Source organism: Sorex fumeus, unplaced genomic scaffold, assembly GCF_029834395.1.
Source record: "Sorex fumeus unplaced genomic scaffold, SorFum_2.1 ptg000061l, whole genome shotgun sequence".
Classification (NCBI taxonomy): domain Eukaryota; kingdom Metazoa; phylum Chordata; class Mammalia; order Eulipotyphla; family Soricidae; genus Sorex; species Sorex fumeus.
Window position 1 is genome coordinate 34,178,138 of NW_026606118.1, and position 144,179 is coordinate 34,322,316.

Below are 144,179 nucleotides of genomic sequence, written 5' to 3' on the forward strand. Positions count from 1 at the left end.
CATTCCCTTTTGTTCTCTCTCTCCTATTGGGTGTTGTGTTTTGTATAAAAGTTAAGCCTGATTTTCAGGGAGAAACGTTGGATAATTTATTTCCCATTGATCACTTTGTATATACAGAGATGTCACGCGGAAGCGGCTGTGCAGTTTGGAGGAAAAGTCCTAGTTCCCGCATACTGGAGCTATGCTTGTAGAGGCTTCTGGTCACCGGGGTTCCATCTGGAGGAGGCAGGATGCGGCACCTACCCCATCTGGGACTTCCCGGTGATCTCGGCTCTTTTTGGAACCTGGTGTCTTCTCCGGGGGTGGAGCCAGCCCCCCACGTGGCCTTTCTCTGTGGCTGTGTGCTGTGAAGATAGCGCTGGGGGGCTGGTTGTGGGCATGACTTCCGGAATCAGAGGTTACCTGGGAGCCGGGGAGCGGGAATGTTATGTTTTAAAGGGAGTGTACCAGATCAACTTTGACCCCAGAGTAGAGGGAGAGGAAGAAAGAAAGAGTGGAGTGAGGGTAGGGGAAGAGACAGAAGAAAAGCAACAGGGACCAGGTTAGAGAATTATGGTACAAAGGTGCTGTTAAAGAATAATAGAGCCAAATATCCAAGTCACAAAGTCAACAACATTGAAATTAAGACACTCAAACTTTAATAACAGAACTCAGAAATGTGTATATCTGAAGGCAGGCTGAGGGGAGAAGAGGGATGGGGAGGACCTGGGTGGGGGGGATCTGGGGACATTGGTGGACAGAGGCTGACACTGGGTGGGATTGGTGCTGCAATATTGTATGTCTAAAACTCAACTATGAATAACTTTTTAAATCACAGTGCATCAGTAACATTTTTTAAGAAGTAAATCAGGTGCAATTCCAAAACAGTGAGCATTAGGTCTCAGCATGGGGTTTCAAATATTCAATAAACCAGTTGTAAATAGATATTCTGTCACCCAATTTTGGTGTTTTGTTTTTCCAATTGCAGGGCAGTTAGCATAATTCTTAAAAATTTCAGGAGTTTGGACACTGATGTCAACCTTAAGTCACCAGTTGCTACAGCCTTAAGAAGAGAGTGAATCTGTCTTTGAAAGTTGAAAAACTAGTCATTCACTTATTTATAGCTATGAAAACCCTTGAGGGCATTCTCTTCCAATATAAAGCTATTCCATCTTCATTGAAAATCTTTTGTTTAGGGCCAAAGGAATTTCTTAATTAAACAGAGTATAAACTTTGCATGTAAGAGGTCTGGACTCAATCCTTGGCACCACATGTTCCCTTAAGCACTTTTGGGAGTGACCCAAGAACTGAGATGAGAATAAGCCCTAGCACTGTTATGTGTGTCTTTGCCCCCTACCAACCACCAAAAAAAAGAAAAGAGAGAAAAATCTATTATTTAGTTAAAATCATCAATGATTTTAACTAAATTTTCCAGGTAATTTTCTATATCTTCTACATCCTTACAAAAATACTTTCTTTTCTGACACTAGTGCTGGCTATAGTTGTGCAACACTTTATGCCTGAAACTTTATTCACAGCATTACAATTCATATTCCTAAATTAAAACAAGAAAATTTTTCTTGATTTTCATAACTTGAAATGTATCTCATTACATTATTATTATTGTCATCACTGTAATATCACTGCAGGCGCTCTTTCATTTTGATTTTGGGCTTCAGGCCACACCCAATGGTGCTCAGAACTTATTCCTGGCTCTACACTCAGGAATTATTTCTGGTGGGTCTCAGGTGATCCTGTGGGTTAGTGGAGATTGAAACAAAATAAATCATGTGCAAGGCAAGTGCTCTCCCTGCTGTACTATTATTCTGGCCTTACACCCACTTTTTAAAGTAATACCAGAACTTAAAGAACAAACAAAAACTTCAAGATAATAGAAAGTTAATACAGGGTTAATGCACTTCTCTTCCACGTAGCAGATCATACTTTGATCCAAAGCAGGCATCATATTGTGGTCCCCCAACCTTGAGCAGTTGGGTGTGGCCCACTCCCAATAAATAAGTGATAGCAATAATAAATTTTCATACAATGGGCACATTCCACTCTTCACAAAAAAAAATCACATGAAACTTGCAATGATAGTGCAGTAAAATACAGTAACTGGTGTGTGAGTCTTAGCATTAGTCTTTCTCAAGATGTTTTCCTTACAAAGTTTAGGCATATCAAGCTTTTGATTTAAGTGTGAATTGTGTAACATTTCCGTTTAATTAATCAATTAGAATAATCACATGGTTATTAATTGCCTAATTTTGACACTGTTTTGTCCCAGAAAATAGTCCCAAAGACAATGAGAGAAATGGGAGGTTGAGTGGGAGAGGGCAGTCCTCTGTGGTCCACACAGCCTTCAGACACATATTTATTCAATAAGATTTTCACTTTCTCCTATAGGAAAGGTTCACAAAACCTCCAGTAATCACAGTTATAACATCAAGAATTACAGGTCCCAAATCATCATAACAGATATACTAATACAAAAAAAAATGAAGTACTATGAGAATTAACAGAATGTTGTATAGAAATATGAAATGAGTATATGCTGCTAACAAAATATACTCGATGCAAGGTGCAACAAAAGTCAAATTGCTAAAAATAAAATATTTCTGTGAAAACAATTAAAGCACAATGTGCCCCTGTGAAAACAAGTTAGTGGACTTGAGAGAAACACAGAATCAATGAAGACATACATTATATGTGCAGATTTTGATTGTAACCATCGTCCATTGTCTCCCGTAAAGGGGTCTAAGTTCCAAGTGAGTAATAGTGGACCAAGGGAATATTGGAAAAGTGGTTTCTATATACAAGCTATTAAGAGCCTTCTTGTACATCTAGACATGATTATTTATATGTATGTTGTTTTCCGGTCTTTCTGCGCTGCATAAATTTTAAAACTAAATCCTGCAAGCAGAGAAGTGTGTAAGATATAATACTAGAGGTATCAAGGTAATATTTTAATTGCTCATAATTAGCTAGATGATTTCATTGAAACCCTATTAGGAAAGGAACAAAAAAGGAAGCTTCTGTTGCAAGATTTTTCACCACCAGCAAACTTCTTTCTCTGGCTGAATTTATCTTAATCTCAGAGACTAATCAGAAGTATAGGTAGTCTGCTCATGCATATATATGTACTTACATATACACACACACACATAAACACAGAGGTATTTTCACTTTCTTTTTTGGCAGTAAAAAATCAACATTTTATCTTCCTCTTTATTATTAATTCATTTCTGCTTCTCTGCACCCAGCTTATTAAACTAGTACTAATAGTTTGGCCTTTGGGCCCAATCCAGCTCTTATCTCATTTTATAAATAAAATTTTATTGGAACACAGTAATTCAATTTCTTTTTACTTATTGTCTTGATCACTTCTTGATGTGGGTAGAGTCAAGCAGTTGCAACTGAAACTATATATGGCCTGAAAAATTTTGTCTAATTCTTTTGGAGCAGTGGGAGCTTAGTACTGTCTGATCTACAATAGAAAAAGTTTGCTGATCCCTAAATTTGATATCATACTATCTATGCTATTCTGCTATTTGATCTTCATTTAATAATACCTATACATTAAATATATAGTGAGGATTCTTTATTGGAATATTTCATAGTTTAAAAAATTCATAAATTATTCAATCAGACTTTCATGTTGCTTCTCATATATTCAGGTCTTTGTAAAGAGTGACATGTTCATGCATTTATGAAAGAATATTGATTATTACAGCTTTATAAGTGAAATTACTGAAAAAAGTTAATGAGCATATGAATAAAACTTTCCTATTTGTCAAATGTAAAATTCCCCCCCATAAAATTTGTGTAACTTATTCCTCCTTGTTTTTCCTTCTGTTTAGTTAATGTGAGGCAGAAAATATAGTCAAAAAACTAACTTTAAAAGATTTATGCTTATAGAAACTAAAAAGAGAATAATGAATATTAGGCAACACAACTTTTAGAGGAATTAAGGAAAAAACAGAAAACTTCATTTTATGATTTTCCAACAATTATTTTAATATTTTTCCAAAATTGTTTTCTATATAAAGTTAAAAAACAGTTTCAAATACGGGTAAATATGTCTTTAGTTGCAAAATTTCAGAGACAGGCTGTTTTTTATCCTGATAAAAGTTAAGTCCAGTAAGAAGTTCCACATCACGAACCCTGGTAACATGAGTTTTCAATCTTTCCTCAATCCAAACATCTCCTGAGCTAAATTCCTGTAGAAAAGAAAACAGTGTTGTCTACAGGGTATACTTTTTCATGAACAGAAAGATCTTTCATTATTTAGAAGTTGTCTTTTTCTTTATTATTTTTATTGCCTTAAATATTAATTTTGTAGATACATTTTGTGCTTATTAAAGTAAAAAGAAATTCTGTAAGTGCTATAGCAAACACAGTTTCTTTCTTCACTGAAAATAATGATTACAGAAGTGTGAATAAGTCAGTATTTTAAGAGCGATAGCACAGCGGGTAGGATGTTTGCCTTACATGCTGCCGACTGGGCCGACCCAGGTTTGATTCCTCTGCCCCTCTTGGAGAACCCGGCAAGTTACAGAGGATATCTCTCCCACATGGCAAAGCCTGGCAACCTCCCCATGATGTATCCAATATGCCAAACACAGTAACAACAAGTCTCACAATGGAGATGTTACTGGGCCCACTTGAGCAAATCAATGAACAACTGGTGGACAGTGCTACAGTGCTACTGAAAGCTTTATAATATATAGCATTTGTAATTTACAAATTATAAAAATCATCTTATACATGATACTATATAATTATATTTATTCAGTACTATAATGTATCTATATTATGAGTATTATACTTTAATAATATTTTGTTTGGTACTATAGTTGATCTATAATCTATAATTTAGTTTATAATTCATATATAGTAATACATCTATATTTAACTCATTTTCTTATAGCTGTGCTTTGTTATGTTTTTCTAAGTATAGCACCATATTTTTATCATCTCTATAGTGATTGGATGTTTTACATTTAACTGACATACATTTACTGGGAAAAAGAAATCTCTACAGAAGCAAGAAGATCAATGCTCTAAGTAAATCCTTGCATACCACTGAGAAATGCCTTTGATTTATACAGATAGGTTTTTCATATGTATAAATACAAAGACACAGAATACATGTATAAGTAGCTGGACTATTTAAAACATTATCACATACATTGAAATACAACTCAGCTTTTTGAAGCTACAGAGTTTATTTCTCTTCCTTAATCACTTCCTTAACAATTGCAATCTGGCTATACTAATGAAACAGCTTCGTTCAAAGATGACTTAATTGAATACATTTTTTTAAAACTCCTGTGTTCTTCTGAAAGTTCCTCCTTTTGCTTTCCATTGTGCTAATTGTTTACTTGCTTCACTATACCTCTTTCTTGCATCTCAACTGACTAATTTTTCTTCATCCAACAATGATTGATATTTTCCCATTTGACCTCTGGATCTTTTCTTTCCACTTTATTTCCGTTTGTTATTTTTATTTCACCCCTTGATTTCATTCCAAATCTGTATCTATCAATCTAATTTCTTCCCATTCCAAACCCTCTTTTCCAGGATCTAAAGAGACGTTCACAATGAGAATACTCCATTGGAGTTGTGGAAATATTCTCATTAATCTCATTGTTATTTAATTAATCAAAGATGAGGGAACAAAGAAAGAGGGCGAAGTGGGGGGAAAATGGAAAGAAGAAGGAAATGCAGAAAATAAGTATGAATCTAGTTCACAGGATCAAGTGTGAATTGGAATTGTGAATCTAATATTTCTACAACTGATGCCAGTTACCTCAAACCTGTAATTGTGAATGCAACTACCCACCCTTAGTAATTAAATATTTTAATGTCTTTCATACAACATCAGTTATTAAAACAAGTCAATTATTTAATTAGATACTAATGGCACATTTCCTACTCTGCTGCTGGTGGAAAAGGAAATGTTGGCTAATTTGGGTTGAGAAGTAGCTTGCAAATATTCTGTACTCTTTTAATGACTTTATTATGGAGAATTTTAACTGCATGCAATCTTACTTTGTAGTGACTTTATAATGAAATTCTGTCATAAGTTGTGGCTGTGACAATTTTGTTGGTTTCCTTTTGTGCCACATGTGGTGATGCTCAGAGGTTACTGCAAGCTCTGTACTCAGAAATCACTCCTGGTAGTGCTGGAGGCGGGGAGGAGCATCTGGGGTGCCAGGGATGTAAGCTGGGTCAGCCTATGCAAGGCACATGTCCTCTCAAGTGTACTATCTCTCCAGCCCCAACTGTGATTCTTTATTTAATGATTATATGCTTACTATTTAGTGAAAATTCTTACAATTCTTCAATACAAAATATTTCATTTAATGCTCACAACTGTGTTAGAAGAGGTTATTTTTCAGACAGCTGATGAAAGTGACATTAAGTCATTATAACCTTAAGAAGCCAAGCCAATAACTGAACCAACTGCTTAACTCTGGAACCCGGGTGTTTAAACACTGTTCTTTATTGCTTCTCATATATTCGTTAATTTCAAATCTTTAAATTCAATCATTAGCTCAACGGGCTGAACACCTTCTCTGTGTATAGAAGGTACAGGTTTGATCCCCAGTATCACATGGTGCCCTGACACCACTGAGGGGTAACCCTAGACACAAAGCCAGAGCAGTCCCCCACACCATTGAATATAGCCCATCCTATATCATAATATATAATAAAATTAATACTTCTATAATTGACTTAGACATAATGTGTCTAGATTCTATTTCTATTTTAATGAACATATAAAAAGTTGTATATAAACTCTTTGGGGCAGAGTATAGCACTGTAGCACTGTCCTCCCATTGTTCATCTTTTTGCTTGACCGAGCACCAGTAACATCTTACTGCAAATTGTGAGACTTGTTACTGTTTTTGGCATATTGAATATGTCACGAGGAGCTTGCTAGGCTTTGCCGTGAAGGCGAGATACTCTTGGTAGCTTGCTGGGTTCTCAGAGAGGGGCAGGGGAATCAAACCAGGGTCGGTCACATCAGCTGCATGCAAGGCAAACACCTTTCCCGCTGTGCTTTATTGCATATAATTTTTTATCACAATACTGAGTACTTAATAGATGCTCTATAAATTTGCTGAATGATCAGTGAAGCTCAATGATTTATTTACAAAAATAAGAAAAAATATTTTCCTTTAAAGAATTCCTATATGAATTGAAGTAACTGTTTACATATAGCTTGCCTTGATCCAAAAGGATTGTAAGATGATTTAATACATGATATTAAACGATTGGGATTTTCACTAACTAATTTCAAGTTGATGGAATTCTTTATTCATATATACATTTCAGTACTGGCTTTGTAATAGAACCTAAAACTATGTACAGAATAACAAGATTAATAAAAATTTTTTCTTCATTAGTCAATGTAAATAAAATGAATATAAGTAATTTATACATAAGATGTGCATTTATAAGCATATTTTCATATAGGTATGTGTGTTTAAATTGATCATAATTATATAGAGGTCAATAGAGTAGGTAGAATTTTAAAATAAAATCAGTTTTTAATGCAACTAGACCCTAAAAATATGTAATAAAATATGCGGTAGTTAAAGTCATTTCCATTAAAGCCCAGATGAGCTATGACTGATGATTCTCTCACTCCTAGGGACACCAAGGCATACTCACAGGACAGCTTTCTACGTTGGTGGGCTCGTGAGGAATGACATAGGAGACAACATCCAAATTCCCAGGGCAGGCATCAGGGGTATGGCTTGCATTTTTACAGCTTGTCAGCACAATAAAGTAATGTGTTGGGATAGGAACATCAGTGTCAGGAACATGTCTAATAATATAATGTAAAGGAACTGATATTATTATACATTTTTAAAAATTATGAGTACATTTAAGTATTTTAAAGAAGTACCAAGGTAAACAAATGTCAATAGAAAAGCAAAACATTTCATGTAGATATTTCTAGAAAATCTATTGTCATCATTTCAGTATCATGTGAAGATACCAATAAAATATAAGGAAAATCAGAGCATAATATTTTATCCCCTGTAAATATTAGTTTGACTAAATTTTTTAAAAAGTTTTATTTTATTTTTATAAAGCTGTTCACAATAATTCATTACATTTTATGTTCAAACACCAATCCTACCACCAGTGCACCTTCCCACCACTGTAAGAGGAAAGTGTGTGAATATTGTTGTATTTCATTCTGGAGCCATTAAGCCCTTGTATAAGAGATTACAAACATGCACATTAAACCATATGTGTTACACTTGATACATCAGTGGGGTAGAGTATGAGAGGTCGCTCCAGGGATTCTAAAATTTAGAATATGATTATAGAGCAGATTAACTCATGAATAAAGCCGATATTTATAGCTCTCTTCCAGGAGCTTTATTTGAGTCTCTGGATCTTGGCCATTGATGAGATTATATGGCTCCAGGGGCAGTTTGTCGGTGTGACTGCCAAGCTACTGGTAAATTAGGGAGCTGGGGGGAGAATTCCCAGTCCAGCTCTGAGCGAGCTTGGAGATTTCAGTCATGGGTCCTGCATACCTGGGCTTTTCTTCAGGTTCCCTCTTGGGTGAGGCTCATCCAAGCCTGTGAAGAGTGTCCATGAGCATGGCAGTGGTTGGGTTCTGGTGGATTTCCCAACTTAATTTTTTATGGGGGTAGGGTTCCACAGATTGAACCCAGAGTTTTGTACAAATAAGGCATTTGCTCTTATCACAGAAATATTTTACAGGCTCTTTGTTTTGTTGATTTTATACTTTAGAGCAACATTTTGCTAATAGAGGAGAAAATGGAGTTATACCTCTATTTGTGCACTTTCACTGGATCTATTTTAATCCTCTATTATTGTGAGTTACTAAGTTTCTTCAGCCTTTACATGGTTATGATTCTGGGCTAGCAAATACTTAATGTAGCCTTGGAGGTTAACTCACACAGCTGATATCACTGTTCTTTAGTTTTAGGTAAGAAACATGAAACTAAAATGAGTTTAGCTCAATATTAAGATAAGTTACTATTATGAGCCTGCTAAAAGAATTATCATCTGGTATAGTGGTAAAGCATTAGCATGATTTAGAATTTCTATATGAAGATTTGGGATGTGGTTCAGTGGAATAATATATACTTTCTATGTTTATGAGGCTTGGGGTTTGATCAAAGGCACTGCGGGGGACACCATGAATTATTATATGAGTCTGGAGAGCCAAAATAGATTTTTATTCTGGCTTTCCCACCCATTAGCTGTGAAATAGGATAAGTTATTTATTATCTCTGGGCCTGGGTTTCACTTCTTAATGGAGACTTATGGCATCTAATACAGGGATTTTTTTAAATTAAATAAACTAGAAGTAAGTACAAAACTGTATGTGGCATGTAGAAAAGTGTTATGATGGTGTTTATTAGAACTATTAAAAAGTGAAAGACAAACACAATAAACACTAAAAGTCAATACAATGGAAAGACCACATGCTTAATAGCCATACCAGAAGGTGCCTGTAAAAAGTATTGCCTGATATATTCACACAGTTTGGAATGGGTGACCTCCCCCCATCTCCCGTGCTTCCAGTAGCCTGGCAGTTATGCCCAGGAACTGCCTCTAGCACCATATTAGCTCATCAACAGCCATGATCCAGAGACTCACAAATAAATCTCTCAGAAGAGAACAACACAGAGCAACAGGGTGCAGACATGCTTCCGGAACCCAAAGTCACCATCCAGTTAAAAAAAACATTAATTCAATTAACCTCAGCTGTATAACTGTATTTAAAACCTTAGAATTCCTGGAGCAACATCTAATACTCTACACCACTGATGTATCGAGAGTAGCACACCACACTTGATGGGATTTAAAGCAGAAGGCAATCAATCTCGGGGGAAAAAATTATATATATATATATATATATATATATATATATATATATATCACTGTCCTTCCACTATTAATTGATTTGCCTCAGCAGGCACCAGTAACATCTCACAACAAATTGTGAGACTTTTTGTTACCAGTTTTGGCATATCAAATACATCACAGGTAGCTTGCCAGGCTTTGCCATGTGGGCAAGATATTCTACATAGCTTTCAGGGCTCTCAGATAGGGGCAGAGGAATAAAGATTGTTGTATTTCACCCTGGAGCCATTAAGCCCTTGTAGAAGAGATTACATTCTTTCCTCTAAGGAAGATTTTTTTGATTAATTTTAGCGGATTATTCATAACAAGCAATAAAAAATGAATTATTTGGGTCCTGCTTTGAGGAAAGGGCTTGGGGGTTAGGGTGGACACGTTTGAAATACGGTGGTGGGATTGGTGTAATATTAAATGTAATAAGTTATTGTGAACAACTTTATAAAAATTAAATTAAAAAAGAAAATATTGCCTGATATAAACCTGGCTTACACGGTATAATTCATTAATTTGGTACTTTGTGAGTTTTAATAAAAAAAAGTTACATCTTTCTCTAAAATGCTCTTAACTACAAACTGGAGGAAGGAGATTATTACAAGAAACATTTTTACTGTTTTGTTCTTAATAAAAAGAATAATTTGTATTTAAATGTTTATTTATTTAGGTTTGGTGAGGGATACACCTGGTGTTGCTCAGGGCTTACTCCTGGCTCTGTGCTCAGGTACCACTCCTGTTGGAATAATGGGTACCATATGTGGTAACAGAGATTGAACTGACCATTGGCTGAATACAAGGCAAGTGCCTTAACCTCTGTACTATCTCTTGCCCCTTACAGGTTATTCTTAGAAGCTGGGGAGATAGTACAGCAGGTAGGATACTTGCCATGCATGCAGTCAACCTTAGTTTGATCCCCAGTAACACATATGATCCCCTGAGCCTCACCAGGAGTAATCCCTGAATTCAGAGCTAGGAGTAAACACTGAGTACCCCTGGGTGTGGACAAGAATTAAATAAATAAATAGGAAAATAAATAGTTATTCTTAGCCACCTGTTATGACTAAATTTAGTACAATATGTACAGTTTAGTAGAACTAGTTACCTGCATGAACCCTATACACCTTCCTGGGAAAGAATTATATAAATCATTCACTGCTTAACAATATTATGAATTGTCACCACTTGATTTTTTTGTTTGTTTTGGGGCCATACCCAACTGTGCTCAGGGCTTACCTCTGACTGTGCTCAGAGATCATTCCTGGTGGGACTCTGAGAACCACATGTGGTACTAGGGATTGAACCTGAGGGTGGCCAAGTGTAAGGCAAGTGCCATATACCCCTGTACTATTTCTCTGGTCCTGCTTTTTAAAAAAATTTATCTTGGAATTCTTTATTTATTGACAGTACAAAGTTCTCTTGTATCACTACCCTTTACAAAATTATTCGTTTCCTTTGTATATTAGTTTAGAATTTTTCAAATAAAATTTTTGCTCAACTTTTCTAGGATACATTCTCTTTGTCAATTACTTAAAATGTTTTCCATATGCATCTCTATTTACTTACTAAGAAAACCTATTTGAAAATTACTGACCGTATCTTGTTATAAGAATGCTATGCAAAATTTATAAAACTTAGCTTTTAGGGGATCAGAGTGATAGTACCGTGAATAGGGTGTTTGCCTTGCATGCTGTCCACGTGCGTTCAATCCCCCACACCACATATGGTCCTCCAAGCCCTCCAGGAATAATCTTTGAGCTCAGAGCCATGAATAAACCTTGAGCACCACCAGATTTGGTGAACCTCCAGAAAAATAACCTATAGATTTTCTTTAAAACATTGAGGTTTACACTTCAAATACCCTATTATTAAATCAAACTATCCATTTGGTTACAAATTACTTACTCTTTAATTTGATCTGGAGCATCAAAAAGACCATCATAATTATAATCAAACACTGGTCCACTAACCACATTAACTCCATTTCTTTCCATCGCATGTCTTACAAGTAGAACACTGTGGAAGTAATCCCATATTTCTGAAAATAAAAGAACAAAGTGTTAAATATATTTACCTTTATTAAATATAGAAATATTGTCTATCATATACAGGAACATTTAAATCACTTTAAATTCAGCTTCAATAATTTCAGGTGATAACTGGAAAATTCTACAAAGGAGTTCATACACATAAAATAAATTAATTAAATAAGGGCTAAATTCTTGGGCTCCTGATCAAGCTGCGTAATTGCCATAATCCCAAAGACTCAGAAATAAATATCAAAACCCAGCAGCTTTTGGCAGAAATGTGTCCAGACACCACAGTAGATTACTGTCACTGGGCCACCCCAGGGGGGAAAGGGTGCTATCCCTCCGCCTGCTCCCCTTAGGCGGCTCGGTAGCCACCATCCTCCAGAGGCCATTGGGCAGTCAGGTTTGGGCCCTCAGTGATGAGACACATGGGCCTCACGGGATGGGGGTGGATCCAGTCCTTTCCTCCCTGCCCTAACAAGACCCTGAGTCGCCACCCATGAACAGCCTCTCTGGCTCCTGATAAAGCTGCTTAATGGCTATGATCCCAGAGACTCAGAAACAAATCTCGGAACCCAGCAGCTTTTGGCAGAAATGCTTCCAGTCCCCGCAGTAGGTTACCGGCACCGGGCCACCCCAGGTGATAATAGATTTCATGCCTCGGCCTGTTCCCCTGGTGACTCAGTGGCCGCCATCCTCCAGAGGCCATTGGACAGTCAGGTTTGGGCCCACAGGGACGAAACATGTGGGGCCTCATGAGATGGGAGTGGAGCTGGCCCTTTCCTCTCTGCCCCAACGAGACCCCCAAGTCGCTGCCCACAGAGGGCCTCTCTGGCTCCTGATCAAGCTGCTTAATGGCCATGATCCCAGAGACTCCGGAACAAATCTGAAAACCCACAGCAGGTTTCAGCAGAAATCCCTCCAGATTTAATTGTTAAAATTTCAGAATTTCAAAATCATGCGGACACTAGTGTGACCTCACAACATCATATGTTATTCATAACCAGCAATAGAAAACAAATTGTCTACTGTTGCCTTTTCGGCAGATGTGAGTGTTGGGGTAAAATCCCAAATAATTATGGTGGGTCTGGTGTCAACATATTGAAGGTAATCAAAAATAGAGAGAGAGTAATGTGAAAATCATCTGCCCAACAGGTTGGGAGAGGATATGGGATAGGGATATACTGGGGTTTTTGGTGGTGGAAAATGGGCACTGGTGAAGGGACGAGTGTTTCATTGTATGACTGAGACTTAAAACCCGAAAGGTTAGTAACTGCTCTCATAGTGATTTAATAAATATAATTTTTAAAAAGGGGGGGACAAAAATGACTAAATTTGTAACAGTTTTTTTGTTGTTGATATAGTGGAAATCCTGAAATTAGTTTTATTTGTAGCTTTTTACAGTTAAATCCTCCACACCACATATGGTCCCCCTAGCCCTCCAGGAATGACCTGGGCTTAGGGTTAAAAATAAATTAGCAAATTTCCAGTAAATAAGACATTTGAAGTAAAAAATAAAAACAGTATTAGAGTTTCTTACTGTACTTGTATATAAAATATTAGAAGAAAATAACTCTTAGAACAAAATCTAAATGCAACAAGATGTGATTAATCTGTACATTCAGAAAATCTCATAGATATTCTTAAATAGTATAAGTATATACTTACTTTTGAATTCCCCATACATAGGGACAAAGTTACTTGTAATTAAGCCATCATATTGACTTTCATTAGTTCTATTGTTTCCTGTAAAACAAATTCATTTTATTAAATCTCACTATGAGAGAAAATGTGACAAAATTGTGACATACCATGTAGTAGATTTATAACTATTAATTAATAATATAAATTTATTAAATATCAAGCAGTTGGCTGAACAATAGCGAGAAAAGCTGAGATCTTGCTTTCCCAGCTATGGGTTACCCTGGGTTCTGTCCCCAGCACTATATGTTCTCCCAACACCACTAGGAGCAATACCTGAGCCTAGAGCTTGATGTAACATGTGTTTGACAATGAGTGGCTCCCAAACTAACTACAACAGAGTCAAATTGTTGGGCTGGAATGACATTATAGCATGTAGGATTCTTGTCTTGCATGCAGTCAGTCCAGGTCTTATCCACAGGTCCAATATGGTCCTTCTGAGCCAGGAGTGATCTCTGAGCAGAGCCAAGAATAAGTCCTTAGCACTTGCAGTGTGCCTCCCCCTGCCTTTTCCCCACTCCACCTCCAGAAGAAAAACCCAAAATGTTAGTGCACTTGCTTTGCATGCAAAAGGCCAGTTTGAGTTCTAGGAATATATTATTAATTGAATACCTCCTGAATAATCCCCCAAGTACTGAACCAGGAGTAAACTCTCTGCAATACTGGGTATAGCCAAAACAAACAAACAATATAGAAAAGAGGAACATGGTCCTCCTTTATTCAATATATTCCTATATTCAATATAGAAAGAAGTAACATAATATATTCCTATATTCAATATTCAACAATATATTCTTATATTCAATATGGAAAGGAGAAACATAAAGTGATTGCAGACTCCAGACTCCAGAACTATGAGAAAATACATTTCTGTTTTTTTTTAAGATATCAAATATATGGTCGTTGTTATAGAAGCATAGGAATCAAATATAATACAGACACAAATGCATTGCAATTGAATGTGAAAATAATAATAATGCTATTAAAAATAATTTTCAGGGGATGATGGTTAGTACAGTGGTCAGAGCACTTGTCTTCTATGCACCCAACCTGGGTTAGATCCCCAGTACCACAAGTAGTCCCCCAAGCCCTGTTAGAAGTAATCCCTGAACACAGATCCAGAAGTAAACCCTGGACAGCACTGGGTGTGATCCCCCACAGATAAATAACTTGCAGAATAAATTAATACAATAACTCTCAAAATAAAATTTTTCCTAAGATAGTAGGTTTTAATTTCATGAAGACTACTGGCAACACAAATGATCAATTCTGAAGGCTTGGGGATGTCTGGAAGAGTGACTGCAAGGAGTGTGAGCTGTGGAACCAGACTACGAATAAGTAACTTCAGCCCAATTTTTCACCAGCTGGACCTCAGACAAAGTGGACAAAGTGTTACATCTCCCTTTGTTTCATTTGTTTCATATCAGTTCTTTCAGGGCAATATTATAGGGATTATAAAAACTATAAACCAGCATTATTTATAATAGCCCAGGATCAAAAGCAAACTAAAGTAATAAAATGAGAGTATAAACTAATGGAATATGAATCAATCATGAAAAAGATAAAGGCCTGAAATTTGCAACAACATAAATGACAGAGTGTTTTATGTTTAGGGAAAGAATGCAAATGAAGTTATATATACACTTTATAATTTTACATACCACAAAGTTGTAGTATGTAAAAGAACAACAAAAATGAGTAAACTAAATAGACTAAGCAAATGTTTAGATTCCAAAACCAATTTAGTTGTTACCAAAAGGGAAAGGGAAGTAACTGGGTCAATTGGGTAAAATTTATCAAAGTTCTGGTATGGTCAAGGACTGAATGAACTTTTGGTGGTACTTGATGTAGCTATGATAGATCCTACATACTATTGCACATCTGAAACTAGTTATAATGCAATGCTACTTGAAAATTTTTATTCAAATATTATTTCTAATAAAGCAATATCGTAGAAAATTGCATGTATGTGTTTATTATACTACTTTTTCTATTAAACTACACTTAAGTGAAAGACCAATCGGGTGGACACCAAAAGGCAAAGGAAGCCATTTGCTATTGGTTTAAGGCAAGAAAAATATTACTTCCCTTAAGAAAGAATTCAATTTATGATGGAGATTATAATCCATACAATTTAATTTTCTTTTTGGAGGGGTGAGGGGTTATACCATTAGATGTAGAAATTGCTCATGGCAGGCTTGGGGGCCATATGGGATTCAGAAGATCAAACCTGAATGAACTCAAGTTGCATGCTAGGCAAACATGCTACCCTCTGTATTATCTCTCCTGTCCAATAAACTACACAATTTATGGTGCAGTGTTAATATGGAATTTCATTTTATCTCTAACATCTTAAGACAAAATAGTTACTTCATTCCTTTGTTGATGCAAACATTTATATAACAATCAATAAGGCAAAGGTAAAGGCCCTCCCGTTGTTCATCGATTTGCTCGAGCGGGCCCAGTAACATCTCCATTGGAGATTTTGTTGTTACTGTGTTTGGCATACCGAATACATCACGGGTGGCTTGCCAGGCTCTGCCGTGTGGGCGAGATACTCTCGATAGCTTGAGGGGCGGAGGAATCGAACTCGGGTCGGCCATGTTGCCTGTGTGCAAGGCAAACGCCCTACCGCTGTGCTATCGCTCTAGATAACAATCAATATGATAATTTATATGACAATTAATATTAAAAAGTACAATCTTATAAGCCAATAAAAAAATAAAACAGTATAGCTATTTGGAATTTATCCTAAAGTTTACAAAATAGTATAATAAAATATTTTCATAATATAGTATAATTATTTAAAGTTTATCTTAAAATTTACACAAATTTGATAGTCCTATTAAGATGTAAGTTCATTCATTCTTACTTAGTTGGGAATTTTAAATTGAGGCATCACTCTAACTCGGTAAGTCCTTTCCTCCACTATAACTCAGAATCTTTAACTACAAATGTCCAAACTGACCTCTTCTGTCATGGTTTCCAGAAAGACAAAAACCAAATATCAGGAATCAACTCCTTCCCAGAAGTTAAAATTATCGAAAATCTCATGGGGGAGATAATGAAATGACATTTCCTGGTACACAGGAAGGAGATGTGAGTTTGAGAAAAATCACAGTCACTTTTACATCTCCCAAGAGAGGAGCTTTCTAAAATCAAAACCAAAAAATGTAAAGCCTATGTAGTTTCCTAATCCACAATTTTAAAATACAAGACAAAAGGCCCAAGTTGAGGGGCAGAAATTGCAGCCAGATTTCTTGTCACAAGGTCAGTTTCATCCCTCATTTCTTCATGCAGGCTTTAGTTTGGGCTACAGCCTTAAAAAATAAATATTTATATATATATTATGAAATATACAGAAACATATGGGTTTTTTCAGCTACTTGTGACCTTCCTGAAGGAATCTTTTAAAATTAAACTTAAACCTGCTGAACTCTCTAAACATCTGGGACAGATTAGAGTTGATGTGTCGTTCCCATTGGAAAATTTATTAGTGTCTATCACAGCGTTTGCACTGCATCTGGTCAGTTTATAACCACTGGGCGCCTCTTGGACAACTAGCTCAGTTCTGCAGGCAGGTTCAGCTGAGAATATATGTCTAAGACACATGCCCATATGCAGCTGATGAGGGCTTTCCAAGACACTGCTCTAAAAAAGAGTTATACTCACCAGGAGGATAGAGGAAGCCGTGGGTGATATTCTTGTTTAAATAGAAGGAACATTTTTGGCTCTCAGAAGGAGCAACCCTGACATCAGCCCGCAGACAGTCTAGGACAGTGGGAGGAAGAGGCGATGTGTCTCCCTGTAGAAAGAGAAAAAAAGAGAAAAAATTACGCCCACAGTTGTGGCTTACCCATGACCTTATATGGCTGGTAACTTCCCTACACTGTTTTTCATTTAACCTTTTCCTATTTTCTTAGTGAATCAGGGCTACGCAAGCAGTGGAAGTGGATGTCTTCGGTGATGTTTTCTTCTGCAGTTCCTTTCTGGTGAGGGACACCAAGAGGGCAAATCAAATACACCTTGGCAACGAATATTTGCAGAACCTAAACTTGAAGTCAGAGCAGAGGAATAATGGGAGCTATCATAAAAAACCAACATTCTCTCCAGAAGCTCAGCTTTTAAAGAGTGATAGAAATTATAATTGGAAAAAATATATAATTATTTCTGAAATATAATCTAAAGATAGTATTCAGTTGGGCAAGAACTTCTAGTCAACCTAATTCAAAGCAGTTACAGCTCTCTGGTTTATTTAGGGATTTAGACAATGTTGAGCTATGCTATATATATATATCATGAAATATAGAAGAGAATTTTTATGAATTTTTGACAAATATTTAGACAATACAATAACTTGGGGCTGGAGCGATAGCACAGTGGGTAGGGCATTTGCCTTGCACACAGCAGATCCGGGTTCGATCCCTCCGCCCCTCTCGGAGAACCCAACAAGCTACCAAGAGTATCTCGCCTGCACGGCAAAGTCTAGCAAGCTCCCCGTGACGTATTCGATATGCCAAACACAGTAACAACAAGTCTCACAATGGAGAGGTTACTGGTGCTCGCTCGAGCAAATCGATTAAAAACGAGAGGGCAATGCTACAGTGCTACAATAACTTGGGGTTGAAAGCAGGAGTTTTGGGCTGTACATGGCTGTGCTCGGGACTTACTCCTTACTCTGTGCTCAGAGGTCACACCTGGGGTGCTCAGGGGAATATATATAGAGCTGGGGATGTAACCAGGGCCAGTCAAATGCAAAGCAAACACCATGTCCACTGTTCTAACTCTCGGAGCTCCCAAATACAATAATCTATTCATTTTATCCTATATGTGTGATGTCAAATTTAATTTAAGATAATATCATTTTTATTAGCACATAATCTTGAGCTAGAAAATATGTTTTCTTTATAAAGAAGAAAAGTTTATTAGAATGTAGAAGAGAAAAGAAAAGGAACTCCCCGCGAGAGAAGGAACTTAGTACAGGACTATTTCATGACTTAGCAAATATTTAGCTAGTCATTTCATTTTTTAAATTTTTATTCATCTCCATTCTACTTCCTATAAGTTAAATGTGCCTTACAGTTTTATTCATTAAATATGCAATATTAGGATGACTTTCCTATTGAAAGCAAATATCAGTTTTTTAACACTGTCCTCCCGTTGTTCATTGGTTTGCTCGAGCGGGCCCAGTAATGTCTCTATTGTGAGACTTGTGGTTACTGTGTTTGGCATATCGAATATGTCATGGGTAGCTTGCCAGGCTTTGCCGTGCAGGTGAGATACTCTCGGTAGCTTGCTGGGCTCTCCGAGAGGGGCAGAGTAGTCGAACCTGGCTTGGCCAGGTCGAGCCGTGCACAAGGCAAACGCCCTACCACTGTGCTATTGCTCCAGTTATAGGATTTAAAATGTATGTATTAAGGGGCTGGAATTATAGCACAGTGTCACTACTTGATTTTTTGTTTGTTTTTGGTGAGTTATAAGATAGGTAGGAGATTAAGATAAAAGAATTTGGGGGAAATGAATTGGGGGAATTTAGAAGATCTTAATTCTCTAGTTGGAAAGCATTATACAAAAATTAAAGGGACTTCACAACCTGATTGAACATTTCTCTCTACTCCCTTCTAAAATCTCATTTAAAGATACTAATAAGTAGGTGGAGGGCTGGAGCGATAGCACAGCGGTAGGGCGTTCGCCTTACAAGCGGCCAATGTGGCCGACCCGAGTTCGATTCCTCTGCCCCTCTCGGAGAGCCCAGCAAGCTACCGAGAGTATTCGATATGCCAAACACAGTAACAACAAAGTCTCCAATGGAGACGTTACTGGGCCCGCTCGAGCAAACCGACGATCAACGGGAGGGCCTTTACCTTTTACCTTTACTAATAAGTAGGTGGAGAGATAGTACTAGAATAAACTTTCACCTTGTTGCAATGGCCAAGACCTTTATCTGAGTTCCTAGCACCACATGCTCCCTGAACACTGCTGAGCACAGTAAAGAATAGATCCTGACAACTACAGGTATGGTCCAACCCTACCCCAAAATAAATTAAAATATTTAAAAATACAATAATGATGCACTGTCCACTGTCCTCCCGTTGTTTATCAATTTGCTCGAGCAGACACTAGTAACGTCTCCATTGTGAGACTTATTGTTACTGTTTTTGGCATATTGGATACACCATGGGGAGCTTCCCAGGCTCTGCCATGTGGGCGGGATACTGTAGGTAGCTTGCCAGGCTCTCTGGAGGAATCAAACCTGGGTCAGCCACATGCAAGGCAAACGCCCTATCCATTGTGCTATCAATCCAAATGATAACTTTTTTTCAGAAGCTGGAAAGCAAAAAGATTGACAGATTGGTGTACTAAAGTAATCTGTTAATTGACAAGAAAACACTAGTTTGTGGTTGGGGAAAGCAAACTAAAGCTGATTCCTAATGTAGAGCCCCCAAAAGAAGCATTTGAATAATCCTAAATACAAGGAATGTGTGTAGAATTTTAAAAAATAATAACTTTTACTCCCCAAAGAGGCCAACCAAAGGGAAGATAAGACTAAAGACTGGAAGTGTGTTGGGAGTAGATTCTTTGATCACATTGTCTTCCAGACTAAAGATAAGGCATCAAAGAAAGTCTGTAGTCTAATTGTGGGGATTCCCTTAAGTATCATGTATATTATCTCAGGTACCCTGCTACTGTCTTTACTTTGGGAAAAAAGTAACCTGAAAGGGAAACCAGATATTTTCAACTGGGAGCCCCCAATATTACTGGTTGGTTTTTTATTCTAATTAACTTACAGTGAAGTCTTTAAGCTGGCAGCCCCATAATGAGGCTTAGTGTCTTGCCTAAATATATGAGCTTACAGAAGGACACCAGGTAACTGATGGGAGACAGGAGAGGAATTAAGAAAAACAAAAAGATACTATGTTGGGGACGGGCCTATGCACCCCCTGCCTCAGTCCCTGTAAACAGGGAGGGGTGTGGAGAAACTTGGTGTGAGGGCGAGCTGTCTCCTGACAGCAGACCTTGACAGGCGGCCGAAGGCTCACCATGCTCTGGCGGCCAGCCTGGAAAGGGGGTCGAAGGGCCACCATACTCTGGCAGCCTGCCTCAGGAGAAAAGCCGAAGGGCCAGCATGCTCTGGCAGCTGGATTTGAGAGGAGGTTGAAGGGGGGATTGGCTCATATCCGCCTTGGCCAGACCCAAGGCCACATCTCCATTCCTTGTTTCTCAGGGCTGAGATAAGGAACCGAAAAACAAAGAAGGAACCAAAAAACAAGTAATATTGGTAAAAATAAAGTTGCTTGCTCAGCATGGGTAATATTGTTAATGAAGCTTATGTAACCTGTTGGTCATTGCTAAAATAAGACTATATAAACTTGCTGTATGCCGCATATTGGATGCAGTCGTCCCTAGCCCTGGTTAGCTCTCATTTCCTTACTCCGGCCAAGGCTCAAGTTGGCCGCATGGGACGCGACAATACTAGACAAAAAGATCAAGAAACCTTACTTCTTAGAGTGATGCAGTTATATGAGACAAACATAAGAAAGGGTAGAAAGTGCTAAAAAGAGGAAAAGGTATTACAAAGACCTCTTGAACTTTAAATAAATGAGCAGATATAGAATCTCTGAGAAGGCATAGAAAATGACATTTCAGATAGTTCCAAAAAAAAAAGGTGGAGTTAAAGAAAATAGATGGAAAATAGGGAACATTTAAGAGCATTAGAGGCCCAGTCCAGGAAATCTAATGTTATATTGTATTGAAGAAAAACTATAAGTAAAATTGTAAAGTAGAATCATCAAAATTCTAAAATTCAATAGTTAATCCCACAGATACAAAAATATTTTAAATATACAAGGTCTCAAAGATTTATCTTCCTTTCTTTCAGGGAAATTTACTAGTGCTATTGTCCATGAAAATAAAGAAATAAACCAAGAAATATGAAGATATTTGTGTTAAATTTGGTAGAGTATTCCCCACTATTTATTTCACTCTTCTGGAAAGGGATACTGGGAAGCTAAAAGCATGTCTTATGTCATATTAAAAAATATAGCATAGCAAACAAATCTGAGTAACCAGGATTTTTCATTTGGCATAAAGTGACATATATAGATGCCATGACATGGGGGAGACAAGAATATTCTTGATAAACAACCCTATAGACATCCAAGATGCTGTGACTTGATTTCTACCGCATATTTTTTACCTTCTATTATAAAACTTCACATCTAGTACATTGCACTTGAACACATACACAATTCATATAGGCAGCCATAGATGCTGATTCCATAATGTGAGGAAAAAGAAAACACATTTCAACCTAAAATCATCAAGACTAGGAAACACAGCAGGAAGTTTCCACTATAAAAGTTAGATGTTATCCAATAGGCAGTCTTCTACAGAGATGGAAGGAACGCAAGTCACAACATTTCTGAGTCCTGAGCTCTTAAGAGAAAACAGAGTGAACCACTGTTGCAATACACACACACACACACACACACACACACACACACACACACACACGTTATGTCAATCCTGCCATTTTTTTTGGTCTTTTTTTTCCCCCCGAGACTTCCTTCAAGGATTTTTAAGCCAAGGGATAAAAGTTAAGGAAAACAATAAGCAGAATGACAGTGAGATAAATTCTGATCTCCCTAGCCCTCAAAATTCTTCAAGAAAAAGGTGATGAACACAGATAGAAAAGTATGATTCTTTTTTATTTCTTGCCTGATATGGAAACCAAACAGAATTGAATGCACAGTAAAATTATTTTGGGGAAATAATGCACACTGCTTAACTAAAGATTGGATATAAAACACAAAGTATATTTAAATATTGGATGATTATCTTTTGGTGAATACACATTTATAATTTGTTATTTCCTTAGTTGTGATATTATTTCCTACAGGGAAAAGTTATTTTTAATAGAATATCTTTCAGTGCCATAGGGCAAACCAAGGGTCTCAAGTGTGTGAGGTAAGAAAACACTATACCTGCTGGGTGCATTAAAAGAAAAAGTATTTCTTGCATTTTTCTGGGGGATATAAAGTAACAAAATAGGAGATTAATGCCCAAGAACAGCCGAGATCAGTACCAAGAGGATTGATTACTCCATGGCTTAGAGGCCAGCCGGGCATTCTAGGGGAAAGGGCAGCTCAGATAGAGAAGGGAGCACCAAATAAAGGGTGTTTGGAGGATCCTCTCAGGAGGGGAGGTGCATGTTGAAAGTAGATTATGGACTGAACACGATTGCCACTCAATGCCTCTTTTGCAGACCACAACACCCAAAAGGAGAGAGAGAACAAAAGGGAATGCCCTGCCACTGAGGCAGGGTGGGATGGTGGGATGGGTGTGGGAGGGATACTGGGATCCATGGTGGTGGAAAATGGGCACTGGTGGAGGGATGGGTATTTGATCATTGTATAATTGAAACCCAAGCGCAAAAATTTGTAAGTCTACAACTGTAAAAAAAAATGTATTTCTTCTTCTTTCGTTTATTTATTTATTTTTGTGGGGACCACCAATAGCACAGCGGTAGTGCATTTGCCTTGCGCGCAGACGGCCTGGCCGAGCCGGGTTCGATTCCTCCGTCCCTCTCGGAGAGCCCGCAAGCTACTGAGAGTAGCTCACCCGCACAGCAAAGCCTGGCAAGCTCCCCATGACGTATTCAATATGCCAAACACAGTAACAACAAGTCTCATGATGGAGACTTTACTGGGCCCACTCAAGCAAATAGATGAACAACGGGAGGACCATGACCGTGACCGTGGGGATCATGCCCGATGTTGCTCCTGGGTTATTCCTGTCTCTGCAATCAGGAATCACTCATGGCAGTGTTTGGGGGACCATATGGGATGCCGGGGGGCTGAACCCGCATGGACCGCATGCAAGGCAAGTATTATCTGTACCGCTGTACTAAATATTCAGCCTCTAAGTATATCTCTCAGGTCTCCTAAAAAAGTATTCCTTTTTTTTTTTAACTGCTTTTTGGGTCACACCCAGCGATGCTCAGGGATTGCTCCTGGCTCTGCACACAGGAATTAAGGAATTAATCCTGGCCATGTTTGAGGGACCATACAGGATGCCAGGGATTGAACCCAGGTTAGCCACATGCAAGGCAAACGCCCTACCCGCTGTACTATCGATTCAGCCCCTGAAAAGATATTTATTACATTTACAACAATGCCTGCAATACACAAACTTTGTGCGTCTAGTTTTTAGAAGCTCACAATACATAGTTGGGTCAAAATTTATAATATCAAATAATGTTTAGGAGAAAAAAAGAGTTGTTTCAAAATTCAATGACATACGATATATACGTTGAAAGCTAAAGAGACAAAAAATAATACCCAAAGTACATTCTAGTTTTTTTTCTAAAAAACTTTATTTCATTATTAACCTTCTAAGATATAGGCTAAATTATTTCCATAAATCTCATTTTCGTTTTTTCAACCTAGAAACTGAAAGAAAAGTTACCATCTTTTTGCTAAGCAAGCCCAGAAGCAAAAGCCAAAAGGAGTCCGATCAAATTTAATGGTTTTGAAAAGCTGTTATAGGACATTTAAAATCACTACTACTTCCCTAGAACTGTTCTGAGATAATAACAACAACAATTAGAAAACCCACCAAAACCACAGCAAAACAAAAGTTGCACCAAACTTAAAGGCACAGGCCAATTAAGTCCATGCTCTAAACTGTGCTTATTTACAGTCTGATTTTTCAAACACAGGGCTGATTTACAATATTTTTATGCGAATCTCAAAACATCCTTGTATGTAATTTTCCTGAACCACAACACACTAACAAGAGTAATTTCTGAATTAGAAAGCAGAAAATTGCTAGAATTCCATCCTGTCACATGGAGGGAGAAATACACAAAGTAGTTCTGTGGGATCACAAAGAAGCAGAACTTTGGTAACAAAGAAGCTAGTTTTGAAACAATAACAACAAAGAATTGTACTAAGCTAGCCTGCAAGCACTTAAAAATTACTCTGCTTTTTTGGTTTCCTCTGAAGCTCACGTAAATTCAAGAATATGAGACAGCAGGAGAAAGTATCAAAAATATAAATTTTCCCCCTAACTACACACAAATTTCTAGCAGTACCTGGACTCCATGATACAAAAAATTGGCCTTGTATAGACTATCCTGCTCAGAAACAAAAACAAAACAGAAGTTATTTTGTGGATTAAATAACTTCATATTGAAATGTCATAGAATATTAGAAAAATCATAAATAACAACATTATTCATTTTAAGAAAGGAATACGCAACGTGCTACACATATAAACTAAGGTCGTTGTTGGTGAAATATCTGCCCACACTGGGAAGCAACATTAGAGTTCTCCTACTACTAGCCACAATTAAACCATTGTCAGGAGCTGAGTTGGGTTTTTTGAACACAAAAAGCTTTGATTAGTACTGGGGAAAATGTACTTATTTTTCTCTACAAGTTTTCATTTAGAATCAAAAGAGAAAATAATCCAGATACAACCAGTCAGTTCCAATAAAGAAAGAAAAGTTGGCATATCTGTACTCTTAGCAAGAATAATTAATAGAAGCCTGTCATCACAGACTTTAGATATAAATTACTAAGATTTTCTCAGCAAGAAAGCTTCCTGATTACGTATTTATCCCTTTAGTCCAAAGTGCTTCTTTGTCTTTAAATCCATAGAATAATTGTTGGGATTAATTCATTTTGTGTACGTATTTAATAACATTTTCTGGCAGCTTTATTGTTCTAGGGATACACTAAATAAAAACATCCTTGTCTCAGGGAATGTTCAGACTGATTTGGGGCTGACTTTGATTTTTACACTACTTTAAATTTCTCTGGTTGCTAATAAGATTTCATTGCTTGACTCATAATATTCGTCCATTTATTAACCAAGAAGCTTGTAATTCCCTTGTTTAGTGGTACTGTTTTATTAGCTATACTGGATCATAATTTCGATTCTGGAGACTCATTGCTTCTTTCTTACATGCAATGTAAATATATTGTCCCTCCCATAACTTTGTCTTTTTGTCACACATTAAAGTTAATGTAACGAATGAATCAATTTTTCTGTAGTTTTGTTGTCATGGCCTCAGAAATCCTTCTCTAAGGTCATAAAATTAAGCAAAAGGGAAAATAGAAACTTTCTGTTCAACTTTAGGTATAAATTCATCAGTAATTTTGTTTTGTAGATAGAAAAAAGTGGAATCTAATATTTTCTTTCCTGTGGGAGCCATTTATTAAAAAGGTAGTCTGCCAGATAGCGAAGAGGGGAGATTTAAAACTTAAATTCTTAGGCTGGAAAGTTTAGAATAATTGTTGGGATTAATTTATCTTAATAATTAATAAACATGGACAGTAGGTGCTTGCCTTGCATGTGAACAACTAGGTTTGATCCCTGGTACCATCGATTCCTCCAAGCACCACAAGGAGTAACTTCTGAATACAGACCAGGAATGGCCCTGGAGTCACACTGGGTTTGGTCCACCACTACCACCACCACCACACACACACACACACACACACACACACACACACACACACACAAACTTCCCCCCAAACCTTGGATTTTTATCTTCAGGCTAGAGAGACCTTTGACAATTCACACCTGTACTTTGCAGGTCTGATCTGAGCTTTTGATTCTTCTGGAAAGGATTACTATAACAACAGAAGTGAAGAAGGGGGTGTGTGGCGTGCAGGGGGTGGGGGCTGTATATATATACACACACATACATCACTGTATCACTGTATCACTGTATCACTGTCATCCCATTGTTCATCCGTTTTCTCGAGCAGGCACCAGTAACTTCTCCATTCGTCCTAGCCCTGAGATTATAGCTAGTGCCACATTGGAGGCTCTTTCAGGGTCAGGGAAATGAGACCCATCATTTTTGCTGGGTTTTGGCATATAGAATACACCCCGGGGAACTTGCCAGACTCTGCCATGTAGACAGGATACTCACCGTAGCCTGCCAGGTTCTCCAAGAGTGAGAACTAGACAATAAGAGGTTGTCTTATTGATGGGATTACACTGCGACAGGGGCAGTTGGTGGGTACAACGCCTAGCTACTGGAAGGTGGGGGATCTGGGTGGAGGAAGCCCAGTCCCGATCCCAGCAGGCGTGGAGATATCAGCCCCGAGTCTTGCACACTTGGGTTGCTCTGCCAGTTCCTTCATGCATGAGGCTCGTCAGAGTATGTGGAGAGTGGTCTTAAGCATGGTTGTGGCTGGTGCCGGAGGTGGCTCTGCTTGGGGCAGGGTGGGAAGCTCAACCTGCCCCCCTCCAAGGGGCCCAGGTGAGGACAGCCAGGCACGGGAAGCAGGAGACTGTGTTGTTCTCTTCCTGGAGCTCAGTTTTATATGCATATATATGTATATAGCATCTGGGTGAGCTGAATGGTCTTTATCTTGCTAATCTGACTGTTTTTGTTTAACAACTCAGACTAATTAGTGCTACACTCTTGTATAAAATATCAGGCATGATCAATCAGACACAGGAGCAGGGATAGTAAAGTATAGTAGCACAGGTCCTGGAAGAGCAAGAAATCTACTGGAGAAGCAGCTGCAGGAAAGAAGCTTGACTAGACAGTTGTCTGCAGGAATTTGTGGGAACAGCTTTACTGAAAAAGAGCTGTGGGCATCCCGGTCCTAAAAAGGGGTTGCTGCTGACCTCTTGTGAGCTTCAAGAACTGTAGTAGTGAAGACAGCTGGTGGCTGGTGCGCTGTTCTTACTTGCCATCTCTCAAGCACTGGAAGCCCCTTGGTTAGCCATTTGCTCTATAACATCACCTTATTCATACGGTGCCTATCCTAATACATTGCAGGAGGCAAATTATTTGATAAATAATTTAAAAAATGTGACACCCTTCTAGCTGCTATGCCAGATTCTTCATAAGTAGTTAAGAATGCCTCCAGACTTCTCTTTGAATCTTTTTTGAAATCTTCTTTTCTACCAGTCATATTTGTTGAATAACTGACCTGTAAATACTTCCTAATTTCTCAGAGAAAAGAACAGTTTTCCTCTTTTATGCTCACAGAACACCTATAAATCTCTTTAAGGAATGTCTGGAACATTGACTTACAAGCCTAAGGTCAGTAATTTTCCTTTGAGTTCTCTACTGATAATTAAAATTCAAATTTTAGAATATTAAAGAACTACAGATTTTTTTTTCCACCAACCTATGTAGATCAAAAACACAGAGACTTACGGGTTTGGGAACTGTATATGAGGTCCACATGGGCATCTTAAAAGCTTTTCCATAACCATTGATATATTCCCTGTGATAAAGAAGACAGTGTTCCTTGTTTTTCTGCATAACTCTGGGCCTTCCAAATGGCAAATTTAGTTTCTCTGTGGCTGTTACTAAAATAAAAATGACATAAAACAAAATTAAAATGTTGGTGAAATTAGCAAATGTTTCTATGCACGGTAACTACCAGTCTGTGAGAGTTGTTCATTTGCCAGGTACTCTAGTAAATATTTTATATATTTAACATCTCTTGACTCTTTCAATGGCCTGAGGTTGAAAGCTATGATTACAAATCACAAAACCTAAAGGCTGGGGAGGTAATAGACTGGCAGGGTGCTTGTATTGCACCTGATCAACCTACATTTGATCCTTGGCACCCCATATGGTGGTACTCTGAGCTCCCCAGGAGTGATACCTGAGAGCAGAGTCAGTAAGCCCTGATCACTGCCAAGTGTATCCCCAAACCAAAATCAAAACAATCAAAACACAGGTTACAAATCCAAGGCTTAGATAAATTTAGTCAAGCAATTAAAAATTCACATAACACCATGAGCGGCTCTCTGGCACGGCCACAGCCCCAGAAGCACAAGGACTTAATACAGAAATCCAGCAGCTTGGAGCAGAAAAGCGAATAGACTATGCATTAATCCGCGCCATCTTGCCTGCCCGGAGGGGAAAGGGTGTTGCTCCCTTCTGCCTTCTCCTCTCTGGAAAGAAAGATGGCGGCCGCATGGGAGCCTGTTGGAGAGCAGGTCTGAGCCGGGGGTGGGGCGCGATGGGTACCTCATGGGAGGGGGGGCGCGCGATGGGTACCTCATGGGAGGGGGGGCACTCCGGCCCATCCTTCACGCCCGACCGAGGTCACCAGTTGCCCCACACGATCGGCTCTCCGACACGGCCTTGGCCCAGAAGCACAGAGACCAATCTCTTAATTATCTGACTCTCAGTAGAAATACTTGCAGGGTTAATAAATAAAATAGCAGAAATCCAAAACCGCGCGGCCGCGATAGTGGCCATGCAACATCATTTAATTCTTGAACCCAGCTGTAGAAAGCAGATCATTCCACAATGCTTTTTCAGCATGGCTGAGTTTGGGGGCGGGGGGGGGGGGTAAAGTCTAAATAATAATGGTGCAACTTTTATCAAAACAATGAAGCTAGTCAAAGTAGACAGAGTGCTAACTAGAATTCATCTACCCCACAGACATTGGGGGGGTTGGGGGATAGGGGTTTATTGGGGTTCTTCGTGGTGAAAAATAAGTTCTGGTAAAGGGAATTGTGATTGATATTTGCATGACTGAGACCTAAACTTGAAAGCTTTGTAATTTTTCCCACAGCGATTCAATAAATAAATAAATAAAAAATATTCACATAACAAGTGAAGATAAAAAGAGCTCAAATGCAAAAGTATACACATTGTAACAAAGAACTACTTTAGAAAAGATATCAGAAACTATGCCAAAATTAGTCAAATTTTCAATTGTCTGCAGTTGTAAGACTACTTGTGAATGGTTTAAAAGATTATAAAACTTTTATGCCACAGAATAACATTCAGCAAATTATTGCAGTACTAAAACAACCAATCTGCAGTTACTGAACTCTCACTATATTCCAGGTTCTATTCTCAGAGCACACATATGTCAACTCATTTAATAACTAAAAAGTAGACATCTCCATTTGATAAATGATGAAATAGGTGTAGCGAGCTTAACACAAGAACACTTAAAATATAATAAGCAATAATAATATTGGTGCATTTTCAAGGCCAGAATTGTCCCAAATTCTTTCTGTGGTTTAATTGAAGCTTAACTACAAGAGGTGAATAACATTGCTCTAATAAAGATGAGACACCAAGAAGGTAAATAATTTGACCCAGATTACAATCATGAAATGCTACCTTTGTATGTTTCTTCATGCATGTTAGCAATAACATTTTTACACTCCAAAGTGCCTTTCAGTTTAATTTGGATACTTCTCAAAGGCAATATTGTTTTGTTATGCCCAAATATCCAAAGACTTAACATGTTTTCTATTAACTTACTTTCATTTTGGGTGAGATTTAGCATTTTATTCACATGCTCTATGGCAGCATCCTGCAAGACAATGTGGGACAGAGGCAAAATTTAGCCAAATTATAATGCATATTTTTAAAGGCAGACAAGCTCATTTTTGCAATCTTTGCTGAATAAATGACTTCTCCCTGTAATTTTTTTTTTGGTGTGGAAGTTTGCAAAGATATCACTGATATTGGAGCAGAGCGTTTTGATCACAGCTGAAAATAGCTATTATATTGGGATGACATCCCAGTGCTTCTCAGGACGAAACAGCATACGACTCTGTTGAAGTTTTGTGAAAAAGCAGATTCTGCGTCTGTAAGCTTGAGTTCAGGGGACCTTGTCTTTCTGGAGCTTTTATCAGCTCACAGGAAATGCAGAAGCTGATGGACACACTTTTGATTTTGTTTATGAGCCACACCCAGCAGTAAACCAGTAACCAGGCTACTCCTGGTTCTGCACTCAAGAGATCACTTCTGGGGCTGGGTATTGCATCATAACCAGGTCCTGGGAATTGAACCCATGTGGGCCACGATCAAGGCTGTACAATCTCTCCTGCCCTGCAAGAACCTTTTTGTTTTTTTAACAGAGTTGACCTTGGGGGTTATTGTCAGACAGATAAATCCTCTGTGACCCTGAACAATTTCTGAGCTTCTTTATCTCTGAAATGAGAGATAAAACACCTACTTGACAATAATTAGTATATCATTGTAAAGGGGCGTGTTTATTGACATTATCTTCAGCTGTAGATAAGAAGTTCATATCCTTATGTGGATTTGATTTTGACTGGATTTTTGTCCTTTCAAGCCTCTTCTGGTGAGTTATTTATGTGGCACAAAATTCTAAAGATTGGAGAATATAAAATTCTCCCTTGACTCTGAGATAAATTTTACCTGAGGAAGCTGATGTTTGTTTAACTCTAAATAAATAAATATAAACAAAACTTGCATCCCTGGAATCAGCATGACATGCAAGTTTTCCTTTTAGCTTAAAAGAATTTCAGATAATTGGACTCAGAAAATCCAGTTGAAAGCCAACCCCCACCCACTCACATGCTTTCATTTTCATAGAGGGGCTGGTCCTTAAATTTTAGTCTCAGGTTCTAACTCCTTGACCATTGGAGGACCTTCCTAGCACTAGAATCTCATGCTGGATGTCTCCTAGGACCTGAATTCCAGCTAAGAAACTCAACCTTGACCCTGATCCACAAAATAAGATCTTTTGTGTGTTGCCTGACTGTTGTCTGACTGCAAGCAGGTCACACAAATGAACACCTCCCACTTGAGGGCTGAGTAGCTTTCACAGAACCTACCACACTGTGTGTATTTACTCGATCGCAGAAGCGTACCTTTCCAATTCTTTCTGCTCTAAATAACCAAGTCCATTCACCTAATTAATTTTGATAGGAAATCAGAGAAAGCTCCACAATTTGATTGGTTCTCAGTGGTGAGTATCACTTAGGTTGCAAAAGAATAAATTTCTGAATTTCTGTAAAGGACATTCCAATTTTCAAAACATATGTTTAGTATTATTCTTCTCATTTCCAGAAAGGGCTCAGCAGATCACATACATTTTCTGGACAAATATTAAAGCTGGAATACAGCTACCTTGGTTGCATACTAACCAGGTTACAAACTAGCTTGCTTTTTTATAGGATTCTGGATGATTTATTACTTACATTTGGTAATTTAGGGCATGAACATCCTAGATCATCTGTAGGCTTCAAAGAATCAAATTTACAGTCAGAAGGACTTGACATTTCCTGTTCATGGCTTGGATTATAAAAAGGCACCTTCAAAAGATGGTTGAGACTACCGTGGCTACCATTGTTGGGTGCTGGGTGAATATGTAGAAGATCTGTTTTGAAACAAGAAGTTTAAAGTAGTTTTAAATTGGAAGACAACAGTTAAGAAGGAGATGTGAGCAAATGAATAGCTACTGTTTACTCCCTTTGGTAAATTCTGCGGTAATGCAGTCATGGGTAACCACTCAGTTTAGGAATATTTCCCCCAGAGTCACCATCACTAGCATGTCTGGAGAATTGAATAGTGTCTGTGAATGTGCTATGGGAAGTCCCATAACTCGTTCTATTCTTCCAAGAGAAAACCATTATTGTTTAAGTGATCCCATTTCCCTTAAGCATCTGATGGTTTTCTTGCATGAAGAGGTTCCATTCAGTAAAAACAAGCTTAACAAAGTTAAATTATTAACAATATTAACTGTCCTATATTTATTTAATTATATGACATTTCTCTAAGGACAGATATTTTAAAAATAAGCTAGTAGATTTTACTTCATAGGGAGATCATTTTTCTGATTTTTTTCTATAAAAATAAAACACAAGTGTTTTATAAGAATAACTTTTTCAGAGCCTCTTGCTGAGTACCATAAAATGTATTTCTCCTGGAATTCTAATCTTATCGGGATCTTTCTAAGCCTCTTCCAAGGGTCCAGCAGTCCAGACCACAAATTCAGTCTTGAAAACAAGAATTTCATTTAATAATGGTACAGCACATTCTTTAATTACATTTTGTCCTTCTCATCCTCTTTGTTGAACACTTTAGCTGTGTTTTTCACACAGACAAGTATGTTTCTCCTGCTTTTTAATGTTAGACATGTAATCTTATTTACTCAAGTTTTACTTAGTAAATTAGATAACCAAACAGGAATCAAGTTGGTCTACTGAGATCTTACGTTTTCAGCACTAGAAAAAGTAAAAGTTTTTCATTGTAGAATAGTTTCCACTTATAAAACTTCTCCCTTGGGGCTGAGAGATGGCTCATGAAAGGCCCTGAGTTTATTCCCTACACCATTAGACACCCCAAACACCATTTTGTGTATCCTCTAGCCCCTAAGCACTCAGGCCCTGCTGTCCACACACTGGACTGTGTCTGCATCTCCAGAAGTGACTCTAGGCTCCTAGCAACACTGGGTGCAATCCATAGCATAAAAATCTCATATTTTTATTTCCTCTCCTCTGAATGGAGAACATTTATCTGAGATTCAGTTTATCAACAATTTCACAATCAGTACTTTTTGAAATAGAAGCCACATTTTGCAGTTGAATTTAAATATACTTTACCACATATTAGATTATAGACTTCAATGTTCTCAAATGGTTCAACTTCAGTCTTCTCTTTAAAACTGGGTCCATGCGCCAAAAAGAGAGCCTACGTGGTAAGAATCAAACCATTACTGGATGCCACCTACATTCAAACCCAAGTTGGAAGAGACATGACTTTCCTTCTCTTAAAAACTCAAGTTGTGTTCCAGTCCTTTCCAAGTATTTCTGTTTGACTTTGAAACTGAGCTTTAAATTGTTTTCACCTACGATACTGTGTCAATTCAAAACAAATATGATTCCAACTATCTTTATTTGTCTATCCACATGTTTTCATGTACCTCCAATCCATGGGCTCAAAGAGTAACGAACACAAATGGTCAATGAGTGCTATCATAATCTTACAATATCTAGACATATAAATTAGAAATGCATCATATTTAGTCACATATTCTTTTCATTTTCCTTTCATATCATTGCTTAAATATATTAATACACGACAAAAATGATGGCTCTTTGCATTAAATTTTTGCTTTGTATATACTAACCCACTATCTTCTCAAATAAATCTCTTTTCTACTTATAGGATGTAAAGATTGATGTACGTTTACTTGTATTTAATTAAAACTAATTAATTGTTATATAATCTATAGAATTATTTTAGATTAAAATAAGTAGTGGTATCAAGCATTGATAATCAATGATTTTTCTGGTAATATGCATTATTTTCATATGTTATACTTTTCCCCAAGAATATCAGCAAGAATTAGAGACAAATGTTTTTCTTCCAACAATTAAATCAATTATCAGATAGTCCCCAAATTAATGGAAAAGTTCTCTGACTTCAGGAAATTTTCAAATAATTACAAAAAAAATAATTTATCATAATAGTGTTAGGAAACAGCATATTTACAAAGAGCTTAAAATCATGTTTTTTTCACTATTAAGAAGGCATTGTTGTGTGTGTGTCTGTGTGTCTGTGTGTGTTGTGTTTCTATGTCTGTGTCTGTGAATGTGTGTGTCTGTGTATGTCTGTGTGTCTAGTCAAATGAGACTCAAAAACTAGACAAGTTAATGACAATTAGGTTGCATATTTCACAAAACTTACCTATTGACGGTTATTATTTATATTTTATTCATGAAATGCTCTGAATAATTTGTCACTTTGACTTCCAGTACACTCCAAAACACCAGGAAGGGAGGAAACCAGTCCCTTCTAATTTCGTTCCTTCCTGACTGGTACTACTTTTAATTTCCTTTTGCTAGTAACTCCTTTTCTATCAATTTCTTTAAGTAGAAGTACTTAGAGCTCAGTACTTGGGTTTAATTTTTTTTGCACTCAACCACTATGAATTTTGCTCTCCTCATCTCACTTAAAGTTTCACACTACCTCCAATGGAACTGTGAGCACCCCTGTTTCCAACAACTCTGAATTACTTTTCTTTATTTCCTACAGTGCTGACCCTCTGGCTATTAAATAATGTACTCTTTAATACGCCAATGTTCTAATTCCCCTCTTAAAATGAGGTCAGGGAGCTTCATTTTATTTATGGATTTATTCAGCACTTTGAACATTACTTATCAGAAAGCGAATACCCAAACATTTATCACAAAGCAAATAATCAACAAATACTTGTTTGATAAAAGAAAAGACAGTAAATTACCTCCATGCTCTTAAACTCATTGTCATAACCATGATTGCCTCCTCCGCAGAATCTGTAATTTTTATTCCTATGAAGAAATAATAACACTGTGATCAATATAGCTCTATGCTAAACCCTATATTGAACTGGGCTTTAATGACTTTTTTAATGTAGCTCCTGTCATTATCTCATTGTTTACTGAGCATAAATATGCTCGTGCTTAAATTCACACCAGAGAGGAAATATGAAGGAGAGAAGGAAAGGAAAATTCACGAGTCTATAAATGGAAATTGCATATCTTTGACTTGAGGTGGAATAGCAGAGAATAGAGTGGGTCTGGGGGGATATATCCTGCATGCACAAAAACCCCTGAGTTCTCCTCTGAGTTTTTATCTTCATCCTCTTCACCATCCACATGGATGGCCCCTCCCTCTATCCCAGTGATCCCTGAGCATGGCTAGACCCACTGTTTGAGAGGATCTCAATAGATAGATAGATAGATAGATAGATAGATAGATAGATAGATAGATTTTTTTCTTAATCTGACTCAGACAACATAATAATGAATATGCAAAATTTACAGGTGGGGACCCACATCTAGCAGTGCAGGATTCCATCCCCTGCACCGCGCACTTCCTAGACAGTACTCAGTGCAGCCTTGAAGAAGTAGCTCAGGTATTTTTCTGTACTACAGGTCAAAGGCAGCATCACATCCTCCAATCCTCACACTGAACTTCAGAACTGGTTGGCAAAGTAAGACAGGGAATACCCTGAGCCCTCTTAGCACGGATCAGGAACTCTGCTTCACCCACACCCACCATGCTAGCAAATATTTCTCTCACTTTCTTTTCAATTCCCTGTTTCTCAGGGTGTGCACACACGCACGTGCGCACGCGTGCACACACAAAAACACACACAAATTTTCTTTGGTTTTAGGTTTACTGAAGAAAGAATTTTAGTATTTTAAAATGTGACTAAAAAGTTTATAACTTACTCTTGTTCAGCTTAAATAAAAATAAGTCACAAAGCAGAAAAATTAATTTTATTGACAAAGACAATGAACCAAAAACAAACAAATGAGATTACATCAAATGGAAAAGATGTAATGTAAAAGATATTTCTTTTCCTGCATGTAAAAGAAACACTGGCTTAAACTAAAAGACACATAACTGACTGGGTGAAAATGTTCACACTCAGATAAAGGATTAATATCCAAGATATGTAAAGTACTCAAAAGGATCAAACAGAAAGTCAATAACCTTATTCAAAAATGGGGAGTGGACATAAGCAAACACTTCTCTGAAGAACACAGGCAGATGGCTAATAGGCACATGAAAAAATGCTTCTTATCACTTGTCATTATGGATATCTAAATCAAGATGACAATGAGATGTCATCGCACACCAGTGAGAATGTCACATATGAAAAAAAATGGGAATAATCTGTGTTGGTGGACATGTGGAAATAAAGAAAATTGTCATCCACTGCTGGTAGGAATGCTATCTGGGTCAGCCTCTATGGAAATATTCATGGAAATTTCTCAGAAAAGTAAAAATAGAGCTGCCATACAACCTAGTAATTCCACTTTGGGGTATCTATCCCCTAGTTACAAAAACATTCATTCAAAAGAATACATACAGAGTCCACCTGAGTCGCCGCCCACGAACGGCCTCTCTGGCTCCTGATCAAGCTGTTTAATGGCCATGATCCCAGAGACTCAGGAACAAATCTCAGAACCCAGCAGGTCTGGGCAGAAATCCCTCCAGATTTAATTGCTAAAATTTTGTAATTTCAAAATCGTGCGGCCACTACTGCAGCTGTGAGATATCATATGTTATTCATAACCAGCAATAGAAAACAAATTGTCTACTGTTGCCTATTAGGCAGATCTGAGTGTTGGGGGAAAATCTCAAATAATAATGGTGGGTCTGGTGTCAAAATATTGAATGTAATCAAAGTAGAGAGAGAGTAATGTGGAAATCATCTGCCCCACAGGTAGGGGGAGGGTGTGGGATGGGGGTATAATGGGGTTTTTGGGGGTGGAGAATGGGCACTGGTGAAGGTACGGGTGTTTCATTGTATGACCAAGACTTAAACCCAAAAGCTTTGTAACTACTCTCACGGTGATTTAATAAATAAAATTATTGTAGCACTGTAGCACTGTCCTTCCATATTCATTGATTTGCTCGAGCGGGCCCCGTAATGTCTACATTGTGAGACTCTGTTGTTACTGTGTTTGGCATATCAAATACCAAAATGAAAAAAAAATAAGGTGGAGTTCATGCCCAATTAAATCAGCCTAATCAGTGGCTGAATAAATAGCAGTACTCCTACACTAAAAAAAAAAAAGAAGAAGAAGAATACATACAGGGTCTGTAAAGATAGTACAGCAGGCAGGATACTTGCCTTGCATGTGTGGCTGAGACCCAGATTTAATCCCTGGAACCCCATATGGCACCTGTGCTCCTCCAGGAGTGACCCCTGAGTAACCCCAGGTGTTCCCCATCTCCCACCCTGACAAAGAATATGTAAACACCACTATTTATTGCAACACTTAGTACAATAGATAGGATATGGAATCAAGCCACGTATCCAACAATAGATGAGTGGATAATGAAGGTTTGGAATATATACATAATGAAATACTAAGCAACTGCAAGGAATGATGAAATCATGCCATTTGCTGCAACTTGGATGAAACTGGAGGACATCATGTTAAGTGAAGTAATACAGAAGAAGGACAAATATTGGGTGATCTCGCTTATCTTTGGTATATATAGGACAAAGTAATGCAAGATATCAAATCTAGGAATACTTAGATTACCCTGGATCCTAGATTATAGAAATGAGGACAGAGAAGAAAATCAATCAAAGAAGTGAGAGGCAGATGGGAGGAAACAGAAACAGGGGCAGGATGTTCAGACTCATTGGTTGCTTATATATTTATAAACAACACTATAAGTATGAAACCCAAACTACAGTAACCAAACTTTAAAATCTGCCTATTGAGAAGGCAGATTGGGGATAGGAGAGTACCTCAGGACTGGTGAAGGGAAGTTGACACTGGTAGTATAAAAAATTGATGTTGGAACATTTTAGGTCTGAGTTCTCATTATGAACAATTTTGTAAGTCTTAGTTAAAAAATTAAAATAAAATGAATTTCAACACTGAGATGACTACACTCAACTACCCAATAGAGGGAAGAAAGAAAAGATTTACTAATTGTAACAAAAGAAGTTGTGACAAGGAGTTTAAATTTGATTATCCCAAGGTGTCAGTTCATGTCTTTATCTGACTTGCAATAAAGCTGTCAAACCTTTTCTGTTTTTGTTTTTGGTCCAGGTCTATCAATGCTCAGAGTTTATTGCTCGCTCTGCACTCAGGACTTACTCCTGGGCGCTCAGGGTACATATAGGGGTGCCAAGGATTGCACCTAGATTACCGTTGTACAAAGCAAGAGTCCTACCCTTTGTACTATCTCTAGCTCCATAAGTCAAACTTATTTTTAAATATTTTTATCTTTGTATAGATATATAGTAGGTATACGAACACTTGAATCATTAGGGATATGTTTTAATTTTATATTATTTGTGAGAGATTAGAATATATACTAACAAAAAAAGAAAAAAATTCTTTTAAGTCAAATCACTGGTAAATTTCCTAAACTTGATCCTTTATCTATCCAGAAAAACATAGTTTTAAAAATATTTTCAACTCCTGGGCCAACTTAATTAAGAAAACCTTTCTAAATATCAGTTTTACTTGAAAGCAATAAAAAAAAAGTTTGAAAAGCTCTATGTTTTCTTGATTTCCCAGTGAAAACCTTAGAAATATGCTCTTTCTAATTGCTTATATTCATGCTTTCCACCCAATTTGTTTGGTTCTGGGAATTACATATGGGAAAATGAAAGCTTAAATTTGGAAAAGATGGGCTGATTTTATCTGTAATATTTTTGCTCGATTCCCAAGTACTATGTGAACTCCTTTGGAAGAAATTCCATGGATAAATGGTTTTTATCCATGTCTAATTAGTAAAGGCAAAACCAAGATCGGGTTACTTTGTTGCTCGGGGTCATGATATATATTAGAGATAAACAAGATTTCCTTCCCAATTCCCAGTTACCACGTCCTTCCTGTGCTCTGTAGCACTTTTACCATTCCCTTCTTTCCTCTTCCATGCCTAATCACTCTAACCTCAACAAACTTCCTCGTTGGTTATTCTTATTCTAAACTTCCAACCCTTCCCACCTAACACACACACACACACACACACACACACACACACACACGCACACACACCCCTAATCATATTTAACACTATCACTTCTGCAAATGAAGACACAAGTTTTAATGAATACAAATATGAGATCATGTGAAAAATTATCCTAGAAATAGAACATAGAAAAATTTCTTTTATCCTCAAAAATCCAAGTCATAGGTTCACCATACAGACATTCCTGATAACATTGCTACCTAAATACTGTCAGCATTCCCCTCCCCAGCCACCACCACCACCTATACAACCTGGATTGGGACTATCAGTCATGAAGAACAGCTCATGACATTCATCTAATGGGTTTCCCTTCACTCTTTTGGCAACAGCACTAAGTTATCTGAAAAGCAAATGCCACTACGTTTACTCCCAGACACTGACTACAAGGCCTCCTGCTTTCTTGACAGTTTAAATTTCATGCCTAAAAAAATGAAAAAATAAATAAAAATAAAATTCATGCCTAATTCACTAAGATAATATCCCTCATGCAGAAGGCAGCTTCATGCACTCTATAGCCCCAAATAGAAAATCTTTTGCAATTGATGAAGTCTAGTTCTTCTCCCTAGAAACCAGAATCTTTCTGTTTCCTTGTCCCTGAGCTGTTACAGACTTTTAAAAGTGTCCCAATTTCTCTGGGCCAAATGTTTCCAGAAAAAAAGCGGACACAGGCTTCCTTGGCAGACTCCGTCCCCTAGGACTTAGTGAACTGGACAAGGGTTGCATTTCCGTTCTTATTTTCTTAGTTGAGTGCCTGAGGGCCTCTGTAGAATATGTAGAATACAAAACTTCACAGGTGAGCCTGCTGTATGTGTCTCACTTAACATAACCTGGTCTGAGTTTCAAAATCTAGCCAGAGTACCCAGGACATACTACAGCAGGCAAGCCACTTTCTTTGCATGCAGTTGACCTGGGTTTGATCCCTGACAACACATATGATCACATGAACCATGTCAGGAGTGATCCAAGAACACAAACCAGGAGTAAGCCCTTAGCATTGTGAGGTGTGGCCCCAAAACAAAAACCACTGTCACTGTCCTCCCGTTGTTCATCGATTTGCTTGAGTGGGTCCAGTAACATTGTGAGACTTGTTACTGTGTTTGGCCTATGGAATACGTCATGGGTAGCTTGCCAGGCTTTGCCGTGTGGGCGTGATACTCTCAGTAGCTTGCCTGGCTTCCTGAGAGGGGCGGAGGAATCAAACTCAGGTTGCCCTTGCAAGGCAAATGCCATACCCGCTGTGCTATTGTTCCAGCCCAACAAAAACCAAGAAAACAAAAATGTAACCAGAGTATGAATTTGGAAGCATTATCTGACATCAGCGCCTGAGCTGTGTAATGACATCTTTCTTGACTCTAGTATAACATTTGTCGTACATAATTATAATTGTTGTAGTCCTTATTGAAATACACATTCTTATGATGAAAATCGTGTCTGTTATCTTTATTCTGAATCACGATCCTCCCATTTGCTCAAGCGGGCCCAGTAACGTCTTCATTTTGAGACTTCTTGTTACTGTGTTTGGCATATTGAATAAGTCACAGGCAGCTTGTCCGGCTTTGTCATGTGGGCGAGATACTCTTGGTAGCTTGCCGGGCTCCCAAGAGGTGCGGAAGAATTAAATCCGGCTCGGCCGGGTGGGCTGTGTGCAAGGCAAATGGTATCTGGAATATATGTCAGTTTCTGCTCATAACATGAAAATTTTTATTATATTCTCTGAAAGTGTAATTTAACTATACTTCAACTACAGCTTGAAACAATTCTTAAATTAGAAATATATAACATTGTTTAGGACTGGCCCGCCCGCTCCTCTCTGGAAAGAAAGATGGCGGCCGCACGGGAGCCTTGTGGACAGCCGGTTTGAGCCGGGGTGGGCGGGAGCGGCGGGGACCTCATGGGAAGGGGGGCTTTGTGGGCCGTCCCCCACGCCCCACCGAGGTCGCCAGCTGCCCCCCACGAGCGGCTCTCTGGCACGGCCACGGCCCCGGAGGCACAAGGACTTAGCACAGAGAACCAGCCGCTTGGAGCAGAAAAGCAAATGGACTATGTGTTAAACCGCGCCACCAAGCCTGCCCGGAGGGGAAAGGGTGTTGACCGGCCCGCCCGCTCCTCTCTGGAAAGAAAGATGGCGGCCACACGGGAGCCTTGTGGACAGCAGGTCTGAGCCGGGGGCGGGGGGCAGCGGGGGCCTCATGGGAAGGGGGGCGTTCTGGGCCGTCCTTCACGCCCGACCGAGGTCACTGGCTGCCCCCCATGAGCGGCTCTCCGGCACGGCCACAACTCCAGGGCACAGAAACCAATCTCTTAACTAGCTAACTTTTAATAGAAATTCTTCCAGGGTCAATAAGTAAAATAGCAGAAATTCAAAACCGCGCGGCCAAGTTGTAGAAAGCAAATCATTTCACAACGCTGTTTTGGCATATCTGATTGTGGGGGGTGGGTCGTAAACTCTAAACAATAATTGTGCATCTTCTATCGAAACAATCTATCTAGTCAAAGTAGATAGAGTATTAACTAGAACTCATCTGCCTCACAAGAATTGGGAGGGGTGGGAGGTGGGGGTCTATTGGGGTTTGGGGTTAAAAATAAGTATTGGTAAAGGGAAATGTGTTTGATATTTACATGACTGAGACCTAAACCCGAAAGCTCTGTAACTTTTCCCACAGTGATTCAATAAATAAATAAATTATAAAAAAAAAGAAATATATAACATTGTTTATGGAAAAAAGGAAGAGTAAAAAGAAGGAGGGAGGAGGGGGAGGAAGAAAATTACATTAAAGAATGAAGTGTTGTATAGTTTTGGAAAGGGAATCTAATATAGATATTGATAGATATTAAATGCTATTACTAAAACAGCATTCTTGAACTAAGAAAATAAGTATCCTTAACTTGTGGGTTAAAAACTGGTGATGATAGAATGAATCCAGGATTTAATCAGATTAAAAGTTACTCTACTTAGGGCTATAGTCAACATTTCCTTTATTATAACTTAGATTGTTTTGTATATCAATTATAAGAGAAAAATAAAACCAGAGTAATCTTGTGTTACGAGATATTAAATCCAAAGATATTATTTTGTCCAGGTTCTTACAAGCTACGTGAAAGTCAAATCCTAACTCTTAGACTCTTACTAATTTACCTCAAACTAATTGCCAAATATACAAAACTCGTAGTTAGAGACAGGGTGTTAGTGTGATACCCAGGAGTATTCTGGGGAATGGAATCTCCTATAATCCCTTGTTGATATGGTCAGATAGGTGGGTACTTCCTCATTTTGTATTATCAATGACCAACTTCACTGATCTATTCATAAAATAAATATTTGTAGAACTCACCCACTTTTGTTAATGTAATTATTTGCATATCATACACATGCATTATTAATAATGTTGTACATATAATATTACCAAAATTTAATTTTGTTCATGTCATAGTACACATAACACCCTGAGCCTAACTAGTCTCAAGAAGATAGGCCAGTGCCATCTAGTGTTCATATGTGAAACTGTATACTTTGTCCTAGGAGAGTACAGTTAGGATTCCAGTAATTTTTTGTTTGCTTGCTTGGTTTTGGGGGGATTTCCAGTAATTTTTTTTTCTTGGTTAGTTTTGGGGCCACACCCGGAGGTTGTCAGAGGTTATTCCTGCTTCTGCTCTCAGGAATCACTACTGAAGGGCTCAGGGAACCTTATGGGACACTGATGATCGAATTCAGGTTAGCTGCGTAAATTTTTTTTTCTTTTAGAAAGTGAAAATTTTTTTATTATAGTTTAGGTAATATGGTCACCTAGAGTGAAAGTTTATAATATTAATGTGCAAATTTGCTGCATACCACCACCGACCACCAAAGTGCCCATGACCCTCCACTACTGTCCTTATGTCATCTTGAGTTTGAGAAAGTGTCTAAGCCACTTTAGTGATTTCTAAACCACTGCAGGAAACCCTTCATTGATGTTGACACTAAGAGCATTGTAAGGTAGAAACTGTGTTTGTCTTAACAGTGCAGAACCCTTTAGGTATTCTTAGAGTGATAGAAACGAGACAAACTATGAGCTGTAATCAGCCTTAAGCCAAGAACATTCGTACCAGCTGGAGGAATAGGGCACACATTGAAGCTGCAGAAATGACTACCTCTATCTTCATCCATATACATTAGTGAATATGAGGAGACCACGAAATGCTATGTGCTAGAAGCATTTTTTTTTTCAGTGCCTTGAACAAAAAAGTTATCTGTAAGACTGCCAAGAGCAGGATTAAGAGCCAGAACAGGTGGTCATGTGAGCCAAATTCCCAGGAAGAGTTGCCTACTGTTTGACTTGAACTTGCCAACCCCACTTCACTGAAACTATGGTAACAATTCCTCCATAGTTCCTAAACCCACTGAACTTGGTGTGATGGGGAATCCAATAATAAATTGAAGGGATCAGCTCCAAGGTGAATTGATAGCCTGACCAAAGAAAGGCACCTTTCTTGCTCCCTTACTTGGAAATACTGACATTATGGGACACTATGGGTGATTACATATTAATGGATGTTCACTGTCTCTCCGGGTGATTCTTTCTCACTGCCCGTGTTCAGTTTTGGAACCTCTTCCCCACCCAGGGAATGGGCAGATGAATGAGAAACGAGAGAAAAGCTGGTTGGTGATCAGTTGCCATTTATTCCATCTCTTGTCTCTCCCAAACTCTCTCCACAACTCCCTCCCCCTCTGGTCAAAACTTGGTCCACAACTATCTCCAACTCCGCCCAACTATTCTCTCTCTCTACCTTCCTCTGCAGTAATCTCCACCTTTCTCTCTGCCAACACCTCTCTCTCTCTCTCTCTCTCTCTCTCTCTCTCTCTCTCTCTCTCTCTGCCATCAACTCGCCACTCTCGCTGTAGCCAGCACCTCACAACTCTCTTACTCTCTCAGCTTTCTCCAACAGTCTCTAACTCAGCACTGTGGCTGCCACCACCACCTCAACCCCCTCTTCTCTCACCAACCCTCCCCAACCAGGCCTCCCGCCTCTCCCAGGCACAATCAACATCTTTATCGAGTCTTCCTGACCACTTGAAACCCACAAGGGCAAAACAGCACTTAAGGTGTTTTCTCCTCTCCTTAGACCAGTAACTTAATTAACCTCTTAATTCTACTTCCTAATATTTGCCATTCTGTAAAGACACATTTAGGCTTGTAGAGTGATTCTACTGGGGACATTTCGCCACAGACTCAGACTACAGTGCTAAGTCTGGATTAATTAATCATTCCTAACCCTAGCAGGGTCTGAAGCTGGTTATTACTTTTTGGATCATGACAGAATGTCCATCACCATGCTCTTAACTTATAGTTAAGTATTATGGCACTTTAGCCTGACCCATTTTGATGCCAGGGTAGCTCACAGCCTGCTCTGTCTGGGTCCATCCAGTCCCTCCTCGGGACCCTGCTTTTGGGGATCTAGGAAGTAAGGGCAACTGAGGCTTAAGTTGAGAGAGTAGATGTCCAGAAGGTAATACTATCTGGAGTTAATTAACTCCCAAGTTACAAAAGCATGTTTTTTTAACTGTCTTCCTGTGTCCATACAAAAAGTAACTGCTCTGAAGTAACCAACCATGCAAAGGACACTAAATAGAAATACTGACATTACAATATTTACAAGTAAACAGAGTCTGATCAGGAGGCAAAGGTAATTGACAGGTTGGGGAAACAATCAACAAACCCAAGCTCCCTGTGGCCAGGGAGGAAGGTGAAACCAATGTTATCCTACACCAGATGGTCTACAAGCCCTACCAGAAGTAATCCCTGAGCACAGAGGCAGAAGTAAGTTTAGAGTATCGGAGGCTGGGGTGATAGTACAGCAGGTAGGGCGTTCGCCTTGCACACCGCCGACCCTGGTTCGATTCCCAGCATCCCATATGGTCCCCCAATAACCACCAGGAGTAATTCCTGAGTTCAGAGCCAGGAGTAACCCCTGAACATCACTGGGTGTGACTCGAAAAGCAAAAAAAGAAAAAATAAAGTAAAAGAAGTTTCAAGTATATCCCAGTGTGGCCCAAAATACGAGAAAAGAAACAAGAACTACATGATAAGAGACACTTACCTCACAGCCAGCCACTGTCGTTCCACCAAAAGATGAGCTTTGTCAATTCTGACATGATTAGCAAAGTGTAGTCGTTTGGGCAAATTTGGAGTCAAATAAGGTTTGAAATGCTGGTCAGGTTTTCTGCACTGAAAAAAAAAATCCAGGTAAATTATTTCTGTCCAAAAGGCAGTAAGTATTCAAGTCATTCAATAATTTTATCTTCAAAGGGAATTGATTTAGCACAACCCCACCCCTTTTATTGGTGGTGGGGTCTCACAGAGGTGCTCTGAGAACTCCTGCCCATGCTTAGACAAGTGACTGGTAGTTTTGTGCTAGGTCTGTGGCTGTGGACAATAGGAGTCACCCTAGCAGTGCCTGGGACCATCAGGGTTAGCATCCCATGATGCTTGGAGCTTTGCTATGACAGCAATGCAACAAGGTCCCAGGCATTGTATGCACTTGGATCCCTGTACTATCTCCTGGCCCTATTAAACACTTTTATAAAAGAGAATTTAGCCTTGGCTAATACAATAAGAATATTAAATCCAGCATCATCATTGCCACTTTCTTAATTACATCATTTATATTGCTGCAATGATGTTTAGGCTGCAATTGACAATATGATTAAATTAAATTACATGCATTTAAAGTTTATGTAGCACTGTCATCCCATTGTTCATCAAGTTGCTCGAGAGGGCATTGGTAATGTCTCCATTATGAGACTTGTTGTTACTGTTTTGGCATATTGAGTACGCCACAGATAACTTGCCAGGCTCTGCCATGCGGACGAGATACTCTTGGTAGCTTGCCAGGTTCTCCAAGAGGGATGGAGGAATCGAACCGGGGTTGACTGCTTGCAAGACAAACACCTTACCTGCTGTGCTATCGTATAAATATAAGCATCTTTTTGAAATGAAATAGATGTATCTAGACTAAGAATGACAAATTACAATTTTTGTTTGAAATACACATGAAAAGTTAGCAGAGGGATGGATGCTGGAACACTGATTGAAACCTAATCATAAACAGCTTTGTAAGGGTCTATCTTACAGTGACTCAATAAAAAAAATTTTTTTTAATTATTTAGCAGATATAAGTTTAAAACATGGGGGTATGGTGCCAACAGCAGATCAATCTGTGCCTGCAAGGCGAGTGCATCACAGATGATGCAGATACCCCAAAATTGCTGCTTGCCCTTTCCTCCCCACCCCAATGAGACCCCGAGTTGCCTCCCATGAACGGCCTCTCTGGCTCCTGATCAAGCTGCTTAAGAGCCATGATCCAAGAGACTCAGAGACAACTCTCGGAACCCAGTGGCTTTTGGCAGAAATGCGTCCTGACCCTCGGTAAGTTACGGTTGCCGGGCCGCTCCGGGGGGGGGGGGGGGGGGGGGGCGGGGGGGGGAAGGGTGTTGTCTCTCCGCCTGCTACCCCTAGGCAGCTCTGTGGCCACCATCCTCCAGAGGCCTTTGGGCAGTCTGGTTTGGGCCCTCAGTGACAAGACATGCGGGGCATCACGGGATGGGGGTGGAGCCGACCTTTTCCTCCCCATCCCAAGGAGACCCCGCCATGAATGGCCTTTCTGCCTCCTGATCAAGCTGCTTAACGGCCATGATCCCAGAGACTCAGGAACAAATCTTGGAACCCAGCAGGTTTTGGCAGAAATTCCTCCAGATTTAATTGTTAAAACTTCGGAATTCCAAAATATCGCGGCCATTACTGCAGCCACTTGACACCATATGTTATTCATAACCCGCAATAGAAAACAGATTGTCTAGTGTTGCCTGCTAGTGTTGCCTTTTCAGCAGATCTGAGTGTTGGGGTATAGGCCCAAATAATAATGGTGGGTCTGTCAAAATATTGAATGTAATCAAAGTAGAGAGAGAGAGAGTAATGTGGAGATCATCTGCCCCACAGGTAGGGGAAGGATGTGGGATGGGGGGTATACTGGGGTTTGGGGTGGTAGAAAATGGGCACTGATGAAGGTATGAGTGTTTCATTGTATGACTGAGACTTAAACCTGAAAGCATTGTAACTACTCTCACGGTGATTCAATAAATAAAATTATAAAAAATTTTTTTTAAAAAGTAAGGTGGAGTTCATGCCCAATTCAATCAGTTAAGCTAGTGGCTGAATAAATATCAGTACTCCTACAATAAAAAAAAAAAAACTAAAACAGCCTGGGGGCTAGAAGTCCTCCTGGAAACCTCCGCTGAGTATCTGCAGGCAGGACTCAGTAAGCAGTCTATTGGAATTCCTGGAACTTGTAGAGAAGCTCCTATCTAGGAAAAACTTGCTAAGAAGCTCCAGTTCCTACTTCCTCATTCCATTCCACCCCTTTCCCCACCGAAAACTGCCCAATAAGATGCCCAAGCAGCCTCACGGGCCTCTTTAGAGACCCCTGAAGTTACTCCAGGAGTGCCCCTAATAAGGCTACTTTGGCTTTCTTTTCCTCTCAGCTTTAGTCTCTTTACTTCTCGTGAAGAAAAGTAAATAGAAAATTTTGGAAATGGAAATGAAAAAATAGCAAATGGAAAAATTTCAATTTATATTTGAAATAAACTATATTTACTTACTCTTCAAATCAGCAGTTTTGAAAACTGGTGTTGTCTTCACATTTGTGAGCAACACATAGATTTCCACTAAATTGAAGCAATATTTTTGTTTCTTTGACACTACTGGTAAATGGCAGGTTTAAAATACAGTGAAAATGCAAACTGCATTGAAATCTATTCCCATAAAGAAAAAAGGTAATAGAATTGCAAGAGAAATGAGAATTAAAACTGATGAGGGAACTTCTTTTCTTTCAAAAGGAATTTTTTTAAGGACAAAAGATTAAAACACTAAACAGGTAAGACAATAGAGAAAGATATACTTTTGACTTCTTCATTTTCTTGTTTAATACCTTTCTAAATATTTTAAGTGTGGGTTACTTTTGCCTCATGCTCAGGCTAAATGAGGGAAATAAAAAGTTTACGTGTAAAACAAGAACCATTATGAAAGTGAACAAAAACAATTGGAGTAGGGGCGTCAGTCACATCTGGTGGTGCTCAACAGCTACTCCCTGTGATGGGACAGTGCTCCCATAGGCAAAACATGTGTTCCAGCCCTTTGACCCATCCCTGGTATCACAAAACCAAATTTTAAGTGCAAAGAAAATAGGAGAGTAGATAGAGTTAAAAAAAATGAAGGGTTGGGATGGGGGAGAAAATTATTTATTGTACATCAATTGTATCAGGTTTTTTTCCTTTCCTGGTCTCATATGCAAGTTAATTTTTCTTCTCTTTTTTTTTTTAACCTTACTTTTTTTCATTCAGTAAGCCCCAGGCAAGAACATGATAGCATCTGATAAGCTTAGAGCTTCCACAGATGCAGGGACTAGAGTATACCCTCAGGAACACAGATCATTAGGCAAATGGTCATATTTTTCTAGGCTGGCAGATTTCCAGAGCAAGTCCAAAGAAAATTAGGGGTACACTGTTAACCTGTAAAGAAGGAGGTTTTTTTTTACATTTTATAATTTGAGGTGAAGACACTAGAGTTGAAATATTGGGTCCTTTTATGTAAGAACAAAGTTGCTGCTGCTGTATGCCACACAACCAGAATACTGTGGAGGTACAGAATTTGTGCTAGTTCTGCTTATCCAATATAAACTCTATGTAGGACACAGAACATCATTACCTGCATTGTTGTTCTACTACATGAGTCAAGTAAATATTTTGGAGTTCATTCCCATGTTACATAGCATAGCATTAATTGTCTTCCTGTGTCTACACAAAATGGACATTGCCAAATAAACCAATCAAATGGTATAAAGGAAAGAGAAAAGCAACATAGGATTATTAGTTGGGCCTCAGTTGCACTGTTATAGGAGTGCTCAATAATCCCTAGCTCCCTTCAGGAGCAGCAAAAACAATCCAGTGTTATCCAACATACATGGAATATTTTCCTGCAAATTCTGAACTAGTCTGTGAAAGGGCACTGCATTTCTTGGGGACTCTAGCTCCAAGGCAGTCTGCACCTGTGATGTGGTGAAATGGATTCCCCGACCCCTTTTTCTCCTTTTCCTCTGTTGCTACTGTTGTTGTGAGGCTGGGTCACACACACTTGTGATGCTCCAAGGCAGGTCACACTCCTGACTGTAGTGCAGGAATCATCAGTCTCAGCTTGCCAGGGCTTATGCCCTTTTAGCTGTCAGTGTTTGCCTACGTGCTTACCTGTAGGCATGTTCAGCTTTGCTGCTCATGCCCACCATTATAGTGCTCACCAGGGAACCTGTGGTGCTCATGTAGACCACCCTGTGCCGCTCCTGGGAGGCTGCATGTCCTGTTATCTGTCCTCTCTCAAGCATACCTGGCTATGGCCAAAGGTCACAGATGCTTTTACAGCACTGAGGCCTCAGGCAGCATATCTGTAGGGCCTTAGTTTGATACACGTGGGTGCCACTGGGCATGGAATTCTTGGCCTCCGCTTGCTCATGTAGGTACCTTGGGTCACTGAACATCCTACGGGCTCCTGGGAGTAATGGATTTCTGAAGTCCTGTGATTTCCAGTCTTCTTGCACCACCACTGTGAGAGATTTACCGTCATAATCCCAGTGGTGATAATGATAATTACCCTTCTGACCTCACTAACAGGACTTCAGTGATATGATTCACGAAATAATGGGGGAAAGAAAGGGGGAATGAGAGGATTTAGAGATATAACCAATCAGCAGACCATGCTGCATATATACTCTTGACCAGTAGGGGGCCAGATTGTCATTACCAGGAAGGGTAACCGAAAAGGGAGCAATTGAACCTCCAAAGGATTTCTGTTCTAGGGGTCATTCTTACTTCAAAATTTATTTTTTTAATTTTAATTAAAAATTATTTTAATTTAATAAAATAATTAAAATAAATGTTAATTCAAAAAAACTTTAAAAATTATTGTAGCACTGCACTGTAGCACTGTCCTCCCATTGTTCGCCAATTTATTTGCTCGAGTAGGCACCAGTAACGTCTCCATTGTGAGACTTCTTACTGTTTTTGGCATATGGTATATATGTTTCGGGTAGTTTGCCAGGCTTTGCCGTGCAGGTGAGATACTCTCGTTAGCTTGCGGGTCTCTCCGAGAGGGGCGGAGGCATTGAACCCAGGTTAACCACGTGCAAGGCAAAAAACTATTATCTTACAAATAATAAATAATTTATTTATTATTATTTTCAGTGTGTCTCTGGTTACAGTAATCATATTTCTTCTTGCAATCATTTATATTTCATCTTAACAATTCTTAGCTTAATAGCCTCTGCTATACCTAAATTCAGCATCATTCCAAGCAATGATAAAGTCAGGTATTTGCTATCATAGATGTACATCTATATGAATATACTTTGAATATAAAACTATGAAAATTAGCACAGAATCACGTTAAAGTGTCTCCATAGCAGTGAACTCCATCATGGAAAAACAGATTGTTTTCAACTCCCTGGAGTTTGATCTGCGCTCTTTATTTATTTATTTAATTAATTAATTATTTATCTCTATTTGATTTATTTACAGCCTGGGACATGGAGGGGACCAATCAAAAGCAGTTTTAATTACACCGAGGGTAAAGAGATTAAGTCTTTTATTGTATTTCGCATTTTCTGATTCTGGCACATAAAAACTGTGAAAATGAGTATTCACAGAAGTTTACTAGCAAGTGCTCTTTGGATTTGAGTGGGTTTTTTTGTTTTTCGTTTTCAGATTTTGGCCATACCTGGTTATTTTCAGGGCTTATTCCTAGATTTCTGCTGAGGACTCACCCGATGGTGCGCAAAGGACCATGCATGGTGCTATAAATGAAACTAGGGTTGATGGTGTGAAAGAGAAGAACCTTCACCCCTGCACTATCTATCTGTGCAAGGATCCTTTGAATGTTGTATGAAAACTAGGAATCTATGCCACAATTATTCCAAACTTATTCCCTGGGCTACAGAGCTAAAAACTGAACACAAAATGAACAAAACTAAATATTCTACTAGAAATTTTCAACTAAAAATTAAAACAGCTAACAGCTAATATTCATGTAAAATGATGTTGGTAGAGGGTTAAAAAAAAGTAAATGATAAGAGAATCAAACTCCAAAATATAGAATATAAATTTCTTGAAATACAGAGTAAGGGCATTGCATTAATTCATATATATGTTTTTGGAGAGCATATACTTACACTGAGATTTTTAACAATTTCTGCAGAATTAACTGTTTGAAAAGAAAAAAATAACATTACAATTGTTACTTGACAACTGCAAAAACTTGTGAACAACTCAAACACATTTATTTATTAATGTCTATAATCTGATAAAATGAAATAAAACATTTTTAAGATATAATTATTTTATCATACTAGAATAGAATGGTATATATTTTAACAAAAAATAATATTAGATTTATCATAGACTTTACAGGTTGCTGTTTTCAAACATAGAAATTTCTCATTTGTTTCTGTGCAATCTTCACAAGAAGTCAGAAAAGGGGCCTGACAAACTTTACAAAATCAGAATCAAGAGACTTTCGTTGTTTACTTTCAGTTTTACCTTTTCCTTCCTATGGGTTTCTTCATACTTACAGGTATAAAAGTCATCAGGTACATTTCTCGACCTGATGCGAGGGGCAGGTCCTTCGTACATGTAGAAGTTTATTTGAGAAAAATAATCAGTCATGAATTCGAGTTTGTCACAATAAGTCTGCTCCATTCCTGAATTAAGAAGAAACTTACTAAATATATAGAGATTATAACATTGGTTGTCTTTTATTATATCATATGGGAGATATTCCATGTTATAGAGTTCAAATTAAGTTTTACTAAGAGCCTATACAATTTACCCTATTAATATATTCTCAAAGACAAGTTTGAAAATCCTGACAGTGAAAAATAAAGTCAAATGACCTCTCATGTTTAAAAGAAAGGTCATTTTAATAAAATTTATGGACTAGAATTATAAACAGTTCACTTGCTTAGAGAAAATGGAGTTATTTTGATAAAATGAAAATTCTCTATAAGATGGCAATTAGTCTTTTACAATAATTATTAGTGTGCTAAGCAAGATACATTTTTAAATACACAGATATATAGTTTCAAATTTTAAAAAGAAATTTTAAAAATCAAATATATTATTTAAATAAAAAATAAAGAAACTAGGAAAAATTAAGAGACTACGGGTGTCTCATAAGTATATTATTTCAATGTGTATAAGTAGGATGTGCTCAAAAAGGGGGGCTATTAAAAAAGCTAATAAATAAATCACTATGTTTATCATTGTCTTGATATTCAAAAATATAAAGAAGAGTTCTGAAGACATGGCCTTTCCTCTTCCCACCCCATACATAGTTCTTTCACAGCTACTGAAGTTTAGTTTGAGTGTTTTCTTAATTATAAAACAGTTCTAACTACCCTATTGAAAAAGAAATCATTTCTGCTTTATATACTTCTGAAAATGCAAGATCTAATAAAGTGATTGGCATTGAGTCAGCATCTAAAAGTATTTACTGGACAAAAGATTATAGCAGGGCCTCAAATAACATTGTTTTGTTCAACATTATTTCCTTGTAATGTTAATTGGAAAACAAATCCTATTATTACATTGGTAAAGGTAAAGGTAAGGGCCCTCCCGTTGTTCATCGATTTGCTCGAGCAGGCCCAGTAACGTCTCCATTGGAGACTTTGTTGTTACTGTGTCTGGAATATTGAATACATCACTGGTTGCTTGCCGGGCTCTGCCATGAGGGCGAGATACTCTCGGTAGCTTGCCGGGCTCTCTGAGAGGGGCAGAGGAATCGAACTCGGGTCGGCCATGTTGGCTGCGTGCAAGGCAAACGCCATACCGCTGTGCTGAATGAAAAGTTATACAAGGACCTGCCTTTGGACATTGGACATTGGACAGTTATACAAGGACCTGCCTTTGGAATCTTCAGAATAAGTTTGATGACATTAATCTAGAAAATATAGTTTTAGGGGTGGAGTGATAGCACAGCGGGTAGGGCATTTGCCTTGCACGCGGCTGACCTGAGTTTGATTCCCAGCATCCCATATGGTCCCCTGAGCACCGCCAGGGGTAATTCCTGAGTGCAGAGCCAGGAGTAACCCCTGTGCATTGCCGGATGTGACCCAAAAAGACAAAAAATAAAAAATATAGTTTTAGTTCTCTATTCATTACAGTCTACCACACTCTTGACTCATTTTAGCAATTTTTGGTCTAGAAAACAGATTTAAAACAAAAGGTCATTTCTGATCAGTGCTAAGGGGACTGTGTGATTCTGGGAATCAAAACCATGCCTCTTACTTATAAAGCATATGCTCCAGGCCTCTGAGCTCTCTCCCTGAATACCCAGAATAGCATCAGGTAAGTCCACCACGCAAGTTTTTCTTTACAAAGCATGCTCAAAAACTGTCAAAATTTCTTAGCAAATACTTATGCTCGGTAAACAAATTATGTACCATGATCATTCTCTACTTGAGAACCTTAGTATTTTAGTATGGTCTTTGGACTATCAAAGTATAATCAATGACAGAATGACAGGATGATTTTAAAAACATACATACCGTGGTCAGCCAAGAGAATTATATTAACACAATTGTGCAAGTTCCGCAGTTTGAGACCTTCCATCAACATTCCAAAGATCTTATCTACTGACTGTAAGGCTTGAATTACCTAAGAAGAAAAATTGAAATTGTTTGTCTTCATAAATTAAGTCTTGCTTCACCATTATTTACACTGATATTGCTGGGTTTTGAAATAGACGTGAGAGGACATCAATGCCCTTTCTATTACATTTACCAAACACTAAATATCTCAATTTTCATAAACAAAGCAGTAAATCATGTTAAAGCAAGACACGCTACCATCCAACCAAAAATCTGGGGCATATGTAGTCACAACACCTGAAACTTTTTCAGATTTTCATGTTAAAGATTACATGAAAATGTTCAACACTGGAGATCCATGGAACGGATGGATTCAGGGAGTTTGCAAGAAATACCCTGTAACATAATAATTATACCTCTGGTCATTTGTTCTGACTAAACACTTAGAGTACAAATGAAAATTTACATGCAAGGATATTCAGCCCAGTATTTATTTACAATTCAAATATATAAAAAAAATAAATCACGCCACATCCTTTAGAAAACATATTTAGTGCCAGAGTGATAGTACTCTGGGTAGGGTACTTGCCTTGCATGCAGCCAAACTGGGTTGGCACCCTGACATTCTATATAGTCTTTTGAGCACTGGCAGAAATGATCCTTGAGCACATAATCAGGAGTAAGGAGTAAGCCATGAGCACCACCAAGTGTGTCCACCTCCCAAGTTTTTCTTTAGAAAACATGCTCAATAAGTATTAAGATTTCTTAGCAAACACTTTTGCTCAGTAAACAAATTATGTACCATGAACATTCTTCTCCATTTGAGAACCTGGTGGAGGCATATTGGGGTTCATGTTTTCAAATATCTTAAGGATTTTATTGAGATCTATAAGTAGAAATTTAACTGTGACTTTTCTTTAGTTTTTTTTTTTCTCCACCTTTAGCTCTTTTCTTCCTGTCACTTCTTTGCTGGTATTCCTATTCTGGTTCCGATAATCCATCGTCGGTCTATTCATTAGAATCACCTCTAAGAGTCTCTCCACATCACCTTCAACCATACCCATACAGAAGTTGTTTGTCATTTCAACCATAATCTTAACTATTTATGAAAACTTTTTCCATGCTTGAAAACTTTCACTATCATGGATGAAATTTTTGAATGTCTTCTTCCATATTCCCTCATATAGTCCTTTGTGATATCACTCCAGACCAAACAAGATTCTTGATACCATCATCAATGTAATACTTTGAGAAATATATCATTTGCAGCAATAGTCTGTACAAAGGCCCAGGCCTTAAAATATAATGTTACCCTTGGATTCATTGATTGTATTAGATAGATGATGCATAGAGGGAGAAAAACCAGGTTGATATTTAGATAAGAATGTGATAAAAGGATGATATCCATTAGCATGATGAACAATGGAAAAATCTTGGACTGTAGGGATAATTCAGCTTGTAGCGCACTTGCCCTAAACTTGGCCAACCTGGGTTCAATCCCTGGTCCCTGAGTCCCTCCAGGAGTCTCTCCAAGCTCAAAGTCACAATATTACTGGGTGGGCCCCCAAAACAACAACAGAAGTCTTGAGAGAGGCACGCTATTATTCAAATATTTCCTCTTTTTTCATTTTTCTGACATAACATTTCAAGAGTAAGGGGAGCTGAGTCACCCAGGACTCCTTATTACACTCATAACACACACCACAGGCATTGTGTGCTTATTGATATGCTTGAAGGTCTTGAGGTTCCACTATACCAACTGACAAAAGATTTTAAATTTCAGCCTGTTCCCCCAAGCAAGATTGTTAGATTATCCTTGAAGACTTGAAATCGAGCAATGACTTGATCTTCTTATGAATGAAAGCCAGGCATCTGTTTCAAAATTATTGGGGCTTAATCCATAGTGAAGAATTGCTCTGGCAAGGAATTTTTATCCACAGTCAACCTATCTAATTTTTCCAAATCTGGGAAGGGGGCTCCTTTATACCAGCATGAGCACACTTACCACTTACTTGCATATTATGTAATGAATAATAGTTCTTGAGACATTTAAACCACCCAGAGCTAGAAGTCAATTCAATATTGTAGTCAGATCCAATCTTTTCTTTCAACATCACAAACATACATTTCATTCTGGTCTTGACTGCAATAGGTCAGAGACAGATGTCTATGTCTGATCTTCAATCGAGATCATTAAAACTTTCTTTATTTTTGATATATGACCCTTTAAAACTTTTTAAGAGGTCTAAAAGCTCTGTATTATTTATTAGTAATCAGAACATTTAATAGCTTTTATTACTTAATTCTTGTTCTTTAAGTGTCTAAGTATGGTGAAGTGGCCATATCTGACTACTGAACACATACTATCACTGATTTTCCACTCTCGTTTCCCAGTTTTCAATTTGTTTCCAATTGTTCCCTCACAGGATGTGTTATCTTAATGTTAGCAGTACCAGTGGATTTGTATGTTTAGCTACCATGATAAATAAACACCATATATTAAATCAAGCACAATGAAAAGTAACATCATCAAGAACCATCGAACAAGATGTATACGGCTGTTGGTTGCATAAAATGCAATGATATTATTGTCAACAACTCTGATTGGGTTGGTTAGGTATGGGTGATAATGGAAATTTGTCTATGGATCAGGCAGCCTGTTTCTTGATTTTTCTATATCTGAGCAACATGATGCATTGAGCTTTTCATAATACTTCAGTGAATTATTTTTAAATTATATAACTTCTTATAATTTTTAGTAAAAATGGATTGGGATAAATATTTAATCTGCTTAGTACCAATAGAACAATGATTGACTTTCTCCTTTCTTTTAAAATTACTAATTAAGTTTTACTGCATTATTTTATAAAATACTCAAAGTAGATATTTATATGTTCCAACATTTATGGAACTTCCAGTTGTAGAAACCAGAAAATTTATGGTTTAAAGAAGTTTAATAATAACAAGCTTTTTGACTCATAAAGTGAAGAAAGGCAGGCCTTGAACTCAAACTATCTCTATCTTCTTTTAGAAGTAGTAGATGGATTTATTTAGCAACTCTAAGGGATATTTATAACCTCTTTGTGTTTTGTGCTGCACCCAGTGAAGCTCAGGGGAAACTCCTGGATCTGTGCTCAGGGATAATTCCTGGCGGTGCTCGACCAACCATATGGAATGCCAGGGATTGAACCCAGATTGGCCACATGCAAGACTAGTGCCCTACCCACTGTACTATCAGTGCCCTCTGACCTTTTTTTTGCTGACCGTGCACTCTGGTTTGTCATTGAGAGTCATGCTATTGACCTATTGTCATAATTCTGTCTCCTTGCATATCCTTAACCCTCCCCTTTTGTCCTCTTAGAGAACACAGCATTCTACTACCACTGGATTGTTCACAGTTTTGTGATCATCTGTATACATGCCTACTTCCTTGGGAGAGTATGAGCTCCTGCAGAAAAGAGAACATGCAACCTAACTCATCACACACACCTTTTCACTTTCAAAAGTCATATGAACTCTGAATTAAAGTGTTTTAATCAACTGTATAAAAGGCATTAGCTATAATGAAGATATGAAGCCTTCCAGCTTCTCCATGTTTTTGCACTTTCTTAAATTGTTTGCTTGTTTATTTGGGCTGGAGCGATAGCACAGCGGTAGGGCGTTTGCCTTGCGCGCAGCTGGCCTGCCGAGCGGGGTTTGATTCCTCTGCCCCTCTTGGAAAGCCCAGCAAGCTACTGAGAGTATCTCACCCGCACGGCAAAGACTGGCAAGCTACCTGTGACACATTCAATATGCCAAACACTGTAACAAGTCTCACAATGGAGGCAATACTGGGCCTGCTCGAGCAAATTGATGAACAACGGGAAGACAATGACAGTGACAGTTTATTTGGTGGGGGTGGGGGGCGGGGCACACCTGAGATGCTCAGGGATTACACTTGGATCTTCACTCCAGAATTACTCCTGGTGAATTCAGGAGAACATCTGGGATGCTGAAGATTAAACCAGGTTTGACCTCATGCAAGGCAAATGCCCTACCTGCCATACTATTGCTCCGACCCCTGCATCCTCTTAAATGAAGTTTGATCTTATTTCTGCTTATCTTTTTCACTGTTTAGTATCTCCTTAGACATTTTCACTTCCATATACCATTTATGTGATATCTAGATGCCTAATCTTTATGCCCTTTGAGTTTTAAATCCACACAATTGTCCTCTAGACATCTTCATTTGGTTAGTATTGCTAAAAATTTCAGTCTTTCTCACTTCATTTATTTTTTTGCTTTTTGGGGGTGAGGGGGTCACACCTGGCAATGCTCAGGGCTGACTCCTGGCTCTGCAATCACGGATCACTCCTGTAGATGCTCAGAGAACCATATGGGATGCTGGGGCTCAAACTTGGGGTGGCAAACACCCTACCTGCTGTACTATCAGTCTGATCCCTCTCTCACTCTTTAATAGTTTAAATCTACCAAAAGGTGGAATTTTTTTGTGAAAATAATTTCTTCAAAAGAGGAGAACCATTTTCTTTTGATTCATTTCATTCATTCAAAATAAAAATACTACAGCAAGATGATCTCACTTAAATATTGCATACAGAACAACGGGGTGAAGGAATGCAATGTTTGTTTGTGAAACATGAAGATCACCCTTGGCTCCATAAGAAAAGATATTGAGGAGAGAAGAAGAGATAGATGGGAAGCAACAGTGAGCAGGGGTCAAGGGGATTCGGGTACACCAAAGGTTTAAAGAAGTAGTATAGGTAAATATTCAGACCACAGAGTCAACAACACTAAAAATAAGAGATTCAAACTTCAATTACAAAAAGTTAAAATGTGACAGACTCGGGATGGGAGTGGGTATGAGGAACCTGGGAACCCTGGTGGAAGGAAGAAGACACTGGTGGCATTGGAACATATATGAATAACTTTGTAAATCATGGTGCTTTAATAAAAAAAAATACTTCATATTAAAGTAGAGAAAAATTGAATTTACTTCCGAACCGCCTTGCATAAAATAATTTGCTAAAACACTAAAAGCAGCTCCATATGCAAAAATAAATACATATACAAGTGGCATATAGCCATGTGTAATCTTATTTTACTCATTTTATAGTGTTTGACTCTTCAAAACTCACTTCTCATAACATGAATCCAATCAAGGAAGTTAAAAAAATGGACTCTAGGGGGGTATGATGCCGCCAGCAGGTCAATTTGTACCTGTGAGGCAAGTGCATCAGCAGCCTGATGGCACCGTCAGGCTTTCAGATACCCCAAAAATGCTGCTGTGCCTTTGGTCAGACCCCAAAAACTTGGGGCAAAGTTTACCAAGAAAGTAAACAGCCAAAAGTTAGGTATGTGGGAGACACACACACAAACCATCTCTGGCTCAGCTATATAATTGGAGGCATGGCGTCTCTGGTTCCTGATCGCACTGCTTAATGGCAATGATCCCAGAGACTCAGAAACAAATCTTGGAACCCAAAGGCTTTTGGCAGAAATGTGTCCTGTTCCTGCATTAGGTTACTGGCTCTGGGCCAATCCAGGTGGGAATAGGTTTCATGTCTTGGCCTGTTCCCCTTGGTGGCCCGGTGACCACCATCCTCCAGAGGCTACTCTACAGTTAGGTTTGGGTCTGCAGGGACGAGACACACGGAGCCTCACCAGATGAGGGTGGAACGAGCCCTTTCCTCCCCATCCCAGCAAGACCCCAAGTCACCGCCTACAAATGGCCTCTCTGGCTCCTGATCAAGCTAATTAAAGGCCATGATCCCAGAGACTCAGAAACAAACCTCAAAACCCAGCGACTTTTGGCAGAAATGCATCTGGACCACATACAAGGTGGCCACTGCCTCATAGCTTCTTGGAAAGCCAGGTATGAGCCAGCGTTGACCGGGTAACTGCAGTCTCATGGGAAGGGGGGGCGGTACCAGCTCGTCCTTCAAGCCCTACCGAGGTCATGAGTTGCCCCCCACGAGCGGCTCTTTGGCACAGCCATAACACCAGACGCACAGAAACCAATCTCGTAATTATCTGGCTCTTCGCAGAAATCCAAAATCGAAAGGCTGCTATTGCGGCCATGCAAGATTATATGATTCTCATAACCAGCAATAAAAAACAAAGTATTTCACAATGCCTTTTCAGCAATTCTGATTATTGGGGGGGGGAATTCTAAACAATAATGGTGCATCTTTTGTCGAAATAATGAATGTAATCAATATAGAGAAGAGTTAAGTGGAAATCATCTGCCTTACAGGCACTGGGAGGGGTGGGAGGAGGGTATATTGGGGTTCTTGGTGGTGAAAAATGAATACTGGTGAAGGGAAAGGTGTTTAATCATTGTATGATCGAGACTTAAACCTGAAAGCTTAGTAACTTTTCCCACAGTGATTCAATAAATAAATATAAGAAGAAAAATAAATAAATAAATAAAATTATGAAAAAAAAGTAAGGTGGAGTTCATGCCCAATTCAATCAGCTAATCAGTGGCTGAATAAATAGCAGTACTCCTACATAAAAATAAATAGACTCTAGTAAAAGTACAGAATATTTTGCTAACAATGTACTACTGAGTTTATAATTTAAATTTTTATGATAGCTAGATGGTCACAGTAATTTCTGAAGCATTCATACAATACTTCAATCTACTGCATTTCAGCTATTTTTTTCCTGCACAATTACAAAATTTCATGTCAATAGTTTTCTGTTGAATTCTTTATTGTTGTCTTCATCTTTAGGTCCATTGATAGCATCAGGGTAGACTTCAAAATAACCTCCTCAAGACATAAATCTTTCGAGTCATCTCTATCTATCTTCTATTCTGATTGGAGATCAACAGCTGCTATTACAATAGCAGCTTTGTTACAATTTGGATCTCTTATTATAAAACTTGTGATGTCGACATAAATTACTATCATATCTGCCCTTTGTATTGAATAGTGTTTGCAAAATTCTTAATGTCAAAAATTCTTTTAAACCCAGGCTGAAGGCAGTGACAGGGCAACTGCAATCTCATGGGAAGGGGGGCATTCCCAGCTCATCCTCCACACACTACCGAGGTCACAAGTTGCCCCCGACGAGCGGCTCTCTGGCACGGCCATGGCTCCAGAGCCACAGAAACCAATCTCGTAATTATCTGGATCTTGGCAGAAATCCCTCCAGACTTAATAAGTAAAATATCACTGTCACTGTCACTGTCCTCCCGTTGTTCATTGATTTGCTCGAGCGAGCCCAGTAACGTCTTCATTGTGAGACTTTGTGTTACTGTGTTTGGCATATCAGAAATCCAAAATCATGCGGCCGTGGTAGCAGCCATGCGACATCACATGGTCCTCATAACCAGCTATAGAAAACAAATTATTTCACTATGCCTTTTCAGCAGTACTGACTGTTGGGTGGAAACTCTAAACAATAATGGTACATCTTTTGTTGAAGTGATAAATGTAATCAAAGTATATAAAGAGTCAAGTAGAAATCATCTGCCTCACAGGCATTGGGAGGGGTGTGAGGGGGGTGTATTGGGGTTCTTGGTGGTTAAAAAAATTACTGGTGTAGGGAAAGGTGATTGATCATTGTATGACTGAGACTTAAGCCTGAAAGCTTTGTAACTCTTCCCACAGTGATTCAATAAATAAATATAAAAAAATTAAAAAAAATAAACCCAGGCTGAGAAGCGACCAACTTTCATAAACATTCAAGAATCAATGTATGCATGGCATGATACAAGCACACTAGTAGGAGCATGTATTGGCACTGCCTTTACAAAGAAGGTGACTAGCTCTGAAGGGGATAAAGTTGGAATGGATTGGCAGACAAAGTACAGATATTTGGTTTAAAAAAAAGACAACAATGAATTAAATATCACTGTACAAGGCAGATTTCCTAAGTCATTCTAGACTAATTAATGGAGTCCCTCCTTCACTCCCCATTCCCCAAGCCCTGTCTAATAAACCACCAAAAACAAGCAGTCAGTGCAGATAATACTTGATATTGGGATAAAGAATTGTATTACGCCTCCAACAGATTACAAGTGACAAGAATGACTCCAGTTATTATCAGGAAAGGTGTCATTTGTCCAGAAACATATAAAATTTTGTAGCTGCTATTTCTTCTCCAAACTCAGCACAAACTTGCCACTTAACAGAGAAAATGGTATAAACCTAAGGCAGGGAATGAAGAACTAAAGTTTCCTTTCTCCAGGGGGTAGGGGGGAATGTAGTGAAATAAGAGACGTTACTGGGCCCGCTTGAGCAAATCGACGATCAACGGGAGGGCCTTTACCTTTACCTTTTACTGTCCCTATAGAAAAAAATAATTTAAATATGGAGTAAAAAGTACCAGTTTCATGTTAACCACAGTAAGTCATGAGAACATCGATTCCTAGAACCTATGGTGATAATCTCTTGAAATCTTATCATTTGCATTGATACCCAGGACCAGAAGCATTAGTTTAAATATGCTGTGTTGGGGCTGGAGCAATAGCACAGCAGGTAGGGCGTTTGCCTTGTACGCGGCCAACCTGGGTTCGAATCCCGGCATCCCATATGGTCCCCTGAGCACCGCCACAAGTGATTCCTGAGTGCAGAGCCAGGAGTAACCCCTGATTATTGCCGGGTGTGACCCAAAAAGCAAATAAATAAATAAATAAATAAATAAATAAATAAAAGATGCTGTGTTGGGGCCAGAGAGACAGTACAGTTGGTAGAGCATTTGTCTTGCATGTGGCCGACCGGGGATTGATTCCCAGCATTCCATATGGTCCTCCAAGCATCACCAGGAGGAATTCCTGAGTTTAGAGCTAGGGGTAACCCCTAAGCATAGTCAGGTGTGACCAAAAACAATAATAATAAAAATAGTTCCTGTGTAGATGATCAGGAACTATAATCAAAAAATTTCATGAGCCCATCTTAAAGTTTAATCATATAGAGAAAAAATTGTTTTGTTGTTATTGCTATTTGTTTGCTTTCTTTTGTGGTGGGGAGTGGGGGTGGGTGGGTTGCAGCATCCAACTGCTGTGGATTTGGAGGTACTCTACCTCAATGCTCAGTAGCTGTTCCCAGAAATGCTCCAGCACATTCTGTTATGTCCCTCTCAAACAGTTCCAGTTTATTTTTTTTTTTTTTTGGTTTTTGCGTCACACCCAGAAATGCACAGGGGTTACTCCTGGCTCAAGCACTCAGGAATTACTCTTGGCGGTGCTCAGGGGACCATATGGGATGCTGGGAATTGAACCAGGGTTGGCCACATGCAAGGCAAACACCCTACCCACTGTGCTATCACTCACTCCAGCCCCTCAAACAGAGTTTCCTTGAGGATCTCAGAAGTTCTGGTTGAGAATGGTGACATTTCTGGAAATTCAGAAGCTGCTCTAGAATCCCAATCTCTGTGTATCGTCAATATTTATTTTCTGGTTAGGAATGTCCATACTTATTTGCCACCCATGTCTATTCCTCTGTTTCTATGTCGCCGTTGCTGCCTCTCATTTTGTCGGAGGGAAGGGGCTCCTTGTATCTCTTGGAATTGGTCTATATGTGACCCGGGGACCTCAGCTCCAGTCTCTCTTGCTTTCAAAATTACTTTCTGGAAACCAGGCTCTGTGTGTCAGAAGGGCTGGTTAGCCCACCATTGGCTGCCCAAGGTAAACTCCATCACCTGCATTCTACAGGTCCCTACCTTTGTTCTTGGGGCTTTGTTGTTTTTTTTTTTTTGTTTTGCTCTTTTACTTACTTCGGCACTGACTGGTCCAAAGTCATGTCCTGCAGAATCAGGCTGTTCCACATAAATGGTGTAAAAATCAGGTCTAGGAATAAAATTGAGCAGAGAAAAGATATTATCCACTTGAAATAAACCTACAGGTTGAAGGTGGAAGTTTCACAGGTGTAGAACTCTGTGATTGTTTCTTTTTCTGCCTCTCTGGCCTCCTTTTTGTTATCCAGGACCACTGGTTCCTAAGGGACATGGGAATTAAAACAAACCTTTTCAGAAAGAAAGTATTGTTCTGAATCAGTAATAAAAATCTGCCCCTTTTTTTCAATGCTGTTTCTATGCCTAAGTCCTTTGTGTGCCATTTCTAACACTTATATTGAGTTTCTTCTCCAACGCCTTTATGTCCTTAAATGCTCTCTAAGGCCCTATGGACCTGGAATTCTTCCGGAACCTTCCTCTTCCATTCTATTGCCAAGGCCTTTCCAGCTGGCACCTCTTAAGTCAGTTCTTCTAACCAAGTTTCAAGTCTAATGTCATTTCTGCTCTCAGATCTCACCTCCTGGATGACATTTGTCTCTTTATGACTAGCTCAATGTCTATTGCCTACTATGGTGACCACATTCTCAAAGGCAAAAAGCCAACTGTTCCAAGAAATAACTATTGCAAAGATCCTCTTTAAAAGGTATTGTCAAGGGGGTTCCCCCGCCACAGTCTCCCAAATGACCACTTATTTATTTTGGAGAATTGGAGTGACACCCATCTGTGCTCAGAACTTTCTCCTGGCTCTGTGATAAAAGATCATTCCTGGCATTATTTGAGTAACTAGATGCAGTGCTGTGGACCGAATTGGGATTGACCATAAAAACCAAATACCTTACCCTTTGTTCTATCTTCTATCCCCTCACCAAATGGTCATTAAGAAATATTTTTTGTTTTGGGGCCACATCTGATAGTGCTCAAAGTTTACTCCTGGCTCTGTGTTCAGGGCTCACTCCTGGTAAGCTTGGGTGACCATATGGATTCCGGGAATTGAATCTGAGTCAGCCACCTGCAAAGCAATTGCCCTACCCACTGTACTATCACTCTGGTCCCATTTAAATTTTTTAAGTGATTTAAGATTAATAACATTCCAGTACAACAGCAATTCTCTGACTCTTGATATTACCTTTCAGCTTTGGGAAGGTCCAGCCAATTTAGCAATGTGAAAATCCTATTTTCATATGGAATACTCCTGAAAACAGAAATAAAATTTTTAATTAATTAAATCAAGATCATCCCATTATTTTCCTACTCAGGAAATCATTGCATTTTCAGGTGATAAATTTGTGTTCGCATATGATTAAAGTGTTGAAGATGATTTAGTGTTACACAAAGGATTAGTGTTTATTCCCCTCAACCTTATAAAGAGATACACTTGAATTACTAAAAATGACTTTCTATTTTTGCCTAAGTGTCATAATTTATTTTTAAAAATACTCATTCTGTCTCATAATCTAAGAATAAATTAGAAAGATTGGTAGAGGAGGGCACTGGTGAAGGGATTGGAGATTGGTGTTGGAACATTTATGCCTGATAATCATGAATTAATTTGTACTTCACATGGCTCAATTTTAAAAAAAAATATTAGGGTGGAAAAGAACAGCAGCATAAATACATGTAATGAGGCAAATGCAGGCAAAAGAAATATAAAGCCAGAATATTGGGAGGTAAAAATAAGATCTTAGACTGTATACATTTTGAATCCAAGTTATAATCATTTACTGATAGGTTGGGTGAAGAGTGTAAGATAAGGGAATAAATGATAATGGTAACAATTTTGGCCTTCAAACTGGAAGAGCAGAAAAATAAGCTAATCACTCCCCAGCCTAGAGTGAATCATAATAGATGAGTGCTTTAGTACTTGTTGTAAAACATGTATCTTGTTGGAAAGGAGCCATTTATAGCCACGTCTGATCCTGGCCAAAAGTAGGTCCCGGCTTTTAATCCTTGATACATTGCTGTTAGCCAGACCTGTAAGAAGAGAAAATTTATAAGTAGAAGTAAAAAAGACAATCATTTAGAAAAAAATATATAGAACTATATTACTAGGTACTAATTTCATTTACTTATTAAAATTTATTTGGGCTGGAGTGATAGCACAGTGGGTAGGGCATTTGCCTTGCATGTGGCCGACCCGGGTTCGATTCCTTCATCCCTCTTGGAGAGCCCAGCAAGCTATTGAGAATATCCCACCCTCACAGCAAAGCCTGGCAAGCTCCCCGTGATGTGTTTGATATACCAAAAACAGTAACAGCAAGTCTCACAATGGAGATGTTATTGGTGCCCGCTCAAGCAAATTGATGACAGTGCTACAGTGGACAGTGCAGTGCTATTAAAATTTATTTAAATTTTTGGAAACTTTTCTTTGTAGCAATTTAGGACATAATTTTATAGGGGCTTACCTTTAAAATTAAAAATAAAGTAAGGTATAAAAATACAACTTGCTTTAAAATTGGTAAAATTATACAGTTGCTTCTCTCCTTTAAAGGAGCTATAAAACAGTTGCACTCTATTCTAGCATTGCCTGAATCCCAGTTCAGGGTACAAAATTTCTTGTTTTATGGGATAGTTCCATTTGCTCTTTTATCTCTATTTTTTCCTTTTTTCCTTTTTTTTTTTGGTTTTTGGACCAAACTCAGCTGTGCTCAGAGCTTACTTTGGCTCCATGTACAATGATGAGTCCTTGTGGTTCTCAGGGGACTGTATAGGATCAAACCACAGTCAGCCATGTGCAAGGTACTCACCCTATCCGCTATACTATCACTCCATCCTCATCTATCATATTTCTTAAATAAAATTATGCTCTTTTAAAATATTGTTAAGAAAATAAGAAAAAAGTAGCACGTTCTTTCCAAGTAACTAACAGATTTATATATTTATAATTAATTCCCAAATTTCAACACAATGTAATTCAGGAAGTCATGAATGTTTAAAAGATTCAAATTATAAAATTACAAATATTGGTGAGATATTTTTCCTTCTCAGTCCTTAGATACTACAAATATCATGTCAAGCTCTAAGAGGAGAGAGAGAAAGGTGATCCAAAGTCACAATAGAAAATGGGGCCATTGTGATGCGAGAGTCTGCTACATACTGGTTGCCCTTGCCACCAAGCTGGATTATTTTTCTCCGCCGAGGAAAGTGAAAAATTCTTGTTGAGTTTTACATCATACATATTATTGTCAATGATGCCGTGTGATTCTGGATATAAACCCTAAAATGATAATTTTGAAAAATAATTTATAATAAAATTGTATGTTAATAAACATTTAAATTAAATTTATAGCCTGACATCTATAACTCACATCTTTAGGTATAAACCCCTATATCTGCACCAAATATATATGTGGATAGTCTATACACATAGTCTATACTAAAACATTTATATACATAAAAATATACAAAATATACCCATCCAAGTTTCATCTTAGTCTATATGACATATACCAATGTGCATGTGTATAGATACTTAAGGGTAGAAAATTAAATTAGTCACAGTTAATGTTCTATTGCAATGCAAGACTAAATGCAAAGTAGTACAGACACATAAAGGCTTTGGCAGTAAAAACTGAGGCAAAAAGTTCTCCTTCAAATGTAGTGTAAGGCTCAAGGATGTAGCTGAGCAAGTAAGGGTACGTCTTGCACAAACAAAACCTGAGTTTCATATCTTGCAGTATATATTTGTAAATGCTTTCTAAATATGCCCATGTTCAATAACAGTTTTCTTGAGTTATGTCTTACCACACTTTGAAGAGAATGTATCTGACAATATCCATTCATTTAAAAAACAGAACCAAAAGTAATGAAAAGACTAGGAAAGAAAGAACTTCCCTACATCATATGGACTGACCTCATTCTCAGCCTGTCATAGCTAAAATATCTTCAAATAAGTGGGAGCCAGTCAAAAGATCAGAGAAGAATGGTATTTCTCTCATTCAAGAAGCCAAGAAGCTACTTGGGCTTATCACAAAGGTGAATTAGCCTGAGTCAGAACTCTCACCTACAGTTGGTAACACGCCTCTCAGGAACAAACTGACCAAACTCAGCTGTAATGTCTTTAATCCTCCCTCCCTCCCTCCCTCCCTCCCTCCCTCTCTCTCTCCCTCCCTCCCTTCCTTCCCTCCCTTCTCTCTCTCTCTCTTTCCCCTTTCTTTCATCTTTGGGTCACACATGGCTGTGCTAAGGGCTTACTCCTGACTCAGTGCTCAGGAATCACTCCTGACAGTGCTTAGGAACCATATATGCTGAGGGAATTGAAACCAAGTAGGCTGCAAGCAAGGCAAGCACCCTATCCACCGTACTATCTCTCTGGACCTCAAAGATTCTTTTGAAAACTATGCCATGGGGCTCAGCCAGTTCCTTTCTGAGCTTATCTGGTATGATTTATTGTCCCCATCTGGCTCTTTAGTTTTTCAATTGGGTCAAACACTTACCGTGACAACGGTGTAATGATTTGGGAAGGTTTTGCTTGGATAAGCAGGTCTCATATATTTTGAGTGAACTCCACATGTTTCTGTAATGATGTATAGTGAGAAATTAAGAATTTGTTACCTCCTCAGAAGTTTTTTGATAACTGAAATATCAAAACAACTTTTATAAGAACAAAAATTTTTAATTTAATTTTAATTTTAGCACAGCTGGTAGGGCGTTTGCCTTGCACGCGGCCCAACCCAGGTTCAATTCCCAGCATCCCATATGGTCCCCTGAGTACGGTCAGGAGTAATTCCTGAGTGCATAAACCAGGAGTAACCCCTGTGCATCCTGGGTGTGACCCAAAAAGCAAAAAAAAAAGTAAACTGGATACTGGGATCGGTGGTGGTAGCAAATGGGCACTGGTGGAGGGATGGGTACTCGATCATTGTATAACTGAAACCCAAGCACAAAAATGTGTAAGCCTACAACTTTACCTCATGGTGTTTCACTAATAAAAAATTTTAAAAAATTAAAATAAAAAGAAGTTTAAATTTAGATGCCCAGAATTTCTTTATTCCAGTGAATTCTGATTTCCAGAAATTAAGCGAGGCATGAAATAAATCAGAAATCTGAGATCTTTTTCTATCAAAAGCCAAATAATAAATATTCTAGGCTTTAAAAGTCAACATGGTATTTTTGTTTTAACAGCTCAATTCTATCAATGGCCAAAAGGATCCATATACAAAACATAAATAAATTAATATGCTATAAACCTTTCTTAGGGATGTTGAAATTCAAACCTCACACAAATTTAACATGACATAGAATACAGTATTCTTCAACCATTTAAAAATTGAAAACAATTACTAGCACAGAGCAGACCATATAAAAACAGAGTGGGTTAGTACTGGTGCATGGACCAGAGATTGCTGACCTCTAAAATAAAGATACTCTAAATAGTACAATGCCAGCTTTGTTTCTTTCTTTTAACTTTTTTTAAATTGTATCACTGGCCGACCCAAGTTCGATTCCTCTGCCCCTCTCGGAGAGCCTGGCAAGCTATGGAGAGTATCTCATCGGCACAGCAAAGCCTGGCAAGCTACCCATGATGTATTCGATATGCCAGATACAGTAACAAGTCTCACAATGGAGATGTTATTGGGCCAGCTGGAGCAAATTTATGAACAGCAGCAGGACAGTGCTACAGTGCACCACGAGATACACAGTTACAAAGCTAATCATGATCGGGTTTTAGTTACACAATGATCCAACAGCCATCCCTCCACCAGCGTCCATTTCCCAACACCAATGACCCCAGTTTCATACCTGCCATCCCACCCACCCACCCCCAGCCTGCCTCTCTGAGCTTTTGGCAGGGCTCTCTCTCTCTCTCTCTCTCTCTCTCTCTCTCTCTCTCTCTCTCTCTCATCATTTCAGTAAGAATTTCTAAGCAACATCCGCATTTCAGTTAATAGCAAATAACACTTCTTTCTAAATAGTAAAACAGGTTAACTAAGTAATAGAAAAGGACTTTGATCCTGGCTTAGAGTGCTTGAGCCCACATCATGTAGGATTGTTTATAAAATGTGCTAATTTTAGCGCTAATTACTCTCAGTACAGTTCCCATTTGATCTGTGAAGCTTCCTGTCATTTGTTTCCCACCAAGTCTGGCATACATTTTTTTGAGACCTTTCTATTGTGCTCAGACTGTGCAGTTTCTCTGCCTACGATGGACTGAGTGACAAAGATCAGAACACTCTGCCATTTCCTCAGCAGCCCTGAAGAATAAGACTATTCCAACTAAAATTACTGTCAACTCTAATTCTAAAAGAAAGCTTTACTGTAATTGATTCTGTTTCTATTAAGCAAATAGTGAAAATGACTGTTGTTCAGAAAATAACCAAGTTTGCAGCTGGAAATAATGAGTGTTTTCTCAAACAGGCATGAAGTTGGTCTGCTTCCAGTTTCCTGCCTGGTGTTTGTAATATGATCCAGAAATTTCCTCTTTCATTATCTTCCAGGGCACCCATCAAGAATATTAAATGAAACTCTGATGGCAGAATAGTGGCAAGAAGAGAAAAGAGACTTCGACAAACACACCGTTTTTTAACAAACACACCAAATGACTCTGATGTGGTAAAGTTGGAGGACTGCTCTGGAACTTGACTTGTAGGTAGAAAGATTAATTGTTAATCTCCCTTTTTAAGTGAATGCATGAATAAATAGATCTAATATGAATCAGGGATAAATTATTTAATATTGTATAAAAGTCATATAGTAAGAAAACAAAGTGAACTTATTTTAAAAAAAGAAAATCATCATGTAGGGCCGGAGTGACAGTACAGAGGGGAGAGCGCTTGCCTTGCATGCAGTTGATCAGGGTTCAATCTCCAGCATCCCACATGGTCCCCCCAGGTTCAATCCCCACCATCCCACATGGTCCCCTGACCACCACCAGGAGTAATTCCTGAGTGCAGAGACAATCCAGGAGTAGGCCCTGAGCATCGCTGGGTGTGACCCAAAAAGCAAAAAGAAAGAGAGAAAGAAAGAAAGAAAGAAAGAAAGAAAGAAAGAAAGAAAGAATCATGCAAAGAACAGAAATAGAAAGTTGGTTCCTGTATTTCCTTGAGACATGAGTGACACAATCAAAATTTTAAGTGCCTAAAGGCACAAAATTAACTAAAAACTACTCTACCAGTTTTGTGGAAACATGACATCTCCATTGACATAATGTCCTGAACATAATCTACTGGTTGTCTACAGAGTTAGGCTACCATCTTGCATCAGCTACATTTGAATCAGAACTGCTATAAAATGATTCATAGAAAGCAACAACCCCAACAATAATTTTTCTAGATATAAATAATTCTCAGTTGAGTAGAATAATTCTGGTAGGATATACAATAGAACCAGTAAGAGTAGTGTTTACCATCTGCTCCTTAAACATCTTTTAAAAAGAAAGTATCTTAGACTAGAAAGCTAGTATAACAAATACGGTGCTTGTCTTGCATGCAGCCAACCGTGTTCTGAGTCCCAGCATCCCATGTTTCCCCAGTTCTCTTCAGAAGTGATCAAAGAGTAACCCTGAGCACAGGTGGGTGTGGCACCAAAACAAACTGATTAATTAATTTAAAAAATAAATAAGGGGCTGGAGCAATAGCACAGTGGGTAGGGTATTTGTCTTGCACACGGCTGACCTGAGTTCAATTCCCAGTATCCCATATGGTCCCCTGAGCACCGCCTGGAGTAATCCCTGAGTACATAAGCAGGAGTAACCCCTGTACATCGCTGGGTGTGGCCCAAAAAGCAAATAATAATAATAGTAATAATAATAATAATAATAATAAATAATAAAATAAATAAAAAGAAAGTCCCAAACAAGCAAAAACCCTTGAAGATGTAACTGGAATGATCAAATACCTTTAGTAACTATAAATTATAACCCCAGATGACTAAATAGATGAGTGGGAAAAAATAGCTAAACAATGCAAAACTGCAGCAGAAGCTTTCCTACACTTAAAAAAAAAATTTTCCCCAAATACTCAACCCAACTTTCTATCTTAGGGAACTGAAAAAATGACAAACAAAACCCAAAACTAGCAGAATATCAAGCTAAAATTAAAAAGACATTATACTGAAGGGGAGAATGTCTCCCCTTACAATATTTGCATAATGTCTATCTTGGAAGAAAAGCCAAGTTAATGAAATTGCCACGTACACTGGTCCTTAGGCTAAAGATGCGGGAGACTTCTTGAAATGGGGGCAAGAAGCCTCCTCCCACCCACCTCTACTTTCATCTGGCCAGACATCTCAGCAGTCACACCCCACAGCAGTGGCATAGAAATGGCCCAGCTTCACAACTTCATGACTAAACTTGAAAGAGATGTCATGATATTCCCGTGAAACTCCCAAGGTCCCAAGTGTATCAGTTTTTAGACTGAAAACTCTAGAGCCTTCTCAGGAGGCTGGGGCGGGCCATATCTCTACACTGCCAGAAGCACCTGCGGCCACTCATACCCCACAGCCTCCAGTATGTAAACATCCCAGCTCCATAACTTTATGGCTAATTTCTGAAGAAACACTAAGTCAAAGAATCCTTCCAGTTCTACAGTTCCTGGAATTCAGGACCATGTAAATTTTGCAATACTGACAGCCCTGTAGGAGCACAGAAAATTAAATGGGAAAGTAGTATAGAAATCCACTAAGCTCAACAAGTGAAAACAATAACACAGAAGGCTTGACTGGCACTAAACAACTCAGTCAATCCCCAGACAGTAACTTTAATAACACTATCACTGTCACTGTCTTCCCATTGCTCATCGATTTGCTCAAGCTGGCCCAGTAACGTCTCCACTGTGAGACTTGTTGTTACTGTGTTTGGCATATCAAATACGTCACAGGTAGCTTGCCAGGCTCTGCCCTGCAGGCAAGATACTCTCAGTAGCTTGCTGGGCTCTTTGAGAGTGGCAGATGAATCGAACCTGGGTCGGCCAGGTTGGCCGCATGCAAGCAAACGCCCTACCTGCTATGCTTTCATTCCAGCCCACTACTACTGTGAGATATATCAATTTTCACAAATTTTCTTTTATTGAACTATTTTTTGATAATTCTATTACTATTTTGTTGTAACAAGCAATATAAAATAGTTTGTGACTGGGTGAAAAGCTGAGTACAAAGATAGAGGGAAGGTCACACTGGTGGTGAGATCGGTGCTGGAATATCGCATACCCAAAACAACTGTATTATGAACAACTTTGTAAATCACAGTGTTTAGGGAGAACAAGTAAATATTTGCACAAAATATTCTAGATGAAAGGCTAATAAACAAGATGTATAAAGATATACAAAGTTAACAACAAAACCATTTGGCCAAAAATAAAGAGAAGAGAAGGACTCTTAATTATAGAAGAAGACATACAGAAGCCAGAGAAAGAGTAAAGTAGGTATATCACTTGCTTTGCAGGTGGCCTACCCTGGTTCCATTCCCGACCATGCATATGGTTTCTTGAGCAATACTAGGGATTACTACTCAGGCTCATTCAGAACCTTTCCTTGCTGGTCACATCCACCCAACTAAGTCACAGAACCCAGGTCTCACCAACAATACTCAAGTTAGGACATGTGAACAGACTTCCATAGAGCAAGTTAAAGTCAAATAAAAAATAAATCAAAATAGCAAAAAGGAAAAATATGCTACAAACAAGGAAGAAGCTAACAAATGTGGAAAGGTATGATCAAAGCAACAAAATCTTGAAAGGATATGTAACTAAGACAAATAATTAGCACTAAAGGTCAGAAAGAGAGGCTGGAGTACATCCAGTAGGGCACTTGCCTTGTAGGAGACCAACCAGGATTTGATTCCTGGAATCCCATATGGTCCCCCAAACCTGTCATGAGTGATTACTGAGTGCAGAGTCAGGAATAACTTTGGAGCACTGCTGGTTATACACCCCTAAACACACACACATACACACACACACACACACACACTTAAATAAGTAAAAGTAAGAAAGGTCACTAGAGATTCATGAACTAGGTATGGCTATTATTTGGTGCCTCTGGCTGTGAAGACTTACTCATTTTATTAATATAAGGCATTAGGATATCCCATGTCTGTAAATATTCAGCTCTAAATCCATCCATAGAAAACAAAATAACAGGTGGTCGGTCAAATCTGAAACATTAAAAAAAAAAACACAAAAAACACTAACTGATTATTTTTATTTTAAAACAGAGACATTTTCAATACTATTTACAATTTCCTAATTCAGAAAATGATTACAAATTACAGTAAAAAAATAGTTTTGTATCAAGTTTTATTTATCCTCCCTCTAAGAAATTGTTATCTCCTTTAACAATCAAAACTTCTAGTGCAGAAGCTGGAGCGATAGCACAGTGGTTAGGGTGTTTGCCTTGCATGCGGCCGACCGGGGTTCGAATCCCAGCATCCCATGTGGTCCCCTGAGCACCGCTGGGAGTGATTTCTGAATGCAGAGCCAGGGGTGACCCCTGAGCATCACCAGGTGTAACCCAAAAAGAAAAAAAAAAAAACTTCTAGTGCATCGGTAATCCTAACAAGAATGTACAATATATTTTTAAATGTTTCATAAATTATCTGAATCTTTAAACTTTGAGATTTACCAATTTTTGAACAATTTTGGATAGTTTAAATTACATTAAATTACTTTGACTGACTTCACTAATCTGTTCTACACAGGAAACTCACTGAGAGTTTATAATGACAAGATAGTACGCTGCTTAACAAAGTAAGAACTTTGGCCTCAGAAAGACTTGAATTCAAGAATCATCATTCTTTATTAGCTATTTAACTCTTAGCAGTGACTTAAACTCTCAAAACTAAATCCCAACCCCACTACCAAGTATTTTTTAATTGTTACACCACAATATATTAGTATCATTGTCTCAACTAAAATATATTTAGTGTTTTTTCTCTTTTTTTCTTTTTTTTGCTTTTTTTGGGTCATATCCGGCAATGCACAGGAATTACTCCTGGCTCTGCACTCAGGAATTATTCCCTGCAGTGCTCAGGGGAACATATGCGATGCTGAGAATAGAACCTGGGTCGGCCGCATGCAAGCCAAATGCCTTACCTGCTGTGCTATCGCTCCAGCCACTATATTTAGTATTTTAAAGTGGAGTTAATACATGGAGCTAATTAATTACGTTTTACAATATAGGTCTGCAGCTTACAAACAGAGCATTAACAGAACATCAACAAAAATTTTTTATCAAGAAAAATCACTATTTATTTGAAAATGGGAGGCAGAAAAAATTTATTTCTACTCTCAAACTCAAAAATTATAAATTTTACAATGAGTTTTTCATCTTGAGGATACAACTATGAAATGAAATTTAGAAAATATAGTTTGAGATACATTTTAATCACTCTAAAGATCTATATTTTAATTTTATTATATCAAAAAATAGCATTAGCATAAAAAATTGTTCGTCCATCACCATAAATACCAGAGGAAAAGGCATTTACGAGGATGGAGTGAGAAGCAGCACTTTATGTATTTGCCCTTGTACCACCTGAATCCTCCTCATTCATTCTTCATCCACTTTTCATTGTGAGATGTTCCATGGACAAAGTTGTCTCCCTCCCTTCAGAAGGGAGAACTTCAGGTAGCAGAATATTGATTTTAAAATATTTCTAGCTGGAGTAACTTCAGTCTAAATTCTACCCCCGATCACAGAACCTGAGGAATGTCAGCATGTGATGCTCCAATGAAATATTAAGTCATCATCATAATACAACATGATCATACAACAAATTGAAATGAAATTGTTTTGTGAACAACAAAACCAAATAAGTATGTAATGGGTTTGACGTCACAAGGAAATCTAATCTTCTGATAACTTTATTGTTTCCAAGTTGAAAGTGCAGGAAATTCCCACCCTGACTCTGAACTACAGCTGTCTGCAAGATTTTAAAGAAGGATAAAATTCTCCACATATTCTCACCCTTCTGGACACTGAGGCTGTGGGACTGTTTCACACTCTTCTTTCACCCATGAGGTTTCTCCTGAAAAGCAAGAGATCAAAATATTTAGGCTGCAACAACACAGACCAGAAGGTAGAAACAAGTTGTCAGTGGACATAAGATTCCCTAATTAATTTGTTGCCCTGATGACTAAGTTCTTCCAGAAAATGTTAAGTGCTATTTCACATGTTGGCAAGGTCATTGCCTCTCATGATTGGCATAGACCAGCAATCTACATTAACCAAATACTGGGAAGTGTGTCTTTACCAAGAAAAACAAAGGATAGTCCTTAAACTGGAAAAGCACAATTTCTTCCTACTATACTTAGAATTTTTTCCCCTAAGGATACTCTTTTCCCAACTGGTAGGACATGAATAAGCTTCATAAATACAGCTATACAAGCTGAAAGAAATATTTTAAAAAGCATATTTTTAAAAAAGCATTTAAAAACTATTTAGCCAGGGGCTGGAGCGATAGCACAGCAGGTAGGGTGTTTGCCTTGCACGCAGCCGACCGGGTTTGATTCCCAGCATCCCAATATGGTCCCCTGAGCGCCACCAGGAGTAATTCCTGAGTGCAGAGCCAGGAGTAACCCCTATGCATCGCTGGGTGTGACCCAAAAAGGAAAAAAAAACTACTTAGCCAACACAATACTTGATATCAAATGGGAAAACTGAACAAATATTTAAGATATTTATAGACTTCTTACACTGACCGTGTTTCTACCTGTAAAATATTCCAGCTGATTCGCAAATAGAAATGACAGACTATGAATGTCACTGGCGATATCAAATGAAATCGGGCAATATCCCAACTAACTCACAAATAGAAATGGCAGACTTTGAATGTCACTGACAATATCAAATGAAATCGGGCAATGACATTCAATGGCTAATCTGCTCCCCGCAAAGAGAAAGACTCATAAGATATGCTTTTTGACAGTAGTAACACTTCCATCTATGAAATAACCAGTAGGTAAATTAGCAAATTAAGTAATATTATTTAAATATAACTTGTCTCCCTTTCAAAATACCTATTTACAGGAGTTACAAAAAAAAGTAACCTCCTAGTAACCTCCTATACCATTGGTTGTGTAATCTGCACACTCCGACTGGAAAACTCTATAGGACAAATTTCTCCTTTTTGCCAGCAAGTAAATTGTAAAGGGTTAAAAGATGAGAGAAGGAGAACTTTCCTTCCCTTTAGACTGCTACGACACAGACCAGAAAGTAGAAACAAGTCATGAATGTCTATTTACTAGCAGTTAGATTGTATAAAATTCATGTATGTTCTACTTAAAATAATTTTTAAAAACATTATGAGGCAAACAGAATTTTATACATTTTATGTTTTACTTCAATAAATATCAATATTTTAGACATGTTAATGACATTGGGAAAATTTTTACTTACTTTTCTAGATAATTTCTGTAAGTACAGATAAATGATACTACTTTTTAGGATATGCTTCAAAATAATATAAAATTTTGGTAATTTGGCACAAATAAAGAATGTATTTTTAAAAGAAAAATGTTCAAAATTTGAAAAGCAAAAGGACTGATGACTGAAGTTTATTTTAGCATCATGCTTTATTACCAACTTTTCTAAATGGTCAAATGAGGATTTATTGTTTAAATGCAAGCTTCATTCAATATTGAAAAATCAAATATATCCCATTACTTAAAAATCTAAAACATTAAGTCATGAAGAAGAAAAAATTATTTTGTTAGGTAAAGGTAAAGGTAAAGGCCCTCCCGTTGATCGTCGATTTGCTCGAGCGGGCCCAGTAACGTCTCCATTGGAGATTTTGTTGTTACTGTGTCTGGCATATCGAATACTCTCGGTAGCTTGCCGGGCTCTCCGAGAGGGGCGGAGGAATCGAACTCGGGTCGGCCATGTTGGCTGCTTGTAAGGCGAACGCCCTACCGCTGTTTTGGGCCCACACGTGATTGTGCTTGTGTTCAGGGGCTACTCATGGCTCTGTGCTCAGGAATGACTCAAGAGGACATACGCTGTGTGTGGGATTGAACTAGGATGGTCACATGCAAGGCAAGTAAATAACCTCTGTAATATCTCTCCACTCCAAGAAAACACATTATTTAAAATTCTAATTAAATCTACAACCTAAATCTAAAAAAACCAGGATAGTTTCTTATAGTGGGAAATTTCCTAAACTCATGGGTACTTGGCAAAAATCCTAGACTTAGTGCCAAATTTTATACTGCAATATAGAATGCTTTTCCCTAACTTTAGCAACAAGGTAAGTATATACTTTGGTTGTTTGTCTTTTTGCCATCTGTATTCAACAATATGGGCTGGAGCGATAGCACAGTGGTAGGGCGTTTGCCTTGCACGCAGCCAACATGGCTGACCCGAGTTCGATTCCTCTGCCCCTCTCAGAGAGCCTGGCAAGCTACCGAGAGTATCTCGCCCTCACGGCAAAGCCTGGCAAGCTCCCCGTGATGTATTCAATATGCCAAACACAGTAACAACAAAGTCTCCAATGGAGACGTTACTGGGCCCGCTCGAGCAAATCGATGATCAACGGGAGGGCCTTTATTTACTTTTTATTCAACAATATATTTGAAATTCTACCCAAAGCAATAATGCCAGATCATAATAAAATATAGAGAGAATGGAGAGAAAGAATTGTTTCTTTTTTCTTTTTTTCCCCCCCTGCTTTTTGGGTCACACCCAGCAATGTACAGAGGTTATTCCTGGCTCATGAACTCAGAAATTACTCCTGGCGGTGCTCAGGGGACCTTATGGGATGCTGGGAATCGAACCCAGGTCGGCCACGTGCAAGGAAAATGCCCTACCCGCTGTGCTACTGCTCCAGCCCCAATGTTATAAGGTTTAATGTTTAATGTATTTATCTCATTACAAAATGGAGGGAAACAAACTCACATCAGAAAACAATAGGTATATTTATCCTTTGCGGTTAATTTCTGTCAGATACCATAATTAGAGTATGTATGGAGTCATTTTTTTCCCCGTATTCTCTTAGACATTTTCTTTTATGATGCCATAAAGGTGTAAAAGATCAGGTTAAAGAAAATTCTTATGTAAAAAAGCATAGAATTGACCAGCTAAAGAAAGAAGCGCCATCTAGAAAGTAATACAAGATTAACATAATGAAGGAAAGGTAGGGACAATTATCATACTAAGTCTTAAATTATTTTAACAGAGAGAGCACGTGTTTTGCAAGAATGAAGCTCTACAATTCAATTTTGAGCACTAGTCTGCAAGACTCCTGAATCACTGCTGGGGTGACCGTTAGTGACCCCCAGCACTGGGTCTACAGAGAGTAGTCTGGGCCAGGCCAGATGTCACAGGAAGTTCCTGGGCTCTGCTGAAGAACCCCACCAGCTTCACTTTGCCACCCACTGCCATGACACAGAAAAGTCTAACAAATTTTAGTTGTCCAAGATAGCGACGTAATTTTTCTTTCAAGATTGTAGTAAAAACCAGCTTGTAGGATAACACTCTTTTGTCCTTCCTCAGGTAGCTTAGGTTTATCAGGTCACACCCATCTAAGGACACTGAACTTGTATTGTAAGCAAAGTCCTTTCTGTATGGACACAGGAAGACAGTTAATATTATGCTTTGTACCTTGGGAGTTGATTGACTCCGAATAATATTTACTCATGGGCATCTGATTTCTTAACTCAGTTGCCCTTAGTTCCTAGCACCCAAAAAGCAGGGTCCCGACGAGGGACTGAATGGACCCAGGGCAAGCAGTGAGCTACCCTGGTATCGAAATGGGCCAGGCCAAAGAGCCACGATACTCAACTATAAGTTGAGGTCATGATCATGGACAAATGCCGTCATGATCCAAAAGTAAGTAACGACGAGACTAGGACCCTGCTGGAGCTAGGAATATTAACTTGGCCTGAGGACTGCGGAATGTATAGTGAGATGTTCTCAGGAAGAACCAAACGAAGTTTATATCTCTTACTGTGCTCATACAGAATGACATTGCTAGAAATATTAGAAGTAGATTTATTACAACTATTTAAGTAGATTACTGAGGGAAGAACACACCCTTGTTGGGATCCCACACTTGAGCGGATCTCCTAGTAACCTGGAGTAATCTCTGTAGATGAGATTTTATCCTTGAGTTAATCTCCTGGAGGAGTGATTTTACCTCTCTTTGTTGATTCGTCAGTATTCAACCCACCTTTATGTCACTGCCTTATGTGACTGCTATATAAACTAAGAGGTAAGCTCGGAGGGAGGACAGTCAGAAGCGAGAGAGCTCGGACTCCAGAGATCCAGAGTCAGAGCCAGAAGGAGAGAGGTTCCAAGATTGGGGCCCAGGAGAGAAGGAGGCAGAGAAAGACAGGAGTGAAGAGGATTGGAATAAACTACTATTGATATAGATCTGATGGCCCTCGTTTCTTCTTCTGTCTGCCCTTGGCCAATAGCCGTTCCGATCCAGGCCACACACAGCGGCTCAAGAGCACCAAATGTGGGCAGTGAGACAATGCCATCCAGTGAGCCCGTGAACACACAACCTTCAGCATGATAAGATATTACACCAGCTAGTTGAGGGCAGCTCACTCACTGAGAAGGAAAATCAAGTGTATTGTGTTCAGCAGGGAACAAGACACCTGTTTTCTTGTCTCTTCTTACTGATTGCCTCAAAACCAAAGCATACCACTTGCTTTCTGATGCCTTGTTAAAGCATTATGGATAAAGAAAACCATTAATATTTTTTTCTTGATATTTTATTTTGGGTAGGGGAGGATTTCCCTGTTTTGTTTGTTTTCTTTTTTTGGGTCACACATGGCAATGCACAGGGGTTAGTCCTGGCTCTGCACTCAGGAATTACCCCACACAATGCTCAGGGGACCATATGGGATGCTGGGAATCAAACCCGGGTCGGCTGTGTGCAAGACAAATGCTCTACCCACTGTGTTATTGTTCCAGACTCTTCCCTCTGTTTTCTGTCTTCAAATTAGTGACCTGAAACCTCATCTCTTCTAATTTTTTTTTCCTTTTTTTTTTTATTATTTGTGAAACACCATGAGGTACAGTTGTAGATTTACAATTTTTTGTGGTTGGGTTTCGATTATACAATGATCAAATACTCATCCCTCCACCAGTGCCCATTTTCCACCACCATGGATAATATCCCTCCCACCCCCATCCCCCCCATCCCACCCTGACTCTGTGGCAGGGCAATCCCTTGTGTTCTCTCTCTCCTTTTGGGTGTTATGGTCTGCAAAAGAGGCATTGAGTGGCAAACATGTTCAGTCCATAGTCTACTTTCAACATGCATCTCCCCTCCTGGGAGGATCCTCCAAACACCCTTTATTAGGTGCTCCCTTCTCTATCTGAGCTGCCCTTTCCCCTAGAATGCCCGGCTGGCCTCTAAGCTATGGAGTAATCCTCCTGGTGCTGATCTCAGCTATTCTTGGGTATTAATCTCATATTTTGTTACTTTATATCCCCCAGATGAATGCAATCTTTCTATGTCTATCCCTCTCTTTCTGACTCATTTCACTTAGCATGATACTTTCCATATTGTACCACTTGTATGTAAATTTCATGACTTCATCTTTTCTAACAGCTACATAGTACTCCATTGTGTAGATGTACCAAAGTTTCTTTAACCAGTCATCTGTTCTTGGGCATTCAGGTTTCTTCCAGCTTCTGGCTATTGTAAAGAGTGCTATGAAAACCATTAATATTAATATAAACACAATGCTATAAAGAATGTCTTTAAATAGTTTTTTTTTAAAAAAAAAAAAAGCAAATGCAGTAAAGTGAAAAATGTTTCTTATAACTCATGGGGTCATGAATTAAAACCCAGTTCTGCCCCATGTGCTGAGGTAATCAGGAGAGTACTGTCATCTGAACTCATGGATCATTCCCGGCAGGACTTGAACCCAAGTCCACTCAGCACCCTACCCACTGTACTATAAGTCCCCAGCCCTTATTTGGTTGGTTGGTTGATTTTTTTTTAACCCCCAGAGAGAAGGGCCAAGAAGATGATTTAGTAACTTAAAAGTGCTTGCCTAATAAAATGCCACAGCCTGTAGCACACAAAAGTGCTGAAGTAATATTGATAGCCCTGCTGGTAAAAATTCCCAGAGATATAGAGCATGTGAGATAGGTCAGTGTCTTAGAAAGTGCCCAGGGCAAAACTCTGAGCTAAGATTGTATTGCTGGGCATGCACCAAGGCGATCTTAAGCCCAGGGACTCTGATCCCCATGAGGAAAAAAAAAAAGAATTCCTGGGGATTATCTAATTACCCTAATAAAGAGTTATCCAAATAAGCCAGTCTATCACTTACTATAATTAGTTCTGTTTACTCTTTATTGTTCATTTCTTCTAGTCAGCAAAGGTTTCAACGAGTTGCTAGAAAGGTAGCAATGTAACCAATTCTAGTCTTAAAATAAGTAAATTATTCTGTAGAAATACAATTCATTTTTCTACCAACAAACATACTTTTCGTGATTTTATCTTAACATTCTTTCTATTCTAGATGCACTTAGTCTCTAATTCTCTGAGTCAGTTTAACATTCATTTCAGTTGATTATCGCATTAAACATTCATTTCAATTGATTATCGCATTAAAAAGCTGGAGCGATAGCACAGCGGTAGGGCGTTCGCCTTACAAGCGGCCAACATGGCCGACCCGAGTTCGATTCCTCCGCCCCTCTCAGAGAGCCCAACAAGCTACCGAGAGTATTCGATATGCCAGACACAATAACAACAAAGTCTCCAATGGAGACGTTACTGGGCCCGCTCGAGCAAATCGACGATCAACGGGAGGACCTTTACCTTTTACCTTTATCGCATTAAAAATTAATCTTTGTTCACTTTACATTCACATATGAGAGGTGTTTTAAAGATTTTAAAATTTGTATTGTCAAGATGAGGCAAAAGTGACCACAAATTGGTAATTGCTGAAGCCAGGTGGTGAGCATACTATTCTTTTCTTTATGTTAGAAATTAATCACCATTTTACAAATTGTACTTTTTTCTTTGTGTTTTTATCTTTTTTCCCTGCCATTTAATTGCTTTTTATTTGTTAGAGAAATAAGCAAACTGGAAACTACCTGTCTTTAAAATATTACAAGAAATTTTAATGAGAAAGAAGAAAACCAGCTGGAGGGCCCCACAGCTCCTGGAGAATGCTCCAGGTCCCAAACAGAGCTGATATCACCGGGAGGTCCCAGGTGGGGAAGGTGCTGTATTCTGCCTTCTCCAGATGGAACCCCGGTGACCATGAACCTCTACAAGCATAGCTCTGGCATGCGGGCACCAGGACATTCTTTCCAAACCGCGTGGCCGCTTATGCGGCTGTGAGACATCTCCTTGTATACAAAGTGACCAGTGGAAAGTAAATCATCCAATGTTTCTCCCTGAAAATCAGGCTTAACTCTTTCGCAAACCACAATACCCAAAAGGAGAGAGAGAACAGAGGGGAATGCCTTGCCACAGAGGCAAGGTGGGATAGCGGGTATGGGGGGTGGGAGGGATACTGGGATCCGTAGTGGTGGAAAATGGGCACTGGTGGAGGGATGATATTCGAAATAAATAAAAAAAAAGTTTAAAAAAATTTTCATGATACATTAATAATTATTAAATGCAACATAATTACTATTTTTTAAATGTACTATTTTTAAAAGGTTAAAATTTAAGGTTTTATTTTATTTTTCATGGATCCTTGTGGTTTATTTTCAATGAAGCATTGTATAAAAAAGGATTAATTAATAAATAGCCTATTTTTCTACCAGAGGCTATTGTTAATATTACTTCTACTATGGGCTGGAGCGATAGCACAGCGATAGGGTGTTTGCCTTGCAAGCGGCCAACATGGCCGACCCGAGTTCGATTCCTCCGTCCCTCTCAGAGAGCCCGGCAAGCTACTGAGAGTATCTTGCCCACACGGCAGAGCCTGGCAAGCTACCCGTGACATATTCGATATTCCAAACACAGTAACAATAAGTCTCACGATGGAGATGTTACTGGGCCCGCTCGAGCAAATCGATGAACAATGGGAGTACCTTGATGGGCTGGAGCAATAGCACAGAGGGTATGACGTTTGCCTTGCATGAGGCCGACCTAGGTTCGATTCCTCTGTTCCTCTCAGTGAGCCCGGCAAACTACCAAGATGATCCTGCCCGCATGGCAAAGCCTGGCAAGCTCCCCGTGACGTATTCGATATGCCAAAAGCAGTAACAAGTCTCACAATGGAGATGTTACTGATGCCCGCTCAAGCAAATTGATGAACAATGGGAGGACAGTGCTACTTCTACTATAATTTTTCTCCTCTTTAAAATTTTTGAAGTCCATGCTAATTTTGGTCTAAAAATATTAAACATATAAGTTAATATGTTCTCTTTTCATATAGTGTTATGAAAAAGGCTTGATAACAAAACAATTTTGTGTCTTTTTGTATGTAGGAATATTTTGATGACATTTTTATGCATTTCATCAGATATTCAGAGGGATAGGTGATTTTAAAATACCTCTATCAAATACACAAAAATGTCACAAGAAGGGAATTAAAAAATACCAAGATGGACTCTAATTTAATATAGGTAGTATTAACTACCTAAGAGTTAATAATTTAAACAATCTACAAAATAATTTAATAACATTTAGTAATTCACTCAATAATTAAATTGAGAAAAAAATTAGTTTAACTATTTGATAACTTTAAATAATTATATGTGTTAATAATTTACTCAGCAAATTAAAATTAAATTTTAATTTAACTATTTAATAACTTTAAATAATTATTTAAGGGTTGATAATTTAATCACTCAGGATGTAGCTGTTTCAATATTAACAACACTAATCTAGCAGGTTGATATTTAACCTAAATACTACCTTTATCATGTTCCTACTTTAGGATGACAACTGGTATCTCAAACCTAGTATGGTTATTGGATTGATAAGAAGTTTGCCTTCGCAGATGCAATTGGAGTTTTAAGCTTTCTCTTAGCTAGCTGCTTAGAGGTCTCTTTTGGCAGTACTCAGGGTATCATATGTGGCACCAGGGCTTAAAACTGCACCTTCATGTTGAAACATTATATGACTGAAACCCACTCATGAACAATTTAGTAACCGTGTATCTCACTGTGATTCAATTAAATAGATAAATAAATAAAAACTGGACCTCAGGCATACAAAGCCTGTACTCCAGTCCGTGGAGCTATCCCTCTGGCCCTCTTCTTTTCTATAATATCTATGATATGATCCACTTTTAAAAATGCACTACATTTTTTGCTTCCCAAGTGACATTTCTTAGTGTCATTCATTGAAAAGTCTAGAACCAGCGGAAAGAAGAGAGTCAAACACTCATGTCCTCTAGATCTTTTAGATTGAGTTGGGGCCAGAATGATACTATAGCAATTTGCCTTGCATGTTGCTGACCCAGGTTCGATCTTTAGCATAGTTCCATGAGTTATTCCTGAGTGCAGAGCCAGGAGTAACCTCTGACCCTCTCTAGGTGTGCCACTACTCCCAAGAAAAAGGCAGAGTTGGGTTTTTCACCTCATCCATATAATCTAAAGAAAAGTGATATCTGCATTGAGGGAGTGGGCACTATATGCACGGGAATGCCCACCAGTCTCAGCATGGAGAACAAGAAGAGTCTAAATTACCCAACATGCAATTGGTATTGCAAGCAAGTAAAACAAGTTAAGGACAAGATTCTTGCCAGGAGAATCAGTGTTTGTGTTGAGCACATCAAACTCTCCAAAAGCATAGAGAGCTCCCTGAAATTTAGGAAGAAAAAGAATAGGAGTCAGGGAGACATGTATTTGGGTCCCATTGAAGTCCCTTTCTTTTCCACCCAGAGAAGCACAATATAGGAGAACCAATGAAAAGAAACTGAAGCTCCTGGAACCTGTTCTCTTATTAATTTCATGGTCTGGCAAGTGTTCTATTTTTTTATATAAAAATTTAAATTAAGGATCTCTGGACTATAAAAATAAAAGAAAGCAAAATGCATTTTTCCTCACATTAAATCCTTTTGTGGTGTCTTCTTTCTATATGGAGTGACTGAAGACTATCATACTCATTTTATATTTTGAGGTAGAGGCTAGCTCAGAGCCAAACAGGTCTACCCCCACTGCTTACCTTGGCAGACGCTTTTATAGTCAACACAGCAATCTTTCCTCTGCAAACAGTCATCTGAACAAGAACAGAGGCTGGATTCCAGTCTGACCTCACCACAACGAAATACACTGCATGTCCACATCCGAGCTGTAAAATGTTAAATATGGAATTCAGTTATGTGTATTTAACCCAAACATCCAATCATAAAAAATATGGTAATTCAGGCATTTTCCCCTAGAATTTATAGTGCACTTCAATTTTTGGTTTACAATACTAAAAAGTGAAAGTAAATGATGAGAAGTGATCCACCACATTTGTTTATTTAGAGCTAGTGGCAGAGAGAAACACAGCCTTATAATCTACAGCGCTGGTTAACCTAGGTAGGAGTTGAATCCCCAGAAACACAAAACACTGGTTATTTTTCCTTATAAGGGCAGGAGCTCTCAATAGGGAAGTAGACTATTTCTGAATGATAGTTGCTCAATCACTGTCACTCAAGGAAGTTTTTCTCAGCCTTCTCCTTGGAGAGAAAAGGCAGGGACAGCAGAAATGATAGGAACAAATTGGTCACTTCTGCAAGAATGTATATCAGGATATCTATAGGCTGGGAATTATAAAAGTGAGCAGGTAGATCAGTAACCCACAGGCGTCTGGTTTTACTGTAAGACTGTAGAGACTTAGTATAAGATCAAGTAAACCAAAAGCTAAAAACAAGGTGATAAAAACAAGGTAATTTCCTATTGCCTCCTGCTAGGAAACAATGACTAAAATAAACAGCACAGTGCAAAGTGAAATAGGTAATTGCTGTGTGCGTGCATTGTCTGGAGTTCTTTGCTTGAAGATATTTTTTATTTGCTTAGAGAAGGCTTTTGGAGATTAAGTAAAAGAAATACTGATCTTATCTCTAAAAGTTCATTCCTTCTTCCTTGACCTTTTCAGAAAGCAATTTAAGGTGCTTCACTGTTTTAAACTCGGGAGTAGAGTTCAGTGGTAGAGCAATTGACTGCACTGTTTTAATACTCACTCTGCTATAACCACTAGATGACCCCATATTTCCAAATTTTTAGAAAATCAAACATTGAAAATTATCTTTTCTGCCTTGAACATGGTGATTCTCTGGTTGCCGTCTGTGGAACACTAATACACTAATATCAGGATCACACCTGCCCTCTGTGTCTTAAGAATTCTGAGTTTGAGAATTTTGCAAACAAAACTAACTCAGATTTTTACTTTAGTTAAGTTCATCTCAACTTTACAGTAAAATTCCACTAAAATGTGTGACATTATACAACATTTTCCCATCAGCTTCAAATAATAAAGACTCTGCTTAGCACTGTGAAGATGGAGGTGATAGTAACATATCCTTTACTCAAATTGTTATGGATTGAAATGTGTCTCCTCCTTACCTAAACATTGGTGCCCTGATCCCCATTATCTGGATAATGACTTTATATAAAAATGGATCTATGCAAATAATGAGCTAAAATGGGATCACTAGAGGAGGGGGGCTAACTTACTATTTTTGGTATTCTTACAAAGAGGGGGAAATTTGAAGATAGAAACACAAGAGACAAGACTGTGAAGAAAACAGGGAGAACACAATGTGAGGAAAAATCAGACTTGGGGTTTTAATGTACAAATCAAAGAATACCAAAAACTAACAGCACCCTTCAAAAAGCTGGAAGAGGCATGAGAAAAATACTTTCCTAATTCCTTAGGTGAGATCCAGCTTTGTAGACACCTAGATCTTGGGGACCTCATCTCCAAAGCTGAGAGAAAATAAACTTTCTGTTTTTTAACCCCTCCTTGCGTTATATGTTATTATGGAAACACTCAAAAACAAATACACCAAGTACATGGGAGAGCATTTGGACACGTATTTTTAAAAATGACATCACATAGAATGTATAAAATGACATACAGGTAGGTTATGCCTGATCTGTTCAATAGCCTGGCTTCTAGTTTGGGCTTTGCATCAACTCCATAGGTCATTTATGAAGGATTATACTGGGGTCAAATAGTATCTCTTGTGAACTTGCATACTGTGCAAAGTACAACGAACATGCTAGTGTTCCTATTATCAGAGCTCATACCTGATTCCACACACGTGTCCTCAAAGTCCCAGCAACAGTCACCTCGAGCTTTACATTCACTGTCACACCGGCAGTTTTCCAGTCCTCTATATGATGAATCAAAGCATTTTTTCCTGCAGCTGCCTGTTAGGGGAAAAAAAAAAATAAGAAAACCTCCAACCATCAGAAAGGACCAAACAGGGGGCTGGAGCAATAGCACTGTGGATAGGGCGTTTGCCTTGCACGCGGCCAACCCGGGTTTGATTCCCAGCATCCCATATGGTTCCCTGAGCACCGCCAGGGGTGATTCCTGAGTGCAGAGCCAGGAGTAACCCCTGTGCATTGCTGGGTGTGACCCAAAAAGGAAAAAAAAGGACCAAACATAATGGCCTGTCAGTATCTCTGTATTGCAAATCATAATGCCCTAAAGTAGAGAAAGAGTAAAAAGGAAAGTGCCTGCCATAGAGGCAGGGGGTGGGGTGGGAGTGGGGTGGGAGGGATACTGAGGACATTGGTGGTGGAAGATGTTCACTGGTAGAGGGATGGGTGCTGGATCATGACTGAAACTAAATCATGAAAGTTTTGTAACTGTATCTCATGGTGATTCAATAAATAAATGAATAAATAAATAAAAGAACACTTCAACAACAACAAAAAAGAAAACAAGGAAACCAATATTTAGACATTCTTCATTATCTCATAGCTAGACAGAAAAAAACACACAGAAGCAATTACACTGAACAAGATAGACAAAGAGACAAATGTTGTCTATCAGTTCAATGTGATCATGAAACTCTGATATATATAGAAGTACATGGAGAACAGGATTTGGGGTTGGAATCTAAACTAGAAAGATGGTATAGAAGACTACACTGAGTCATAGAACTATGAGCATGAATCCTCCCCTACCTCCACCCATTTTGTGCATACATCATTTAGAACCAGGATTTGTTTGTTTGTTGGGCCACACTTGGCAGTGCTCAGGGAAGACTCTTGGCTCTGATCCCCTGGTACTAGGGATCAAACCTAGGATGACCATGTGCAAGGCAAATGCCCTACCACTGTACTAACTCTTTGGCCTCAGAATCAGGATTTTTGTTTTGATTTGTTTTGTTTTATGGCCACTCCCAGTGGTGCTCAGGACTGACTCCTGTCTCTCTGCTTAAGGATCACTCCCGGGGGAGCTCAGGTCTATATGGGATGCTGGGGATCAAACCCTGCTGCGCTGTTTGCAAAGCAAGCACCTTACCTGCTATACTATCACTTCATCCCCAACCTCCAACCACCCTCTCCATGAAACCACAATTTTTTAAAACCAGCTAAGCTCAGGAAATCTGGACAGTTTCATATCTAAGGAGTAGAGATCAAGGTGAATATAAACTGGCGAGAGGAAGATGCAAAAGCTTGGGACTAAACTTTTGGAAATAGAAAGTAAGAAATAGAGTAACAAAAGGAAATCAAAAATACCTGGATTAGATGCTCCCTCTGAACAAGAGAGGAGGAGACAAGCAAGGGGTAGACATTATTGAGCCAACTAGATTTTTATACAAACCACAGAAAGGAACAAGGATTTGGCTCAGCAACAGAATAGTTGTTTTGTATGTGTAAGACCATAGCTGGAGAGATAGCACAGTGGGTAGGGTGTTTGCCTTGCACTCAGCAGACCCGGCTAACCCAGGTTCGATTCCTCCACCCCTCTTGGAGAGCCCAGCAAGCTACCAAGTGGATCTCATTCACACGGCAAAGCCTAGCAGCTACCTGTGATGTATTTGATATTCCAAGTGTCATAATGGAGACGTTACTGGGCCCGCTCAAGCAACTCCATGAACAACAGGATGACAGTGACAGTGACAGTTTTTGGAAAACAATAAATAATATGATCACAAATCACAAATGATAAGGGTTTATAGAAATGTAATAGCAGCATATACAAAAATATTTCAAAAGTAAAGATAATTAAAATGTAATGGGAAGTAACTCCCGAATTATAATGGAATAGGGGGCCGAAAGAGATAGTATAGTAAGTAGGATTCTTATCTTATACACGGCCAATCTGAGTTCAACCCCTAGCATGCTCTATGCTCCCATGAGTACCACCAAGAGTGATTCCTGAGGGGCTGCAACAATAGCACAGTGGATAGGGGTTTGCCTTGCACACGACCAAACCGAGTTTGATTCCCAGAATCCCCTATGGTCCCTAGAGCACCTCCAGGAGTAATTCCTGAGTGCAGAGCCAGGAATAATTCCTGTGCTTCACTGGGTGTGACCCAAAAAGAAAAAAAAAAGGGGGGGGGTGATTCCTAAGTGCAAAGCCAGGAGCAACCCCTGAGTACCACTGGATGTAAGCCAAAACCAAAATAAAAATAAAAATAATAATTATAAAGAAATAAAATGTACTGTAAGGTAAAAAGTTATAGGAGGATAATTTCACATTAAAGGTGAAAGGTCAGAGAGCCAAAATTTTTTCCCCAAGATATAGACATATTTACTTTTTCTTAATATCCAAGAAAAAAAGTGTTTTTTTTAAAAATTTCAGGTATTGGTGCTGGAGCAATAGTACAGCAGGTAGGGCATTTGCCTTGTACCTCCAGGAGTAAGTCCTTAGTTTAGAACCAAGAGTAATCCCAGAGCATCACTGGGTATGACCCCTGCCAAATTAGAAAAAAAAAAGGCCAAAAAGAAATAAATAAGTCCCAGATAGTGAGGTGTGAAACCCAGGAAAGAGAAAAATAAACTAAATGTGCTGATTTTTGGAGTTATCAGCACATCAGTAGTAATAAACAATGGGAATTTATTAGTTCAAATGAGAGTTCAAATATGTAAGGAGTATGCACTCAATTAAATAGAATTCTCCCCATTATATTATTAGAATTTTTATTTAATTCTTATTTTTATATTTGTATTACAAAGGATTTCATCTTATTTTAGATAGTACATGCTATGCTTGGAGGGAATTCAACTACGCTTACCTTGTTCCCATTCCCTTAAATCATTGCACAGTTTTATTTGTTTCACAATTATTTATTCTTGCATTGTTATGTGTGTGAGACACAATGCAAGGCACTAGGGAGAAATGATAAATAATTCAAACATGGTTTACAGGTTTTATGGTAGAAAATGTTAAATGGTAGCACTGTGGCACTGTCCTGCCGTTGTTCTTTGATTTGCTCAAGCGGGCACCAGCAACATCTCACAAAAAATTGTGAGACTTGTTGTCACTGTTTTTGGCATATCAAATACGTCACGGGGAGCTTTCCAGGCTTAGCTGTGAGGGTGAGATACTCTCAGTAGCTTGCCAGGCTCTCCGAGAGAGGCGGAGGAATCAAACGCCAGTCGGCCGCGTGCAATGCAAATGCCTTATCTACTGTGCTATCACTCCAGCCCATTAAATGGTAATTAGAAAATAATGATGAAATAGTATTACATATATTAAAGTAAATTATTAATGCCATGGGAACAGATGTCTTTTGAAATCTTGTTATACAACAGATATAAAATTGTATTTTATGGTTGGAGAGAAAGTTCAAAGGGCTACAGTGCATGCCTTGTGTAAACAGGGCTCCAAATTTTATCTAATTTGATAACAAACTACATATCCTTCCAGCCATGCTCACTAACATCGCTAGCACCACTGGCTATAGACCTGGTTGCCCCCGAGTGCCATGAGCTGATTTACATGGTAGCTCCAAAACCTTCAGGCCTCACAGTCAGGTGAATATCACCAAGATTGGGCCTCAGATCTTTGAGGCAATCTCACAAATTAAATTGGAGGGAAGTGCTTAACAAAATAGAGGTGTTCTTGGAGTCAAGTAGTTAAGGGCAATATTTTAGGATACTTATTTTAAAAGTCCATAAAATAAATTAAAGATGATAAGGGTTGATATAAAAATAACTACAAGGAAGAGCGTTTAAAACTTGAGTTCCCTGTATCTTATCTTACTATTGCTTAATACCAAAGGTAGAAAACAGAAAAATCTGGTGATTCTCAGAATGTTGTTATGAAGGCAAGGAGATGGCTCACAGGCCTGGAACACATGCTTTGCATACAGGAGCCCCAGATTTCATCACATGATTCCCTGAACATCTCTACATATAACCCTAGTTGTCCCCTAAGGAGACCACCCCCTAAAGATGAAGTTTACTAGCCAAATATTAGTGAAAATATATGCAGTGTGGTGAATTTTACCACCCATTAAATAAATGAACTAGACAAATGTTATTAGTGTAAATGCCAAAATCTTTCAGAAAGATTGCATGACATTACAAAAACTATCCCTAAATTAAGAAGCCTTAAACAGAAAAAATATCTGAAAAGGGAGAAGAGATGGAAGGAAAAAGGAAAGCTGAAAGGAAGAAAAAAAGAGCTGGTGGGAGATTTAAAAAAAAATGGGGTCAAAGGGCTACTACAGTGGTTAAGTACTTGCCTCACATGTTGAGTATCACCAAAGGTTACTACTGAACATAGAGCCTGGAAGTACCCACAAATATCACAAGGTATGGCCAATATCCTCTCTCAAAAAAGGAAATGAGTGTAGGGCCAGACAGATACTACAGCAGATAGGGCACTTGCCTTGCCTATGGCCAACCAGATCCCCAGCATCCCATGTGGTTCCTTGGTGGCCACTTCAGCCCAGCCCCAAATACCAACCAGTCAGTATTGATCCCTGAGAACAACTGGGTGTGGCCCAACCCCTCAAAACAAAACCCAAATTGGTGAAGGGTACAGAATAAATATTTGAAAGACAGAAATAAAGTAATGAATAAAGCAACAATGTACACCTAAGGTGAAGAAGTTCCTGAGGATCCCAAAAAAGACCAAACTCAGAAGTACAAATACAACTAATACTCAACAATTTTTAGTTGAGACTAGAAGGGATACGTAGAGGCTAAACATAGTGGAATTGGTTGAGAGAAGTAATTGTCATGCTTTTTTTCACTTTAGAATAAGATGCTTAAGATGAGAGAAATAGAGGAGTGACTTTCTTCACAGAAATAGCAAGCATGCTGGATAGCTATGATGCGATAAACAAGACTTAAGTGTAATCAGATGATTACTGTACATTTGAGAATAGCAGGATCGACATGGAAAATAACCATCAAAAACATGAACAAAGGAAAAACTTGCTCAAGGGGTAGGAGGTTTAGTGCTGCCAAAGCGTGCTTGCCTTGCGTGCTGCCAAACAGGGTTGGGTTCCATATGGTCCCCTAAGGCTGCCAGAAGTCATCCATGAGCTCAAAGCCAGAAGTAAATCGTTGAGTAAGCAGTGTGCAGTCAAAAAATTAAAGAAGGGGCTGGAGTGATAGCACAGTGGGTAGGGCATTTGCCTTGCATGTGGCCAACCCGGGTTCAATTCCCAGCATCCCCTATGGTCCCCTGAGCACCGCCAGGGTAATTCCTGAGTGCAGAGCCAGGAGGAACCCCTGTGCATTGCTGGGTGTGACCCAACAAGCAAAAAAAAAAAAACCCATTAAAGAAAACTCTCGAAAAGAAAACAAAGTAGAGAGTAACACACAACACACGCACACACACACACACACACACACACACACACACACACACACACCTCTGAGATCTTCAGGAAAGAGAAGATGTTGCATCCACATAATAAGGAGGCTGTTATAATGAAAAAATAAATATCAGTCATGTTCTTAGAAATGAAACATATGAGAGTTGTAATTTAAAAAAATAGAGGGATGTGGTAGACAGAATGGGTACTGAGGGATTTATGCCTTGATCTCTAAGACTGAATATGTTGCAAAATTTTGCAAAGGAACCTTGTGTTACTGATTAAGGCTATTTCAAATGACCTTAAGACACGGGAGCAGCATCTAAAGTCAAAACCCAAAATTAATTCAAATATTATTAAAAGGTTAAATTGTAAAATTTCTCAGTACTGAAAAACAAACTATTTAATCAAAACTTTCCACCAAATTTTCTGTGACAAAACTTGTACCAAGCGCTCAATAGATCATTTTTTTCTCCTGCCCTATTTAGCAGTTTACTATTTTTGCTAGTGGCTTGGTAAAATGGGAAGTAAGGGAGAAAACAATCCATTTCTCTGACTGATCAACCTTTGACACCTTGGGAAAATATCTGTTGAAGTCAGGACTGATAAAGTCAGGTCAGAGGACCTACATGATCTGGAGGCTTGTGTCCCACTAGCCCACCACAGAGCTGTCAGACTGCACCTGAAGCCCACTTGTTCTGCTCAGCATGGGTACCAGTTCCCATCACCTGAGTTCTCAGGGAGCCATGGACCCTGGCTGGAGTGAGGAATTGCTTTTTGCAGGAAAGGAAAATAGTCCTCACCTCAGCACAGGCATACCAGGTCCATTGCCTTCCTTCACAGAAAGGAATTTCAGGAGGAAGCTAAATAATGGAACAAAACAGAATTTGCTGTTGTTCTTTATTGTTTGGGGGTCATACCTGGCTGCACTCAGGAATCATTCCTGGTGATGCTCAGGGGACAATGTGGTGTACCAGAGATCATACCTAGGTCAGCTACATGCAAGCAAGCTCTAGAGTTGCTGTACTATCTCAATGACCCCTAAAACAGTTTTTAATTGAGAGTAATTTACAGAGACGTGAGGAAAAAAAGAAAGATCTGAGCACAAGAGAGAACATGGGCTTTTCCAGAATGAAAGAATGCAGATAACAGTTTTTGCAAGAAGATTATATAAAATTTCTCAAAATTGTCTTGGCCTGGAGATCTCTGTACGGTCACTGTCCTCCCGTTGTTCATCAATTTGCTCGAGCGGGCCCAGTAACACTGTGAGACTTGTTGCTGTGTTTGGCATATCGAATACGACACTGGGAGCGTGCCATGCTTTGCCGTGTGGGCAAGATACTCATGGTAGCTTGCCGGGCTCTCCGAGAGGAGCGGAGGAATCGAAGTCAGGTCAGCCATGTTGGCTGCGTGCAAGGCAAATACCCTACCCGCTGTGCTATCACTCCAGCCCTTCTGTGTACATGAAAGTTAATCTGGGTGTTGTCACATAGGAAGTCTAGCACTCCTCATGGTCCTTTCATACATATATAAGTCCTGTAGAGGCTCATACAGCTTCTCCTATTCTGAGGGATTGTTCTCAGAGTGAGACCTTGAAGTTTTGCATCTCAGTGATGTCTCTGCTTATTCATCGCCACAGAACTCAGAACTTGCTTGTCAAAGGAATGAGTTCTTCATGCCTTTGGGCTGCTTCAGAACTGGGTAATTTCCTAAACTTCATAATTTCACAATCACTAACAGTAACTCCCTTATCTATCTACCTGTAGCACAATATTTCTCTCTTTCTGTTAGCAAGCAATTTGTTGAGATAGTTTAGGAACATTAAATACTCTACTCTCTGGTTAAAAAAAAAAAGATAAAATAAATAAGCCCTGGATTTACTATTGGTTGGTGATTCTTTTGTGAAGTAAACTTTGCTGTGATGAACAAATGATGTAAAAAGAACAAATGATTTAAACATCAGCACTCTTTAATTTCACTAGACACTACTCAAATCTTTTTCTGTAATCAAGAGCCTTCTTCTGCAATTATGTACTTATTTATTAAGAGCACATACTCATGAACAGAACATTTTTAAATATGTTTAAATTTATACCTATACTTTTTTATTTTAATGGGAGTAAAAGTGTTGGCTTTTATGACCCCTTAAAACTGGCTTCTGGGTACTAATTGCTTGTCAAGAGGGTGCTCCTGCTGCTGGCTTGGTACAGTGGGGATCAAGGGAGGTAGCCTTGAGAAAGGAGAGTTTTAATCTCTCTGCTTGGCCCACCTGGTCCATGTTCACTCAGAAAAATGATCATCTTTGGTCAGGACTACTGATGTCTTGTGAGTACCTACACTGTACTGACACTCAGTTTCCACCACCAGTTCCACAAGGCTGCACCTGAAATCCACTTGTTCTACCTGGCATGGGAGATGACCCCTACCACCTGATGACTTGCAGGAAAGGAAAGTCAGTCCTAACATTGGCATAGGTGTTCTGGGTCTGTAGCCTTCTGCACAGAAAAGAATTACAGAAGGAGGCAAAATAGTGGGAACAAAAGATGATTTTTATTGGATGAAATATACTTTAGAAAGAGGAGGTGGGAGAAAAATAGAGTAAATACGTGTTCAAGGGAGAACAACGGCTTGAAGAGCAAGACTCAATCAAAAAAAATTTTTTTCAAGCCAGAGCAATAGCACAGTGGGTAGAACATTTGCCTTGCATGCAGCCGAGCTGGATTTGATCCCTGACATCGCATATGGTCCCCCAGCACTGCCAGGAGTGATTCCTGAGTGTAGAGACAGGAGTAACCTCTGAGTATTGCTCGGTGTGATCCAAAAAGCCAAAAAAAAAAAAGAAAAAGAATTTTTTTTAAATCATGAGAGAGGGGCAATAGCGAGAGTACAGTGAGTAGGGCATTTTGCCTTGCACATAGCCCACCAAGGTTCCATCCCAGGCAGTCCATATGGTCCCCCGAGCACCACCAGAAGTAATTCCTGAGTGCAGATCCAGGAGGAACCCTTGAGCATCACTGAGTATGACACCAAAACCAAAACAAAAAAAATAAAAGATCATGAGATTGAAACTAAGAGAGGGAGCGAGAAAGAGAGAGAGAGAGACAGACAGACAGACAGACAGACACAGAGAGACAGAGACAGAGAGAAGAGAAAACAACCCTGGAAGTTGTGAATCCCCCGCCTCCCCACCAAATTAAGACATAAGCCAAAAATGATTATTGCATAGTAATTTATATTAAAATTAAAGCTGTAAAATAATTTTACAGCTTTTACAGTTTCTGCTAATATATATAACATCCTATGTGTATAAAGTGTTACAGATGTTTATTTACTTGCGTTTTCATGAACGATTTTTAAATGCTTAAAATTTTAAAAGCAATTTAAAATGTTTCAAAGGAGAAAATGAATGCAGACATAGTGTTTATATAAAAATCTCACACTTTTACATTCACTCTCCTTTGAAACATTTCAGTACTTGTCCTTGAGTACAAAACAATCATATGGTGTTTCTCCCTCTTTCCTGAATGCTTCTTCCTAATCTTCTGGGTTTTGTTCCCTTCCCATCACCCCAAATCTTTGAGGCTCCTGTGCTCCAGCCACACTGCTTCAGATTTTACCTGTGATACTGATTACCAGCAGGTTGTATGTCAGGCATGACTTCCTCTGTAAAGTCTAAGTCATATATCCACTCTCCTCCACTTTTCTACACTAACATCTGGTAGACATTAACGTCTGGCAGACATTTCAAGTTTTACATATCCTAAATTGAGTCCTGTTTAGTCTCCCCAAAGCAGCTTCTTCTAAAGTCTTACCTTGCTCAGTTATGGAAACTGTATTTTCAGAAATTTATGCCAAAATTCTTTTTATTTGTTTTGGGGCCACAACCAGTTGTGCTCAGGACATATTCCTGGGTCTAGTGCTCAGGTGCACTCCTGGTGGAACTTTCAAGGGACCAAATGGATGTGGGGACTGACTCCAGCTTCTCAAACCAAGAATCTGAAAGTCATCCTTGACTCTTTTCTTCCTAACTCTGTATTTCCACTATGTCAAGAACTTCTACTTTGTGCATTAAAATTTATCCAGGAGCTGAATCACAGTATCAAGGTATTATGCTCTTATACTGGTCCAAAGCGCCAGGCTTTTCTGTGTGGTTTTAGCGATTTTCAAATTTCGCTAATTATCCTAATTTCCCAAAACATAACAAAACAAACACATTTTTTAAAAAAAATAAAGAAAAAAGAAAAGCAGTCTGTGTGACTGTGCTATAAGGCAAGTTATTTCATATTATTCCCCTGTTCAAAACCTCGCTCACTTCCCCCAACACTCAGAATGAAAGCCAAAGAATGTATTTTGACTTTCCAATCCTTCAAAGATCTGGCTCCTCTCTGACCTTATTTTATGACTAGATGACTCTAATCATCTTAGTTCAAGCTCACTGAGCTCCTTGTTATTCTTTAGATGGCACATTACATATACACATCTACCCTAGGCTTTTAACTTGCTATTTCCTCATTCTTGGAATAGTCTTCAAAATATCCCTGTTTCTCCCTTCCTTCAGCTCTTGATACAATTTCTTTTACACATCATACCTACACCCTCTCTACCTTGATTTCATTTTACAGAGTCCCCTTTTACTTATTCCTTTACTTTGCCTTGATATATATATAATTATACACACTTATTGTTAACATTTTTATGGTTCTTTCTGTGCCAGATGGTACATTCTAAAAGGATTTTGTTTTAACCACTGTACTCTCAGTAATAAGAATATAGTTGTTGAGTAATAAGTGAAGAGCACATGTTCATAAAGCAATACAATGAGATGATAAATACAAATGCAAACTAAAATGAAAAGCTAGTTTAAAATTCCACACTAGGAAAAAAGTGTATTAGCTAAAGCAAGTGAGTTAATAGGAGTTAGAAAATGAGACAAACAAGTCAGTGCTGGTGAATTGAAAGCAGTTGTGGTGGAAGAATGAGGGGACAAATATGTTAAGGATACTGACAAAGACAATATGTTAATAATGCCAGCCAGCCCAGACAATATTCTAGAAATAAGGATGTTAGTTAAAGTGTCTGAATAACCAATTTTGTTCAGAGATTAATCTATTCTTCTTACCCTTGATTAATAGGATTTGTAGGATAGCACAGTCCAGTAACAAGGCCCACTCAGTACACCAGGATGGTGCTACTAAAATAGCCTGTTAGATTTAGGACCGAAACTGTTGTTCAGAAATACAATGGCCAAGAAAAGACTAATTTTCCAGTAAATATCTACTTTTCCTGTTTCTATTGTGAGCTCATGGTACCCTAGGGGTTTTGAGTGGTTATTAATTCTTAGGTGTAACTAGAAACATAATTGGCAAACTCTCAATTAACCTCGCTGATTTCCCTCCTAAAAGCAGACAGATTTTCTCCACTGACATCAAAACTTGCAGTTAGAAAGGTTGGAGAATAGTACAGCAGATAGGGCATTTGCCTTATACAAGATCGACTTGAGTTTGATCCCCAGCATTCCATATGGTCCCCTGAGCACAGCCAGGAGTAATTTCTGAGTACAGAACCAGGACAAACCCCTAAGCAACAACAAAACTAGCAGTTAGGTGTTCAATTTTAAAAGGGAATAAATTATCTAAACTTTGACCTCAGATTTCTCCTTAGTAAAAGCATAAAATCAATACAGGGCCAGGGATATAGAATAGGGGCTAAGGCACTTACCTGACACGCAGCCAACCCTAGTTTAATGCCCATACTTAATATGGTCCCTTGAGCACTGCAATAAGTACAGTACACAAGTAGTGAGCACAGAGTCAGGAGCAAGTTCTGAGCACCACGTATGGTCCAACTGCTCAGCCCCACAAATAATAAAATAATAATAATAATATATGGCTTATTTACTGCACATGCTATTGAAACATTGCAAAAGAGACATGTATTTTTACACACATATACACACACTTTTTTTTTCTCTAAACTGTATTTCAAGTATAAGGAGCAGCCTAACCAAGAAAGAGTGACATTTCAGAGAGAAGACAATACAAACATGCTATAAGGATACAGGATGTCTTAGGAGAGGATCAACAAAGACATTTGAGACGGAGTATATTATCAGATATGATTTTTGTCCCTCTGGATTGAAAGGAAGGTTGGAATAGGGAACTATGGTCCAGTATCAAAGTCCTGAATGAAGGTACCACAAAGGAGAAGAAAAACAGCATGGTGATGTGACTCTCAAAGGAAATGGATGAAGGTCAAGACTAAAGTCCATAATTGACAGTGACGAATGCTCTTTAGTACAATGGGCTACTAGTATGCACAGGAGGAATGAAGGAGAAACTATAATATTCTAGTAGCAGAATACTGCCGTGAGGGAGAGAAAAAAGAAGAGAGCCCAAATTGTCGAAGGTTTGCCAATAAAGGATGAGAGGGGACCTTGAAACATTGTGGAGGCCAGGGGGTTTTGACACTGGTAGTGGGTGTGCAACTGGAACATAGTATGCCATGAACTCTTACTAACAGTACTGCAAATTATAGCATCTAAATGAAACTGAAAAAAAAATAATAACTACCAAAAAAAAAACAAGGAAGCAAGTCATTATTTCAGCAATGTGAGACACAATGAAAAGACTTCATCAGCATATCAAGGATTAGTTCTTAGACTTTGATAAGAAATAGAACCACAGGGAACCAAGAAATAATAATACAATAATACAACCAGCTTTGCATGTGACTGACCAGAGTTCAATTCCCTGGCATCCCATCTGGTCCCCTGAGAACCCTGAGGAGTAATTCCTGAGTACAAAGCCAGAAGTAACCCCTGAGCTTTGCCAGGTGTGGTCCTCCCCACCCAAAAGAATTAGAACCTTACCCAGCACCAAATCTGCTGACACCATTTTCTTGGACAGCCTTGGGAACTTGAGAAATAACCATCACTTATGAGTTTTTTTTTAAAGTGTAGGTCAAGTGGAAGAAGAGCTCAGAAAATACTAAAAGGATACCTTGATTCTCTGGTTGCCTTAGTCCAAGTCCCAAGCCCAGGCCAAGACTCACAATCACCAACAAGGCAAGAAGAACCTATTACAAAAAAGAAAAACAAACATTTTTTTAAAAAACCCTGCAATTAAAAAATACATAGTGTAGATAACCACCCTCCCTCAGTGAAAATTAAGTTCAGAAAACACAACAGTTAAGCATGAAACCCGATCCAACCATGATAGATGTACAACATTTTAATGCCCACAAATTTATGAAAAAATAATTTATTTGGGGGAATAATTTCATTATAGATCTTCAAATTTAAATATGCAAAACCTAACAAACTAACTCCAAATTGATTTAGAATGAGTACTAACAATGGGAAACATTTACCTTTGCCTATTTTTCTTCCAACTAGATAACTGGAGATTGTTTATCCAAAGGCATTCCAGAACTGTGAAATCATTATCATTCCTAAGACATAAGGAATTTTTTTTCCCAATTCTATCCGCAATGAATAATAAAAATGTTTAACAATGTAAAAATACTGTGTCCAAATAATTCATTGTCAAGTGATCATCTTTGATACACCACTCAGACAGAGCTAGAGTAATCTGGAAATCAGCTATGTGATCAAAGATTGTGTCTGTGTGTTATCCATTATCTCTATGCTGACAAATTTTTTTCAGTAGTGATTGGACTGTATGCTATGACTTGACTTAAATCACAACATAAAAATAATTCTCCCCACCGATCTCTTCTTCTTCCACTAAGTCCAGCGATAAATAATACATAGGAATTGAGTAATGTATATTGATATAAAGAATCCAGGTGAATTGAACAATTATAATATCAATAGCCATATATAGCATAAAACAACAACAAAAATAGAACTGAGTTAACAAAAAGGGCTGGACAGAGAGTTGAGATAGAAAGGGTAGAAGGTGTCCAGTGGATAATACTGGTAATTGAGTTGTACCATGTGTCATATATTTTAAAGCTATGGAATTCTACCTCAAAACCTGTTCAGTCTTCAATAAAAATAAAATAATGAAACAATTATTTTCATATCAAACTTTCTTAGACAATAAAGAACTACCGAAACTAAGGGTTTTGTTTCCTTGCTTCATTCTGAAAATGGCATATATAACTTTTACAATAGAAAAAAAAAGTCATTGAGAAAATATCTTAACATGCTAGTAAAACAGTTCTCACATGAAGCCTCAAAGTTAGCCCCAGAGACAGTGACCTTTCAGATTACAATCTCTTTTTGTGATGCTCAAAAGTCACAGGTGATCAAGACTAATATAGGATTACTACAGAGTGACAAAACACTGAGAAATTATCCTATGATAAGATTCATACACCAAAGATTTATACATTGATATATTGTGATCTATATCCTGTTTTGGTTCTTTAGTCATTCAATCTTGCTAGGAAAAAAAATCTGTGTTTAGAATGCTTATTAATTTTCCAATATTAAATTTTCAGGTTTTCTTCTTCAGGAATCTTTACTTATTCATATACATATGTTCATATATACATATGTGTGTAAACTCAAAAAGACTGCAACGGTCTATCTCTCCTGCGGCCCGCGTTCGGTAGTCTCACACAGGTTCCCCCACCCCGGGGAGGTCGATGGTGATGGGCAGGCAAAGGAAGGAACGAGGGCCAGGCTGGTTGTCTTAGTTGCAGTTTATTCCAATCCTCTTTCCATTCACTCCTGTCTCTCCTCTGCCTCCTCCTCCGCTTCTTCCTCTGCCATGCTATTTCGTTCTCCTCCTCAATCCCCCTTCATTCTCCTTCTGGTTCTGGAATCTCAATCCCCTTTCTCCTTCTTCTAGAGTCTGGGTCTGGATCCCCCAGTCCACTCTTAAAGTGTAGTTAAATCCCAAAAGCATGATGGGTTGGGGTAACAATTACACATAGGTGTGGTCACAATCAATAGGAGTAAAGTTCTTTCTCTCTGGGAAAGCAGCTTCTAGGACAGATACTCTCTCAGCAGGACGATCCACCCTAGAATGGAATCCCCTGGGTGTGTTTCTCCTCTCCTTGTCCATATAAGCATTCATAATATTAATCATTTTGTAATCAGTGAGAAATATATTAAGCTTATAGAATTGCTCTCCTAGGACCATCTCAATCTCAAACTACAGTGCTCAGGCCAGCTAGTCTTTCCTATCCCTAGCAAGGTCCTAGTTTCGTCGTTACTTCTGGATCATGACAGCATTTGTCTATGATCAAGCTTTTATTTTATTTTTTATTTATTTATTTATTTATTTTTGCTTTTTGGGTCACACCTGGCAATGCACAGGGGTTACTCCTGGCTTTGCACTCAGGAATTACTCCTGGCAGTCCTCAGGGGACCATATGGGATGCTGGGAATTGAACTTGGGTCAGCCGTGTGCAAGGCAAACACCCTATCCGCTGTGCTATTGCTCCAGCCCCTATGATCAAGCTTTTAATTTAGAGTTTAGGTTCGTGGCACTTTGACATGGCCCATTTTGATGCCAGGGTGGCTCACAGTTTGCCCTGGGTCCATTCAGTCCCTCGTCAGGAATCTGCGTTTGGGGTTCTAGGAACAAAGGGCAACTGAGGCTTAAGTCTAGAAAGCAGATGCCGGGGAGTGAATAATATTCAAAGCCAATTAAATCCTAAATTAAAAAGCATAATATTAACTGTCTTCCTGTATCTATACAAAAAAGGACATTGCTTTAAACTATTCATAAGACATAAGGAGAGGAGAAAGGTAATATTAACTTACAATACAATGTCAGTGTCCTAGAAGGATCTGACCTTACAAATGAACAGAGTCTGATTAGGGGAAAGAGCTGATTAACTGCTTGGGGAAGTGGTTACAGATAAAGAAAGAAATGGGAGTGACTCAGGAGCACTGTATGGGTATAACCTGATAAACCTAAGCTCCTCGTGGCAAGGGAGAAAGGACAAAGCAATGTCATCCTACACATATGTGTGCATGTCTTTTTTTTTCTTTTTGGGTCGCACATGGAAATGCACAGGGGTTACTGCTGGCTCATGCACTCCTGGCAGTGTTGGGGGGGGGCGGTGTTGCACATCCATATGGGATGCTGGGATTCAACCTGGGTTGGCCACATGCAAGGAAAACACCCTACCCGCTATGCTATAGCTCCAGCCCGTGTGTATGTCTTATACTTTGATTACTTTCAAATCCTTGAGAGCAAGCATTTCCATTTCATATAATAAATTATTGCAAACTTTTGCTTCTGAATAAATTTCCTTTTTTCCTTTTTCTTTTTTTTTTTCTTTTTGGCTGATTGTTTCTGGACTATACCTGGTGATACTTGAGTTCTGCTCCTGTCTTGCTTCTGAGGGTTATTTCTGACAGTGGTCAAAAGATCCTGGCTAGGAATTGAACCTATGGTTTGACACATAAAAAAAAGTGCTCTAACATCCCTGAGGAGATTCCTGTTATTGAGGTGCATATATATCTTAAAACTATCTTACCACTCTTTACAAGGTAAAGATGGGGGTACTCTACGTTTCAAAAATCATTGAAAAGTCAACATTTGGTTTTATTTTGCTGAATAAAAACTATTAGAAGCCCATTAGGTAAAATTATAAATAAAAATTCATAAAAAATTTGTGAATAGTGGGGCTGGAGAGATAGAACAGTGGGTAGGGCGTTTGCCTTGCACGTGGCCCACCCGGGTTCGATTCCCAGCATCCCATATAGTCCCCTGAGCACTGTCAGGAGTAACTCCTGAATGCAGAGCCAGGAGTAACCCCTGTACATTGCCAGGTGTAACCCAAAAAGCAAAAAAAAAATATATAAAAATAAAAAATAAATAAAATTTGTGAATATTATAGTATATAAAAGTATAATTTTAAAGTACTAAATATCCATTATATGCACTAATAAACCACGGGAGTATACAGAGACTAGATGGAAATGGTGTCCAACCTTTGCTCCCCAAGAATTAATCAGTTTCCGAATGTTTGCCTTACAAGCAGCCAACATGGTCAACACAAGTTCGATTCCTCTGCCCCTCTTGGAGAGCCCAGCAAGCTACCGAGAGTATATCGCCCGCACCGCAGAGCCTGGCAAGCTACCCGTGATGTATTCGATATGCCAGACACAGTAACAACAAAGTCTCCAATGGAGACGTTACTGGGCCCACTCGAGCAAATTGATGAACAATGGGAGGACCGTGACCGTGACATTAGTATGATAAATATATTATGTGGCAAAAGACCTAAAAGAAAGTTTCCAGAAGAATGAAGGATAAATAGAATATCTTGAGGATTTACTTTGTTAGTTTCTCAGATCAATGTGCACACATGTTGTTTCATTTATGAAATATGCACACACATATTGTTTCATTTACAGAGAAGATGGTGGTTACATTAAACTTCAAATTTTAGGAGATACGTGTGGAAAATTATGCAATCGGTTCTGGCTTGAGGTACTAAAGTGAGGATCTAGAAAGCAAGCATTTAAAATTATATGACAAATACTCAGCCAGCTCTGATCTATTAGCAATTAACTTAGTTGGATTGCTATCAAATAGTAGGTAATAAAAACTATTGCCCATAAATTTGCTTGTAATTCTTGGGTGAATATAACTGATAAAATAACGAAAGAAGATGAGGTGATTCTAATGAAAATTACCTGAGGGAGGACTGAATGAACATTTATGCTAGAGGTGCATTAAGAAAAAAGATAAATTATCCAAGAATGGAGATAAGAAAAAAATCCTTAAAACAACAATTTTCATGGCATCATGAAAGTAAGCAGAGTATAATTTGAAGTGAGAAATCAGAACAGCAGCAGGAGGAGAGTGTTTGCCTTGCACAAGATCAACCTGGGTAAGCCTCCCATATTGCCACATATGACCTCCCATATTCCAGAGATCTCTGACATCCTGGAGCAGACCTAGTAATCTTTCCATTGCGAGACTTGTTGTTAACTGTGTTGGGCATATTGAATATGTCAAAGGTAGCTTGCCAGGCTTTGCCGGGAGGGTGAGATACTCTTGATAGCTTGACGAGCTCTCTGAGAGGGATGGAGGAATTGAACCCGGTTCGGCTGGGCCGGCCGCATGCAAGGCAAACGCCCTACTGCTGTGCTATCGCTCCAACCCTGACATCCCAAATTGTCTCTGAGCACCACCAGGAATGATCCCTTGAGTGCAGCACCAGGAGTAAGTACTGAGCATAGCTGCATGTAGCCCAAAAACAGAAAGAGAGAGACAGAGACAGAGACAGAGGTAGAGACAGACAGAGACAGAGACAGACAGAGAACTAAACAATATGCACATATTTTGTTTTGGAGACTAAGTAGATAGACTGTGACAAGAACTGCCTTTTGAGGGCGTGTCTTCAGTAGTGAAAAGAAACTGAAATAATCAGGAATAGTTGGGTGGTGAAAAAGCGAAAGAGTGGATCATATTATCTTCTTGATGAAAGTTTCATGCTCAAGGGATTAAAGAGAAATAAAATTGAGTCAAGAAAGCAACTTTTGGGCCACAACAATAAGTAGAGTGGGTAGGGCGTTTACCTTGCACTCAGCCCACCCAGGTTCAATCCCATATGGTCCCCCAAGCACCTCTAGTAGTAATTCCTGAGTGCAGAGCCAGGAGTAACCCCTGAGCAGTTCTGGGTGTGACCCAAAAAGCAAAAACAAACAACCAAAAAAAAAAAAAAAGCAGAGATGAGTTTACCACACAAAAAAATCAAGAAAGATAACTAACACAAAACTCATCGTCTGTCCATAGGAATGCAGTAAAGTAGAATAAAATAAAACAGATGAACTTAAATTTTCTATGTTCTAGCTCTAAAATATTAATGCAATATAAAGTTGACTTGCAGTGTAACTATAATCACACAAAACTGTTGCATAAAAAATGTCGCAGTATGGATTCTGCCCTTTTAGATTTATTAGTCATTAATTTGTTACTCCAGTTTCTTAATAAACATGTAACTAAAATGTTAACTTTGCATAGAAATTGCCATAACGTATAAAATTAGTTAATTAAAACTTTACATTTAAATAGCAACACAATAAGTAAATACAGATGGTATTTAAATATTTGTCAAAGATATTTAAACAATTTTCATGAACCTAAAAATAATTCAATCAAAGAACTGTACTTACAATACAAAGTATTTTATATTTTTTAACATTGTTCTTAACAGGTTCTTCTGTCGATAAACTCACCGCCTCCAACATTCTGTTAGCTGCATAAACCTGTTTTACTAGAACCCAATAGTATCCCTTCCTTTCCCTAGCACACCGAAGAGAAAGTGTGTGAGCTACAAAGCTGTGACTGCTTTTAAATGCCTGGAAGCATCATAGCTCCTCAGTGATTGGGCAATCCAGAGAGAGGAAAAAAACTGCAATAACAATAGCGTCCAGAACTGAAAGTCTATTTCCAGTTCATTGCAGACAGCTGGGGATTTTTTCTCATTGTAGTTTATGTTTACTTATCAAACTATCTGTAACAATAATCGATTGATCAAATTATCATGTAGTCTGATAATTTATCTTCTTTTGAAATAGCCCCAAAAGTGTTAAGTACATTTCAGGCAGTTTCTACATTAATTATAAACTTCAAGTTGGAAACCAACATACTGGACCTTGAAACCCGACATAAAATAGGGACTGAAGAGATAGTACAGCAGGCAGAACTTGCCTTGCACGTGACTGGTACTCCATATGGTTCCTCAGACTCACCAGGAGTGATTCCTGAAAACAGAGCCAAGAGTAAGCCCTGAACTCTGCCTGGTGTGGTCCAAAACAAAACTGAAAACAAAAACTCTAAGAGTGCCTGAGGCTAGGAAGATAACTCAAAGGGCTGGAGCGCCTGTATTGTCTGTTCTAGGGTAAGAATTTCCAGTTTCTTAATAAACATATAACTTTCCAGGTATAGTCTGAGGGTGCCTGAGCACTATCAGTTTGGTACTGTGACCTTCAGCTCCACTGAAAGCCTTTCTGAGCATTACTTGGGAGATCGCCCCTCTTCCAAAAACAAAAATAGGAGCAGCATCAAACACAGCCCAGGCTGGCTAGGTAGGTTGCCTTAAGTGCAAAGAAGAAACAGGACCTCAGGAACTCAGAAAAAAAGAAAAATAAAACACATGTCAATCTACTTGGCAACTATAGAGTTTCAAAGTACTAAGCAGCAACAACTTACCCTTGAATGGGGTGTCTGGAAATGCAGTGGAATCTCTTCTCTGAGGGAACATTAAACAAGGTGCTTGTGGACAAATAATCAAACTACTTAACAGTAAAATTTATCCCAATTGATGTAAACCAAGTGTGAATGTTTAAGAAAGAGAACTTAAAAGTAAATACATATGACATTGCTTTGGATAAATATTTTTAAAATACTGCTGCTTTAGCCAGATGATTCTACTCAAATGAAGTAGAGTTTGAACTTCAGAGTTTTAAATATAAAAGTAAAATTATATGATTGCATTAGGGCTTCTAATTTTAGTCAGTGGGAAATACTTGACAAAGGCATTCAAATGTGTTTTTACACACTTCTGATGTTTTTTTTCGGGGGGGAGGGGGCTCAGGGGTGCATACTGGTGTTGCTCAAAATTTATTCCTGGTTCTGCATTCAGGGACCACTCCTGGCGGGGCTCAGAGGATCACATGTGGTGCCAGGTGGACTGTGCAAACAACATATGACCTACCCACTGTACTGTCACTCTGGCCTCTCCCTTTTGATTTTCAAAGACTTAATAGTTCATTGTACTCCATAGAACAAGTTTGCAGGATTCTGGATTAGGTGGTTCCCACAACATACTCACATTCCAAAGCTAGTTCCTTATCTAACAGCCACTTTTTTTCCCCCAACAGCCACTTATTTTGAAAGCTGTTACTATGTAGGCCAGAGGTGGAACTTGTGACATGTTGGTATACTGTACTGAGGGAGTCACAGGAAAAAACATAGAGCTTTAAAGCAAAAGAAGGAAACATGGATATTCTGTCTTATACTTTTCCTTAAGAGAGTAGATTTAAATAACGGACAAGGGGATTTAAGCATGATTTTCAAATTATTTAAAATATTTATGAGTCATTTTTATTAGGAGAGATTCCTTTCCTGATTATTTTACAGCTTCCAGGGAGAAATGTTTTACTGAAGCCTGCAGGATTTTTATAAACTTTATGTTAGAAAATAACTCTGAAGCTTTATTTAACCAAGAAGGCTAGCATGCTGAAGGTTGTGTGTTCGCGGGCTCTCTGGACAGCTCTTTCTCACCGCCCGCATTTGGTGCACTTGAGCTGCTATGTGTTGCCTGGATCGGGACGGCTGTTGGCTAAGAGCAGAGGAAGAAAGAAACGAGAGCCAGGCTGGTTGGTTTTAGTTGCAGTTTATTCCAATCCTCTTCATGCCTGTCTCTCCTCTGCCTCTCCTCAGTCCACTCTTCCAGTCTAGTTATAACCCCCAGCATGAGGGGTTGGGGTAACAATTACACATAGGTGTGGTCACAATCAATAAAATTAAAGTTCTTTTCCTCACGGGATTAGGTGGTTCCCACAACATTAGGAGAATAAACATAGGACAGATTCTCTTTCAGCAGGACGACACACCCAAGGCAGAATCCCATGAGTGAGTTTCCCCTCTCCTTGTCCAACAAACATAATATTAATCATTTTGTATGAACACAGTAATAGATGCCTTAAGCTTATAGAATTGCTCTCCTGGGGTCATCTCGATCTCAGACTGCAGTGCTCAGGCCAGATTAGTCTTTCCTATCCCTAGCATGGTCTTAGTCTCGTCATTACTTTTGGATCATGACAGCATTTGTCATGATCAAGCTCTTAACTTATAGTTAAGAATTGTGGCGCTTTGGCCAGGCCCATCTCGATGCCAGGGTAGCACATAGCTTACCGCTTGCCCTGGTTCCATCCAGTCCCTTGTTGGGACCCTGCTTTTGGGGGCTCTAGGAAGTGAGGGCAACTGAAGCTTAAGTTGAGGAAGCAGAGGAAGAGACTGAATAATATTCAAACACAATTAAATCCCATGTTGCAAAAGCATAATGTTAATTGTCTTCTTGTGTCTATACAAAAGGACATTGCTTTAAAGTAAACTATTCAGGCCGAGATTAGTACCAGGAATTTTACTCCATGACTTAAAGGCCAACCACACATACTAGGGGAAAAGGGAGCTCAGACAAAGAGGGGAACACCAAATAAAGGTGTTGGAAGGATCCTCCTAGGATGGGAGAAGCATGCTGAAAGTAGACTATAGACTAAACATGATTGCCACTCAATGTTTCTTTTGCAAACCACAACACCCAAAAGGAGAGAGAGAACAGAGGGGAATGCCCTGCCACAGAGACTGGGTGGAATGGGGGGGATGGGGGGTAGGAGGGATACTGGGATCTGTGGTGGTGGGAAATGGGCACTGGTGGAGGGATGGGTATTTGATCATTGTATAATTGAAACCCAAGCACAAAAATGTGTAAGTCTGCAACTGTACCTCATGATGTCTCACTATTAAAAAAATTTTTAATAAAAAAATAAAATAAACTATTCAAAAGACATAAGGAGAGGATAAAGGCAATATTAACTTACAATATAAGTTCAGTGTCCTAGAAAGATCTGACCTTACAAATTAACAGAAACTGATTAAGAGAATAAACTGAATAACTGGGGAAGAGAGCATAGAAAAATAGTTACAAATTTAAAAAATAATGGGAGGAACTCAGGAGCACTGGGATTGGTGTGACCCAATAAATCTAAACTACCTGAGGCTATGCAGGAAGGACAAAAACAGTGTTATCCTTCAATCAATGCTCCATGAGAGTATAATTTGAGAATTTAGGGCTCAAGGTGAGTGAAACTAGAAGAGCTTAACAAACAGCATTTACTAGAACTCTTTTTAGCCACATGGCTAGTAGTTCAACTTCTTTCAGCATAAATCTGTAATATTTAATACAAAACACTGAAACTCTGAAACTCAGGAAGCTCTGGTCTGTTTTAGCTTGAAAAGAGCAAATTTGATTGGTTAGTGAAAATTTCTTAAATTTGGACTTTAAAAGATATGGGGTTCCAGTTCCCCTTCTAGCCTCTAATAAATATCTGACTTTGGACAAGTCAAATCATTGAACTTATCAGAGACTTATTTTACTTAACTGTGTAATAGGAATACAATATTTCCAAGAGATAGTAAGTTTGACATGACATGATATGTATAAAATAGATAAAATTTTGAACACTAAAATGCAAGCCATAATTGTCACAGAATAATTACTTTTTTATAGATTCAGTGGAATTAAAAATTTCCAACAAGGGTTAATGTTGGATTATATCTCTAAACACTTTAGGTTTAAAGTGGGTTTGTCCTTTGTCCTTGCCTCTAGGAGTTTAGGTTTCTTGGGTTATACCCATAATAATGCTCCCAAAATACTCCCATTCCTCTGTGTTTATTGGCATATAGCTCTAAAATTTTAGTTTTAACACTGGCATGTCCTTTCTCTTTTGTCATGTGGAGTTTAGGTTTATAGGGTTACACCCCTCATAGTGCTCCCAAAGCACTCCCATATCTCTGTTTATATTTAACCTCTTCTCTGAGCTCTGCTTTCCCAACAGGCTTATCATCTATATCCCCAAATCAGACTTGTGACTTTTAAAGCCAAATTCCTCAGAAATCTATTGCAAAACAATGCTGAAAAATAGAGAGTATGGGGAAAATTGTCTGCCATGGAGCAGGGGGAGGGTGGGAAAGGGGGCATATACTGGGTATATTAGTGGTGGGGAATATGCACTGGTGGAGGGATGGGTGTTTGATCATTTTGTGATTGTAACCCAAACATGGATTTCTATTTGTAAGTGAAATATTGCTTTTTTCCTTCCCTTATGTCTTTTTTCATAGTTTATATTGGTGTATTGTCCTTTTTGTAAAGACAGGAAGACAGTTAATGCTATGCTTTTGTAACTTGGCAGTTAATTGACAGAATAATGTTCACTCCTGAGCATCTGTTTATTTGACTTAAGCCTCAGTTGCCCTTAGTTCCTAGCACCCCAAAGCAAGAAGGGATTTGATGAACCCTGGGCAAGCAGTAGGCCACCCTGGCATCGAAAAAGGTACAGGCTTGTATGCCATAAAACTTCTAATAAGCTAAAAGTACGGTTGTGGATGAACTCTGTCATGACCATAAGAAAAGTAACTGGACAAGGACTCTGCTAGGGTTAGGAACGACTATCTGACCTGAGCACTGTAGTCTGGGATCTAGAGTGAGATGGTCTCAGGAGAGCCACCCTATGAGATTAATGTATCTCTTACTGTGTCAATACAAAATTACTAGAAAGACTATTAAGAAGTATAAGTAAATCTAAGATGATTGCTTATGGACTAAGGAAAGGAGAAGTATGTCCTTAGATAAAAACATGCCTTTGAGTGGATTTCCTAGCAGGAGGATATTTTATCTTAGAAGAGCTTCCCTGGAAGGAAGGGCTTTACATATGTTGACTGTGCTACTTGACCTAGGTTTACTTGCTACCCCCAGTGCTTGGAGGTTGGGCTCTAGACTGAAGCTTCCATACAGAGCACATGGAGAGACGATCATGGGGGACAGGAGGAATATGGGAATGGGTGAGACTGGAAGGAGGCAGAGGGAGATGAGATTGGAATAAACTACAATTGACCACCAACCAGCCTACCCCTCATTTCCTCCTTTGTCCACCCATTGCCATAGGCCATCTAGAGTGAGGGAAGTGGCCCGAGACCATCAAATGCAGGCAGAGAGTGGCGTCATATTCATTTTTGAATACACAGGTTAAAACACTTTTTCCAAGATAGGGGTACACCCTAGGGCCTCACAGACAGGAGGTATGTGCTCAGCTACTAAGTCACAGCCCCAACAGTAAAGTACCTTTTCAGTACTTCTGTTTTCTTTTCCTTTGGTTTTTGTTATTGCTGTTGTTGTTTTGTTTTTAGACCACACCCCAGAGTTCTGGGGGCTCATGCCTGCCTCTGTGCTCAGGAATCATTCTTCACAGCGTTGGGGGATCCATTTAGCGTGCTGGAATGGAAACCGGATTGGCTGCATGGAGACAAATACCCTATCAACTGTACATTGCTGTATATTGCTCCAGCTGCACAACCCCCCCTACCCCCACCCTGCCCTTGTTTATTTTCCTTCCTGTAATGGTTTACTTTGTGTTTCAAACTTGCTAGGTTATAATACAAATTTAGTCAAAATTAATAATCTAGGATGTTTCAATAATAGCAATAATAGTCACTGTCCTCCCGTTGTTCATCGATTTGCTTGAGCAGGCCCAGTAACATCTCCATTGTGAGACTTTGTTGTTACTGTGTTTGGCATATCGAATATGTCATGGGTACCTTGCCAGGCTTTGCCGTGTGGGCGAGATACTCTTGGTAGCTCGCCGGGCTCTCCGAGAGGGGCGGAGGAATCGAACTCGGGTCGGCCATGTGGCTGTGTGCAAGGCAAACGCCCTACCCACTGTGCTATGGCTCCAACACTAACAGTATTTTGTAGAAATGATAATATATACAATAGTGAGTGTAAGTAAAAAAGATCACCCTCTGTCACGTCCCATCAGTTAAAGTTCTTAAAAAAAAAAAAACTAGAGAAAATCTTTAGCAGAGAAGATATTCACCAGAAAAGAAGAAATTATTTCTCCAGATTAGACCTACAGTTTGAGTTAGCAGCAGCCTACGTCTGAATTTTGGTAGATATCTTTCCAGTTCCCATTCCTTTCTCTCTCTCCCACTCCCTCCACTGCTGCATATAAAAATATCCTTCTCTATAAAAATGAAAAGTATATGATACATCTTTGAACATTTTCTGATTTCTTTTTCTTTTTCAAGCTTTGACTCATTTCTGAGCTTTTCCTTTTATTTTTTTACCTTTGGGAACTGTGCTCTTGGTTTCTGACTGTCCTGGTATTAACTCTTTGCTGTGATATTTTCTATCAAGTATATATCTTGATTCTGGAACAACTTATCTGATTTTAATAACCCAGCTGCACCTTTCAGATTCTGCTTATTTTTCAAGATCATTAAATTTAATATCAGTTTTCCTTACTATGTTGGGCTGGAGCGATGGCACAGCGGGTAGGGCGTTCGCCTTACAAGCGGCTAACATGGCCGACCCGAGTTCGATTCCTCCGCCCCTCTCGGAGAGCCTGGCAAGCTACCGAGAGTATTTGATATGCCAGACACAGTAACAACAAAGTCTCCAATGGAGACGTTACTGGGCCCGCTCGAGCAAATCGACGATCAACAGGAGGGCCTTTACCTTTACCTTACTATGTTAAGGGTACCAAGAAACTTGCTTTGCACTTTTACTGTGTGATTTTTTTAATTAAAAATATATATTTTATACTTTTTTAAATGTAATCACTGAAAACATTATCATCATCATCATCATCATCATCATCATCATCATTATTATTATTACTATTATTATTGTGCAAGGAATCTTTAGGGCCTCACACATGAAGCATGTGCTCTCCTGTTGCACCACATCCCCAGCCCTGTAAAAGTATGTTTTTTTTATTTGGGGGCCACAACTGGTGATGCTCAGGGACTATTCCTGTCTCAGTGCTCAGGAGTCATTCCTGGCAGTGCTTGGGGGAACCGTGTAGTATCAGGGGTTAATCCCAAGCCTTCTGCATTCAAATACATGTTCCAGCCTATTGATTTATCTCTCTGACCCCTGAGAGCACTTTTTAAACACAGAAAAACTGCCTCAAATGGAAAGCTGACAATCAAATCGCTTTTAGCATTAAAATACATAAGATGTGTGTCCTGTACAGTTTAGGGGATTTGATCCGTGATCACTTTCACCAAGCTGTACAGGCTATTTAAATATGCATATTCCCAGCAATGAAAAATCAAAGCCTTGTATCTACCATAATCATAAAAATAACTGAATTTCTAAATGCTTTGTCAGTCTAGATTATGGGGGTCCAATAAATTTAAGCATTATTTATTGTAAAACTGCTCTTCAGCTTAAAACTGTTGCTTTTACATAGTTTACATTAGAAATTTGGTCAGTTGCTTTTACATAGATCACATTAGAAATTTGGTCAGTTGCTTCAGTAGCAATCATGAAAATATCTCTAATCATTACATTTTGTTTAAGGATTTGGCTTCCTTTTTTTATTGCTTTGGTTTGGGGACTATGCCTGCAGTGCCTAGGGCTCCTCCTGGTCTTGTGCTTAGGGACTGATTTACATTTGAATACTTAACATTCTCTGTTTAGGCTTATGTGACCATCATAGGCATTATAATGAATTGACCTCTGAAATTTGTTTTTCTAGATTTTATCTGACTTAATTACTTTGGTGATAGCAAAAAGATAGTCATTTCCTGTTAGTGGTATTCTCATGCATTAGTTATGTCAATTCTACATGAATTCAAACTCACGATTCAGATTCAAGTTACAATCAGAGGTTAAGGCAGTTGTGGTTTTTACATATTCAAAGTTTTCTAGCTTATATGCAGAAGACAGCTGAATGGAAAGGAAACATATATATGATATATATATATATATATATATATATATATATATATATAATGGCTTGGGTTGGGGAAATGATTCAAAGAACTGGAACAGCTGCTTTCCATGCAGAAGTTTTGGGGGTTCAATTCCTAGCACCCCATTGTCCACTGAGCCACACCAGGAGCAACCCCCAAGCACCACTTTATTTTAATTCAAACCAAAATAGATTGTCCAAAGAACCCCTTATTTTATCTCTGTAAGTATATTTTATACTCATACTACAATTGACCAGCTTTTTTACTACAGAGACAATGTGTGCTCTTAAGAGTTCAGATGCTACTCCTGCCCTTGATGCCATACAGATAATGGATGAGAACATAATTGTTATTTATTTAGCGCCAGTCCATTCTGCTGAATCCTTGCAGTTTGTTATTTCCCATCTTTAGAAAACTGTTTTTGATGGATGTGAGTTACTTCATTTTACAGAAAAATTAATTCTGAGGCTCAGAAATCAAGTAACTTGCCACACATGAGTTGGTTTTAGAACTGATTTCAATTGTCTTTCTCTTTCTACAGCTCACATGTTTCATGCTCTCCTGTGGCTTCAGAGAATTGTAAATTCTTTCATGATCTCTATTATATCAACCTTATAAACACATTTTACCTCTCAAAGCCTAAAACCATGTATTACTGTTCAGACCGGCAGAGTCTGGCAAACTCCCTGTGGCGTACCCAATATGCCAAATACCAGTAACAATAATGGGTCTCATTCTCCTCAAGAGCCTTGAATATAATTTCAGGGCTAGGATGAAGGAGACGTTACTGGGGCCTGCTCGAGGCAATCGACGATTAACAGGATGATTTGTGATTTGTGATTTGTGACTGTTCAAAGAATATCTTCCCTTTAAGAGATAACTTTATTAGTAGAGATAGTTGGCCTACTAAGTCTATTAGGAATCAGAGTTGCAAAGGGGTTAGTTGAATGCCTGGTATATAGTATCAGTAACCCAAACTACTGAAGGGTTATACAACCTAGACTTGGAGACAATCAATAAACCTTGTACTCTGACGATTTACTTTACTGCAGACCTTGTGAAAATAAGAAAGGTGACTATGGGTCACTTTGTAAGATCACATTAATGCTATATATGAAAAAATATATCATAAGTAAAACTGGACATTTTTTTATACTGCCAGAATTAGAACATTTAATGAAATGGAAATGATTGCCAGCAATATGTATTAAAGCACAAGTTCTTCTTTACCGGTGTATCCCCCATAATACCAATCATGACTCCCATCAGAATATATTATATTATAAAGTCTTTATTGTATAGAAGTAGTGTTTATGAACTAAAACAGGTATCAACTTTAGAAAAGTAAAATGAATCCATAGAAAAACATGCAGCGCTTTTCAGTGTTCACAAATCATGAATGTGTCATTAATTTCTATCTAAAATTCATAAATTCCTGCTCACTTTTATGTTTTACAAAATTTAGTGGTTTGTCATCATTACCTCATGAGAATTGAGTAAGTTGATTAATGAAAAGCATAAGGGACATAAGAACTCAATAAATGTATGTTGCTATCACTTATTACCAATATATATATATATATTAGTTGCAATGATTTACAGTACTGTCAGTGATAGAGTTTCATGTATGCAAAATGCCCCTCCCCCCACCCCAGTTTCTCCAGCATGTAAGTTTAGCTGTGTAGACCAGTTTACAGATTCTGCTGCTTAGACCGCTTATTATTCCTTCACTACATTTTCTTATAGCCCACAAATGAGAAGGATCATTATGTATTTATCTCTCTTCTGATTGACCTCACTCAGTCTTTTTTTTTGCATTCATATAATTATTTATTTATTTTTTATTTTTATTAGTGAGACATCATGAGGTACAGTTGTAGACTTAACAAATTTTTGTGCTTGGGTTTCAATTATACAATGATCAAATACCCATCCCTCCACCAGTGCCCATTTCCCACCACCACGGATCCCAGTATCCCTCCCACCCCCCATTCCCCCATCCCACCCTGCCTCTGTGGCAGGGCATTCCCTTTTGTTCTCTCTCTCTCTCTCTCTCTCTCTCTCTCTCTCTCTCTCTCTCTTATTGGGTGTTGTGGTTTGCAAAAGAGGCAATGGGTGACGATCATGTTTGGTCTATAGTCTACTTTCAGCATGCTTCTCCCATCCTGGGAGGATCCTCCCAACACCCTTTATTTGGTGTTCCCTTCTCTATCTGAGCTCCCTTTTCCCCTAGCATGTGGACCTCACTCAGTCTTACACCCTGCGGTTCCATTCATGTAGAGGTAAATCCATGATTTCATCTTTTCTTATAACTGAATATTAATTGTGATTTTTTTTTTGCCTCATTATCAGAACTCCTCTTAATCCTTCTTGCATTCTTATCCTATTCCCTCTCAACTTCAGGATCCAAAATAAACAATAAAGAAGTTTTGAATATTATAATGGTGGATATCTTAGTTCTTCGGGTTCTTAGGTAAACAAACCTCAGAGAATCTGAGGTGACCTCAAAATTAGTATAGTAGGCACATTAGCATTACTCAGGCCTTAGTTGTATTCTCTGCCTCTACGTTCCCTTGAATCCTAAACTCCAACCTTTTTGAGTCTGATATGTTCTAAGCACTGGCCACTGAGCACTGGCCACTGGCCAAATCCATATCCTCTATGCCATTTAGATTTTGAAACAGTTTTTGGGTGTAGGTCTAGATAAGAACTTATTCTTTGAGTTCCCTGAACCTTGGAACTCTTGCTTGCTTTTCACTTTTCCTTCAACTTTAGAACAATCTGCACCCTCTGGGTTCTGAAAGTTTCACTCCACATGTGGTAATGCTTAATGGCCTAGAAAACTTGTGCGATTTCTGCAGCTACTTTTACATCCCCATAACGAGTCATGAATACTTCCTACAGTTTACAAAAGAACCTGTGTTCACAGATTTCTGCAAACTTCTTAAAATCGTAGAAAACCACTGTCTTACAAAGTGCCAGGAACCTGCCGACATAACTTCCTGATGAATTATAAAACTACTTCTGGTAAATGCACTAGGGCTTGGGTGATAGATGGACAAGTCAGTCTGGAAAGGTTCAGAGTGATAAGACACACTGATGGTGGGTGGTAGAAGTGAATACAGATACTAGAATCAGTTTATTTATTTTTGTTGTTTTTTGTTTGGGGGTCACAACCGGTTGTGTTCAGGATTTACTCCTAGCTCTGAGCTCAGAGGTCACTGATGGTAGACTCAGGAAATCACATGGGATGATGGGGATTGAACCCAAGTCAGCAACCTGAATGGCCAATGCCCTACCCACTGTAATGTCTCTCCAGTCCCTAGAATCCATTTTACAGTAGGCAGAAGTCCATCAAGATAGTCCTCAAATAATATAATAGCAATAATAGATGGGCAGGAGGCAGAAATGTTAAGTAGGCCGCATTATAAAAATAATGGTGGAAATAACCCTTTGGTAGACTAACAAGAATTTCTAGCAAGTAGGAAGTTAATCAAGTGGCAGTTGAGAGAGGAAGAGCAACTAGATGCTAGTCCTTACAAGAAGTGAGTGGTTCAATACTGGGACCACTATCTGGTCTAGGATCAGCTATCTGGGTCAAACAGGTGTTAACAATACCAAACTAGGGATATAATCTAGAAGTACACATGAGAGGACAAGCAAAAGGTCAACAGGGATTATGAGTCCCAAATTATTAGAAATGAAATATAGTTTGAATTACTAGGCATCTAAAAGTGACAATAATAAATTAAAATAAATGCCTTGGGACAACATCAGTATATTGCAATATCTATATGTGTTAAAAACGTTTTCAATATGGAATATATCACATTTCACTAGCATAAGTTGATTAACAATTTATCTTTATCAATTTGGAATAGAGAACAGTAACTTTGAGCCATAATTAAATAAAATGTTTTCAGGCCAGACATAGAGTACAGTAGGCAAGGTGATTGCCTTGCATGCAGCTGACTAAACTTCAAACCCCTGGCACCCCTGGCACTACCATGACTGAAGTTTGAGTATAGATCTGAGTAAGCACTGAGCACCAGTGGGTGTTAATCAACCCCCTCCAGAAAGTCTTCTTAACCTCAGGGAAAAAAAAATTATTAGTAGTAATAGGCTTGTATTACATGCTCCAGAAAGTGCTCGTTATTATATTTAAAATTATATTATAATTAAAATTGTTTTAACAGAAACTTCTCATTTTTATTATGCAAGTACCCATACCTTTAATTTTGTATACATATCAACATAGTCTTAAGCGTGGCTATGGCCGGAACCAGAGGTCTTCAACTGCCTGGGTTCTGCTTGGAGTGGGGAGGGAAACTCAACCCCTTAAGACCACTCTCCACATGTTCAGACAAGCCTCATCCATGAAGAAACTGGCAGAGGAACCCAGGTGTGCGGGACCCGGGGCTGAGATCTCCAAGCCTGCTCAGATCGGGGACTGGACCTCCTCCACCCAGATCCCCCATCTTCTAGTAAAGTAAAGTAAAGTAAAGGCCCTCCCGTTGATCATCGATTTACTCGAGCGGGCCCAGTCACGTCTCCATTGGAGACTTTGTTGTTACTGTGTTTGGCATATCGAATACGTCACGGGGAGCTTGCCAGGCTCTGCCATGCGGGCGAGATACTCTCAGTAGCTTGCCAGGCTCAGCTCAGTTGGTTAGAGCGTGGTGCTAATAACGCCAAGGTCGCGGGTTCGATCCCCATACAGGCCACGGGTGCAACATCTTCTAGTAGCTAGGCATTACACCCACCAGCTGCCCCTGGTGCCGTGTTATCCCATCAACGGCCAAGACCCAGGGACTATAAAACCCAGCTCCCAGAAGCATGCGCATGACCTCTTATTGTCTAGTTCTCACTCTTGGAGAACCCGGCAGGCTACCAAGTGTATCCTGTCCACACTGGCAGAGTCTGGCAAGCTCCCCATGGCGTATTCAATATGCCAAAACCCAGTAACAGTGATGGGTCTCATTCCCCTGACCCTGAAGGAGCCTCCAATGTGGCACTTGCTAAAATCTCAGGGTTAGGGTGAATGGAGACGTTACTGGTGCCTGCTCTAGGAAATCGATGAACAACAGGATGACAGTGATCAACATAGTGCTGATTGACTTTGCCTACAAAGTTCACAATTTTTATTACTTGCCCTTTACAGTATTAACTCACCCCTAATATACCATTAATTCTTCCAAGTTTCAAAGGTTGACACTAATCTACTTAGTAATCTACATTACTTCGGAGAAATGCTGTTTCATCTCATCAACTGGCTATCCATTAAAAGCCTTAGCACTATCTCTCAAGTGTTAGTTCATGGAAGTAAAGGTGTTGAATCCATTCAACTTCTCTATTTTCTAAGAGAAACTGAGTTATTTCCCCCAATCCTAGAACTGGTATGTCAATGCCATGGAGGAAGGGACTAAATGAGTTTTGACTTGTCATTTTTTTTCTAATTCATAAAACAGTGGTATCTATAAAGCATTCATAGAAACTTGCTAAATAAATTTTAATGGCTTCAGAACTAACTTTAGAAGTATAATCCTACATTATAAGTGCCTAGTAAACCAGATTGTTGTTAATTGTGATATCCTTATTAGTGAAAGCTTTACATGTAACTCAGATCATTTTTATATTAAAAACTTTGTAAATATCTATTACCTTAAAGGAATATTTTTCCTTAAAATAAGACACTTTAGAAGTTTTTATTTAGTCCATGAAAGAAATGAAAACTGAGAACCCCCAAATCAAATTTTATACATGGTGTTAGGTTATGCAATAATATTCAATTTATGTTTATACTTCAAAAATTTCATCTTAGTGGAACTAATTAGTTTTAAATAAATATAGTATGATGTATATAATGGTGGGCTGGAGCAATAGCATAGCAGTAGGGCATTTGCCTTGCACACGGCTGACCAGGCTGACCCGGGTTCAATTCCTCTGCCCCTCTCAGAGAGCCCGGCAAGCTACCGAGAGTATCTCGCCTGCATGGCAAAGCCTGGCAAGCTGCCCGTGACCTATTTGATATGCCAAACACAGTAACAATAAGTCTCACAATGGAGACGTTACTAGGTCCTCTCAAGGAAATTGATAAACAACAGGAGGACAGTAACAGTGAAAGTATATAATGGTATAAATTAAATTGTACTAGAATACAGTAGAAAATTGTTACTTTTCTAAAGGGATTAAAAATAAGCTTATGATACTTTGCTAGGGATGTAATGACAAAGCACACTGGAAGTGGTAGCTTAAACAACAGAAATTAGTTTTCTCAAAGTTTTGAAGACTAAAGATCAAAGCTTGAATATAATTAAAAAGTCTCTATGCTGCTCTTGCAGATGGCCACATTTGCTATGTCTTCACAGTGCATGTCGCCTGTTTGGTATCTCTGTTACAATCTTTTATAGAAAATCAGTCATTGGATTAGGACCATGTGATTGAACTCATTTTAACTTAATTATCATCTTGAAGACTCAATCTCCAAATATAGCTATATTCTGGGGTACTAGTGGAACAGAATTCCAGCATATAAACTTTGGGGGGGGGCAGGTATTCTTAATGAAGTAGCACCTGAATAGGTAACGTTTCTGCTCTTTGCTTCCTGGTACAGTGCCAAGTGTGCAAGTAAAAATAGTCTTATGAAAGCTAGTATGAAAAAAATAAAAGCTCGTATAAAAAGGATTCCAAGAAGAAAGCTGATAATACATTTTCTTAGAAAGATTTTTATGTTGTGATGTTTAATGCAAAAAATATTGGGAAATCACTAGTTACAAGAACATTTTTAAAAAATCAGATTAAACACCATTAAGTATTCTGTTGAAGGCAAGCTTGATGATATACAGAACAGAGATGATGCTACATTTAGAAAAACATCAGGCAGCATGATGGACTGTGGAGAGGCTAGCAAGGGGGACAGAGAGAGCAAAATGTAGAAAAATACAGGAGCAGGCACGTGGAGAGAGAGGGAGAGGGCCCAGGCTGCGAGATGGAGCCTGGAGAGATGAGCGGGAGAGACAGGAGGAAACTGGAATGAGTGTGAGACTAGAATGGGAGGCTCAGAGAGACTGGGGCAGGTGTGTGGGGAGAATGAAATAAACGGCGTCTGATCAATCAAAACAAAAAAAAGAAAGAAAAACATCACACTTATTACTGAGACCAATCAAAAAAAAAGTCTGACAAATTTTTATGACATAGGTCTTACCAATGACAAATAGAGCTCCATGATCCTTTACGGACAGTTCAGAGGTTCATGTTGATATAAAAATTTCCACTAGTTATTTGCTTCTTTTATTTTGCATTGGTTACATGATAAAAGAGCAACAGTCTGTTCAGAAGACCATTAGCTCTTGGCACCAATAAATTCATGAAACCAAGAAGAAAATTTTAAAAAGAAAACAGACACCAGACAAAATTTGGAAAGGCGTAGAAAAAAATTGCCTATGTTTTCCTAAAATATTCTTTTAGGAATATGTTTTCCTGATGTTTTCCTGAAACATTCTTATAAATTTGGATTTGTATTTAAAAAAACTCATTGAGGGGTTGGAGCGATAGTCCAGAGGGTAGGGCATTTGCCTTGCATGCAGCTGACCCAGGCTCAATCTCTGGCATCCCATATGGTCCCCTCAGTACCTCCAGGAGTAATTCCTGAGTGCAGATCCAGGATTAACTTCTGAGTATCGCTGGTTTTTGACCCAAAAAGAAAAACAAAACTTATTGAGCTTTGTATGAAAGTAAGTTTTAGGAAAGCTACTAGAGCGAGACAAGCACTAGAATAAAATTTGCTGTTGAATATGAGCCATCAGTCTAAGGATCTGTTTAAAATTCAGACTTTTAGCATTAACAAATCAGCTTTTTCTGTGAAAGAGAGAGTGGTGACATTGCTAGTAAATATTGTGTGACATTAAAAAAAAGCACTACTGTTGAGTAGTGATACAAATTCAAACAAAGGGACATTCTAAAATTGATTTGTCTTGAATCTTCATGAATATCACTTTGACAAAAAATATAGAAAGTGTTTAAGAAAAAACCCTTCTATTAAAGGAGACAATGGATTTTTAACAACTAAATATAATGCATTTGATCCTGGATGAGAGTAGAAAGGGGTAAGTGAAAGTCTTTATTGGAACAATTAAGACTATTTGGTATGGGTGTATTTATATTACTAGATTTTATATTGATAGTAAATTTCCTAAGTGTTACCAATGAATTGTGTTCTAAATATGTATCTGAATACAGGTCTGCCATACACGATTATCTGATGGCACATGATGAAGTATCTAAGGGTGAAGTTATGATACCTTAAATAATGATCTAAGCATTCACATAAAGGTATTAAATTGTGGTAATGTTGCAGGTAGATAGGTAGGGGGCCTCCAGTGATGTATTTTTGGGAAGAAATAACAAAACTTAAGAAGAGATTTTCTAGCCCTGAAGTAACCCAAAGGTGTGAAGACATCCCTTTGACACATAGACAGTAAGAGACAACACCCAGATGAAAAATTCAAGGATCCACCAAGAGAAAAGTGGACCTCTCAAAAAAGTAGAAACTACAGGAGAAAATCTATATTATTGTGTATTAAAAAATATATTCAAAACCACGGCACTCTCTTGCTGCCTGCGTTCAGTGGTCTCGGGCTTCTTCCTAAACCCTGGATGGCCGACAGCAATGGGCGGATGAAGGAGGAAATGAGGACCAGACAGATTGGTGACCAGTTGCAGTTTATTCCAATCTCATCTCCCTCTGCCTCCTTCCAGTCTCACCCACTCCCGTATTCCTCCTCTGTCCTCCTTGATTCTCTTCCTCCTGCCCACTTTTATAGCCTTAGTTATATTACCAAGTCATGAGGGGTTAGGGTAGCAATTACACATAGATGTGGTCATACAGTCATACAATCAACACATGTAAAGTCCTTCCCTCGGGGGAAGCTTCTAGGACAAATTCTGATCCAGCAAGATGACCAACCTAAGGGTGAAATACCATTGAGGAGTGCTTTTCTCCTTTCCTTCGTTCAACAATCGTTAAAACATTCATCTTAATTCCACTTCTTAATAAGACTAGGCAGTTTGTATGGACACAGTAAGAGACACATTTAGCTTGTAGGGTGGCTCTCCTGGGACATCTCGCTATTGATCTCAAACTACAGTGCTCAGGCCAGATGAGCCCTTCTTAACCCTAAGCAGGGCTTAGAGTCCAGTTTCTCTTTAGATCATGGCAGAACCATAACCAGGCTCTTAACTTATAGTTAAGTATTATGACACTTGTCCTGTCCTGTTTTGATGCCAGGGTAGCCCAAAGCTTGCCCTGGATCTATCCAGTCCCTTCGTCAGGACTCTGCTTTTGGGGTTCTAGGAATCGAGGGCAACTGAGGCTTAAGTCAAGGAAATACGAGAGATATCCAGGAGCAAATATTTTTTTTGAGTCAAATTAGCTCCCAAGTTATAAAAAGCATAGTATTAACTGTTTTCCTGCTTCTATACAAAAAGGACATTGCTCTGAAGTAACTAACTGTGCAAAGGAAATAAGAAGAGAAAAGCAATATTTCACTTACAAATATAAATCCAGAGTCCTTAGAATGATCTGACCTAGAATGATCTGACCTTAAAAATCAACAGTCTTAGTTGGGGATAAAGGTGATGGACAGGTTATAGAAACAGAGCACAGAGAAGAGATTAAAGATAAACAGAGAGGAATGGGAGTGCCTCGGGAGCACTGTGATGCATCTCAGTGATACCTTAAATAATTACCAGTAATCCAATAAACCTAAGTTTCCTGTGGTCAGGGAGGAAGGAGAAACCAATGTTATCTTGCATATTATGAAAAGTCCACCCCATAATCTCATACAAGGCTTTCTTTGATAAATATACAGGTTAATTTTTACATATGTAAAACTAAAAATGAAAACAAAGAAAAGAAACAAAAACATGTTGGAGGAAGAACATCGGCTTTAACATCTAAATGGCTTTTGGAGATCAAGTTCCAAATGGCTTTTGGCAGAAGTTTTTATTTTATTTTTTTGCTTGTCTCTACCTCTTTTTGTTTGCGTTTTTTCAACTCTGGAGATGCTTGTGTTCTCTTTTGAATATATTTTTCCTCTCTCACACATCTTTCTAAGTTAACTTAATTCAATAAAAATGATCTTGCTTCACTATTTTACCTCCTCCTGAAATTCTTTTCTGTTTGCTTGGGAGCCGTACGTGAAGGTGTTCAGAGATTACTCTTGGCTCAGAAATTACTCAGGAATTACTCCTGAGGGTGCTAGGGGGACCATATGGAATGCTGAAAATAGAACATGTGTTGACTGTGTGAAAGGCAAGAAATGTTCTACCCACTTTACTATTTCTCTGGTCTCTGAAATTCTTTTCTGTTGAGGAAGGCAATGGACCCAGACCACCTGTGACAAGGTTAGGACGGAGTTTCCTGCAGAGCAGTTCCTTGCTCCAGCCTGATCCCATAGCTCTGGAGCACTGCAGTGGCAGCAATCACCACCCATGTCATAGAAAATAAGGGGACTCCAGGCACAGCTTGAAAATTGCATCATGGGGGGTGGAGGAATAATGTGAGCACTCTTTTCTCTAGTCATTTTTGCTCATTACTCACTTTAACAAGCCACCTACAATAGTAAGAATTCTGGGGCCAGAAGCCAGAGCAATAGTATAGCAGGTATGGCGTTTGCCTTGCACACTGCAGATCTGGGTTTGATCCTCGGCATCCCCCCCACCAGCAATGCCAGGAGTAATTCCTGAGTGCAGAGCCAGGAATAATCCCTGAATCCCTGTGACCCAAAAAGAAAAAAAAATTAAGAATTCTTATATAAATCTCACTGAGTTAAAATCAGAATAGCCGTATTCATTCCTGGAAGTAATAAGAGAGATTATCTCACTGCCTTTTCTAGCTTCTGGAAGCTACCCACATTCCTTAGCCAATGACTTTATTTCTTTATCTTCTATTTTTTTTTTTAAGATCATTGCCCCTTATTCTTCTCTTGAATCTTATTCTACCTTTAAAGACTCTTTTGAGTACTTTAGGCCAAGATAATTCATTGCAAATTACCCATTTTAAGGTAAGGTAATTAGCTATTTTAATTCCACCTGAAAAATTAATTTTCCTTTGTCATATGATTTAGAAAATTTTCAGGATTAAAGGTTTGGGACATGGGCATTTATCAGGGGGAAGGATTTGGCCAAAATAAGAAAAATATGACCATATTTTCTCTGCTTAAACCTATACCACTCAGAAAGACAGTAGTTGGCATCTTTTCTTCCTTCTTTTCCTCAAACTTTTTATGCTTTCTCATTTCCCTTCCTTCCTAACCAAAGTGGAATTTGTCTCATGTAGTTAAAGAGAGCAGACCCTAAGACCACCGTCATTTCCAGTTGCAAATGTGGAGAACGTGTTTTGTAGCTGGTTGTCATGAAACCACCCCATATTCTAGAAGAGCTTTCAGTTAGTCTTTTATTTTCCTGACTTTGACACTTTGGTTATACAGGTGTTTTTATATCTCTAACTTGCAAAATATCTGTTCCACTGCACTACCAGGTTTGTTTGGGAGCCAGAATTGGCATTTATAAAGAAAATGATTGCTTGCATTTGATTCAGGTTCTATAAGTGTACATGGTCAAATAAAATTGCCAAGTTATAGAAAATTCATTGAAATTTTGTAATATTAGAAAGTCTGTGAGATGGCAGCCACATGGGAGCCTTGTGAAGAGCCAGGAAAGAGCCGGGGGTGTTGGGGCAACTAAAACCTCATGGGAAGGGGGGCGTTCCGGCCCGTCCTTCATGCCCTACCGAGGTCACCAGTTGTCCCCCACGAGCGGCTCTCCCGCACGGCCACGGCCCCAGAAGCACAAGGACTTAATGCAGAACCCAGAAGCTTGGAGCAGAAAAGTGAACGGACTATGCGTTAATCCACGCCATCATGTTTGCCCGGAGGGGAAAGGGTGTTGCTCCCTTCCGCCCTCCCCCTCTGGAAAGAAAGATAGCAGCCGCATGGGAGCCTTGTGGAGAGTCAGGTATGAGCTGGGGGTGATGGGGCGGCTAAAACCTCATGGGAAGGGGGGCGTTCCGGCTCGTCCTTCACGCCCTACCGAGGTCACCAGTTGCCCCCCACAAGCGGCTCTCCAGCACTGCCACAACTCCAGAGCACAGAAACCAATCTCTTAATTATCTGACTTTCAGTAGAAATATTTCCAGGGTTAATAAGTAAAATAGCAGAAATCCAAAACCATGCGGCCGTGATATCATTTAATTCTTGAACCCAGCTGTAGAAAGCAAAACATTTCACAATGCTTTTTCAGCATGTCTGATTTGGGGGGGGGCGGTAAACTCTAAATAATAATGGTGCATCTTTTATCGAAACAATGAATCTAGTCAAAGTAGATAGAGTGTTAACTAGAATTCATCTGCTTCCCAGGCATTGGGAGGGGTGGGGGTGGGGGTTTATTGGGGTTCTTCGTGGTGAAAAATAAGTATTGGTAAAGGGAAATGTGTTTGATATTTGCATGACCGAGACCTAAACCTGAAAGCTTTGTAACTTTTTCCACAGTGATTCAATAAATAAATAAATTATAGAACAAAAAAAAGTCTGTGAGAGAGAATAAAAGTGCCTACCATAGAGGCAGGCTGAAAAGCCAGTGGCAGGAGAGAAATTTGGGGTGTTGGTGGCGGGAAATGCAGGTGCTGGAATATTGTATAACTGAAACTCTATGATGAAGAACCTAAAAATTAAAAATAACTAATTAATTAAATTTAAAAGCCTTTTCATGTTCAGTCTATGTAAATTCTCTGTATATCTATAATTAGCACTGTAGCATTGTAGCACTGTCCTCCTGGTGTTCATCGATTTGCTCGACCGAGAGTATCTCACCTGCATTGCAAAGCCTGGCAAGCTCTCCGTGATGTACTCAATAAATCTATAATTATAATCTGTAACTGTTTTGTTCTTATACTGATGATGGTGGGCCCCCATAGGTGGCTTATGTGAGGCAGGAGAAGAGACAATCGCTTTCTCCAATCCACCTCTGCCACCTCGGGCCAGCTGGGAGACCAGGACTGATAAAGTCTTCAATGAGCATCTGCACAGCATGGGCCAGAGTCTCACCAGCCGCACCAGGTGGCGATCAAGCCACATCTGATGTCCACTTGATCTTCTTGACACAGGAGTTGATCTCCACCACTTGAATTCTCCGGGAGCCACAGGCTCCGGTTGGAGCAAAGACTTGCTCTTTGTAGGAAAAGAGTCAGTTCTAGGCATTGTCCAGTGTTACCAGGGTCTTGTCTTGCCTCACAGAAAAGAATTTCAGGAGGAGACAAGCAGTGAAGTAAAACAGATTTATTTGGAGGGGTTGCATGCAGCCAACATGGCCGACCCAAGTTCGATTCCTCCGCCCCTCTCAGAGAGCCTGGCAAGCCACCCGTGATGTATTCGATATGCCAAACACAGTAACAACAAAATCTCCAATGGAGACGTTACTGGGCCCGCTCGAGCAAATCAATGAACAATGGGAGGGCCTTTACCTTTACCTTTACCTTTGAGGAAAGGGAAGGAAGGAGAGAAAGTGAGAGAGAGTAACACACTCGAGAGAACATGGACTTCTCTAGAGACAGTGAGAGTCCCTATACACATCCCAGCATTAAGTATGAAAGCACACACCTCAAGAGGGGAGATGCAGGTGTCACAGGTGCTCAGATGCCACATGTACTCAGCCACGTTGGCATAAGCAGGACATGTGCTGAAATAGCATTTTCCTGCCTTTCCTTTGTTCAAGGTGGCAAGGTGACTCACTGTGAGTAGCCAAAGTAAAATGCAGGGACTGCTGCTGTGCGTGAGCTTCAGTGGCCCAGAGCTGCCTCCCCACCTCCCCAGAACTGCTCAGCAGAGAGAGACACACACACACAGCCTGATGCAGAGCTGCTAGCATACTTACAGAACAGTTTAGTGCAGAGCTGCTAGCATACTTACAGGACATCTGAAGCAGGGTTGTGGTGGTAAGGACATAGATGTGATTGATCATTTACATAGGTAAACATTTGGTGAAGGAAATTCTCTTGGAGAGATTAACACAAGGAGACACTCTGTCTCCCAGGGACATCTGCATTGCTTTTATCTTTCCCTCTAGTTGTATAAACTATCAATACTTGCACTTGTTTGGATAAACGCAGTAAGAAACAAAGATCCCAACAGCAGTAAGAGACAGAGATCCCAACAATTAATTCTCTGGGCTGAGAGCAAGCAGAGTTTTTAGCACTTAGTTCTCTGGGTTCCGAGAACAAACAAGGATTTTACCATAAATCCCAAACTAAGTACTCAGGCCAGTTCAGCTTGTCTTTTCCCATGGGGGTTCTCTCTCTTAAGCCATAACAGCTTGCATCAAGAACATACACTTATGCTTTCTAGAAAGTTCCATTTTGATGCCAATAGCTTTGCTATTCTCCCTGGGTCCATCCCAGTCCCACAGTGGGACCTCCCTTTTGGGGTGTTAGTGAGGTAGGCAGGTGGACAGGGAAAGGCCCTTGGCAATGGAACTTAGGTCAACAAAATTCCTAGGAGGAAAATTCTAAGACTGATCCACCCTGTGGATATGGAAAACAGAGACCTCATAAGACCTTCAGTAGCAGACCCTGAGGATATTGGACCCCTCCCTATGAAGTTCCTCACACCCTCCAACCTCTCCCTTAAGTTGATTAAAATGTGATTCAGCCCTGAGAATGTTCCAGAACTTCCAGATCAAGACAACCCGAGAAGAGCCTATTAAAACCATCTTGAACAAAGAAAGGGCACACATATGTTGCCCGAGCCTGTGTGCTGCTTGTGCTCATATGGCCGAGCACATGTGATGCCTGAGCTCATGTGTTGCCTGCATCTCTCCTCTTGAGATGTGTACTTTCATGCTTTCCTATCTAATGCTGGGATGTGGGTAGGGGGCTCTCTCCACCCTTGGAGAAGCCCGCATTCTCTCTTGAGCACATTACTCTGTCTCTTTTACTCTCCAGTCTCTTTACTCTCCACTTTCTCTTCTTCTTTCCCTTCAAAAACCCTCCAAATAACACAAGCACAAAAATTTGTAAGTCTACAACTGTACCTCATGGTGTTTCACTAATAAAAATTTTAAAAAAAAATTAGAGAATAAGCAGACAGAAAAAAAAAACCCACCAAATAAAATCTGCTTTACTTCACTGCTTGTCTACTCATGAAATTCTATTCTGCGAGCAAGACAAGAAACCTGAAAACCCTGGGTAAGGCCTGCGACTGGTTTCTCCTTTCCTACAAAGAGCAAATTCTTGCTCCAGTCTGAATCTGTGGCTCCCTGAGAAATAGGGTGGTGGGGATCAACTTCCATGCTGAGAAGACCAAACGGACTTCAGGTGTGGCCTCACGGCCACTTTGCGGGGCTGATGGGGTCCAGGCCTGTGCTGAGCAGAGGCTCATTACAGACTTTGCCAGTCCTAATCTTCCCTTCTGCCAATGAGGTATTTATCTGGCTACAGCAGGGTGGGTCTTCTGGGTGTGATCCTTGGGTCCCTGGAGATTGGTGGAAACAGGCAGAGGATCTTTGTTTCCAGGTCCCATTAAGTTTGGAGTCTAAGGTTACAAAGTTTTGCTTTACCTAGTTCTGTGGGACTTCACTCATGCGTAAGGCTCGGCCCAAGCAGTCAGGAAAGTGTCCTGGAGCGTAGCGGTAGCTGGGTAGCCTGTATCCCTCTCGGAGAACTGGGCAAGCTACCGAGAGTATCCCGCCCACACGGCAGAGCCTGGGAAGCTCCCTGTGGCATATTTGATATGCCAAAAGCAGTAAATGCAATGGGTCTCATTCCTCTGACCCTGAAAGTTCCCAATACAGCAGCGTTAAGAAGGATGAGCAAGGAGAGGCTGATAAAATCTCTGGGCCGAACTAAGTTGCCAAAAAGAAGGACTAAAATCACTGTACTTTTAATGCATGTATACTGGCATTGGAAGCATCCATTGAGGATCTGATGGTGCAAGCACGGAAGATCAAGTACGACATCATTGGTCTGATGGAGATGAGAAGGCATCTACCACATCACGCCATTTTTGTCACTAGAGAAGAACTGTTCCTCAGAACATGCAACAGAAGAGGCATCAGTGGAATCGATGTCCTTGTCAACATGAACTTGGCCATAATCATTGATTCATTCGAATACCTAACAACCCTAATTGGATGATTACACTTGAGTAGATATGGCTCCCTGCGAGCAGTTTCTATCTTCATTGTCTATGCACCAACATCCAATTACGATGAAGAAGAAATTGAGAAGTTCTATATGGATCTGGAGAAGTTCTATAAAGGAAACCACACCTTTTACAAGATCGTTGTATGTGATTTTATTGCCAAGATAGGACCAAGAAGATTGGCCGAAGAACTCCACATCAGGACCCATGACCTAGAATGGAACAAACAGGGTGAAAGACTGTCTGAGTTCATCATGTTGACCAAGATCATCCATGGTAATTCACAGTTCTGGGAGGCCGAATCTAAACGTTGGACATGAGAGTCTCCCAGTGGACAGTTCCACAACAAAATTGACCACATCATCGATGATTTTGCCTGACCAATGTCGCTGTTGTCCCAAAATTCCAAACGGGATTGGAACACTGTCTTCTTCATGCAAAACTACTTCACTGAGTGGGGAGAAGAGAACTCCCAGAATGACCACTAACTGGGAGCTCTTTGGCACTATTATGCCAACATGGGAAGATGCCGTTGTTGACGACATTGATGATGAAGAATACTATTTACAGGTTCAGCACTTCCATGATTGTGCGAGGAAAGGCGAGGGAGAGAAAGCCACAAAAAGACACCTGTCACAAAAAATCTCGAGCTCATTCACCAACGTGGCTGGGCGTGAGTCTTAGGCATCCACAAGCTAACAACTGAGCTCACAAAGCAGTTCAGAGGAGCGATAAAGGAAGACCTTAAAGAGAGAAGAGCAGCAGTGTTGGCTGATGCAGCAGAAGCCGGGAAAAGCATTTGAAATGCCTGTCTGTCTTTTGTCAACTACAAGAGCAAGAAGAGTGCTCTCCAACATCCTGATGGATCTATCACATCTTCCAGAAGGGCAATGGAGAAGATTATCCATGACTTCTACTCAGATCTCTTTGTTAGCACGTCTATCTGCCCACATACTAAATTCCTCAGGATGGATACGTCGTTCCCAACATTCTCCCTTCCGAAATTCAAAATGCCATTTAGTCAGTAAAGAAGCAAACAGCACCTGGCCCAGACAAGGTCAGACTCGAACACCTGAAGAATCTGCCCTCAGTACTCATCAATACACTGGCTTGGCTTTTTGCAAGCTACCTATCTGAATGCAAGCTTTCATCCCAATGGAAAACCAGCAGGACTGTTCTACTGTACAAGAAGGGAGACATCTACGACATTGGCAATTATCGCCCAATCTGCCTGTTGTCCATCGTGTACAAACTGTTCACTTGAGTCATCCTGAATAGAATTGGCAGAACACTAGATGAAGGACAACCATGCGAGCAAGCCAGGTTCCGAAAAGGATTCAGCACGATCGACCATATCCACATGGTAACCAAGGTCATTGATGTTTCTCAGGAGTTCAAGATGCTGCTCTCTCTAATGTTCATTGACTTACAGAAGGCCTTTAATTCTGTTGAGACTGAAGTGGTCATCAAAGCCCTAGCCAAAGAGGGCATTCAAACTCAATACATCAGGATCCGCTGTGATTTGTATTACGGATTCAACACCAGGATCTCACCATTCTACAAGGAAGTGATCATCGACATCAAGAGAGGGGTTTGGTAGGGTGATACCATTTGACCGAAACTCTTCAGTGCCACCCTCAAGAACGTCATATGATGACTGGAATGGGAAGGAATGGGAGTGAAGATAGACAGTCAGAAACTACACCACCTCTGCTTTGCTGATGACATCGTTCTAATAACACAAAACATTAGCTAAGCAGGTCAAATGCTGGCTGACTTTGACTGTGAGTGTGGAACAGTCGGACTACAGCTGAATCTCACGAAGACAATGTTCATGAGAAACGGACTCATTCCTGACGTTCCATTCACTCTCAACGAAACGATCATCTCCAAATGCAGCAGTTATGTGTACCTAGGTTGAGAACTCAACATGACGAACAACCTGGCACCTGAGTTATGTAGGAGGAAGAGAGCAGCATGGAACGCCTTCAAGAGCGTCAAAGAAATAGCTAAGAGGACGAAGAACCTCCATCTCCAGGCATATCTCTTCAACTCCACCTCTCCTCCTGCACTAACATATGCCTCAGAGACCTGGGCCCTATGAAAACAAGATGAGAAGGCTATTCAGGTCTCCCAAAGAGAAATCGAAAGAGCTATGCTTGCAGTATTACACATCACTCAAGTGAGGGAAGGAATCCAGAATTCTGACCTCCATCAATGATCGAGAATCAGGGACGCTGTCTTGTTTGCCAAGGTGTCAAAAAACAGATGGGCTGGACACGTAATGTGATTTGGAGAGGACCGCTGGACTAGAACTGTTACCAACTGGATTCCACGGGATGTCAAAAGATCGTGTGGCCGCCCACCTATGAAATGATCAGACTTCTTCATCAAGACCCTGAACGGTTTGAGTCTCTTCATGTTCCTGGAGAGAGCAGATGCCATTGGGCTACAGTAGTACGTGACAGGGATGAATGGAGACGTTACTGGCTTCTGATCGAGCAAATCAATGAGTAACAGAATGTCAAGTGATCAAGTGACCAATCTTCCCTTCAAAAACCCTGGGTTCCAGATGGCAGAGGGGGATCGAGAAAAGGTGACCTTCCCACATGAGAAAATGCTCTACATGGTGACCTCATCGTGTTTCACTTCCTAGTAATCACTAGGAAGAAGCAGATCAAAGCAACAATGAGATAGCATCTCACACCAAAGAGACTGGCCCACATCCAAAAGAATAAAAGCAAGCAGTGTTGGCACGGATGTGGCAAGAAAGGGACCCTCCTTCACTGCTGGAGGGAATGCCAACTGGTTCAGCCCCTTTGGAAAACAGTATTGACGATTCTCAAAAAATTAGAAATTGAGCTTTCATTTGACCCAGCAATACCACTCCTGGGAATATATCCCAGAGAGGCACAAAAGTATAGTCGAAGTGACTTCTGACTTGTTTGTTCATTGCAACACTGTTTACAATAGCTAGAATCTGGAAAAAACCTGAGTGCCTGAGAACAGATGACTGGTCAAAGAAACCTTGGTATATCTACATAATGGAATACTATGTAGCTGTTAGAAAAGGTGAACTCATGAAATTTACATACAAGTGGTACTATATGGAAAGTATCATGCTAAGTGAAATGAGTCAGAAAGAGAGGAATAGACATAGAAAGATTGCGTTCATCTGGGGAACATAAAGAAACAAAATAGGAGACCAACACCCAAGAATAACCGACATAAGTACCAGGAGGTTTACTCCATGGCTTGGAGACCAGCCACACATGTTAGGGGAAAAGGCAGCTCAGATAGAGAAGGGAACACCAAATAAAGGGTGTTGGGAGGATCCTTCCAGGATAAGAGAAGCATGCTGAAAGTAGACTATAGACCGAACATGATTGCCACTCAATGCCTCTTTTGCAAACCACAGCACCCAAAAGGAGAGAGAGAACAAAAGGGAATTCCCTGCCACAGAGGCAGGGTGAGATGGGGGTATGGGGATTGGGAGGGATGCTGGTATCCGTAGTGGTGGAAAATGGGTACTGGTGGAGGGATGGGTACTTGATCATTATATAATTGAAACCCAAGCACAAAAGTTTGTAAGTCTACTATACCTCACGGTGTTTCACTAAAAAAAATTTTTTAAAAAGTGACGACTTTCGTTCTCTCCTCCAGAATATTGTGAGCCACTGGTGGTGTCCACCTACATCATTAGGAACTACAACAACTAAAACCTGAGTCACATAATTATAACCAAGTAACTGTGCCCAGGAGTAGATATACTTCAGATTCAATCAATTTCCATATATTAGGGGCATAGCATTAGTGGTCTTTCTGTGTTTAACCAAAGAACATTGCTCTATAGTAAAATATAAAATGACTATAGGGGAAATAGAACAACAGGTACAAAGCAGTACAAATACAAAGTTCAGAATTACCAGAAAGTTTTGGCTTATAAGTAATCAAGACTGACTTGGGGAACTGTTACAATGAGAGGTAAAATACAAAGTAAAGGTTAAAGACAGACTCTAACTAAATTAGGGATGTTAGCAAGGGCCTGGTAACCTTCTCTGGGAGAAGGGGGTAGTTCACTGATGAAGCCTAAAGCACTTAAGGATAATATCCAACACTAAAGAAAGGTTGAAGATAGACTTTAACTAAATTAAGGGTGCTAACAAGAGTATGGTAAACTTCTCTGGGAGGAGGAAAGGGGTAATTCACTGATGAAGCCTAAAGCACTTAGGATTAATATACAAAAACTCACGTGGAGATTTCTAGCTAAATCCATTGCTAGGGGAGGTTCTCTAGTGGGTAGAGTTGTGAGTTTGGTCTTCCTCTTTGAAAACTCCTTTTCTTGATCTTTGTTCCTGCTGGGCTGAAGTGATAGCAAAGCGGGTAAGGTGTTTGCCTTGCAAGTGGCTGACCCGGGTTCAATTCCTCTGTCTCTCTTGGAGAGCCCGGCAAGCTACCGAGAGTATCCCACCCACATGACAGAGCCTGGCAAACTCTCCGTGGCATATTCGATATGCCAAATACAGTAAAAACAAGTCTCACAATGGAGACGTTACTGGTACCTGCTTGAGCAAATTGATGAACAAGGGGAGGACAGTGCTACAGTGCAGTGCTTGTTCCTGCTGTCTTTTCTCTTGGAGGGGGGTCCGGCTTTCTCTGATCAGAGCTAACTGAGGGTTAATTGATTAAAGGAAGGAATAGAGTGTTCTCAAGTATTTTCCTTCAGGCCCTTTCTGTAGGGAGGGGTCTAGTCTTTTCAAGGTCTGCTGCTGGAGAAGGTCTTATGAGGTCTTGCTTTCTGTATGCACAAGGTGGGTCAGACTTAGGACTGGTGGCTTTATTACTTCCCAGGAATTGCATGCCATGAGGGAGGTGGGGGATCCTTCATTAAATCTACCTGCCACCAACAGTGAAGGAGTGTCCCTTTCTCGCCACATCCACGCCAGCATCGGTTGCTTTTGTTCTTTTGAATGTGGGCCAGTCTCTGAGGTGTGAGATGGTATCTCATTGTGGTTTTGATCTGCATCTCCCTGATGATTAATGATGTAGAGCATTTTCTCATGTGCTTTTTTGCCATTCGGATTTCTTCTTTGAGAAAGTTTCTGTTCATTTCATTGCCCCATTTTTGGATGGGGTTGGATGTTTTCTTCTTGTGGAGTTTAACCAGTATTTTGTATATCCTGGATATCAACCCCTTGTCAGATGTGTATTCGGTGAATATCCTTTCCCATTCTGTAGACTGTCTTTGTATTTTGGTCACTGTTTCTTTGGAGGTGCAGAAGCTTCTTAGTTTAAGATAGTCCCATTTATCTATCTCTGTTTTCACTTGCTCGGCCAGTGGCGTGGCATCTTTGAAGATACCATTTAGCTTCGGAAAGTATCATGCTAAGCGAAATGAGTCAGAAAGAGAGGGATAGACATAGAAAGATTGCATTCATCTGGGGGATATAAAGTAACAAAGTATGAGATTAATACCCAAGAATAGCTGAGATCAGCACCAGGAGGATTACTCCATAACTTAGAGGCCAGCCGGGTATCCTAGAGGAAAGGGCAGTTCAGATAGAGAAGGGAGCACCAAATAAAGGATGTTTGGAGGATCCTCCCAGGAGGGGAGATGCATGTCGAAAGTAGACTATGGACTGAACATGTTTGCCACTCAATGCCTCTTTTGCAGACCACAACACCCAAAAGGAGAGAGAGAACACAGGGGATTGCCCTGCCACAGAGACAGGGGTGATGGGGGGATGGGGGTGGGAGGGATATTATCCATGGTGGTGGAAAATGGGCACTGGTGGAGGGATGGGTATCTGATCATTGTATAATTGAAACCAAAGCACAAAAAATTGTAAATCTACAACTTTAAAAAAAATAAAATAAAATAAAGGGAAAAAAAATCTACCTGCCTACCTCACATCTATAATTCATGGATTAAGCAATGTAAAGTTTATAATTATGTACAGTCACAGCCCTCCCGTTGTAATAAAACCAAACTCTATATTGAAGAACAGCAGGATGTCTCTGCTACCCCAAAATTATGGGCCTCAAGAAGGCCCGGAAGGTCCAGGGAAAACAAGAGCTAGAAGAGCTGGGCAATGGTTGGAATATATCAGAAGTGTGTGTAGGACAGAGGGTAGATAAGATAGAGAAGGGACCAGTATGACAATAATAGTTGAAAATGATCATGCTGGACAAGAACTGAATGTTAAAAATGGGTTACAGGATATACGTAACAACCTTTCAGTATCTGTATTGCAAACCATAATGCCCAAAAGAAGAAGAAAGCCTTCAATGGAGGCAGACAGTGGGTGGGAGGTGGGGATGATGGGAGGAAACTTGTGGACACTGGTGCTGGGAAATGTACGCTGGTAGAGGGATAGTGTTGGAATACCACATGACTGAAACCTAACTCATGAACAGCATTGTAAGGGTCTTTCTCACAGTGATTCAATGGAAGAAAGAAAGAAAAAAAGAAAGAAAGAAAGAAAGAAAGAAAGAAAGAAAGAAAGAAGAGAGAGAAAGAAAGAAAGAAAGAAAGAAAGAAAGAAAGAAAGAAAGAAAGAAAGGAGAGAGAGAAAGAAAGAAAGAAAGAAAGAAAGAAAGAAAGAAAGAAAGAAAAAAAGAAAGAAAGAAAGAAAGATTATTCTATTCAAACTTAAAAGAACGAGGAAGAAGGCCCAGAAGGTGATTAAGAGGAACATGAATAAGCCAACACATAGGCCCCACGAACATCTAACCAAGCACACCAAGTTTGGGGAACGAAGAGTACATTGACCCAAATGGTGTGCAACTTCATCCCTTGAGAGTGAGGATTCAGGGAGCTGCTCTAGATCAGCAATACCACTTCTGGGAAGCACTGTGTGCTTTGGACACCCTGTGTGCCCAAAGACACACAGCAGAAACGTCATCTGGACTTTTATGTTCATTGCAGCATTATTCACCATAGCCAGACTCTGGAAACAAATCCAGTTCTCTGAGAACAGATAAATGGATAAAGAAGCTATGGTACATGTACACAATGGAATATTATGCAGCTGTTAGGAAGAATGAAGTCATGTAATTTGCTTATAAATGAATGGACATGGAGAGTATCATGCTGAATAAAATGAGTCAGGAGAGAGACAGGTATAGAATGACTGCATTCATTCTGTGGGATATTATATATATATAAAATACATAATACTATGTATATGTATATGTATATGTATATGTATATGTATATGTGACTACTAACCAAGGCCAGACTAAACAGGGACCGGGAGGACTGGTCAATGGATGGAAGCTTTCCACAAGAGTGTGTGGGGGATGAAGGGCAGTTAGGTTAGAAAAGGGATCAACATGACAATAATAGTTGGAAAATAATTTGGACAGGAACTGAGTGTTGAAAGTATGTAGAGGGACATACCTGATTACCTTTCATTATCTGTATTACAAACTGTAATTCCTAATAGGGGAGGGAGAGAGAGAGAGAGACAGAGAGACAGAGGGAAAAGTGCCATAATGGCAGGAAGGTGTAGGGATGGAGGTGCAGGGTGGGGGAGGGGAGGGAAAGTACACTGGTAAAGGAACAGGTGTTGGAACATTATATGACTGAAATTCAATCATGAACACTTTTGTAAATGTGTATATTACTATGATTCAATAAAAAATTAAAAATAAATAATTTCATAGCCCAGAGCCATGAGGAATACATTCCTCTGAGATGCAAATCCTGAGCTCTTTGAAGATGGAGAAATTGAGGCACTATTCAGATGCAGAAATCCAGAACCTCCTCCCAGTGAGGGTAGACACCTTAGAAAAAGAGATTCTAAAAGTCTTGATAGGAATATGAAAGGACCATCAAGAGTGTAAGACTTTTCCTGTGACAACAACCAGTTCAGCTTTTATGTATGCAGAGAACTCCGGGCCAAGATAATTTGGAAAAAAATTTTTTCCTTTGGTTTTGCACCATACCTGACTTTACTGAGGACTTACTCCTGACTTGGTGTGGGGAGGTTGGGGAACCATATCAGGTGCCAGGCATGGGGCCTGGGTTGACTGTATACAAGACAGTACCCTACCCCATGAAGGTACTGGCAGAGGGACAAATCCATGCGGGTTCCGGGGCCAAGATCTCCCAGCTTACTCGGATTGGAGTTGAGCATCCTCCACCCAGATCCTCCAAATTCCAGTAGGCGGGGGTCATACCCACCACCTGGCCCCCTGGCGTCGTGTAATACCATCAAGGGCCAAGACTCAGAGACTATAAAATCCAGCTCCCGGAACATCTTATCAGGACATCTTTTTATGACATCTTATTATCTCATTCCTACTTTGGACAAACTTGCAGGCTATCGAATGTAGCCTGCCCACAGGGCAGAGTCTGGCAAACTCCCCGTGATGTACCAAATATGCCAAATACCAGTAACAATGATGGGTCTCATTCTCCTAAAGAGCCTTGAATATAATCTCAGGGTTAGGATGAAAGAGACGTTACTGGGGCCTGCTCGAGGCAATCGACGAATAACCCTACCCCATGCTTCAGGTCTTAAAAACTTTCTATAGATTATTTATTTGCCAGAGATCAGTGGAATTTACAGGAGGAAGGGGGTGAAATGGAAGAGTGAACTGATTATATGGGAAGTGTGTGGGTGAGTGTGAGTGTATTGTGAGCATGTGTGTGTGTGAGTGTGTGTGTGTGAGTGTGTGTGTGTGTGTGTGTTATCAAGGATCTAAACCTGGACTTCACACATGGAAGTCATGTGCTCTACTGATGACTCACAAGTCCAATTTTTTGTCAGGATTCTCAAGAAGAAAAGTCTCTGCTTTAATTGTAGCTTTATGCAGGAAGTCACACCAAATGGTGCTTAGGCCTACACCAGGTTCTTGTGCTCAGGAGTCACCCTGGCAGTACTCAGGGGACAATATGAGATGCCAGAATTTGAACCAGTGTTGCAGATGCAGCTGTGTGCTAGTCAAGGTCCTTAATTTTTGCACTCTCTCTCCAGCCCACTTATTTGAAGAAATTGTATATAAACTACTCCCCCAAAACAATTCTCAGCTATTTCCCCTATGGAGAAGCTTGTGTTCTCTCTTTAACATTTATCTATCTCTCTTTCCCTCCCCTCATATCTCTCTAACTTTCCTTCAATTAAAAACTAAGGTAAAGGTAAGGTAAAGACCCTCCGGTTGTTCATCGATTTGCTCGAGCGGGCCCAGTAACGTCTCCATTGGAGACTTTGTTGTTACTGTGTTTGGCATATAAAATACATCACGGGGAGCTTGCCAGGTTCTGCCGTATGGGCGAGATACTCTCAGTAGCTTGCCGGGCTCTCTGAGAGGGGCGGAGGAATCGAACTCGGGTCGGCCATGTTGGGTGCGTGCAAGGCAAACGCCCTACTGCTATGCTATCGCTCTAGCCCTTGCCTGACTGAGCTGGAGCGGTAGCACAATTAAAAACTAGGTTTTTTCTTCGTTTTTTTTTTTTGTTTTTTTTTTGCTTAACTGAAATTCTTTTCTGTGAGGCAAATCAACAGACCCAGAATGACTGTGTCCAGGTTAAGATTGACTTTCTTACAAAGAGCAATTGCTTTGCTCAGCCTGAGTCCAAAGTTCCTCATGGAATTGGGTGGCAGGGTTCATCCACGTGGTGCAGAATAAGTGGCCTTAGGCACAGCTGAATGGGTGCTTCATGGGGTTGATGGGACGCAAGTGACTGTGCCACATGATGCTCCAGCAAACTTTACCAGTTCTGATACACTTTAGGCATTTCCTGGGTGGCTGATATGGGTCAAGAAGAAAGACGGAAGCACTGTTTTCTCAAGTCGACCTCTCTCATCTCCACAGAACTCAACTTACATGCAGCAGTGGCTTCTGGTTTCTCCACTCTGAATTTTTTTTCACAGTTCTTCACTGTGAATTACTGCAGTAGCAATTCCTGAGTTTAGAGCCAGTAGTAACCCCTGAGCATTACAGAGTGTGACCCCAAAACCAAAAAGAAAAAAAAAGAAATAGTGGATGGCCTTTTCAAACCCAGGTTTGATTCCTGACGCCATGTATTGCGCCACCATACCTGGACCCACATTTGGTGTCTAGGTGCAAACACAGATTTAACTCCTAACACACATGTGGTACCCTGAGTACTGCTATTAATGGGCCATGAGCACAGAGCCAGGAATAAGCCCTAAGCCCTGCCCTTGTTGCCCAATACCACCCTCCTTTCCACACACACAAAAAAACAGTATTAACAGAAAAGTTTATAGCAAGGTAGGCCCACATCAATAAACCGGAAAAGTCTCAAACAATATTGTTGCCATAGTAAAGTGGAGGGCTAGGGAGAGAGACTCAAGAAAAGAGTGCTTCTACCTCCCTACTGCATTAACATACGCCTCAGAGACCTGGGCCCTATGAAAACAGGATGAGAACGCTATTCAGGTCTCCCAAAGAGGAATGGAAAGAGCTATGCTTGGAGTATCACGTTTCACTTAAATAAGAGAAAGAATCCGGAGTTCTGACCTCTGTCAACAACCAAGAATCAGGGACGCTGTCTCATTTGTCAAGGTGTCAAAAATCAGATGGGCTGGACACGTAATGAGATTTGGAGATGACCGCTGGACTAGAGCCGTTAACGACTGGATTCTGTGGGACGTCAAAAGACCACGTGGCCGCCCACCTACCAGATGGTCAGACTTCTTCATCAAGATCATGAACGATCGGTTTGAGGCTCTTCGTGTTCCTAGAACGAACAAACGCCATGGGCTACACTAGCACTCGACAGAGACAAATGGAGACATTACTGGCACCCACTCAAGCAAATCGATGATTAATGGGAAGTGAAGTGATCAAGTGATCAAATGACCTCCCTACTCAATTCACCTTAGCCTCCAGTACTCAAAAATGCCTGACATGGGTCAGGACTGGTAAAGTCTGCTGCAAGATGTTCCATGGTACAGAAGTTCACATCCCACCAGCCTCATGATGCAGCCATTGGGCCCAGTCTGAAGTCCACTTGATCTGCACTACTGGGAGTTGATTCCTGCCACCTGATTACTCCTGAGCCTTGGACTCAGGCCAGAGCAAGGAATTGCTCTTTGCAGGAAAGACAAGTGGGGAGCGACCTTGAGAATGGGGGTGGTTGAGTTCTTGAGGTTTTCAGCTGCTGCGGCTGGGTCTCTTGGGGCAGGGAGGGCTCTCACCCACCCCCCTCTGGGGCACCGCTAGTTAAACAGTCTGGTGCGGTGTCCAGCAGCAGGTTATGGTGCGTGCCATGTTATGCTCCCTTCTGGGAGGGGAGAACTGTAGGATGACATTGCTTTGTCCTTTCTCCCTTGCCACAAGGAGCTTAGGTTTATCAGGTTACACCCATCACAGTGCTCCCGAGTAACTCTCATTTTTTTGTTTATCTGTAACCACTTCTTTCTGCTCTCTTCCCCAAGCAGATAATCAGTTTTTCCTCCTAATCAGACTCTGTTAATTTGTAAGGTCAGATAATTCTAGGACACTGAAATTGTATTGTAAGTTAATATTGTCTTACTCCTCTCCTTATGTCTTTTGAATAAGTTTACTTTAATGCAATGTCCTTTTTGTATAGATACAGGAAGACAGTTAATATTATGCTTTGTAACTTAGGATTTAATTGACTTTGAATATTATTCACTCCTGGGCATCTGCTTTCTCAACTTGAGCCTCAGTTGCTCTTGGTTTCTAACACCCTAAAAGCAGGGTCCTGACGAGGGACTGAATGGACCCAGGGCAAGCTGTGAACTACCTTGGCATCAAAATAGGCCAGGCCAAAGTGCCACGATTCTTAACTATATGTTAAGAGCTTGATCATAGACAAATGCTGTCATGATCCAAAAGTAACGACGAGATTAGGACCCTGCTAGGAATAGGAAAGACTATCTGGCCTGAGCACTGTAGTCTGAGATTAAGATGACCCTAGGAGAGCAATTCTGTAAGTTTAAGGTTTTTCTTACTGTATCCATACAAAATGATTTATATTATGAATGCTTATATGTTTGTTGGACAAGGAGAGAAGAAACACACCCAAGGGATACGGCTCTAGGGTGGGTCGACCTGCTAATGAGAATCTGTTGTAGAAGTGGCTTTCCCAGAGGGAAAAAACTCTACCCCTCTTGATTGTGACCACACCTATGTATTGTTGTTTAGCCAACCCCTCATGCTTTGGGATTTAACTAGACTGTAAGAGTGGGTTGGGAAATCAGGATCAGGATTCAGACTCCAGAAGGAGAAGGAAAAAGGGGATCCAGATTCCCGAGCCAGGAGGAAGATGAAGGGGGATCGAGGAGGAGAATGAAGTAGCATGGGGGAGAAAGAGGCAGAGGAGAGACAGAAGTGAATGGAGAGGATTGGAATAAACTGCAACTGACACCAACCAGCTTGGCCCTCGTTCCTTCCTTCACCTGCCCATCGCCTTGACCTCCCCGGGGTGGGGGAACTGGCATGAGAGTACCAAACGTGGACAGCGGGAGACATAGAGCCGCTGCTGTCTTTTTGAGTTTACACAAAGTGCATGCAGTCTGGATGGTGGCTGATGACAAGATCATCTGGCGCCACCCAGAGGTGGCTTATGGATTGCTGAGTCACCAGAGACCGGGGATATGGGCAGTGGATCTCCATTCCTGGTCCCGGTGAACCCAGAATTCCAGATGAGCCCTTCTTAACCCAAAGCTGGGTCCTTGTCCAGTTGTTTTTGGATCATAACAAAATTTGTCCATGCTCTTAACTTATAGTTAAGTATTATGGCACTTGGCCTGGATCCATCCAGTCCTTTCTTTAGGACCCTGATTTTGAGGTGCTAGGAACTAAGGGCAACTGAGGCTTAAGTCAAGTAAATAGATGCCCAGGCATAAATATTATTTGGAGTAAATTAACTCCCATGTTACAAAAACATAGCATTAACTGTCTTTCTATGTCTATACAAAAAGGACATTGCTCTGAAGTAACTATTTTTTTTTTATTCTTTTGGGGTAACAGCCAGCAATGCACAGGGGTGACTCCTGGCTCTGCACTCAGGAATTACTCCTAACGGTGCTCAGGGAACCATATGGGATGCTGGGAATCGAACCAGGTTGGCCGCGTACAAGGCAAACGCCCTGCCCCCTGTGCTATCACTCCGGCCCCTCTGAAGTAACTATGCAAAGGACATAAGAAGAAGAGAAAAGCAGTATTTCACTTACAAATACAAATCCAGAGTCTTTAGAAGGATCTGACCTTACAAATCAACAGAGCCTTACTTGGGGATAAAGGTGATGGATAGGTTGCAGAAGCAGAGCACAGAGAAGAGGTTAAAGATAAACAGAGAGGAATGGGAGTGCCTCGGGAGCTCTGTGATAAGTGTAACCCAATAAACCTAAGCTCCCTGTGGTCAGGAAGAAAGGGAAATCCAATGTTAAACCTAAAATGTTTTGAGCTATATTCCAACAACACAGAAATGTTTATGTGAGAGACCAGAGAGAGAGCATAGCATAGCAGGCAGAACGTTTGCTTTGCGTACGGCCAACTTAGGTTTGATGCCCAGTGTTCTATGTGGTTCCCTGAGTCTGCCAGGAGTGATCCCTGAGTGCAGAGCTGAGAGTAAGACCTGATCAGCACCAGGTGTGGCCCAAAAACCAAGACGATAGAGGATGAGGAGGAGAGGA

At 39.5% G+C, this 144,179-nt stretch overlaps 1 protein-coding gene across 1 annotated transcript; it reads right to left on the bottom strand.

Annotated features, from left to right (window-relative positions):
* Positions 1–4,028: 4,028 nt before the first annotated feature.
* On the bottom strand, positions 4,029–106,056 carry ENPP3 (ectonucleotide pyrophosphatase/phosphodiesterase 3). The gene is made up of 25 exons (XM_056126366.1): positions 105,982–106,056; positions 99,869–99,944; positions 87,385–87,507; positions 85,313–85,438; positions 75,190–75,250; positions 73,281–73,378; positions 67,725–67,804; positions 66,386–66,505; positions 65,153–65,262; positions 64,418–64,483; positions 63,274–63,346; positions 53,509–53,617; positions 51,535–51,663; positions 51,136–51,167; positions 44,965–45,092; positions 34,637–34,703; positions 32,994–33,081; positions 31,590–31,768; positions 29,899–29,950; positions 27,817–27,971; positions 17,298–17,430; positions 13,593–13,670; positions 11,800–11,932; positions 7,647–7,819; positions 4,029–4,183 (listed from the first exon to the last, which is right to left on the bottom strand). The coding sequence occupies exons 1-25, from the start codon at positions 106,054–106,056 to the stop codon at positions 4,029–4,031; spliced, it is 2,619 nt and encodes an 872-aa protein (XP_055982341.1).
* Between the last annotated feature and the right edge of the window lie 38,123 nt (positions 106,057–144,179).

What these genes read in the sequence shown, in the direction of transcription:
- ENPP3 (XM_056126366.1), bottom strand. Translation starts at nt 106,056, where the DNA reads ATGTTGGAGGCGGTGAGTTTATCGACAGAAGAACCTGTTAAGAACAAT. An exon ending in CTATAAAAGCGTCTGCCAAG is followed by an intron (nt 75,251 to 85,312) that starts GTAAGCAGTGGG and finishes CTTGCTTTTCAG; the next exon opens with GAGAAACCTCATGGGTGAAA. An exon ending in CAGCCTCAGTGTCCAGAAGG is followed by an intron (nt 73,379 to 75,189) that starts GTGAGAATATGT and finishes TTAATGTTTCAG; the next exon opens with ATTTGACCGACCACCTGTTA.